This window comes from Tiliqua scincoides, chromosome 5 (genome assembly GCF_035046505.1).
Source record: "Tiliqua scincoides isolate rTilSci1 chromosome 5, rTilSci1.hap2, whole genome shotgun sequence".
Taxonomy (NCBI): Eukaryota; Metazoa; Chordata; class Lepidosauria; order Squamata; family Scincidae; genus Tiliqua; species Tiliqua scincoides.
Window position 1 is genome coordinate 116,592,623 of NC_089825.1, and position 143,807 is coordinate 116,736,429.

The window sequence follows — 143,807 nt, forward strand, 5'->3', positions numbered from 1 at the left end:
GAGGCTTCCGTCAGCCTCCGCAGGCTGGCGCTTCTGCAAGCGCCGGCCTGGCTTCCTCCCAAGGAGGTGGAAACGTGCCTTACGGCACATTTGTGACCCTCCCAGGCCGGCCCAAGGGACTTGGGCTGGCATAGGACGCAGTTAGGATTGCACCCTAAGTCTCATAAAGCAAGGTGGGTCCCAACAGTCATTTTAAAAAAGTGTGTCCCGGAACTAAAAAGTTTGGGAATCACTACAATAATGTAATTAAGATAATCGTGAGACTAGCATGTGATGAGGTTCTGATTACATGGTTTTGACCAATTCCTGAAGATTGTGAGGACATTGCAAGTAAACCATGTATCTCTTAGTAGTCCTCTTCCTTCTTTCTGGCTATTTGGGAGTATAGATAGCTTTGACAGAGGGAGGATTGGTGAGCAATGCTCTGAATGCTATCTGTAATATTTTTTTTCATAAGATATATATTTCTCTTTCCTTGAAACAATTCAGAGTAGTTGTGTTTGGAGAAGACAGACAAAGAGAATGAAGAAGGATAAGCACCTTCCTTTGCTTGGGAAAGCAGGAGGTTGAAATCCATGGGGCCATATAAGTGTTGTATTAGGTTTAGGACAAGAAAAAGATTACTATAGAACAGTAATTGCCAAACCTTTTGGTAGGAGGGCCCACTTTTTAAAATGCCGATTTATCGGGCCCCATCTAGCTTTACTAGACATTTAAAAAACGTTTCAAGCTTATGTTGTTATGCTTTTTACGTTGGTGGGGGGACCACTTTCTAGAGCATTTCTTGAGCTCCCCACTCATTGTATCAGGAGCATTCTGGTTGCCTTATGTACCCCTCTGCCTGTTCTTTTCTTTGTCAGTTATCAGCTTTCAGTTTCGTGACCCACACAAATTCGGTGAGCCTCCCGTGGGTCCCGACCCACAGTTTGGGAACCACTGCTTTAGAACTTTCTTAACTGGTATCCATGAGGAACAAACTTTTTACAATTTTTCAACCATACCTCCTTAGTGAACCAGACGTCCTGCAAGTTTGCCTCAATGGATGTAAATCCAATGGGATCGTAGTTGTGGATGGCCCCTATTTACTGGGTGAGCATATATCCCAGATTGTAGCTGTGACATCTCCTGTTAAAATGATACCAGGTGGATACCATAACCACACAGCAGTTAGCTTTTGAGGCTTTAAAAAATGTGTTTTGTTAAGCTGGAGATTGGTGACAGGGAAAAGATTCCTAAAAATGAAATAATGAAAAACTAGGAAATATGACATGGAAACGTGTGGAAGAAAATTAGGATGGGTCAGTCAATTGCCTAAAGCGAAAGGTTTTGTTTTTTTGTTTTTTTTTAACATTATTTCACAGTCCACCATGTCATCACAACCCCACCAGAGACAAAAGGATGGTCATTGCACTGAACATAACCTTTCTTGTATTATTATGTTCTGAGACACCGTTCTGAACTTCCTTTTTCAACATTACTGTAATCACTATGATGGTGCCTAAAGAACATGGAGTAGAAAATGCAGATAGGATCTACTTACGTAATTTCTCCAACTAAAGTGGAATGTGGTGCTTTAGTGAGGTTCCTTGAATCCTCATACCTTGTTCCGGTATAAATGATACTCTGAGAAAGAACGGAACCAAAGATGAAGTCCCCTGATTGATGATACTTGAATAAAGGAGGGCCCGGATGATGGACTTTGCAGTGAAGAGCATCAACTGTGCATCCCACATGAAAAATCAAAGCCAGTAGCAACACCAGGAAAGCCAACATCCTGAGCACAATGGTAGGATCTTCCCTCTACACAATGTTTGCTGTTTGCATCTACAGCACTCCATCTACATTCTGTATGATTATAATGGCCTGTCTCACATTTCCTCTGCCTCTGCAAATAGGTCTCAGTTCTGGAAAACTGAGCATCGTCTCAGCATTAAAAAATCAGCATTAAAAAAACAAATGACCTTTAATGTTGTTATTCTCTACACCTGGCTTTAAAAAAATGCTGCCGTGTCTTCACAATATGCTTCCCATAAATTGGGGTTAGTTTGGCAAGATGCCACTGGTAATCTGCAGAGAATTTTTAGAGAAGCCAAAGAAAAATTATGGTCTTTTGATAATGACGGGGAAGATAATCACAGAGTCACAACCTCCAAGTTGGGGATTCTCTAATGAATTTGTGGAGACAACATGTCTGTTACACCTGAAAAGAACTTTTATTCTTCCTCTTATTTGAATGACCAGAAACTTTTTGCTTTGGAATTCCTCACAGTTGTAAGCAAGACAACAGAGTTCTGGCTCTTTACACAGGACCTAATGAAGAATCTCTGACTCTTATGGCCCAATTCTTTCCCCACCAAACTGTTAAATTAGTCTCTCACACACAGATGCCTCTCACATGCATACTCTGCTCATATCTAGCTGCGTAGGTTGAATTATGACTCAGCAGGGATTGAGTTAGTGAGATCAAAGAGCTTACAATATTTGCAAGGGAAAGACAGACCGAAATAAACATATGCCGGTGTTTTCTTGCTAGTACAGACTTCTGTCTATGTACCATGGCTGCTGGGCTTCACCCATCAGTCTAATTCCAAGAGTGGGCCCTCCCTGACCATCCAGTGGAAAAGCACACAGAAAGGAGAAAGAGAGTCTCTGCTGGTTTGGTGATCATTTAGCTGGAAGCACGTCGCCATCCCTTTGATTGGCTAACAGTTGCTTAGGGAACTTGATCCCTGATCTGTACCTTTCCTCCAGCTTGGACATCCTTGGGAGCTGATTTATAAGTGTGTCTTTTTGCAGACCAGACCTTCTGAAGTTCCCTCTAGCCAGAGGCAGGTGGGGGTGGAGGAGGGAAAATCCCCCAGAATGAAACACATTCAGGACTATATAAGGAAGTAGGTAAAACTTACAAACAGAGAAAGAACACAAATGAAATACAGCCATTTCAATATACACAATATGTGTCAAATATGTTGGGTTGGGGTGGGTAGCACGCATGGCTCAAAGGCGCACCTTTTAATGCTCACCAAGTTTCCTTTGTCTAATTTTAGCAGAGTTGTGTTATGGGTTGCCGGCCTTATTGCTGCTGAGATACACTCCACCCAAATTCCTGCCCCCTGCCTTCCCACTAATCTGCTCTGCATCTCACCCTGCCCACTCCCTCCCCAGCCATGGAACAACCCTTACCAACCCACATAATCTGCTGCAGTTTGAGGTTCACAGCTTGGATTTTCCTGCCACTTTCTGGCAGCAGCTCAGTCTGGCCTGCTGGTGGTACTCTCCACACTCCAGTGCAGAGACTCTTACAACCATGGAATCTGGGTCCCATTCTTGTAAACCAGGCATAAGATTGGGTTGCCTGGAGACCTTCAGCTTCCATAGTGTGATCACTTTGGCTGTACTGAAGTGGAATTTCCTAGCCACCACACAAGTTCAAGCTATCTCAGTTGAGACATCTCACATATGCCAGTGTTTCACAAACTGTGGATCCTGACCCACTGTTGGGTCAGAACCCAATGTGTGGTGGGTTGCAACCTGATGCTCACTGTCATGCCACAAACCATAAATGGGAGCTACTGGAGGTAGTCTACAGGTTGCGCCTGACCCACAACCCACTCCGTTGCCCTCTGCTGGCCCCAGAATGCCTTGCAGAAATGACCAGAAGCTACTCCCAGTTTGTGTCCATGACTCCCAGTTTGCTTCCATGTCTTCCAGTTTTCTTCTGTGAGGCATTCTGGGGTCAACGAAGCTGATGGAGTGATTTCTGGTTCTGCTGTGACCCAGAAGTGGCCACCAGTGGCTCTCAGCAATCTTTGCCATGTGACAGTGAGCATCAGGTTGTGATTCATCATGGAGGACAAGGTGGTTCGCAGTGGAACAAAATTTGAGAAACGCTGACATAAGTTAATGTCAGGATCGATGGTGGGTCAATGCAGTTCAATGAATTTGTGTGAAATGTGCATAAAAGGAAGGAATGGCTGTATTGTGGGAATAAATAGACAACAAAGGGTTTCACACATGTCCAATGAAGAGCAATGCAGAGAGAAAGCAGAACAGGAGGGAGGTAAGGAGAGTGTAGGTCTAAAGGGCAGGAGGTCTGGTCTAGAGGGTAGAGCCTCCGTCTGCCTGAAGATAACATCCACAAGGTCGCCAGTTCGAGGCCACCAGCACCATGCGACCTTGAAGCAGCTGACAAGCTGAAGCCGAGCAATTCCATCTGCTCTGAGTGTGGGAGGATGGAGGCCAGAATGTGAAGCCAGATTGGAATGAAACACCTGAATGTAGTGGTTCTTGAAAGAAAGAATCTTCTTTCAAATTGTAAAAATCCCTATTTAATAAGGGATTTAAATAAAGCCTGCCTATGTAAACCGCCTTGAATAAAGTCTTGAATAAAGACCAAGAAAGGCGGTATATAAATACCTGTTATTATTATTATTATTAGGTGAGACTCTGATTACACAGACCTACAAAACTGAGGGTCAGAAAAGTTTTTCCCAAACTTTATGGTGGTTTGATATGAATTTGGGGTGCCGATTCCATAAATGGCATCCATTTTGCCCTCTCACGTCTAGTTTTGGAGATATAGTATAGCCTCATTAGTAAATGGTTCAAGCAGCTTCCTCATGAGGAAGCCATGGCGTAGGCTATCCCTATCACCACAGGGATTATGCCACTGAAAAACGGTAGGTTATAAGAGTGGAGGGCCTCTTGCCTTCAATTCCTGCTTGTCAGCATCCCAGAAGCATTTGACCAGCCACCACAGTGTTGGTTTAAAAATGTTGAGATGTGTTGCCTAGTGTGCTCGCACAGTGAGATTCCACAAAGGGTTGGAGCTCTGTTCGGTTAGAGCAGTGGTTCCCAAACTTTTTCTACTGGCTGTTTCCTTGACCTACTGGGCCATTGACCGTGGCTCCCCTTTAGGCTACATTCCTTTACATTGTATAGGGCAGTGAGTTTCTTTTACAAAGATTCCATGGATCCCCTGGCTGGTTTCCATGACTCTCCAGGGAGCCACAACTCACAGTTTGGGAACCACGGAGTTAAAGTGAGCACTTTGTTAGAGCGGTTGACTCTATGGGAGAAGGAGCAATTCTGCTGTGACCTAGCTGAGGAACTTTAGTAATATATGTGAAATACATGAATATAAATTTCATTTTATTATAAAATGAATACCTTATTTTTTTTTCTCCAATATATTGTTCCACTGAATCCACCTGGCTGGTTTTCTGGGCGTCATTGGGTTGCCACCAGGCAGAGCCCTCATTCCTTTCGATATTGACTGTGGGGAGTTCACCTCAGCTCAGGTTGGGAGTGATTTTTCCCTCAACGGGAAGCAGGATGTTGGACCAGATGGATATGATGGATGGACCTCTGGTCTGCTGATGATCCTCTGGTCTGAGATGCATCCTCCTGTGACATCATCCTCTGTGACATCATCATCCATTGGCCCAGATGCCACTTGGTCAGAGGGCTATGTCCTGAGAGCAAGCCTCTCATTTTCCTTCTCTGACATTGGTTTTGTCCATACCATGGGGGGAGGGGGGGAGGAGAGAGAGAGAGAGTGCATTTGTGTTGTAGTTGTTTCTATGCCACCATCAGTATTTGCATTACTGAGAAGGAAAGATTAGAGATAGCCAGGTCTCTTTCTATCACACATCTTTAGAAAAAAGATATTTTAAAATGTAAGTCAGATTTCTTAGTGGATATCACCTCCTGGTTCTACCATTATCCCTGGCAACTCTAAACAAACTTAAGAGAGGAATCTAATGCCACTGGGAAGGTCCTGATCTGATGAATGCAACAACACAAAAAACTTGAGAAGGAAGTCCCTTCCTCTTAGCTAACAAATGTATTGAGCACTAAGGAAAGTGAAACTAAGGGCGCAATCCTGACCCGGGATTGGACCGGAGCAAGTCCCTTGCGCTGGCTCAGGAGGGTCGTAAATGTGCCATAAGGCACGTTTGCGCATCCTCGAGAGAAAGCCAGGATGGCGCTCCAAGAAGCACCGGCCTGCGAAGGCTGACATAAACCTCCGCGCCGGCTTCCTCTTGGATGCATGCATCGGCCTAGCTGGGAAGGCATTCCTGGGCAGGGCCAGGGCAGGTGCTGGGTGGCCCCAGGGGCAAGCGGGCAGGAGCGGGAGGCAGGACTGGGGTCTGGCAGTTATGACAGATCCTAACCCCCGTTCCTGGGAAGAACAAAGCGACTTCAAGCCGCTCTGCTCTCCTCGGACTTGCTCCACCTCAAGAGGTGTTTCCCCTTACCTCTGGCTGAGCTTCTTATGGCCACTATCCTGAGCTGGATGCAGTGCAAGCCTCCTGGCATGCCTGATCCAGCGCACGATGGGATTGTGCCCGATTCATTTGCATTTACTCATAAGTAAGCAACCGTGCCTTGGTTCATATTGAAGGCCAGGCAAAGGTGAATACAAGGCTACCAGAATGGTCCCCATCTAATGAGGATGTAGCTCAACAAATGCTCCAGAAGGCAGCCCGCACCCTTAACACTAAAAAGGATAAAAACAGAGGCTTGAGCCTCAGGGCATTGGGCCCCACAGCCACTGACAGAGGTCTCCTGAACATGACAAGATCAATTGTGTCTCTAGAGATTTATTCTCACATTGATAGTATTAGTGATCCATTTGTTGCTCCAGTTAATTCCCAGCCCAGGTGTAACATCCTCTCAAACTGGAGAGAGAGAGAGAGAGAGAGAGAGAGAGAGAGAGAGAGAAACTGTTCTATTCAGATGTGATAAACATGTTTTCTTTAGCAATTCCATAAGGCATTTCCAACTTAGAACTGGTGACTTCCTGATAATTAACAAAAGAACTGTAATTTGTTTTACTACAATTGAAACCTGCTATATAGTGTCAGTGAACATGGGCAAAAGTAGTAATTGACGGCGAAATATGGCATTAAATGTAAATTTTATAGAATTTGGAGCTAGAACTAGGAACTAGTACAAGCAACCACCAGGATTGCTTACATGGTAGTTTCACTTGATCTTTCCAAACTGGAAATAGATGACATCAAGGGACACTGTGCTTAGGAGAATTTGTACTCAGGATGGTCGTGTCAGTGGTGTTGCTTCTGGGGCTACTTCCCCGCACAGCATGCAAAGCTCGCATCATTAGGTGCATGCTACGTGATCCACACCCTCCGCGCCACGAGTTCCATCAGTCAGGAGACCTCATCCTTGGAGGAGTTGCTTCCCACAGCTTCATTCTCTCCCGTTCAATAGCCTTCATAACGGAACCTCCATCCGCAGCTTTGGAAGATCTTCTGTAAGGAGTGAGATTTAAAAAGCAGACATGCACTTTGGACATTCCCATGTTTTGTCTTACTCTTTTGTGTCACAAGCTGTTTTTTTTTACTGAATAGGGGAGTAGAAAAACATCTTCCTAGCCTGAGTGCAACTCTTTCTTTCTTCCATTACCATCTGTGACACACCAAATTTTTCTATCCTGCCCTATGGTTTCCTCTCTGAAACAGATCCTGAATTTCCTTCTCCTTTTAATTCAGCACGTCTCATAGTGAGGCGTTATTCCGAGTCATATTAGAATTAATCAAGCCATCCCTGTCTATTTTGTGTAACATAAATATATTCTGTTCCCTTCTCACCTGAAAGCTAGATGTTTGAATTGTCTTCTTTTCAATCCTCAGCTGCTCATCTTGTAAAGGCAAACCAGGCAAACCAGGAAACAGGAAGAGGTCTGGTGCACTAACTTCTCACCTTGGTCAGACTGCCTTCTCTTGGAATTTGCTCACTTTTCCCAGACATTCAGTCACTGGCATAGCTAGAGGGGGGGGTGGCATACTAAGTTTTTCAGGGAGCCTCCCTGCAGCCTCACCCTCCCACATGGCTCCAAAGGGGAAGGGGAGAAGCCACTTGCACACTGCAGGGAGGCTCCCTGCAAAACTTAGTGTGCCGCCACCCCTCTAGCTATGCCAGTGCATTCAGTCACTGTTCTTTCTTGTAGTTTTGTGATTAAGGGAACAATCCTAACCAATTTTCCAATTTTCCAACTGACATAGCCATGCCAATGGGGTATATGCTGCATCCTGCAGTTGGGGGGCAGTCACGGATGTCTCCTCAAGGTAAGGCAATGTTTGTTCCCTTACCTGGCACTGGAAAGTTGGTTAGCATTGCATCCTAAGTTTCATATAGAGGAGAAAATGATCTAACATACGTTGCAGAACTCTTTGAGGAGAGTCATTCATATGTTAATCTGATATCACAATTAGTTGATTCTCTCTTGTAATTTCATTAAATGTGTCTTCATACATGTTGTGAAATGCTATAGCATAAAGCAAAACTTCCTTGAAATGAGTTTACAGGAGTTCCTTTAAGGTAATTGTATAGATTGTAATAAATTACAATGAAAGTGAAAATGCACAAGACATATTAACAATGTTCTTAAAAATGCTGGAACATTCTCTTGATCAAGAATGCAACTCACATTCCAGTGTCCTGCCTAAGAATTACCAGCACATCCTGGCCTTGGCATTTGCAGTCAAGGAGATCAATGGGAGTCCGGACCTCTTACCCAATGTCACTTTGGGCTTCCACATCTATGACAGCTACTTCAAGGAAAAGTGGACCTATTATGCCACACTGCTACTCATATCCACACTGCAAAGATTTGTCCCCAATTTCCTATGTGATACCCATTACAACCTGATAGCAGTGATTGGGGGACTGGACCCCCTAATTTCCCTTCATGTGGCAAATGTCTTGGATGTCTACAAAATTCCACAGGTAGGAGTGGTATCTATTTTGTAATCACATTTATATCCCACTTTTCCTCCATGGTGGAACTCCAAGTGACACAGTGGGGCTCTCAATCATTTCTTATCTAGGTATTGACCAGACCCAACCCATATGTGGGTGTTTGTGCTGATTCAAAGACCCCTCTCCATTTTTTCCATGGAAAAATAATGTATACTATATAAGCTTTTATCTACTGTGAAGTCAATAGCCTTGGCAAATGTGTACACTTTTTAGGGGACTATCACTGAGTGCAGTAAAACTCCTCAGGACAAAAGAAAGCATGGAAAAATAAGAGGTGACTGCAGCTACCTTCGTGATGATGGCAAAGTTCTCATGAAACTAGTTCATTTCTAAGGCCATATACTTGCCTTAGGCCTCAATCCTATTGCTGGCCCGACTGACACAAAAAGCCTTAAAGCACATTTGCTCCAGAGATACAGGTGCACCTCTGGCTCAAGGCCCAGTGGCAGCTGGCACAGGACTGCGGTGCCAATGAACACATGGTAAGGGCTCCCAGCTGTGAGTTGTACTGCCAGCCAGCAGCAGGGTATTTTGGGATGGAGAGGGGGCAGAACCAGGTGGGGGTCAGAGGGAAGTGAGGAGCAGGCCCAGGAAGGGTCAGAGACGGCAACAGGCCCTGCCATCTTTTATCCTAACCACCTCCTGGGCAAGGAAATGCAACACAGGTCTCCCTGAATCTGCATCCGCTCAATCGCGGGCACAGATCCAAGGAGATCCATCAGGGCCACCTGGCCACTACATGAGGTAAGGGAACATAAATTCACCCTGAGGCGACCTGGCGGTGCTTCCCTGGCTCCATTGGATGCAGCGGTCTCCATTTTGGCGCAGCTGCATCCCTGGATACTAGGGAAGTTTAGGATTGGGCTACCCACCTGGTGCCTCCTTGGGATTACAATGCTCTGGGAAGCCACCTACTTGCCCTGCCTCTTCTCCTTCTTTCCTCTCTCCATCTCCTCCTTGTTTAGGGCTCCATTATATGTGATGGTTTGTAAGATTGCCAGTATATTGCTTGTGCACTTGAAAGTACTGCAGAAATGCTACCTTTACTATTACATTCCCTTTCCCTTCTTTTTAGCTTATCTATGGCTCTGCTCCAGTGATGGATGATAAAACCCCAGGACTTCCCTTCTACCAAATGGTCCCAAAGGAAGACTTTCAATTTGCAGGGATTCTCTCCTTACTTCTCTATTTCAGATGGACGTGGGTTGGGGTTGGTGTTATGGATAACGAGAATGGAGAGAGATTTGTGCAATCTGTGCTTCCAATGTTTTCTCAGAATGGAATCTGTTTTGAATTCATAGTGAGAGTCCCACAAATACCTTTTGTCACTGAAATTATGGACATGTTTCAGAAGGGAGCAAAAATACATGATAAAGTCATGAACAGCAAAACCAACGTAGTGATAGCCTACGGAGAATCTTATTCCATGACCTTTTTTAGATTTTTTCCATATTTATCAGAACTCGAACATGAGATCAATCCAGCAAAAGGTAAAGTGTGGATTGTAACAGCCCAGGTAGAAATAACTTCAATGGCCTTTCAAAGGACTTGGGATATACAAATATTCCATGGTGGACTTGCCTTTACAGTTCACTCCAATGATCTGCCAGCATTTCAGCAATTTGTTGAGAAGAGACACCCTTACAGAACAAAAGGGGATGGTTTTCTCAGGGATTTTTGGCAACAGGCATTTGACTGCATATTCTTCAATTATGTTAATGGCAAGGTGGAGTCAGAGATTTGTACAGGGGAGGAGAAGCTGGAGAATCTTCCTGGATCTCTTTTTGAAATGCGCATGACTGGCCACAGCTACAGTGTCTACAATGCTGTCTATGCTGTAGCCCATGCCGTACATGCCATGTCTTCATCTCGACTCAGTCACAAAGCAGTGATGGGTGGAGGAGGACTGAAGCTCCAGAAGCAACAACTGTGGCAGGTAATGGAGACAGTGCATCATATCCTTGTAATTAATAGCAAAATGCAGTTTTGCTGAATTCATATTGCTTTTCCTTTTTAATATTATGTTCTCTTAGCAATCAGTGTTCTGTTACCTCCAGTATCTACCATCACTCATCAAGTATTCTACCATCAAACATTCTCATCTTATCAAGTATTCTACCATCACTCATGTCCTCTTCTCCCAACTGCCCACTCTCACTTTTAACAAGTAGTTTACTGATAAACCCCATCAGACCACGCTCATGTACTTTTCTGCAATGGTTGCCATTATTGAGTAATAAGGTAGGAGACACTGTTGGTTTGCAGAGTTTGTCTATAAAGGGTAGTTCAAGAGCTCCTTCCATACACAGCGTTTAAAGCACTGGTTCCCACGGGTGGTTCGCGAAACCCTGAGATCCCGAGAAGTGGTATGCGAAGTCTCAGGAAAAAGAAAAAAGATTGCCTTTGATTATTTCCTGCTCCCCCATGGACCACCAGAGAGGGTGAAGAATGAACTGCTCACACTGCTTGCACAAAAGCAGTAGCCCACAAATCTTCACTATAAATAATAAATCTAATAAATCTTTAATAAATCTTCTCTAATTATTACAAATTTAATTGTATTTTTGTGTGAAGGGGTGGTGGTTGCCGCAGGGCCCATGAGAAGGGGTATAGGAGGTAATTTGTACCTGGGTCCAGGGTCAAAAAGAGCCCCCAGAAGCCAAAGTGCACCCAGAAATTCCCTGGGAACTTACATTTTCCAATCTCACCCAGACTCACTGCACACATGGGATACTTAGTGCACAGCAGCTGCGGCTACCTTAAGCCATACATGCTGGGCCAAGAAATCAATACATGACACTCCTGAACACTGTCAAATCTGGGAAGAAAGTGGCCTGCTATCGCAACTCCTTGGCTTGTGGATCTACTTACCATGAAGGGGTGTATCAAGGTCATAGCTGCAGAACTACAGGTGCTGCAGAAGTATGTTTTGGTTCACAAAGGACACTCTAGTGTGAGCCTAAATATGATGATCTAATTTTCTGCAATGATTTTCTATATTTCAAAAATTCTAGAGACATAGGAGTGTGTTTGGTTTTCTGTATTACTGTATCTAGTTGCCAATACTGTGTGGACAGGTAGACCTGGGCTCCACACTGGGAAACAAGGAAGACCTGGACTCCAAAGAATCTTCCTGCCACTGCTTTGTTTCACCTCCTCCCCACCCCTGTCACCACTCCCACTCTGTTTCACCCTCTCCCCTCCCCTCCCTCTTTAGAAAGGGACCAGTATATCAATTTCAATTTCAACTACCTTTAATGGCATAATAAAAGGTATTACGGCATACATAAATAAATGACAGAGATACAAAACAACAAATAAAATAAAACATAGAAACGAGGCCACAGGAAAATGCTCACCCAAATACACCATTCAGAGCTACCCAACACTGTTAAAGGTAAGGACTTTTGCTAGAAACTCGGCCACTAGAGTTGTAATTTCGTGCGAAAAGTCGTGTAAAAGGAACACAACAAGAAGGTGAGGGGGGCCGGAATAACTTGAAAGAACAGGGCCCAGGATAGAACAGCAAAGTTTACTGAGCGCAGGGCAAACACAAAGAAGATGGGTAACAGAATCAGGCTCAATACCACACCAGTTACAGCGCCTTTGATTGAAGGGAACCCGGGAGTAGCGGCCACTCAACACCACTGAGGGGAAAATATTGAACCAGGCTAACATAAAAGCCCTCCTCTCGAGAGGATTCACAAGGCACTGGAAATAGGAATGCCCATTAGCAAAGGAAGGAAAAATTCCGTAATAAGTGGGGGAACATACCTGGTTAAAGTTGGAAAAGAGCCATAAACGTTCGGACTCCCAGAGTCTATCATGAATAAGGGATAACACCTGATCAAAATTACTGTTAAAGAGAGAGTCTAAAGGGACACCGATGGAAGCTAATTTAGAAATACAGTGCGCAGACCAAGAGGATTGGAAAGGGTCTTTAAGAGAATAAGCAAGCAGAGAGTCAGAATCAATCTTAAAAAAAAGACGTAACCAAAATTTAAAGGTGTATTTCCAGGCCTTAGTAGAAAGAAGATGAGTACCAAGCTCAAAAGAAAAAGTGGACAGTTTAATACAGTTGGGGACCCAAGGATCAGCCTATAAAAAGAGGCAGCCAACTGATCGATTTTGTTAGACAGGGACCAGTATATCATGCCCATGTACTTTTCTTCAATGGCTGCCATTACTGAGTGATAAGGTAGAAGCCACTGTCGGACTATCTAGGGTGGTCCAAGAGCACCTTCCATATACAGCATTCAAAGTTTAAAGGGATGCATTCGCTTTAGTCTTTAAAGCCCCCATGAGGACAGAGTGTGAGGAGGGAAGGAGAAGATTCAATTTCCTCATGAATTAGAGAGTAAGGAGCAGATTAATTGTGGTTGGTGTCCGTGGTGTGTTGGCAGGAATAGGTGGCAGACTCAGGGTGAGAGGAACCTCAAATGTGCTGCCTCTTGCATTAGCTGCTCTGATGCAAGCTGCATCACGTGACTTCATGGTTGGACCGGCCATCCAGATTAGTTGATCAAGGAGCTGAAAGGCCATGTTTTCCAAGGGTTCAGTGTGAAAAATTCAATGCATTTGCATCCAGCTGCTTGCTTTTGTAATTGTGCCTTTATTTTTCTCCCCCCCCCCCCCAACAAATAAGCTTCATCATTTTCTGAGGAGAGTTTCCTTTAACAACAGTGCTGGGGATGAGATTTCCTTTGACCAGAACGGGGAGTTGGAAGTTGGATTTGATATTGTGAATTGGATTGCTTCCTCCAACCAATCTTTTCATAGTCTGAAAATTGGAAGGATTATTCCCCAGAGTCCCCGAACCCCAGCGGTCTCTATCAATGAGGGTGGCATATGGTGGCACAGATGGTTTAATCAGGTAAGATCCTATTGAATTTACTGTTGAGACATCAAATTTTGAGGCAACACTGACAGCCCAAGCCTGCTGAAATTCCCCTGTACTTATGTAGCAGGGTCAGTGTGGCTTGCACTGCATCCCACCAGATAATTGTAACCCTCTTTTTCAGGAAGTTAATAATAAATCTTTATTACAGTCTCAGACTAGCGTACAAACAAAACCAATGCAAGGAATTCACAATGAACGTGGGCAACGTAAGATTTAAATAAGATTTAAATATATTAAATATAACACTTAATAGCCCCAAACTAGAATTAAGAAAATAATCTCTCCCCATCCTGGCCATATTTTGATACACTATAATCCCCTATGATATAATTACTCTAATTAAGTGTTTTAGGGCTGGATCCTATTGGGCCCATGCCATCCCAGCACCAGCGATGAGTGTTGTGAACATGCCACAAGGCATGCCTGTGATATTTACTGCTGGGCTGGTGCTGGTACTGGTTCAGCGCAAGCCCCCTCTAAACCAGCGCCGGGTGAAGGCTGTTTGAACACTGCCTAGTGCTCCAGGCCAGTGCTAGGCAGGGGAACAGTGAGTTAGGGAGGGGGAAAACAATCCAGAACAGGGAGGGTGGGGGAAGGTGGGGCGGGGTGTGGGAGTGGGGAGGGGGTGGAGATTGTGGCAGGCTTTGCCTCCATATCCTGACCCCCCTCCCAGCCTGGGAGACCTGAAATGGAGACTCGTTGTTTCTGTGCCCGCTCAATAGTGGGTGCAGATCCGAGAAGAACCATTGGGATTGCCTGGGTCTTGCTTGTGGAGACCTGGAGCTGCTTCCCAGTCCTATTGGATGCAGTAGTCACCATTTTGGTGCCGCCGCAACTCTGGGCACTGGGGAGCATAGGATTGGCTGCCCGTAACTCTATTGTAAAATCCATCTTGGCAGATCATATAAAACATCATCACACATCATCCAAGAGCAGGCCACAATCCATTATCTTTTTCCAGATGTTAATTGTGGCCACTTAAAACTTGGTAATGCTGTACGGGGTGGCAGGTTGCAGTCTGATAGCAACTGGTAGCTGTAATATTGACTTGTGTGCCCCAGAAACCTATTCAGCAAAGGATAAATAAAGGCAGCTCAGACGTCTCTATAAAATGTACAGTTTAAGAAGCCATGGTCAGTAGTTTCTATTTGACCTAAGCCACAGAGATGTAACCATTTTGCAAATGGCATCTTACTTTCAGTGTCAAATGGGTGAGAAGCATCTATGTGATTATTCCCAATCCCATGGTCCCAGCCTTTCCAATATTAGGATGGCACCACAGGTGATGCCAAGGAACAGCAAGTCCCTTGCCACTTCTATAATGTATGAAAAGGCCCCAGTGTTTTAAGGAATCCACCATTATTTTGAAGGTTATCATTGTCCTTTTCATTTATGGATTAGGCACAACCTCTGTCAGTCTGTAGTGAGAGTTGCAATCCAGGAACTAGTAAGAAGGTGAAGGAGGGGAAGCCATTTTGCTGCTATGATTGTGTCCCATGTCCAGAAGGGAAGATTTCAGACCAGAAGGGTAAGAATATCCGTCCGCACATATGTTGGAGTTGGTGTGATGCTTTTCCATAAAATGAGAGGGGAAGGAATCCTTAGAAACCCATAGTCAACTGCTATTCTCTGGTTATGTTAATATAGTGCTGGGCCTCTTTTGGTGATGTCCCTGAATTCATCCCTGAGACAGGGAGCGGCCTAGGTCAGTGTTTCTCAACCAGTGGTACTTGTACCACCGGTGGTACTTGAGGTGGTGTCCGGTGGTACTCGTAGGAATCCTAGTCCTCTGTCGCCTGACAGCAAGACCAGCAACACAGTGTTACAAGCAGTGGAAGGATGCTTGCCTCGGCAGGTGCACTAGTGTGCACTTTTTGTGTGCTCAAAAAACCCTCCCATCTGCCCTGAGCCCTGAGCCAATAACCAGTGTCTTGTCATATTGCATCGTGTCTCCTAATCTGAAAATAACTGGTGATGATATCATTGTCAGTTCCAGTAGTACTTCCAATCGGTGGATGATGTGAAGTGGTACAGCAGGGGACAAATATTGACAAACACTGGCCTAGGTGGACAGTGTTTTCACTGTAGAGAAAATAGATTTGATGACTGTAGAATAATCCCAAGATTGGAGTAGTTTGTCAAAGGAGAAGCAGTTTGTCATAGATTGAGAGCACAATCCAGAGAGCTGCTTGAACTGGTGCAGGCCTCTTACACTAAGTCCTGAGTGTCACAAATGTGCCATAAGATAGAAGAGCCAGGTCAGGCCCCTTTGTGAGCCTATCAGGGTAACTTTGCACTGAGTGGCTCAGGGAGTGAGAGAGGGGCAACCTATCGGTGGGAGAGTGGCATTCTTCAAGCTACAGGGCCTCTCCTTATTTGACTGGAGCTCTGGAGTAATATGCTTCTGGATAGTGTTGGTGATATATTGTAATTTTGAAAATAAAAACAGTTTCAAATGCGGTATTTCCATTATGAAATTATTTTAAATGTCTTGTGTCTTATTTGGAAATGAAATCTGTAACAGCTTCATATTTATTTCATAAATACAAAAAAAAAAAAAAAAATTACCAGGGTTCCTCTTGCTTCTTGGAAACAAGCAGACTTCCTTCTTTTAGATCTGCCAAACTCTAAAGACTCAAGAACCGAACATTATAAAGGAGATTCAGGAAATGAAGAACAGTGATCTGAACCGTCATCCCCTCACTTGCAATGTGTGATCAAATTCTCACTGAATATTGCTCCTGAATTGAATGATTTTTTTTTCCTAAACTATGGAAAAATAGGGAATTATGGTGAGAATTTTGGCACCTTTTCAATACTGAAATCAGATATTTTCTTTTCTTTCCAGACATGAATGACTGTAATAAGTGCACAGATGAAAACTACCCAAACAAGAACCAGGATTCTTGCATCCCCAAGTATATAAACTTCTTATCTTATGAAGAGCCTTTGGGGATCACTTTAGCCTGGTTTTCTCTTTTGTTCTCTTTAACCACAGCTCTGGTGATAGGAACCTTTAAGAAGCACCATGACACTCCTATTGTTAAGGCCAACAATAGGAACCTCACCTACACTCTTCTCATCTCCCTCCTGCTCTGCTTCCTTTGTGCTTTGCTTTTCATTGGCCGACCTCAGAGGGTGACGTGTCTCCTCCGACAAACTGCTTTTGGCATCATCTTCTCAGTGGCTGTTTCTTGTGTGCTGGCAAAGACCATCATGGTGATTCTGGCTTTCATGGCCACCAGACCAGGGTCCAGGATGAGGAAATGGGTAGGAACAAGACTGGCCACTTTCATTGTTCTTTCCTGCTCCCTTGTTCAAGCTAGCATCTGTACTGTGTGGCTGGCAACCTCTCCTCCATTTCCAAATTTGGACATGTACTCAGTGGTTGAAGAAATAGTACTGGAATGTAAGGAGGGGTCTGTGACTATGTTTTACTGTATATTGGGTTATACAGGTTTCCTCTCGATTATTAGTTTCATTGTGGCTTTCCTTGCCAGGAAGTTACCTGACAGTTTCAATGAAGCCAAATTCATCACCTTCAGCATGTTGGTCTTTTGCAGTGTTTGGCTCTCCTTTGTGCCAACCTACCTGAGCTCTAAGGGCAAGTACATGGTTGCTGTGGAGATCTTCTCCATTTTGGCCTCCAGTGCTGGCTTACTAGGCTGTATCTTTTCTCCAAAGTGTTACATTATTATATTGAGGCCACAGCTGAATAACAGGGAACAGCTAATGAGAAGATAGCATTGGGGAATGTAATGTGTGTCATTTTTCTTTTCTTTGCGGTCCAGATATATATTTTTGTGCGTGTGTTACATACACTCAGTTGTTTTAGTTTTCTCTTATCAACTTAATCACAATGAGTCTGCGTTTATCATCAATCATATCAGTTGTTTCATGGTTTCAATAGATGTAAACCTGCAGCATCAGTTGTCATTGGGATCCGTCTTCCAGTTTCTTCGATAAAACTAGAAGTGTTTTTTTTTGGTCCCTCTGAGACTTTTAGAAGACTTTGGGAGAGTTGGGGAGGCAGCATGCTACTTCCCCTTGCCCTCAGGACACCTCTGGGCAAAAGATCCTGGGTGGATTGAGGGGTCACAGGGCAGATAGCAGCGTAGTGCTGCCCCCCTCACCTGTTGTCCAGAGCATTTGTCCCCCTTGCCCGCCCGATACGTCACTGGCTAATAGGTTTAGGAACCACTGCTTTACTAGAAAGAGTTGTTGTCTTTTCCAGATTCTCTCCCCTCCCCCCGATAGTGGAGTCTCATTTCCTCTCCTCATTACACTGAATTTTTTATGCTGTTTAGAGGGAAGCTTTGAATCTCAATCCAGCCCCCTACCCGCCAAAAAAATGTGGGATTTAAAATTGATTTTGTCCCATATCACACTGAACTGGCTTAAATAAAATAACTGGACCCTGGAGTTGGGAACTGGGCACTGGATAGTGCTTACTGATGGGGGGGCTTTTAGGGGGGTTGTAGTTATTGAAGGCAGACCACAGAGATAATTTACTTCCTGAAACATCTCGCTATCCAGCCTTATTTCTTTCTCTGCCCCTTGCAGCTGAACCAACTGGCTCTTTGGGTCACACAAAATATTATTCACAGCTGTTTGTTTTTAAACACCCTGCACCCATTTGTCCTTTAGCAGGTAGCAGAGTCCAGAGTAGGGTTTCTTCTTGTTTTTACAGAACCTCCCCTGGAAGGTTTTTAAAATTAGAATAGGCAAGAATCACCATGTAAAACAGGAAGGAGAATGTATTGATTGGCCTAGTGTGGACTCCCCTCTCCAAAAAAATATTGGGGTAAGCAATTATGGGAGACGGAGAATTGAATTTGTTGAAAGATTTCGGGGGTTGCCATTAATAGCTGTTAGTGTGGCAATGGTGTTTTCTTTTCACTGATCACACAGCTACAGTAATCAACTAGCAGTTCTTCAAACAGAAGTGGTTAATTAAAAAAAGAGAAAAAATAACAAAAAAACTTTCTGTTTTCATCATGAAAATGGTTTTTATTGCTTTTTACAGTCCTTTGGAGGAATGGGGAAGACTGCAGAGGGAGCTGCAGGCTCCCCAGAACTTCTAGAGCAGGGATGTCAAACATAAGGCCCAGGGGCCAAATGCAACCCTTGGAAGCTTTTTATCCGGCCCTCAGGCTCTCAGCTGCTGAGCAGTGCTGAGGCACTACTGCTGAAAAGGCAGCCCACAGGAAAATTGGGCTCTCTCATATCTTGAAATATGATCAAGATTTGTGTATTTTCTCTTCTGTCATTTGCAGTTAATGAGCTCCTAAATGAGAAAAAGTGCTTATTTTTGGTTATGATCTGTTTCATGACATCACTTCCTGCCCAATGACATCACTTTCGGCCCTCGGCAGGCATCATGAATGATATTTGGCCCTTTGTATGAAGAAGTTTGACACCCCTACTCTAGACAGCCATAGTAACCCCCAGGTAGGTTAAAAAAAAATACCTTTCCTACCCAGCAGTAGCATGATCATGGCAATCATGTTGCTGCTGATTTCTTGGCCACTCCCCTTAAGGAGGAATGGCCTTCTTCCAGTTCCCTGGTGGGTTGCAACTCACCAGTTTGAGAACCACCGATCTAACATGTAAGCAACGGGAGAGAAGTTTCACTAGTAAGGATTGAAGCTTCCAAGAACTGTTCATGACCTATACTGTGGTGGACTCATTTTCACTGCAGTCACCTTCTGTGAGAGTAAAGAGTTTGCCTTGTTTCTACACAGATTCTTGTTATCCATTATATTGGAAAGCTTCCCAGAGCAAAATGAAATAGCATCAGATTCTGTGGTGCTTATAAAGAATGTACAACTACATGCTTAATAAACTTCTCAGTCACACCCTCCTCCTCTGGCCACCCGGTGGGATGTGGGCAGAGTTTTAACTGGGACGTACAACACACAGAGGCCTGGTCCTGTCTGCTTCACATGAATCCAATATCTTCTCTAGTAACTTCCAGTGCTCCATCACCAGCACCACTCTTTCCACTGCTCTCCTATACAAGTTGGAGGCTATGTGCTGTTGAACCTGGAGGTAGTAGCACCCAGCCATCCCAACTAGTAACCACTGATGGACCTCTCTTGCATAGGACAGGGATACTCAGGTCAACAGTATTTAGTGGTCCTTTTGTTGCTCCAGTTCACTGCAAATGCAACATCCTCTCCAACTATGGAGAACAAAACATATTCTGTTCAGATGTGATCAACATGTTTTCTTCAGCAATTCCATGGGGAATTTCCAACTTAGGTGACCTTCCATTAATTATCAAAAAGACTGTAATTAGTGTGACTACAATTGAAGCTTTATGTAGTTTCAGTGACCATGTGCAAAACTAATAACTGTGAAAGATGGCATTAAAATAAACTTTATAGGGCTAGAACTAGGGTCTAGAAACATACAAGGATCCAGCAGTAAGATTGCTGACATGACATGTTAACTGCAGCCTTCAGAGGTGGAAATAGAGGGCATCAAAAGAAACTGTGCCTAGACAGATCTGTAAGTAGGATGATAGTATCAATTGTGTTGCTTCTGGTACTACTTCCTCACCCAGTATGCAAGGCTCATATTGTTAAGCGTATGCTACATGATCCACACCCTCCACCTCACAAGTTTCACCAGGCAGGAGACCTCATTCTTGGAGGCGTTGCTTCTCACAATTACATTCTTTCCCATTCAATAACATTCACTAAGGAACCTCCATCTGCAGCGCTGGAAGACCTTCTGTAAGGAGTAAGGTTAAAAACATGCATGCGCTTTTGGCATTTCTACGTTTTGTCTTTGTCTTGTACGTCACTGAAGTGATCAATAGCAGGAGCCACAGCTCAAGAACTGTTGTTTAGGTTATTGACTAGTAGAAAAAGAAAAGAAAAAACCAACTCCCTAGCATGAGTTGAAGCTGCAATCACCAGTCAATCTACAGATCTGAGTCTGGTGGGAATGCTCCAGTTGAAATGAACAGTTGCATGCACCCTCCTACATTAACAAGGGTGAGGAATGTTGAGAGGACCCACTGCAGAGTTTATACAGTCTTTGATCAGCAGCAATTTTAATACATGTGGCCCATTATGCAGGTGTGTGTCACTTAACAAAGGGGATAAGGGGATAAATTCTCCAATCCCCATTGTTATGAAATTAGGTTGTTAAGCAAACATTCAGTCCAATCTAGTGCCTTTGTTATGCAAACAGACACTCTCTGCCAGACACTAGCTGGTTGCACAGGCTACAGGAGATACATTGCCTCTTCTTTGCATTAAGAGCCTCTTTGTTGTGTAAACAGACACTCTGCTGCAGGCTATGGGAGACCTGACTGCCTAATTAAGAGTCTCTTTGTTGTGCTTTGACCACAGTTGTATTTGCAGTCCTTCCTTAAGTGGAAGTTTGTTAAGCCATGCATGCCTGTATTTCAAAACCTGTCTTTTGATTTTCATGGAGGGTAGAAAAGCAATGAGTTTAGCATATGAGATAAGCAAAGAGTTTAGACAAGCAATGATAGCAGCTTAAAAAATACATTTATGGCAACCTGGATAATGCTCCATTTCATTAGATACATGACGTTCCACCTTGTGGGAAGCAAGTTTAGAATTTCTGAAGATTTCAAGACATAGAAGTTTGTTTGTTTTTTTACTCTGCCAGCTAAATGTATAATACCATGACCAAATAGGGAATGTTTTGTTCTGAAGACAAATTTGGAAGTTTTTTCTATAGAATACCTAAGGCTAGAGCTGCCTTCAGAATTGATTTCTGTATATCATTATTACAATACATTAATAAGATAGATCATAACACAATTTTGAAAATCATTCTAATGAAGATTTGCCTCCCATTCTAGCATTGTGACTAATAACTACCAGCACATCCTGGCTTTGGCATTTGCAGTAAAGGAGATCAATGAAAACCCTCTGCTATTACCCAATGTCACTTTGGGTTTCTCCATCTATGACAGCTATTTCAGTCCCAAAAGGACCTATCATGCCACACTGCTACTTATGTCCAATCTGAAGAGATCTGTAATTCCCAACTACCTGTGTGATATTCAGAATAACCTGTTAGCTGTCATTGGAGCACTGGACCCCCAAACTTCTCTTAATGTGGCAACTGTCTTGGATATCTACAAAATTCCACAGGTAGGATTTCTTTGCGATATGTAGCTATTTTAAGATTTAATTCACACTCTCTTTTTTCTCCCAGTTTTTGTGGCAAGGAGATAGATACGGATTCATATGAATAGATGAATCATTTTTTTGTTTGAATTTCAAGATTAAGTTCACTGTGTCATTCAATAGCAATTGAATACTCTGGAATAGAGATGTTTGTTTCCAGTTAAATAGGATTACAGCCTAAGAGCACAACCCTATGCTTGTCTACTCAGAAGTAAGTCCCACTGTCTTCAGTGGCACTCACTCTCAGGAAAGTATACATAGAGTAGCAGCCCCAGTCTTACTGAACACAATGGGCTTCCTTCTGAGTAAACATCATTTTCAAAAAACCTGTAGTTATGGGATCTTAAGAAGTATTTCAATTTGTACTGTCTGTTTAACAAAAGGGTTATCAATTATCTCTTTGACAAAAGGATGCTGTGTGAGAATGTACTCAGGAAATCTGCTCTTTGGAGCGATTGTAGGTTTGGATTATCTTAACTGGGAACAAGTCGATAAATTGGAATCACTGTTTTACTTTCACATGTACAGTGTGCATGAGTGAAGACAGTAAAAAGTGTCACTTAATTTCTGAGCAGAGAAGCTTCCTAAATACTTAATTGTAAAATGGTTTTCTCTGATACTTTGAATAGTAGCTCCATTAAAAACTCAAAGTTTGCAAGTTAAACCATTTCTGCCCAACATTGCTTATACGCAACAGGGTTCAAATGTGTACACCTGTGGGCTGGGCAGAAATGGATTAAGTAGGACCTGTGAGAGGTCCTTCAGCCTTGTACTTTTCTTACAAACCACTATCCTTGCAGCTCCTGTCTCCACAATGGCAATGCTATATGACCATGCCTGGACTCACCCTAGCTGCCGGACATGGAGTCCAGTGGCCCTCTCCCAATGTGGGCTACTCCCAAAGCCTCAGGCAGAATGGAGGCCCTGGTAAGGCTGTTCCCAGGTGAGGAGGAAGCTTACAAGGTTCTTCTAGTCGACATGGAGAACCCGACACTGTTCTTGCAGACAGAGGGGGTTCTGCCAAAGAATGCCTCCCCCATGCTGGTTGTAGAGGAACCAGTAGGGCCTGTGTTGGCCATAAGGTGGCCTGATGTGGCTGCAGCAGCTTCAGGCAGGGTGCCAATGCAGATGGTGCTGGTGAAGTGTCCTAGCCCAATACCTTGGGCACCTGGATGTTGGGGGAGGAATGATTGAGGTGAGAACCTTCAGGTGAGGGGTGGTAGATTGGAAGGTGGGACTCGGGACCCTCCAGAAAATAAAACTCTCCAGGCAAATTATGGTGAGAGGCTGCAAAGCTCCATGCTAAGAGGCTTGAAGTTACTGAGGGCAGGAAGCTGCCTCCCATAGCCCTGTCATGGCAAAGAGGCCTGCTTAGGGAAGCAGATAGCTCAGCCCAGGTAGAAGAGGGTAAGGATGGAAGCTAACCCCCCCCCCCTTCCATTCTCTGTGGCCAGTAAGTAGGTACTGAGGGAACTGTAACTTGAATAGGAAATCCCTCTTCGCAGAACTGCACCCGCCGGCTATGGACAGGAGGGGGCAACAGAGACCCCCCCCCATGAGAATGTGACACGATAGGTATTTACAGTGTTATCATCATTGCAGATATAATGTACATGAACCGTTTTGAACATTTCAAACTGCTAAGAAAAAAGTAGTCATTCTTAATGCCTTCCCTCCCCACATCTCTTTAGGTCATCTATGGTCTTGCTCCAGTAATGAATGATAAAACCCCAGGACTGCCCTTCTGTCAAACTGCTCCCAAGGAAGCCCATCAATATGTCGGGATTCTCTCCTTACTTCTGCATTTCAACTGGTCATGGATTGGGGTTGCTGTTATAGATAATGACGTTGGAGAAAGATTTGTACAAACTGTAATTCCATTGTTTTCCCAGAGTAGAATCTGTTTTGACTTCATAGAGAGAATCCCTGGAGTATCTTTTGTCACTGAAATTTGGGACTTGCTGCAACAGGGGGCAAAAATACGGGATAATATCATGAAGAGCACAACCAATGTATTGGTTGCCTATGGAGACTCTTCTTCCACAATACTGTTTAGATGGTTGCCGTATTTATCACACCTGGAACATGAGACAACAAAAGGTAAAGTGTGGATCACAACAGCCCAAATAGAGTTCACATCAATGGTCTTCCAAAGGACCTGGGATTCCACCATATTCAATGGTACAATATCTTTTACAACTCACTCCAATGTTTTACCAGGATTTCAACAATTTGTTAAGAGCAGAAAGCCTCATAGCACCACGACAGATGGTTTTATCAAGAATTTCTGGCAACAGGCCTTTGACTGTGTATTCCCAGATGGAGAGGCGGGTGAAGTGAATGGGGATATTTGCACAGGGGAGGAGAAGCTGGAGAATCTCCCTGGGGTTATTTTTGAAATGAGGATGACCGGCCACAGCTACAGTATCTACAATGCTGTCTATGTTCTGGCCCATGCTTTACATGCCATGTCCTCATCTCAGCACAGTCACAGAATGATGGTGGCTGGAGAGAAACTGGCACTTCAGAATCAACAATCGTGGCAGGTAACAGAACATCCCCATGTGAGACAGCAAGACAATAAACCATCATCTGTCTCCATTAATTTCCTTTGTGGTTTCCTCAGACAGAAATGAAATGACTGTTCATGCTGCAATTAGCCTTTTTGCTGTACATGGTCTTTGAACTCACAATATATACAATATACACTGTCATAAAATTTGCATACTGTCCCCTCCTGCTATTTCTTTGAAAAGGGCAACTGCACTAAGTGAAGACTTAGGGTCCAATCCTATCCAATTTTCCAGTGCAGCCGCAATGCAGCCCACACCCGGAGGAGGCGTCTGTGACTGCCTCTCCACCACAGGATGCAGTGCATGCCCCATTGGCATGGCTGCACTGGCCCTTGAAAATGGGATAGGATTGGGCCCTTAAGCTGCAGTGTATATTTGTGATAATGACAAAAAGAACATGAAGGCCAAGTTTCAGAAGTTCCTAAGGGCTGTGTATTGAAAATAATGTTAATACAAAGAGTAGGTACTTCTCCTAACCATTTTAAACTTTTACTAATTGACTGAGAAAATATTGTAACAGCCCAATATTATGTGTGCCGCCTGCTGGTGGCCCACCTCCTAGGCTGGCGCTAACTGCCATAAAGGAGTCAGCACCAGTAGCGCTTGCTCCATCGCATCTCCCACTGCCTTTCAGAGTAGGTAAGTCAGCAGAAGGGGTGGGAGGGGAAAAGGAGGGGCAAAATGAGAGGGGTGTGCGGAGACGAGGTTGGAAGTGGGAAGACTGAGCCCAGGGGGAGGGTAGGATCAGTGGTGCCAAAACCACCAATATCCTATCCCCCCTCCTGGACCTGATCCCTTGGTCTGGGTCTACACAGCCCTGCAGCAGTTATTTAGCTACCGCACATTCGAGTAGACCTTCCCCTGTGCTGTGGAGGCTTACCCTTGGTAAGGAAACAATTGCTCTCTTGACAACTGCCCCCCACCATACGATGCAGCAGTTGGCATTTTGGCACCACTGCATCATGGGGGGGGGGGATAGGATAGGTCTGTAACTCATGTAACAAAGGAAATCTTTGATCATATTTGTTTTCTTAAAAAAGCAAAGACAAAGAAAAACAGCCCAGAGCATGGACTCTGAATTGATTGGTGTTACTGTACCGAAGTAGAAGTAGGGAGTTTAAACCCCGCATTATCATTTTGCAATACTACACTTCTGTTTCCCGTATACCTAATAAGCCCCACAGCAAAACAACAACATGCAAATTGTGGTGTGTGTGTGTGTGCATGAGATTTAGAAAATGGCTCATCCGGAGGGCAACATTTACATCCATGAGCACAACATTTACACAACATTTCTGCAGAGTGCTGTGAGCACCAAGCTCCAATCCTAGCGCCACTGGAACAAGCATTCTGGTGGCATTAAGCACTTTCCGGCTGTCACAAAAGATGACAGGCCTGAGCGTGCAGCTTGGCCATCTCCACAAGAGGCAAGCATCCAGCATTGTATGTCAGCCTACGCAGGATGCCCACTGGCCCCAGTAAGTTCAAACGGGGAGGCAGAGAGGTGGGGTTGGGCAGAAGATAGTAGCTATGCAGTGGGGAGAATGGCAGATTGGGACTGGGAAGGGAGTGGGTTCAGTGGCAGTGGCATCCGTCAAATCTTAACCCCCTTGCCAGCCTCAATCCGTTGACCTGGGTCCACATGGATTAACAAAAGCTATAGAACTGATTTGAGTAGACCTGGCGGCCTAGTACCTACTTATCCTGGGGCGAAGAAACAAATGTCCCTTACCTGAAGGAGGACTCTGGAGGCCAAACCTCCACTGAAGGATACAGCGGGTGTCAAATTGGCACCACTGCATTGCTGCATGGGGAGTTGGACGTGGGCTGTAAGTCTGCTTCAGCAGTGGTGTTTAATATGCTCAGTTTACATAATCACTTTGTTTGCAAAATACATTTTGAAAGAAAATATTTAAAATTCAACAATAAAATTAAAAATTTCACAAAGCAATGTGTTTTATGAAAATGTTTTAAAAATAAACAATAAAATCAAAATCACACAAAACGCCTGTAGAGTTGCTTTTAATGACACTTTGGAAGAACAAAACAAAGATTTGAAATGAACTTAAATCCATGGAATAGAATAGCTAATGTAACTCTAATATTTAAAGCGTAACTAGCTTGAAGAAAATGGCATCCATCAAAAGAACGTTTTGGCAGTTCAAGTTTAAAAGATTCAACAGGTTGCCAACTGCTGCCTTTTCTTATCTCTTTTCTTCTTCTCCATCAAGGTCCGTCGCTTTCTGAGAGGAGTCTCATTTAATAACAGCGCTGGGGACATGGTTTCCTTCAATCAGAATGGGGAGTTAATAGCTGGATTTGATGTTATTAATGGGATTATTTTCTGCAATCAGTCCCTTCATAGACTGAAGGTTGGGAGTGTGGACCCCCAGGCTCCTCCAGACCAAGCACTTTCCATCAATGAAGATGCCATAACATGGCCCAACTGGTTTAATCAGGTAAATCTAATTGCTGTAATCTGGGGAAGTCTTTTACTTTTGAAGGAGTCTCAGTATGAATGAGGCATTCACTGAGCACTGGTTAACCTTTACTTTTGGATGAAGTCAGTGTGTATAGATTAAATAAAACTGATATTCATTGGTGTTGTCCCTTCCTTACATCTCTTGGCCAAGTGTAGATGAGGTTGAGGGAAGATGTGGTATCCAGGGTTACATATCACAAAAATCTTAGTGAAAATTCAATACAATTTTCCCTGGACGAGTGAGGGGAGAAGGTAGGGAAAGGAGGTAGATCCTAGCCATTGAAGAGAAAACTCATGGCTTCAGCAAATGAATTGAATGACAAGCCACAATGGGACTGCTTCTGAGTAGAGCTGCAAAAGATTGGGTCGTCCTGGTAAGCATCCCAGCTGCTGCATGTGACCCTCCTCCCACTTGCCACTTCTGTCCCTGCTCTCTCTCACACTCACAAACTGCCAGGGGATCCGTCTTTTCTGCAGAGCCACACTTGGCACATGACTCAAAAAGACTCCTGACTCAAGTCAAATTAGAGTCCTGAAAGTGCTCTGGGACATGTCCCCGTGGCCGCCCATTAAGACCTGTGCATGAGTTGAATCAAAGGGGTGGGGACTCGGGACTTTACTCGAGTCTAGCCGCAATGGATTTGCACATCCCTGTTAGCATCACTGCAAAAGACAAAACTGTGGAACAGTGGCTCCTAGATAATCAAAACAATGTTTGAAAAGGATTCCAAGTGCATTATTCTCAAGATTGTCATTGGTCTTTTTCTCATTCGTGGAACAGACACAACCTGTTTCTACATGCAGCAAGAGTTGCCCTCCTGGTTCCAGAAAGAAACTGAAGGAAGGGAAGCCATTTTGCTGTTATGATTGCATCTCATGTCCTGAAGGGAAATTTTCAAACCACCTGGGTGAGAAATATGCATATATGGAATTCCAGCCCTCAAATGAAATGATTGGTGCCACACTCTTATCCTTTTGACACTAACAGCCCAATCTTATGCAGGACTGGATTACAAGACTAGGAGCATTAGGACAGAGGAAGGGACTTCCACTGCTGCTTCTGCTGACACTCCACTGGTAGCCATTTTGCACGTGCTACTAAATAAGGCGGCAGCGCCACAGCTCTGCTGCTGGACCCCAATGCTCCTGCCGGACCCAGCACATCAGTGGTGGGGATGGGGGAGGCTGGCAAGGGAATGGAGGACTGGGACATGTGGCTCAGTTTCACTTTCCATAGGGCTCAATACACTTTCCTTGTCAGCTTGGGGAGGCTTCTTTCTCAAGTGTTTTTTGGGCCTCCGCTCATTGGTACAAGATATTTCAGGTAGTGTTGCATTAGCTTCTAGGAAGCTGAATTGCTCCAAACACCCCCCAAGTCAGGAAGTCCTTTCAGGTTGGTTTTACCATGCACAGGTATTTCCTATAGTGCCTGCAGACACTATACCACTGATATCACCTATCTAGTACTCTTTTAAAAGTGGTATAACTGTCATTTGTTTAAAAATGCCGTTGGAATAAAAACATATAATACTGCTTTCTACACTTTTCATTTTTGTACCAAAAAAAAAAAAAAAAAGAAACATGCAAAAAATTAAAACTGAGAAATCACACCTCTATATGTGATATTTCAGAGATATAGAAAACAGTTAGTGGGACTTGGTGATTTCAACAAGGATTCCTATAGCTTCGTGGTAACTAGCAAACTTTCTTTAAACATACAGCTCTCTAAATAATTTGAGATCCAAGGATGAAGTTTCAGTAGATTAAAATAGAGACTTTAATCATCACCCCCTTAATTATCACATATTATAGAATCAACACTGAACGCTTCTCCCAATTTGAATGGAAAATGTCTTATCTGTGGACAGACAGGGAATGTTGGTGAGAGTTCACGTATCTTTCAACACTGAAATAGACATTTTCTTTTTTTTCAGACATGAATGACTGTAATAAATGCACAGAAGAAACCTACCCAAACAGAAACCAGATTTTCTGCATTCCCAAGGAGATAAGCTTCTTATCTTATGGAGAGCCTTTGGGGATCACTTTAGCCTCGTCTGCTCTTTTGTTCTCTTTCATCACAGCTCTGGTGATAGGGACATTTATGAAGCACCACAATACTCCCATCGTCAAGGCCAACAATCGCAACCTCACATACACACTTCTTGTTTCTCTCCTGCTCTGCTTCCTTTGTGCATTGCTCTTCATGGGACAACCGGGGAAGGTGACGTGTCTCCTCCGACAAGCTGCTTTTGGCATCATCTTCTCAGTGGCTGTTTCTTGTGTGCTGGCAAAGACCATCACTGTGGTTCTGGCTTTCATGGCCACCAAGCCAGGATCCAGGATGAGGAAGTGGGTGGGGAAAGGACTGGCCTATTCCATTGTGCTTTCCTGCTCCCTTGTTCAAGTAGGCATCTGTATTATGTGGCTGGCCACATCTCCTCCATTTCCAAATTTGGACATGCACTCAATGGTGAAAACAATTCTACTGGAATGTAATGAGGGGTCTGTGACTCTTTTTTATTGTGTCCTGAGTTATATGGGCTTCCTTGCTAGTATTAGTTTCATTGTGGCATTCCTGGCCAGGAAACTACCTGATAGTTTCAATGAAGCCAAGTTAATCACTTTCAGCATGCTGGTCTTTTGCAGTGTGTGGCTCTCTTTTGTTCCATCTTACTTAAGCACTAAAGGAAAGTACATGATGTCTGTGGAGATCTTTTCTATCTTAGCATCCAGTGGTGGGCTACTGGGTTGTATCTTTTCCCCAAAATGTTATATTATTGTGTTGAGGCCTGAACTGAACAGTAAGGCACAACTAATTAGAAGGAAGTATTAGAGGATGTGAGATTCTTTCTGCTTTATAGTGCATTTCACAGGGTGTGTGTGTGTGTGAATTAGCCTACACTATAATTGTTCAGAGATGTTCCTGCTCACTGGTTCTTCCTCAAGATGTTCTAGTTCAAACATTCATTTAAACAACTGAGCCCAAGTTTGCTTCATCTAAGTACACACTACCTTTGTTCAAGGTTCCCATTCATTAGCTCTTCTTGAAACCCAGAGAGTAGTTGTGGTTGTTATTGTTGTTTTTCCATTTCAGCAGACATGACATTCTTCTCTAGTGGTTGCTGCTGGAAATCACAGCTTTAACTACGACATTATGCCTTAACTAGGCCTCTGATGGAGAACTGCCTCAGTCCTTTGTGGAGGGCAGAGTCCAGGCCTTTGCCACCTCCACTTAATCATGTTCAATCCAAAATACATCCCGTTAACTTCAATAGGACTTATTTCAGGTTATTCAGTTTTGGATTTCAACCTGGCTAATAAATCACCAATGAATTGTTCTGGGTGTCTCCTTGTTATCTGTGTACCTTATTCTAAATACATATCACTGCATGTTAACATCATAGATAAAATTACAGGGACTTCACCTCACTGTAGACTGCATCTGGAGCAACTGCTCCACCCAACTCTAAATCTGAATTTCAAGTAATCATTTGAGCTCATTTGTGGATCAAGCTGTATCTGTTGGGCAGGAAAGAATGGGTGAATCTTAAATGGGTATCTTCGACTTCAATGGCGAGGAATCTACATTGAGGAGAACATTCAGTAGGTGCTGCACAGCTCACCAGGATCATTACACATTGCTCAGCAGTACCTTCTGCTGAGCAGCTTGATGAGTCACTGTGGTCCTGGCCTTAGTTAAAATCCCAGGACATGCTTCAAACCACAGTAAAATCAGGTCTGTGCATTTCTGCCTATGCATGCTTGCTCAGAAGAAGTCCACTGCTGAAAAGTTAGCCTCAGTTAGTCACATCCTTCCCCCTTCTTGCCAGAAAGGAACACCCAGATCCAACTGTTGTTGCTCAGCAATGGTAGGAACAAAACAGAACTGACTTCTGGCCTCTTCTGCTGACCAGAGGACTAGAAAGTGCAGAAGATGAGGAGATGCTAAGAGAATTTTTTTTAACTCAAGAGTCTCCAAAGTGTGTCCCGCCACAAGATTTTATCCAGCCCTCAGTCTTTTTTGTCAGAGCATTTGCTAATGTTTGACATTTTTTACTCATTATATATCGTTTTTCAGTTTAAGCATGGCATTATTTCTTGGTAATTGTCACATTTCTCTATCATTCTGAATCACACTGATTGCAAAAAAAGATCCAAGTAAAACTTATTCATTCATTTAAATTTCATTCATTCATGATTTTTTCTTGGGTTCACGAAAGTGTACAAAATATTTGATGTGGCTATGATGTGGCCCTCGTACTGAAAAGTTTGGAGACCCCTGATTTAACCCATTTCTGCCCAGCCCACAGGTGTACACATTTGATCTCTGTTGCATATATGCAATGTAGGACAGAAATTGCTTAAATATCTTAGTGCTCCCTTCAGGCTAGAACAGAGCAATAGGGAACTCATAAGTTGTGGGCCCTGTCATTTCTTCTTGCTCTGGGTTGCCCTTGTGGGGAGGTGGTCCTCTTTCATGCATCAGGGCAGGAGCGTCCGTAGGGAGCTTTCTGTCTTCTTCCCTGCCAGAAAAGAACTTTGGACTCCAACTGGCAGACGCTCAGCAACCACAGGAACAAAACAGAGCTGATTCTGGCCTCTTCTGTTGACCAGAGAACTAAGAGATGCTGAGGAGTGTTTGCAAGGTGGGTTTGCTTGTTTTAATACTGGTCATCCCTCGTTATCCACTGGGGTTCCGTTTCGGAACCCCTAGTGGATTAAAAAAAAATCTGTGGATAAAAAAAAAGTGGAAAAATTGATTTAAAGACCCACTTCCAGGTTTCTTGCTCCTCCATTGCTCCTAATGTGATAAGGTCGTGCCTTGACATCCGCAGAAGTTTGATTCTGGGACTCCCTGCTGATACCATAAAATATGTTAAATAAAAGCGGTTTAAAAAAAAATAAAAAGTACGTCCCTTTTCAATTGTGGTGTAAAAACAGCTTTTTTTTACTGTTGTAGAGAGGCAATCAGCAATCAGAAATGCAAAGGTCCCCCTATCTTTGCCTGGCTCTGCTGAAGAACGAAATGATAGCTTGTATGACAGTTTTTTAAACTGTGATGTTAAACTTTAAGGGATGAATTTTTCCCTTTCTCCAGGGATCAGCACATTCCTTCTCATTTGCAGTGGCCATTCGTGTTGAGTCAAATCCGTGTATTAAAAAAATCTGTGTATAACAAGGTTGGATCTGTATATAATTCTGACATATTGTGTGTGAACGTAACAGCAGTGACATAATAGGAAGGGAGAGAGAGAGCCATGACGGTGGAATTTTCTAGCTGCAGTTACTTGATACTGAGGGTGCTCCGGGGTGGGGGGAGGGGATACTCAAGAGGACCCCTTTTGTATTTTAGAAAGACCCCATTGTCCTCACTCATATTCTGTCTGTATATTTGTAGATAAAGCAAAATCCTACAGAAATTCCAGGTATTGTCACTCCTCTGATCTGGTATGCACTTTTGTCACTGAGATCCACCTGCTCCAGCCCACTGCCTGCTCCGTGTCCTCTGTGCTTACCTGGAAGTAAGTCACATTCAGCTCAGAACAACCTATTTCAAATTAGACACATATTGTCTATTGACACATTAGATTGTACATATTGGACAACTAAAAATAATCTGACAGTGATCTAAAGAAGTTCTTGAAATAAATTGCTGATAAAGGGAAACACAATACTTGGCCAGTCCACTTGTTATGTGTATAAGAAAGGTGATAAAATCACAATATTTGGGGGGCTCATTTGGGACTAAACTAATGAGAAGGAAAAACTCACAGACATTGTGGTAAAAATAAACACAATTATATCTGGACTGCAGAAAAAAAGCAAATAACGCACTTCTCTCACATTCCCAAATGCTACCTTCTCATTAACTTTCCCCTGTTATTCAGTTCAGGCCTCAATATAATAATGTAACATTTGGGGGTAAAGATGCAACCCAGCAAACCAAGACCAGAGGCCAAGATAGAGAAGATCTCCACAGCAACCATGTACTTTCCTTTGGTGCTCAAGTAGGTGGGAACAAAGGAGAGCCAAACACTGCAAAAGACCAGCATGCTGAAAGTGATGAACTTGGCCTCGTTGAAACTGTCAGGTAGGGTCCTGGCCAGGAATGCCACAATGAAACTAATACTAGCAAGGAAGCCCATATAACTCAGGACACAATAAAAAACTGTTACAGACCCCTCATTACATTCCAGTATAATTTCTCCCACCACCGAGTGCATGTCCAAATTTGGGAATGGAGGAGAGGTTACCAGCCACACAATACAGATGCCTACTTGAACAAGGGAGCAGGAAAGAACGATAGAGTAGGCCTGTCTTGTCCCCACCCACTTCCTCATCCTGGATCCTGGCTTGGTGGCCATGAAAGCCAGAACCACAGTGATGGTCTTTGCCAGCACGCAAGAAACAGCCACTGAGAAGATGATGCCAAAAGCAGTTTGTCGGAGGAGACACGTCACCTTCCCTGGTTGTCCGATGAAGAGCAATGCACAAAGGAAGCAGAGCAGGAGAGAAACAAGAAGTGTGTATGTGAGGTTTCGATTGTTGGCTTTGACGATGGGAGTGTTGTGGTGTTTCATAAATGTCCCTATCACCAGAGCTGTGATGAAAGAGAACAAAAGAGCAAACGAGGCTAAAGTGATCCCCAAAGGCTCTCCGTAAGATAAGAAGCTTATCTCCTTAGGAATGCAGAAATCCTGGTTTCTGTTTGGGTAGGTTTCATCTGTGCATTTATTACAATCATTCATGTCTGAAAAAAATGATTTCAGTGTCAGAAACCAAATGATAATTCATCAGTCTCAAGAAAGCACCAGTCTCACCAGTCCTCCAGGGGTCCCACTTCTTACCTCCCTCCACTTGGAGAACTGCCCATTTATTATTAGTCCCTGCTTTTTGTTCTATAGCCAGTTACCAATCTATAAAAGGACCAGTCCTCTTCTTCTATGACTGCTAAGTTTATGCAACCGCTTTTAATGTGAGACTTGCTCAAATACTTTCTGAAATTCCCAGTAAACTGTGTCAACCGAATTGCATCTATCCACATGTCTGCTGACACTCTCAAAGAGTGCTAGAGAGTTAGGGCGAAATCCTACCCTGCACTGGAACAGGCAAGCCAGTAGGCTTGCGCTATATCCAGCACATGTTAGAGTCCCAAAGCAGCTCAGCCAGAAAGCTTTCCCCTTACTTCTGGGAAAAGTCACTTCCTTGCCCCAGTGGGTCTCTTCGGAATTGTGCCACCTCCTGAGATGGCACAAGTCAGAGGAGAGCGGAGCAACTTCAAGCTGCTCCAAACTTCCCAGGAATGGGTGTTGGGGTCTGGCATAATTGCTGAATCCCGGCCCCGCCTTCTGCTCCCCACCTGCCCACCCTCAGGGCTGCCCACTGCCTGCACTTCCCCCCACAGGAATTCCTCCCTCCCACCTCTTCCCTGCCCACCACAGAGGGGCCAATACAAGGCTCGCTGCACAAGCTGCCATAGAGGCTGGATTCCGTGCGCAGGTGCAGCTTACTCCTGAGGAGGCACAAATGTGCTTTACGGCATGTTTGCGACCCTCTTGGGTCAGCACAAGGGATTTGCACTGACCCAAGTCCTCCTCTGGATTGCTCCCTTAGTGAGACATGACGTACCTTTGAAGAAACCATGCTGATTCTCCTTCGGCAAGGCTTGTTCTTGTACATGTTTCAGAATGTTATATTTAATAATGCTTTCTACCAATTTACCCAGAACGGATGTGAAACTGACTGGTGTGCAATTTTCTAGATCCCCCTGATCCCTTTTTACCTGTAATTGTCAATAATCAGGGAGTGAAATTTTAAACTCTGAAATGTCTAATGCAGTGGTTCCCAAACTTTTTAGCACCAGGGCCCACTATTTAAAACAACACTCTATCAGGACCCACCTAGGTTTATCAGACTTTTTAAAAAATAGATCTAGAAAGAAATATTTTTATATAATAACCAGAAAAAGACTCTCAAACTTTATCTCTGTATTTATACATGCTTGAAAAATCATGTTCAGCACCTTGTTGGGCAGTTAGCAGCTATCTTGCAAATCTCAGAAGCTGAGCTCTTGGCAGGGTAATTAACAGCTACTGTATCTGATTTTTCAATAGCCTCAGTGCTTAGCAATTATTGACCTGATCTTTCCATCACCCTTTGGCCACCCACCAAAAATCAGGTCACAACCCATCAGTGAGTGGATCCTGACCCACAGTTTGGGAACCACCGATCTAAGGCTTTTGCAGAGCACAACACAGTAGTCAAATTTAGACACTACCAGAGGATCATTTCTATCAGCCACTTCTCTGCTTTGCACCTGAGAAGATAACTGGCATGCTGGACAAAAGGAAGAAAATGCATTTCAAGTCAGAGCTACTACCTTAGAAGGCAGGAGCATTCTAGCTGTAGCCCTCCCCAAAAGGAACCAGTTCCTTCACAGAAAGAGCAACCCCATCAGTAAGGAATTCCACACGTATATTTCTTACCCATCTGTGCGGAAATCTTCCCTTCTGGACACGGGATGCAGTCATAGCAACAAAACGGCTTCCCTTCCTTCACTTTCTTGCTAGAACCCGGATTGCAGCTTTCACTACATACAGAAAGAGGCTGTGCCTAATCCGGAAATGAAAAAAAGAACAATAACCATCTTGTGATCATGGATTTCTTAAGAGACATGAGCTTTTTCATATGTTAATGAAGAGTTGCTGTTCTTTGGCTTCATTCTGTGTTACCAGGCAAATAGTTCCCTTCCCCAGAGAAGCTGCTGGTGACTGCTTGGTTGCGCACTAGATACCACAGCAGCCATTTTGGAGCCCCACGAGCTGGGAAGCTCAGAACTGGGCTGCCCAGCATATTGACTATAAGTGGGAGCACTGCATGTGACACAAGGCACATTCTGCAGGAGCCTGCCCATTTAGCCTTAACACACATGCCCCCCCCATCCATGTGCATTGTTACATTGCTGGCATGGCTGTCAGTATGCGTCTCTCCCTGTCACCCTGCAGCAGTGCCAGACACCATGGCAACAGGGGGCTCATGATCATACAAGCACGCACCCCCCCCCCATTGGAGCCTGTCACAGAAGTGGATTTTTCCCTCCTCCTTGGCAGAGTTAAGTGGTGGCTATTAGCTTGGTATAGGGGATGGTGAGGCTTTTGATTTCTTCCTTTGGTCATGGGTTGGGGAGCATGGAGGTTAGGTAATGGGAGAGCGTGAAATCTCCTCCCTGTTTTGGCCTTTCCACATCTGCTTTTTCATTGGCATTGCATTGAACCAGCATGGTGGTACTTTTGCCTAAAGGGGGGCTTGATTATGACAATTCTCAACTCCTCATTGTCCTGCCCATGTTACTCCAACATCCATCCTAAGCTACAATCCATCTTTAGGCCTGTCCACTGGTAGACAAATGGACTATCCAAGTCCAGAATGTCCCTAATCTACATAACCATGGTCATGCTCCTGGATATTACTCTTCAGATGACTGTTCTGTAGGCTTAATATTATGCCTCTGGATAACCTGCATTTTATCCAGAAGACACAAAGATGAGCAGAAATCATATCTTGATGGTCTTAAAACCAGATAAAATCTATTTTGTTCAATGTTTGGAAAAATGGACTATGGTTGAAAGCTCAAAAACATTTTTTATAAGTGAATGTATTCAAAATAATTACATTATTATTTATTTTAATGTTTAATAACATTAATTTTAAACCTCTACTTTCATTCTTTCCAGAATTTTATCACTTGATCCATTCAAAAGAATAGGAGACAAAGCAGAAAGTTGTATCTCTTTCTTTTACATTTACTGATACACTGCTCTTATTTGCCAAAATGTCGTTCAGAGGTTAACAGGCCCAAATCCTAACCCACTTTCCAGCACCAACATAGCTGTGCCAATGGGATGTGTGCTGCATCCTGCAATTGGGGGCACTCACAGAGACTTCCTCAAAGTAAGGGAATGTTTGTTTCCTTACGTAGGAGCTGCATTTGTGTTGAAAAGGGTGTTAGGATTGCACCCACATTTGACCAGTGCAACTTGAAACTTGACACAAAGTTTCATCCACACAGAAACTTGGTGTTTATTCAGAGCTGGAAGAATTCCCAAAAAGTAATGACCATTGGCCTACCTGGTTAAACCACCTGTGCCACTTGATAGCATCCTCATTGATAGAAAATGCCAGGGCCGGAGGGGCCTGGGGAGTCACCCTCCCGACTTTAACTCCGTGAAAGGATTGGTTGGAGGCAGCAATCCAGTTCAGAATATCTAATCCAACTTCCAACTCCCCATTCTGGTCAAAGGAAATCTCATCCCCAGCACTGTTGTTGAAGGAGACTCCCCTCAGAAAGCGATGAAGCTCATTGGAAGGGGGGAAAAGGGAAAGATTACAAAAGGCAGAAGCTGGATGGAAATGCGTTGAATCTTTTACACTGAAAACATGACCACTCAACTACTTTAGTTGATCACAATATGCATTATCAAACAAAACTGCACCCCAAGACAGTGGCTTTTCATTCTTCAGCCATGGAAGCCTTTGCAGAACGGCTGACGAGGAAGATAACTTCATGGAGTTTATAAATAGCCTTCTGCATACTAAGAAGGTGTCAGAACTCGTAGGAGGACAAGAATGATGGTAGAACATTTCCACTTTATATATGAGAGAACAGAAGAGCTTTAACAATGCATACATTTTATAGCACAGTGTATAATAACAGTGTATAACAATGCACTGTGCACATTTAAGTTGAGAGATCAATAAAAGGAAGTCAAGGAATACTGATTGATTTTTGATGGTCGTGCTTGGCTCATGGGTGTGAGTAAAGAAGATGTAATAGTAAAACAAGAAGAATTGAGTGAAGCTTTTCACTCTGCATCTTGTCATGTTGTTAGATACAATGATACTGATGCAATGATCAATGATACTGATGCAATCTCTTATGAACATAATCCAGCTGTTACCTGCCGCAGCAGTTGCAGTAGAAGCTTCAGTCCTCCTCCATCTACCATCATCCTGTGACTAAGTCTAGATGAGGACATGGCATGTAAGGCATGGGCCACAGCATAGACAGCATTGTAGATACTGTAGCTGTGGCCAGTCATGCTCATTTCAAAAAGAAACGCAGAAAGATTCTCCAGATTCTCCTCCCCTGTACAGATCTCTGACTCCACTTTGACTTTGACAGAATCGGGGAATACGCAGTCAAATGCCTGTTGCCAGAAGTCCCTGAGAAAACCATCCCCTTTTGTGCTGAAAGGGTTTCTCTTTTCAACAAATTGCTGAAATGCTGGTAGATCATTGGAGTGAATTGTAAAGGCAAGCGCACCGTGGAACAGTTGCATGTCCCAAGTCCTTTGAAAGGCCGCTGAAGTGAGTTCCACTTGGGCTGTTGCTATCCACACTTTACCTTTTGCTGGATTTGTCTCATGCTCGAGGTGTGATAAATATGGTAAAAATCTAAAAAACATCAGAGAATAAGATTCTGCATAAGCAACCACTACATTGGTGTTGCTGTTCATGACAGTGTCATGTATTTTTGCTCCCTTTTCCAGCCCATCCATAAGATCAGTGACAAAAGTTAGTTGTGGGACTCGTGCTATGAAGTCAAAACAGATCCCATTCTGAGAAAACATTGGAAGCACCGTTTGCACAAATCTTTCTCCATTCTCGTTATCCATAACACCAACCCCAATCCACGTCAAGCTGAAATAGAGAAGCAAGGAGAGAATCCCTGCATACTGAAAGTCTTCCTTTGGGACCATTTGGTAGAAGGGAAGTCCTGGGGTTTTATCTTCCATCACTGGAGCAGAGCCATAGATAAGCTAAAGAGAAGGGAGTAGAGAAGCTTTTAGAGGTTTCATTATATGATCAACATTTGCCATGTATAATGCTTGAGCACAGACCACAGAGTACAGAATCATTATACCTGGATTACTGAGTTTGATTTTGAAATTCAAATAAAAGTAATCCATTTTTTTTCTTCAAATACACTCATCTTCTCTTCAAGGCACAAAATCTCATAAGGAAAAACAATGGAAGAGACAACACAGTGTTAAATATCAATATTCCTCATGGTGTACCTGGTGATGGTATAACAATCTGGGCAAGAATCTTTTAGGAAACCACAGGAAAAATGCCACCATGAGCTTGTCCCTGGTAGAAACCTGGGAAAAACATGATGCTATAAAATAATTGAAACTTCTACCTGTGGAATTTTGTAGACATCCAATATGTTTGCCACGTTTAGGGAAATTAGGGGGTCCAGTCCTCCAATAACTGCAACCAAGTTGTATTGGGCATCACATAGATAGTTGGGAACAAATCTCTCCAGTGTGAATATGAGTAGTATTGTGGCATAAGAGGTCCACTTTTCTTGGAAATAGCTGTCATAGATGTGGAAGCCCAAAGTGACATTTGGTAAGAGCTTTTCATTTGCATTGATCTCCTTTACTGCAAATGCCAAGGCCAGGATGTATTGGTAATTCTTGGGCAGTACCCTGGAATGTGAATTGCATTCTTTGTCAGGCAAAGATTCCCAATTTGTGAGAATATATATCATTTTCATCACCATTTTTCACCATCTGTGCCATTTCAGTTTCTCAAAGCAGCACCTTTAAACCCATTTCAAACAAGTTTTCTTTCTATGCTACAGCATTTACCACACATATGATATTTTTACTGAAACATAAAAAAGTGAATTGATCGTAGTATAAGTAATCATGAATGGTGATCAACACTCCCATAAACAGAAAGAATTCTGCAACGTAGAACAAATAATAAACTCTACTCTATATGAAGTCTCGTTGAAGAAGTACGCAAAAAACACAGTGGCTGAAATGAAGAAGTATGTATGAATAACATAATAGAATAATACAAAGTTATAGTTATCTGGGCTGATAGGCTGCGGTTGAATAGATTTATCATCACCTAATGTTTTGTCTACTGCTGTGGCGAACATTTTTAAAAGCAGGAGACACACATTAGCCTTACCGAAATACAGAGTGTAACTGTCGCTACCAAGAGTAACTGTCATAATAAAATAAATGCTTTTTAAAGAACGGTATAAAGGCATGGCATGTCTCTATATTAATCAACTTTATTTTGACATGACAATATTTTTAAACACTACTGTATCTGTGCAGTGGTCCCTGTATACTGGCCAGAAAACCAAACCAGACAGGAGAGGTAAGTAAAGAAGAACTTATCTTTCCATCCATCGCCTGGTGTCTTAAGAGGCTCCTCAGATTTACACCATTGAAAAAAATTTCAATTCATACTCGGGTTTCTTTATTCAGTTATATTCCCCATTCAACAACAGTGTTTGAGCTGCAGGTTTGACGACTGAGCACATAAAAGACAAAAACAAAACACGCAAAAGCCAAAAGTGCATGCATGTTTTAACCTCACTCCTTACAGAAGGTCTTCTGATGCTGATGATGGAGGTTCTTTAGTGAACATTATTGAACGGGAAAGAAGGAAGCTGTGAGAAGCAAGTCCTCCAAGGATGAGATCTCCTGACTGGTGAAACTCATGACGAGGAGGGTGTGGATCACGTAGCATGCACCTAACCATGTGAACCTTGCATGCTGTGTGGGGAAGTAGTGCCAGAAGCAGCACCACTAAAACTACCATTCTGTGTACAAATGTATCTAGACACAGTTTCCGTGGATGCCGTCTATTTCTAGCTCTGAAGGCTGCAGTGAAAATGTCAGTAATCTGACTGGTGGACCTTTGCATGTTCCTAGTTCGAACTTCAGGTAAAGTATATTTTTATTCCAGCATTCATAGTCAATTATTAGTTCTTTGTCTCTGAAACTACACTGCAGATTTCACCTGCAGTAGAATTAATTACAGGTCATTTGATAATTAAAGGGAAGTTACATGTTCTAACTTGAAAATCCCTTAAGGAATTGCTGAAGAAAACATGTTGATCAATCTGAACAGAAGGTGTATAGCTCTTTCTTTCTTTCTTTCTTTCTTTCTTTCTTTCTTTCTTTCTTTCTTTCTTTCTTTCTTTCTTTCTTTCTTTCTTTCTTCAGAGTTGAAGTACTACTTGGGCTTGGACTGAACCAATGCAAGAATCACACTACCAACTAGTCTGAGTCGCAAGACAAAGTTTCTCCTGCCTTGCGAACAGGACAGGTGTATTAATGTTACTAGTCATGATGGACAAACTCTACCTCCACGTTCAGCAGCAATATGGTCTGAGTAGAGGTTCCGGAAGAGCCATGGTGGAAGAGAGGTATGCCTTTCTCTCTTGCTTCTGAGCTTCCCGGAGACAGCTGGTGGTCCACTGTGAGAAACAGAATGCTGGGTACGATGGATCTTTGCCTGATGCAGCAGGGCAAGACAGAGGTAAGACAAAGCCCTGTTTTGTGGAATCATAACCTTTTGAGGCATGGCAAACTCCACTCACCCCTCTCAGAGCATTTTCAAATTATTATTGCTGGTGGTGCTGTCCAATCTACTAATATACTGCTTTTCAACGTAAAAATTCATAAAGCGGTTTACATAGCACAATATATTAATAAGTGTTTCCCTGTCTAAAAAAAGTTCATACCCTTAAAAAAAAAGATGAAGAGCAAACAGAAGTAAATAACTACAAGAAAGTATGCTATGCTAGGGTGAATATGGGCAATTGGTTTCCCCCTGCTAAATATGAGAGGAGCATCGTCTAAAAAGTTCCACTTTGCTCAGTTGGCAGAGATTAAATCTTGCACGGTATCAATTAGTGATGTCACTCCGATATTGAATTATTAGTCCAGAATAAAACTTTTGTTTCTGTCTTATTATAACTAAAATGGCACTTCACAGAAGCTCAGAGAGACACAGCAGATGCGTCTTTCCTTGTGCTCACTTCAAGGAGGCCTACTTCCTTGTAGGTAGGAGTTTTGGGGGGTGCATATCTGGATTTCAGACTCCAGAAACGATTCAGTGCAGACGTACTTAGGAGTAAGGTCCATTGAAATGTTTGTTTGCTACTCATTTTGAATGTATGAAAAATTTTAAGCAAAAATAAGAGCAGAAACAAACAAAAAATCCTAGCTGCTTGTACCTGGAGAGGCACTGAATAGGCAACCAAGGCCCCGCTTTGAGCAAGACATCAGAGGGATCTGCAGGGATGAAGTGGGCAATAAACACTACCCAAGCCTGCTCCACATCCTCCAACTGGATTTGATACTCCCTCTGCCCTCCCCCCATCTGCTGTATACAAACCAGACAACTAAAACAGAAGTGTGGGACTCAGTGCTGTGCCACTCTGTGCATGCGCCAGCAGGGATCCCTGACCCATCTTTGTAGAGGAGTGCATAGGGCACCAGAAATTGAAAAGTTTGCGAACCACTGGTTTAGGGTCTCCTTGCCCCCCCTTTAAGCAGCGAAAGATACCGATAGTGCATGTAGTGCTGTTGCTATTTAAGGGGAAGAATGCACCTCCCCGACTTCTCACTCCACCTGCAGCCTCCACTGTCGCTTAATCTGGCCAATGCGAAGAATGGGAATGGCTTTGGTTAAGACTTTTCATTTTAGTTCATTTTTAACTGTATTTGTGAGGTTGCATGATTTACTACAGAAAAGGGGGAAAAGGTTTTCAATAGTGTGACTTTGTGGTCAACACTGGATTCAGTTGAGCTAAACCTTCCCAGCAAGAACCACACATTGCTGTAAATTATTAAGGATTTATTAAGAATAAGATAAAGATAACATTTACAGCCCAATCCTAAACTGCCGAGCACCCAGAGAAGCAGTGGCACTGAAATTGCTACCGCTACATCTTATGGGCACTGTGGTAACTGCCAGAGTCTCCTCTGTCCCCTTCCCCTGGATAAGGGCACAGGCCCTGCAAGGCTCTCCTCCAGTCCACACAGGCTATTTTGCTGGTATGGACTGGAGGAGCTCCATGTTGGGCTTTTTAGCCGGACTCAGAGCATACAATTCAGCAGAGCAGTGCTCCGCTGGTCCCACACCCCTCACTCAGATTCCTCCCCCACCCCACCATCTCCTGCCCCATTCCACCCACTCCCTGCCTTCCCTACCCCGAAAGTACTCACTGCCAGCAGGCACTGCAAGAGTGCTGGCCGTCCTCCACACGGCTCTGAGGCTCAGGACCAACTGGTGCTGGCCTAGTGCTGGTGACCCCTCCTCTACGTGTGGCAGGAACATGCATAACGCAATGTTTGCAACACTCAGTGCTCAGTGCCGGCTCTAATGGAGTTCTGGATTGGGCCTTTTACTCCTGTAATGCTGAACTGGAAATTATGCATATGCAGAATAGAAAACAAGAAAGCTAAATTCCTAATCACTTACTGGATAACCTGGCAGCATAACATCTGAGGGCATACAGGACACTACCACATCCATCAACGGGCTAGCTCACTGATCGCAGATGGAATGCTGATAGGTGGCAACTAAGCACATCCCAGGAAGGATCTTTTGTACCTAAGAGGCTTCCTTCTGGAAACCTCCCACAAATCAGGAGGTTCTGGACCTCATGAAAAACTTAGAAGGATGATGCAACCTGGCCTGAGTGTTGCACCAAGTAGTAACTATGGTGGTTCAGCCATTTAGAATTAATGGGTCCCCAACATTCAAGGGAATGATACCAGGCCTGTTCAGGAGCAATTCCCCCCTCCTTTCCTGGACCACACAGCTGAGGCCAATTTGCAAGTAATGGCCTAGCACTGCTTGGCCTTGAGAAGAAGAGGCCAGCACAGATAAGCCAGCACTGATAGAACACGTGTCTCTGTGAGAAGCCTTCCAGTTGGCAGCTTGTTTCCATAGACCTCTGGACATCTGAGAGCTGCCTACATGCCCAATATATATATTTTAATCCCAAGTCTAAGAAAACAATTATTTGGGACAAATTTATATACTGAATCAGTTAACTGAGAATGTGGTGGCAACACTAGATGGAATTGTGAAAGATCTGAAGATATGCTCAAATGAGAACGGGCAGTTTCCGATGTCTCCAATACCCAATATAAAATGAGGCACTTTGCTACCATCCTACATTAAAGTGTTCTTTTATCTTAAGGAGGACTGTGACTGCTCCCCCCACTGCATGATGCGGTGCCCACCCCATTGGCATGACTGCATCAGTGCTGGAAAGTTGGATAGGATTTGGCCCCAAGTCAAACAATGCAGTGCTCTGCTAAGGCACTTGGGCGCCCGCTGTGAGAGACAGGAAGGTGGACACCAACATCAGCCCTTGGCCTGATCCAGCAGGGCTTATGTTCTTTTGTACTATTTGGAGGTATGATAGCAAAAAACAAAGTGGGTCAATTCACACACACCCCAGCAAAAGAAATAAATCTGAGTAGATCATATTCTCCAGCAGGCCAGTCTGGGGCCCTTTTCTTGCTAAAATTTGTGCCAAGCCCAGGAGTAACTTCTGCTGGAGAAAACTTACCTTCTCCAGGTAAGAAAAACATGTTTTCCACAGTAAAATTACACAGGAAAATCCCTATTCCACAGGGAATTTCCACTTTGAATGTCTTGTCCTTAATTATCTAAAATAGTATAATTAATTCCACAGTTTAAGAGACATGCTATTTACGATCAACTACCTGCCTGTATAATAAATATATTTTGTAGGCTTAGGCACTACCAATAGACAAGTTTCCAGAAGTCTGATCACTAATGCAGTCCGTCCGTCCCCCCACTCCAGCCTTCGGAGCTGGGAAGAGATACAAACAGGCATGGGGGAACAGAAGCTCTGTGGTAGAGCCCAGTGGTTTTGAATGGAAGAAGTCCCAGGTTTAATTCCCTACATCTCCAGACAGAGCAGAGAAAGAGCAACTGCCACGGAGCTTCCCCCATCAGGCAGCTTCCTACGTTCCTTTGTGTACTCCCAGGTTGTGAACTGAGGATGCTGGTATTACTGGTCCTGCTGCTGGAACTCCTTCCACACACGGTATGCAGAACTGCCACTGTTAACTGCACAGTTCACAACCCACACCCTCCACTTCACGAGTACCATCAGTCCGGAGATCTCATCCTTGGTGGCATTGCTTCTCTGACCTTCATTATTTCTCCTTCAACAACCTTCACAGAAGAACCTCCACCAACACTGTATGAAGAGCTTCTGTAAGACCATTTTGAAAACAATCACATAGTTTTTGCTTTTTTTTTTGGTGGGACACTGGAATGATTTCCCTTAAGAGATACAGCCCAAGAACATACTTTATTGGAGTAGGGTCTAGGAAAAATTGTCCCGAGCATAGATTTATTTATTTTCTTACCGAAAGCAGTGACACACCAAGTTTCTCTGTCTCCTTTTATTTAGTCTAATCAAAATCTGCCCCTACATTGCCTCTCATTTTAATCCATCAGTTATTTATTGCAAATTCATGGTGTTTATATGGATGGAATCCATTCACATTCATATTTAGAAATAACCAAGACCTCTTCTCTCTTCTGGAGATTGTAGAGTGTGAAAAACATCTGGTGTTCCTCCACCAACAAATGCTAGGGATTTGCAGGATATCTTTTTCAATTCCTGCTCTCACCTACTTGCTACTTGCTTGCTATCACCTTGAGGGAAGTTGGAAGCCACAATCTAGGGGCAATCCAGAGATCTGAGAAGAACTGAGTCTCCCTGGGGCAGCTGAAGTCCAGCTCCTACCCCACCTCCACCTCCCCGTGGCTGCCTGGTGACTGGACTAAAAAGCTTACCCCTCTCTCCACCTCCTGTCTGCCTGGCTGGGGTCACCCAGGTGGCAGCAAGCAGCAAGCAAGTAGCTTGGCAGAGAGCAAGGGAAGTTAGGAAGAGCTTGCTGGCTGGCTCTCTCTCTTTTCAGGGGTTGCAGTTCCCCCAGGCTGCAGCAGCAACTTTCTGACTTGTACGTTTAACTAAACTGTTCCTTTAACTACACCTCCCTAGCCCTTAAGTATACAGGACAGCATGCGCCACAGTCTCTGGTTGGTTTCAATCTTGATTCAGCCAATTCCTTCATCTAAGCACTTCCTGGTAGCCTTTGCAAACAGTGACACAGGAGACAGCCACCCAGAGACTGCAGCCAGTCACAGTAAAGTACTTTGCGTGTTGTGGGGGGGGGGGGGGGAATTTGTGAACCACAGAAAACTGAAACCATGGATAATGCATCTGCAGTTAAGGGGACATACCTGTACTCTGCAGATTAGGATCAGTAGTTTTCCCTGTCCCTTTGATCCTCATAAGAACCCTTTCTTTCCAATCTCAAGGGCCCCCCTGTTCTTTTGTGTGTATTTCAACGTCTCCCACTAATGGTCTCTATCTGTGACTGGCTGGGAAGGAAACTGAACACAGTCATAGCGGAAACCTCTCATTCCCTTCACTTTCCTCAATTTCTCTCTTCATTTAACTCCTACCTGTCCAAATGCAGTGATTCATAAGTATTTATTTTACTTGCAACCATTTAAGATCTGACACTCATCTCCTAAGCAAAGTAACTGAAAATAAACATGCCATTTCCTTACTTACCTCAGGGCACAATCCTTACCACTTATGTCAGCGCTTTCCAGCACTGAGGTAAGGGCAATGCAGCTCTGCGATAAGGGAACAAACATTCCCTTACTTTGAGGAGGATTACTTTGAGGAGGCCTCCATGAGTGACACCCAACTGCAGGATGCAGCACACGTCCCATTGGCACCACTAGGTCAGTGCTGGAAAGCGCTGACATAAGGGGTTAGGATTGCGCCCTAAATTTCTTAATAAATTCTCTCTTCTCTGAAAAGCTGAATCTCATGCTTACTGGTAATTTAGAGGCACACTGAAATTGTTTGCGCTGCTATCCATATTGATGACACCCAAGCTGTCAGACATTGCCAAATTCTCACTCTGGATGTATTCTAATTCCCCAAATATGAGTTTATTGTGTGTGTATTGTTTACTTTATTGTTTGCTACTAAATTGTTTATCATTATGACATGTTTAGGAATGGACACATGTGCGTGTGAATGAGCAATGTTGGCAAAAATAGCTAATGTGATGTTCTGACAAAGTCGGATAATATTGGATTGTGTTAGATGTGGGAAGACCACCTAAGGGTAGGAATTCCTTAAAGAGAAGTTGCATAGATAGTAACTGGTAATGAAAACCTTCCACACCACATATTTTTAATATTCTTACAAATTTTGGAATATTCTCCTGACCAAGAACGCAACCTACATTTCAGTGTTCTTCCTAAAAATTATCAGCACATCCTGGCCTTGGCATTTGCGGTCAAGGAGATCAATGGCGATCCAGACCTCCTACCAAATGTCACTTTGGGCTTCCACATCTATGACAGCTACTTCAAAGAAAAATGGACCTATTATGCCACGCTGCTACTCGTGTCCACACTGGAGAGATTTGTCCCCAACTACCTATGTGATACCCAGTACAATCTGATAGGAGTCATTGGGGGACTGGACCCTCTAATTTCCCTTCATGTGGCAAATGTCTTGGATGTCTACAAAATTCCACAGGTAGGAGTTAAAGATAGGACTCCCTTTATTTCCAATTCCTTCCATGGTGGGACTCATTGTGGCATAATGAGTTTCTCAACAGTTTCCAATCCTGGTTTCCTCATTTGTCTTTCTTTATGATATTTTATTTTTATTAAATATAATAAGGAGAATAGAAATGAGTATATCTGAAGCAAAAGATCGACTACCGATATTTCAGTCCCAAAATTAGATTCAGTGATACAGGAATAATGGTTTTGTGTTCAATGATTCTGTATTCAAGTTCTGTTCAAGCCCCTACACAGCAGGGAGTGCATGCTGTGTTGCCACGGCTGTGTTCTATGATGCAGGAGGAGACAGAACTGGGCTGACACTCATTTCTGAACAGCCCAGTCCTATGGACTTCAGCCACCAGGTAAGAAGACAGTGAAGGTAGGAGGGGATAGTAGAAAGTGGAATAGGGTAGGGAGGGAGCAAAACTGGGCGGGGGGTGGAGTGGGACAGAGAGGCTGTGGGAGGAGGTGTATCTGGTGGAGATGGCACACTCCATGTACAGCCTCCACACCCCATTTCTCTCCCTGCACTTGTGCTAGTGAAATTGCGAGTGCAGGTCCAAGGAGACCCATTGTAGAGCAGGGGTGATTTAAATCCCCTTTCCTTGCTGAACCCTCCCAATCTGCCTTCCCCCTGGAGACAGCACTGTGTTTTTGGCACAGCTGCACCAGAGGGAGGGAGGGAGGGAGGGAGAGGGAGAATAGGATTGGGTCACATGCCACATACCCCCTCTTTGAAACCAGAGGTCTAGCTGCTGCCAAGAAGTGCAGCTGCAGTGTCATCCAGTATATTTAAAGAATAATTCTAAAAGTGAACCGAAGCCATGGAGAAGCAGCAGGCCCTCTTACTGTTGCCCTTTGAAATGCCCCCTTCACCCTTCTGGGCTTGTGAGCCAGCAATGTGACGGGCACAGCCTCCTAGCCATAGTCTCTTGGCTTCAGTGGAAAGAGTGGAAAAACCTTCTACGGAGGTGCCTCACAGAAAAGAGCATGATAGTTCCCTTGTTTCATCCCCGTCCTTCTCTAGCAACTCACCTTCCATCCTGTTAGTCAACAAAGATTCCCTGCAGAAGAAAATTCCAAAACTCTTAAACTTCATGAGGACGAGCATGTTAGGACAGCTACCTTCTCCCATTTTCGGGCAGTTCACATGCACCACTTCTATTTGCAAAAGAAACACCCCCCCCCAATTACATAAAACAATGGCAGCATCTTTAGGTAAAAGGGACATGTTTATTGGATTACAAATGGCAACAATAGCTACCTTTACAGCAAGTTCTAACTACAGAAACACCACAAAATGCTTAAAGGCAGAAACAAACCTAGGAGAGTGCTTTGATCTCTGTTTCTCTGCCCGGGCTCAAACTCTACATCACTTTTCAGCAGCAATAGGTTCTCCATGCTAATCCTGGAAAGCTGATCAAGGCAGGCAAACTGTTCTCCTTTCCTAAGCCAGACAGGCTTTAGACAGAGTTCATGATTCCAGTCCAAGGGGTTGACAGCATCACTGAGCCAGAGAGACTCCAGGTTTGTCACAGTTTCCCACCAGACCCCTGCTTATCTCAGGGTTAGGGACATTAGGTCCTAATCCTGTGTCTTGCCCTGCATCATACCTGGCAGCCATGTCCATTCTGGCTGAAAACACCTGAGATATGCAAGAAAACAAAACAAACCTCCTTGCTAAAAGCCAAACAAGCAAGAGCAGAAAATGCCTACTATGCCTTGAATGGACTATTTTCTAGTCTCAGATTAGCCCACAGGCTGGTTGGGTTGAAGACCACAATGCTGCCTGAAACAGACCAATGAGGACTTTGCATCCTCTGCCCAATATACATGCCCTGAGCTCCAGCACTGATCTGGATTGAGCTCAACCTAGCTCGCTTCATGAAGGGGCGGGCTGGCAATAGGACATTTTCACCCATAGTACGTGGGCAGCATTCTGAAAGGTTCTGTTAAAAAAATATGTGATTTCTGTAAAGATTTCAGACAATGAGCTTGAAAGTACTGCATGAAAGTGATCATACTTATGACCTTCCTTCTCCCTTCTCTTTAGCTTATCTATGGCTCTGTTCCTGTGATGGATGATAAAACCCAAGGACTTCCCTTCTACCAAATGGTCCCAAAGGAAGACTTTCAGTATGCAGGGCTTCTCTCCTTACTTCTGTATTTCGGATGGACTTGGATTGGGGTTGGTGTTATGGATAATGAGAATGGAGAGAGATTTGTGCAGACTGTGCTTCCAGTGTTTTCCCTAAAAGGTATCTGTTTTGACTTCATGGTGAGACTCCCTCAAATACCTATTGTCACTGAAATCATGGACTTGCTGAAAACAGGAGCAAAAATACGTGATAAAGTCATTAAAAGCACAGCAAATGTAGTGGTTGCTTATGGAGAATCTTATTCCATGATGTTTTTTAGATTTATTCCATATTTATCAGAACTTGAACATGAGACAAATCCAGCACAAGGTAAAGTGTGGATCGTAACAGCCCAGGTAGAAATCACTTCAATGGCCTTTCAGAGGACTTGGGATATACAAATATTCCATGGTGCGCTTGCCTTTACAATTCACTCCAATGATCTACCTGCATTTCAGCAATTTGTGGAGAAGAGACACCCTTACAGAACAAAAGGGGATGGTTTTCTCAGGGACTTCTGGCAACATGCATTTGACTGTGTATTCCCCGATTCTGTCAAAGGCAAGGTGGAGTCAGAGATCTGTACAGGGGAGGAGAAGCTGGAGAATCTTCCTGGGTTTCTTTTAGAAATGAGCATGACCGGCCGCAGCTACAGTGTCTACAATGCTGTCTATGCTGTGGCCCATGCCTTACGGGCCATGTCCTCATCTAGACTCAATCACAGAGCAATGATGGATGGAGGGGGACAGAAGCTTCAGAAGCAACAACTGTGGCAGGTAATAGAGGCATATCCTTGTAGTTAACGGCAAAACACAATCGGTATAGTAAACAGTCTTGCCCAATTCTTCCTGTTTTTCCATTTTCTTATTTTTGCTCTCTGTTTTTGTTCTCATCCCAAAAGTGACAATCAGTGTTAAGTGCACATCCCCTGCTTTCTTAGTCGTCTCTGAACTTAGATATGCAGTGTATACTGTTAAAAAATGTGATTTGTTATAAATCCTGTTATCACTGATATCTAAAAAGTGTTCTTTTCCTCATTCTTTCACCCTGACAATTAAAAAGAAACCTCTTTAGTTAAGTCCATGAGACCACCTTGCTTGTGTGCTTTTCTGCAAAGGTTCCTGTAGTTCAAGGATAAGGTTCAAGCCACTGACCAATGTGAAGTTTTGTGTCAGAGTTTATATTTTGACCCAGATTAGGAGTTCAATGCCCATGTTTGTAAGTGTCCAGTGTGAGAGATGACACTTGCATCCAGCTTGTGTTAACTTGTCCTTTCCTCCCTCCTCCCCATTAGCTTCATCATTTTCTGAGAGGAGTCTCATTTAACAACAGTGCTGGAGATGCAATTTCCTTTAACCAAAATGGAGAATTAGAAGTTGGATTTGATGTTCTGAACTGGATAACTTTCTCCAACCAATCCTTTTATAGTGTAAAAGTTGGGAGGATGATTCCCAAGGCTTCCCAAGACCAGGCATTTTCTATCAATGAGGATGCCATAAGGTGGCATAGGTGGTTTAACCAGGTAGGACCAAATCAGTCATTCATTCATTTGAATTCTTTCAGTTTACATTAATCTTTGGATTTGTCCAGTTGCGCTGGACAAAGCTGAAATTGACAGACAATAGCAGCGTATCGCAAAATGGAGAAGGGGAGAGAAGGAGGGAGAGAAAGACAAATAGAATTAATGTTCATGATTAACTAATGCTAATTAATCACAGTTCTGCAGCCCAATCCTACTTCCCTCTCTAGCCTATAGCCTGCTGCTGGCAAGGTGTTGGGGTGACCAGATGACTCGATAGATAAAAGTAAAATTCCCTGTTTACCTCCCTGCCTGGCCTACAATGGATATCCTTGGAACCCACTATTGGACTCAACATGGGTTCCTGACCTGCATCTAGAGGGCAGACCTGTGCCCTACAGATGCGATTTGAGGTGCCCTCTGGTCACATCTGGAGGTGTTGGGAGGTGTGGGGAGACTGCATGTGGCTTCCCCAAGTCCCAGAAGGCCCTTTGGAGGCCTCTGAGATGCAGTTACAGCTTTTTGGAAAACTGGAAGTGCATCTTAGAGGCCTCAGGCAAGCTCTCTGAGAGGCAGGAAGGCCGCACACAGTGTCTTACAGGCCTCTCAAAGCCTTCTGGAATGCGGGGAGGCCGTGTGCAGCCTCCCTGCACCTCAGAACACCTCTGGACACGACTGGAGTCTTCCATGGACCCACTTGCAGAACCCGTTAGCTGTGGATGCCTAGGGCCAACTCTACCGGCAGGATTCAGTTATCCACAAATTACTCCCCTCCCGAGCACCCCCATTAACATTGTTGGAAATCTTATCGGGACAAAGTTTTCAAGGTAGACAAAACTAAATCTAATGCTAAACTTCTGCTTCTTGTTTAGGATCTAATTTCGCCCCGCATTCAGGTTCCTGGCAGCCTGCTCTCATGGCACTACTGCGTAAGCTTAGATTATTATAGCGACCTGTTAAAATAAGAAAGTTTCACCCCACTAAGCTTTTAAACAATGTTAAAAGATGTGGGAGGGGCACATGGGACTAGCATTAATACAGGTGTCCCCTGTATCTGCAGTTTCCGTATCCATGGGGCCCCCCATGCTAATCCTGGAAAGCTGATCAAGGCAGGCAAACTGTTCTCCTTTCCTAGCCAGTTTTCTAGATGCTTAATAGTTCCTTGCACTTTTGTCAGTGCGTCCGCCATGTTCTGGCTTGACTCACAGTATGTCAGGCTGATTAAACCATCAGACACACATTGCTTCACATTTTGGAAGCGTACATCTGTGTGTTTGGATCTCCCTCTCACACCAGGTGTCATAGCCATCTGGATGGCTGCCTGATTATCCTCCATTACTGTAATTGGTTTAGGTACCTGTATGCCAAGATCTAACATTAACTGGTTGTACCAAATAAGCTCCAAACACATCAAACTTAGCGCAGCAAATTCTGATTCACATGTGGATAGCGACACATGTCTTTGCTTTACAGTCTTCCATCCCACTAAGGCTCCTGCCAGAAATAGTGTCATGCCTGAGGTTGACTTCCTTGTCTCGGTGTCGGAGGCAAAATTTGCATCCACATATGCTGTAAGACTCAGACCACCCTTAGGTTCAAGGTACAAGGACAAGTCTATTGTTTGTTTTAAATATCTCAGAACACGTTTGGCGGCTAGCCAGTGTTTCTGTTTGGGTTGGCTTGATGCTCTGGCCAATAAATTACAATCCATTGCTATGTCCGGTCTACTCCATTGGCTAATGTACATTAAACTCCCCAGTAAGGACTTATACATATTGGTGTCAAACATGGGACTGGGTGATTCATCATTCTCGAAGTCAGTCTCCATAGGTGTCTTCACCCCATTGCACTGCTCCATGTTAAACTTTCTGAGCAAGGCGGCTATTTTGCCTCTTTGTGAGATTTTATAGCCATTTAATACTTTGGTAATATCCAGTCCAACATAATTGTGTATTTCCCCCAAGTCACACAATGTAAACCTTTTTCGCAATGCTTCTATAAGAACATTTGCTTGTTCTGCAATTTTACATAGTATTGCAAGGTCATCAACAAAACATAGTACAATGCATTTTAGCTGGCCTTTACCCCTGGTAAAAATACATGGGTCAGCTGTGCCTTGTTGGAATCCCTCCTCCAGTGCAGTAGAAAGGCATTGTTTCCACTCGTAACCAGATTGCTTTAGTCCATATAGGCTCTTTTTAAGTAGCCAGTACCCTTTATCAGTTTCAGCAGTCCCCAAAGGTTTTCTCATGTAAACAGTGTGTCTAAGTGGCGCGTGTAAATATGCGGTCTTAATATCTAAATGCCTAATTCTATACCCTTCCTTCGCTGCTAACACCAGCGCACTATACAAGGAACAATTTCTGAGAGTGGGTGTGAACAGTTCATCATAATCTGACGCATCCTGTCCAAATCCTTGTGCAACAAGTCTGGCCTTACATTTTGTCTGATTATTTGCATCCCTCTTCACCTTGAATACCCATTTGCACCCAATTGCCTTTTCCCCTTGTGGGAGATAGGTTTCCTCATACACATTTAAATCATGCATAGATTTTAACTCAGCATTGATAGCTTCCTTCCATGCTGTTTGTTCACTTAAAGGCATGTCCTTTATAGCGTCATATGAGGAAGGTTCAATGAATACTTGACAGATAGTCCCTGGTTTGAACCGATCAGGTTCCCTACATTCTCTGGTGGATCTACGGGGTATACTGACATCCTCATCAGTCTCATCAGTAGGTTGTGGGTCTGGTATCTCAGTTTCAAGTTCTGGCTGCAATCCTTTTTCATCCATATCAGAGAATGTCTCCTCATCCCTAGGCTCCTCCTTCAGTATAGGAGGTAGTCTTTTAGGCGATTTCAGTTTTACTGGGACAGATTTCTTTGATTGTAATCCATTGTAATCTGCCATCGGGTAGGATGTGGCAACACATGGCCCCAAACGTTCCCACCCTGTAGTGTCCTCTAAGAATTTTGCACTTGCACTAATAACAATGTCCTTTGAGTGCAAGTACCCAAATCTGTACGCCTTGTGGTTCGCTTCATACCCAAGGAAGTACATCTTCCTGCTTTTCTGTTGTCCTTTACGCCTTTGTGTCTTAGGAATGTGTACATATGCAGGGACACCAAACACATGTACATAGTCCAGAGAGGGTGTTTTCCCATGCCATATCTTATATGGTATCTGTCCAATGCCAGAATGCCAGATCACATTTAAAGTATGCAAAGCACACATCATTGCCTCGCCCCAATATTTAAACGGTAGTCCACTGTCTTTAAGCATGCAGAATGCCATATTCTGCAAAGTTTGGCCCCTTCTTTCACAGTGGGCATTGTGTTGAGGTTGATAAGGTGCTAACATGAGATGCTCTATGCCATTTTCTTTTAACAATCTTTCAAACCTTTGATTCACAAATTCACCTCCCTGGTCAGTTATGATGCATTTGGGTAGCCTGCCTGTCTTCCTCTTTACAAACTTCAGCCAGTATTCCACTGTCTGGCTGGTCTGTGCTTTTGTGCCCATCAGATAACAAAATCCAAATCTAGAATGGTGATCCTCAATGGACAACACAAACCTAGCTCCTCCCATACTGGGAGAGAATGGCCCAATTAAGTCCATGAATATTAGGTCTAGCACCTCTTTGGTTACGTAATTTCCAGGCTTCCTGGTGGGTGTAGCTTTGGACTTGATAGCCTTACATACTTCACAATCCAAGTACAATCCGCATGATCTCAACGTAACCCCTTCTGATTGTTCTACTGTCCTTTTAAGGGCTGGGAAACAAGCATGTCCCAATTGGCAGTGCAACTTATGGATACAATGTGAGTGTGCTGCTTGGTTAGTCAACACTGACCCCACAGTTTCTTTTGAAGTCGAGTATAACAAATACAATTCACCACGTAATTTAGCAGTTGCTACGTGCTCAGCATTCTTCATTATTTCATACTCCTCCGTATGGAATTGCAGGGTGTAGCCCTGTCTTTTCAACACGGCAACAGATAGGAGGTTGTAGGTCAGGTTTGGTACAAATACCATTTCAAGGGTTTTGTGCAGTACTGGCAAAAAGAGTTTCCCTTTCCACACACACGGGCAGTGACTCCATCTGCTAGTGTGACACATTGGTTTGCTGCAGGCTCAAATGATTGAAACAGTCTCTTATCATTGCAAATGTTTGCCGTAGCCCCACTGTCAATAACAAAGTAGTTTTCACATTCCTTTGTTTTTTCGGTGACAGTCAAATTCACCCCTCCTCCTTTGCCATAACGGAGGGGTTTCTTTCCTCCCCTTTTTGACCGACAGTCTTTGATTAAGTGGGAAGGGCTCTGGCAGTGATAACATTTTTTCACGGCAGAGTAAGCTTTTGCAGAGTCAAGGTCACTTACTCTTTCCACAGGTGCTTTCCCTCTTTGCAGGGCTGAGGAATTCTGCTTATGATCTCTAAGCACTTTGTTGTCTTTTCTCCTTCTTTCCCCATCAAGGAGTCGACTTGTCAGGCTAGCAATTGTTAGTTCTGCTTGGGGTACTACTTCCAAATTTGCCACAAACTGATCATAGCTTTCATCGAGGGAGCAGAGAATTATGTACACCTGCTGCTGTTCAGTAAAATTTAGCTCCTTTTCCTGGAGTTCCCCCAGAGTCCGTTTCATAAACTCTAGGTGAGTCAGCATGTTCCCTCCTGGCTGGAGGCATGTCCGTAGCAATTTTTGCATGAGATGTATCTGCGTGCCGACACTATCTCACACATAGATGGCTCTGAGTGCCTCCCAACATTCTTTCGCCGAGATAAGTCCGTCAATGTGGACTAGCTGCTGGTCCTCCAAGGTCAAGCCAATTATACATAATGCTCTTTCATTTTCCCTTTGGAAAGTTTCTATTAGTTCTGCGTCCTCCTCCTCATTGAGGACTGCCAAGTCTGGTGGATTAACCACCACATTCCACAGAGCCTCTCGCTTTAGCAATAACGAGACTTTACGAGACCAAGTGGCATAATTATGTCCGTTCAACCGGGTTATCAGGAACCCTGAGGCTGCAACTGTGCTCATCTCCATGCTCTTAATCTTTTCAGTCACCTGTAGCTTTAACAGTAACAACAGCAGTTCTTGTCACTCACCAGTTCACAGGATCAACTCAACAGTTGCAGGGACCAGGTCAGCAGTTCCTGGGCCCATAACCCATGTTAAGGTTATGTTTGTATGGGATGGTTGGTGTTGGTCCCTGCTTTGTCCCAATGTGAGCAGGTTGCATGAAAAACAGCAAATACTGCAGAGTTCTTTCAGCAGATGTATTTGAGTAAGGGATATCACAAGTAGAATAGTCAGTAAACAGTCCAAGAGTCAACACGAAGAGCAGTCAGTCCAAGTATAACAAATCCAAATCAGCTTCCAACAATACACAGTCAAAGGTTCAGTCCATAAGTCAGTAATAACATAGACATACAATATCCAGCCTCCTCAGTCACTGGCAGCAGTTCCTCAGTTATCTCCATCAACTCCCCTACTGCTGCACTGGAAGCTCCAGCAGACTAACCTTATGTAGTCAGCTTAGCCAATCAGTGCTGGCTTGGTCACACCCAGGGTGTGTCAGTCCCAGGTGCCTGCTGATTCTGCTGACTCAGCAATCTACACCTGCTCCCTGAACCAACTTGTAAGCTGTGGTTCTGCTTCCCTCAGAACACAAAGCTAACAATGCATACACACCAGCGGGATGTGTGCTGAATCCTGCAAGGGGGGCGGTAGTCACAGAGGCCTTGTCAAGGTAAGGGTATGTTTGTTCCCTTACCTCGGGGCTGCATTGCAACTGCATCGGCACTGGAAAGTTGGATAGGATTGGGCCCTTTGAAGTCATTTGGGCCCTTTGAAGTCAGCCTCCAGCATCTTCCCACCCTGGCTGATGTAACAAAGTCTCATGGCTGTAAAGCCACTGGCAGGGTGGCAACATTCTTGAAGAAGCAGTAGTTTCCTTGCATCTCTGGAGTTATGAAATAATATGATTTTGGATACTAACAGGTTTGACTGTATTGCTGATTTGCCAAAATTTTTAACAATGAAAATTGTCTGAGTATTGATCTTTTCATTATCTTACACTATTATTTTTAAAAACAACAACAACAACAATGTTGAGAGTTATGGTGGGCACTTAATAAAAATGCCAATTTTTTTCCCCTAGACATGAATGACTGTGACAAATGGGTTTTAGGAATGGGTTAAGTTTTAGGAATGGGTTAAGTCAGAATGCCAGATGTAGGGGAGAGCACCAGGATGAGGTCTCTTGTTATCTGGTGTGCTCCCTGGGGCATTTGGTGGGCCGCTGTGAGATACAGGAAGCTGGACTAGATGGGCCTATGGCCTGATCCAGTGGGGCTGTTCTTATGTTCTTATGTTCTTATGTAAATGCACAGATGAAACCTACCCAAACAGAAACCAGGATTTCTGCATTCCCAAGGAGATAAGCTTCTTGTCTTACGGAGAGCCTTTAGGGATCACTTTAGCCTTGTCTGCTCTTTTGTTCTCTTTCACCACAGCTCTGGTGATAGGGACATTTATGAAGCACCACAACACTCCCATCATCAAGGCCAACAACCGCAACCTCACATATGCTCTTCTAATTTATCTCTTGCTCTGTTTCCTTTGTGCATTGCTCTTCATTGGAAAACCGGGGAAGGTGACGTGTCTCCTCCGACAAACTGCTTTTGGCCTCATCTTCTCAGTGGCTGTTTCTTGTGTGCTGGCAAAGACCATCACTGTGGTTCTGGCTTTCATGGCCACCAAGCCAGTATCCAGGATGAGGAAGTGGGTGGGGAAGGGACTGGCCAACTTCATTGTTCTTTCCTGTTCCCTTGTTCAAGCAGGCATCTGTATTTTGTGGCTGGCAACCTCTCCTCCATTCCCCAGTCTGGACATGCATTCAGTGGTGGGAGAAATTCTACTGAAATGTCATGAGGGGTCTGTGACTCTTTTTTATTGTGTCCTGAGTTATATGGGTTTCCTTGCTAGTATTAGTTTCATTGTGGCATTCCTGGCGAGGACGCTACCTGACAGTTTCAACGAGGCCAAGTTCATCACCTTCAGCATGTTGGTCTTTTGCAGTGTTTGGCTCTCCTTTGTTCCCACCTACCTGAGCACCAAAGGAAAGTACATGGTGGCTGTGGAGATCTTCTCTATCTTGGCCTCTGGTCTTGGGCTATTGGGTTGCATCTTTTCTCCTAAATGTTACATTATTGTATGGAGACCCAAGCTGAATTGCAGGGAACAACTAATGAGAAGATAGCATTTGGCAGTGTGAGATTATATTGCTTTTGTCTGCTGTTCAAAGAAATTTTTTTGTACCTGCATCAGAATATTTGTGCAAGTCTTCTTCCCAGCAGCTTAGTTCCAAATGGAAACTTCTTTATGTTAAGCAGTAGAGTATACAAATATTTTAAAGAGTAGTAACAATTTTGAATGTTTAAAGATATATAGTTAAACCACCTCTGCCCAAGATTGCCTAAACACACAGGGATCAAATGTATGCACCTCTGGGCTGGGCAGAAATGGGTTAATATCCTTGAGTGGACTCATCTGAAGAGTCAGTTAGATGTAATCCGAAATGCATTGCTGCTTTGCAGGCATGTGTGGCTTAACAACCATCCACTTAATGATGGACCGCATATACAATGGTGGTCAAAGCACAACAAAAAGGCTCTTAAATAGGCAATCAGTTTCACATAGCCTGCAGCAGAGTGTCTCTTTACACAACAGAGAGAGTTTTAAGGATAGATGAGGCAATCTGTTTCCGGTAGACTATGCAGCCAGTGAGTGTGTGGCAGGGAGTGTCTGTTTATACAACAAAAGCTCTAGATTGGGCTGAATGTTTGATTAACAACCTATTTGCTTAACATCAGGGATAGGAGAACATATCCCCCACGTTATGTGACACCTGCCAGTATTTGTGTTGCTTCCCAACATTGTCTGATAACATCTAGATAAGATGAACATATAATGTAATGTCAAATATTACACAAGAACATCTCAAAAGTATCATAACATGGTATAAAGTATCACATTTTGTTTTTCTTGAGAATGTTATACTGCTAAATAGAAGCATAGAAGATATTAGGGGCTCTGATTTCTGAAATTCTTAAAAATATTTGAATAAAATGCAATTCTTTAATGAGTACTTAAATGACAATTCAGCCCTTTTTATCTGCCTTATCTAGCCCCTTCACCAATGAAGCTGTGCCACCACAGCATGTGCATTATCTTGCGGGGGGGGGGGTGCAGTCCCAAAGGTCTCCTCTGTGTTTGGGAACATTGGTTCCTTTGCCTGAGGGTGAGCCTTCTCTTTCCTTGATGGGTCTATTCAGACCTGTGCCAGACCTGTACCATTTTGCTGGTGCAACCCCAAGTGGACTCAGGAAGGTGGATCAAGTTCAGGAACAGGGATAGGATATCGGTGGCACCACTGCCACTTGACACCACCACATCTTCCCTGCTGCAACACACACCCTGCCCACATCTCCCTCCCTCTCCACAGTTCCTTGCCAGTCTAGAGAGCCTCCCCACACCATCCCTTTCCTCCCCATACTCTTTGACGTGATCCTGAGGCATGTGTACTTCATTTCCTGACACAATTAACTTCTGGAACCAGCTACCTCTGGAACTGCCTGCTGGCTGGGCTTCTCCCTCCTTGGCAGGGATGATCTCAGTGTTTTTCCCGGGGGGGGGGGGACGACACATCATCTTACGGCTCTCTTCAGAACTAGAGCGGAACAATCAGCTAATTATTTCGTCCTGCTCTTGTGGCAAGAGGAAGACCAAGGAAGGACCTTGTCAATCCATCAGGCCAGAGCAGCTGCAGGGAGATTCCTTCCTGCTCCCTGCCAGAGAAGAACATGGAGCTCCAACTGGCAGTTGCTCAGCAACCACAGAAACAAAACAGAGTTGCATTTCGGTCTCTTCGGGGTGAAGTTTCTAGCTCCAGTTACTTGTTACTGAGGGGTGCTCCTTGGGGGGGGTACAAAAGTGGGGGGAGCTGCTGCATTCTAGGAAGCCCCCTTTGCCTTCACTCAAGCTCTCCCTGTATATTTGTAAATAAAGCAACTGCTATAGAAATGCCAGGCACTCTCTGTCACCTCGATAGCAGTGATCCTCAAGCTCTCCAGGAGTACTGATAAGTGCTGGTGGGGGCGAGACAGTGGCAGTGGCGTTGCTAGGGGGTGTGGGTGGTGCGGGCCGCATTGGGTGACGGCCCAGGGGGGTGACATGCTAAAATCATGGTGGTTAGGAGTAATGTGGTCATGTTATATACCGTTGGATGTGGAATTTCCAGAGGAATGCAATGCAAAAACCCTGAGTGAAATATCTCCTTTCTATCATAAGTTATGGCCAAAAAACCGGGCAACCAAAAATGCATGCAGCCCTATGGAAAGTGAAACTGAGCTGTATAACGCATTTACTAGTGAGTAGACAAACATGCCTTAGTTGGTCAGAAAGGGCAGGCTGAGAGGAATCCAACGACACCAGAATGGTCCTGATCCAATGAATGGAGCCCAAAAAAACACCTGAGACGGAGGTCCCTCCCTCCAAGCAGAGAAATGTATTGAGCCCAATGGAAAGCGAAACTAAGTCTCAAGGTCACTTTTACTTGCGAGGAAGCAAACATGCCTTGGCTGGTGGTCAGGCCAGGCAAAGGGGAATGCGAAGCTACCAGAATGGTCCTGATCTGATGGAACTGGAGCTCAACAAATGCTCTAGAATGCAGCCTCCCCCCCCCCCCCCACTAAAAAGGATCAAAACAGAGGCTTCAGCTGATAAGGTGAACTTTTTTGAGACTTGCAAAGCCAGGTTGATCCTGACAGTGATCTGGTTTAAGTAGAAGTTCTTAAATTAAACTGGGCACTGGGTAGGGCTGAAAACCTTACTGATTTTGGAGGAAGGGTGTTATTGCAGGCAGGCTACAGAGGAAATTCATTGGTGGTTGGCAACCTTCAGTCCCGAAAGACTAAGGTATAAGCCTACAGCACCTGGTATTCCCAGGTGGTCTCCCATCCAAGTACTAACCAGGCCTGACCCTGCTTAGCTTCCGAGATTGGGCATGTGCAAGGTAACAGTTGCTGTTGAATTCATTGTGAGAATACAATTAAAATAAAATTGTTCTGATTCTAGCAAGGAGCCAGCAACAGAGGCAGAGGAGGTGAGATACATGAATTTATTAAGCACCTATCCTTGCATTCTAAAGACCTACCACTGTTACTGACATCACTTCATTTGCTCTGGTAAACATTTTAAATATACTGGGTACCAAGAGTGTAAAAACATCTAGTAAGGCAGTGTATTGACTGCAGTGAAAATGTCCTCCACACTGTAGGGCCACGGATAGAAGTTGACTCCTTATTCTCAGGGACATTTTTGTTAAGGCTTATAGATTGTAGAATTAGATATCACAAAGCCAGCTGCCCTGTGCGCACTTGAACAAATGTTATTTGTTAAACATTTGTGACCAAAGAAATGCTTCTTGATTACTGTAACTATTTGTTCTATGAAAGGAAAGGATCACCCCTACTGGGACTGCTACAAATGGCATCCCCCCCCCTATTAATCACCCAGCAAATTACACTCTGTCTTTAAAAACTGCTTATCCCATTATTTCTATTCTGCAAATGCAGGCACGAATTTCAGAGCGAAGGAATTCTGCACAAAAAATTCTGGTTTACATACACACAAATATCTGTGAACTGCAGACAAACAGCCCAATCCTGAGCTGCCCAGCGCACAGGGCTGCAGTGGCACCGAAAATGGCTGCCTCTGCATCCTGGGCACTACCCGGGCAAAGCTGGCAGCTTCTTGGGAGAAAGAAACTTTTGTCCCCTTCTCCCAGGTAAGGCAAGTAGCCCCACAATAGGGCTACTCGATTCTTCAGCGACCCAAAGGTTGGCACAGAATCAACAGCCTCCATGTCGGATCGGTGGCCCGACACAGAGGCTCAGGATCCGGAGAAACAAAGCTCCACCAGTCCTGCCTCCCTCCCATTCCCATCCCACTGCCTCCCCCTGGCATGCCTCTTCCCCGCCTTCTCCCTGCCCTCACTCTGCTTCCGCCTGCCCCAGAACACCTCTTCTCCACCTCCTCCCATGCCCCTACCTACCTCTCTGCCACCCAGTGATCGCGGAGCAGTGGAGCAGCAGCGGTCCACTAGCGCTAGCACAGCGCTGAGCTAGCACCAGTGCTGGACCAGCACTGAGGGATGCAGACTTGCCTTACGGTTTAGGATTGGGCCCAGCAACAAATGACACACTGCTTTTGCATCCCCAAATTCTACCTTCTCATTAACTTTCCTCTGTTATTCAGTTCAGGCCTCCATAAAATAATGTAATATTTAGGGGAAAAGATGCAACCCAGTAGCCCAAGACCAGAAGCCAAGATAGAGAAGATCTCCACAGCCACCATGTACTTCCCTTTGGTGCTCAGGTAGGTGGGAACAAAGGACAACCAAACACGACAAAAGACCAGCTTGCTGAAAGTGATGAACTTGGCTTCATTGAAGGTGTCTGGTAACTTCCTGGCAAGGAATGCCACAATGAAACTGGTAATAGCAAGGAAGCCCATATAACTCAGGACGCAATAAAAAAGAGTCACAGACCCATCATTACATTCCAGTAGAATTGTTTTCACCATTGAGTGCATGTCAGTATCTGGGAATGGAGGAGAGGTTGTCATCCACACAATATTGATGCCTGCTTGAACAAGGGAGCAGGAAAGCACAATGGAGTTGGCCAGTCTTGTCCCCACCCACTTCCTCATTCTGCTTCCTGGTTTGGTGGCCATGAAAGCCAGAACCACAGTGATGGTCTTTGCCAGCACACAAGAAACAGCCACTGAGAAGATGAGGCCAAAGGCAATTTGTCGTAGGAGACACGTCATCATCCCAGGTTGTCCAATGAACAGCAATGCAGAAAGGAAGCAGAGCAGGAGAGAAACAAGAAGTGTGTATGTGAGGTTGCGGTTGTTGGCCTTGACGATGGGAGTGTTGTGGTGCTTCATAAATGTCCCTATCACCAGAGCTGTGATGAAAGAGAACGAAGGAGCCGACAGGGCTAAAGTGATGCCCAAAGGCTCTCCATAAGATAAGAAGCTTATCTCCTTGGGAATGCAGAAATCCTTTGAAAGGCACACTCTAATTTAGACATTATCAAGGCATGATTGATGCTTGCTTACTGGTGCAGCAAGCAGATGACCATAGGCCCATCTAGTCCAGCTTCCTGTATCTCACAGTGGCTCCACCAAATTTCCCAGGGAGCCCACCTGGTGCATCCTGGTGCCCTCCCTTGCATCTGGCATTTTGCCATAGCCCATTTCTAAAATCAGGAGCTTGCACATACACATCATGGCTTGTAACCCATAATGGATGTTTCCTCCAGAAACTTGTCCAATCCCCTTTTAAAGGCATCCAGGCCAGATGCCATCACCACATCCTGTGGCAAGGAGTTCCACAGACCAACCACACGCTGAGTAAAGAAAAGTTTTCTTTTGTCTGACCTAACTCTCCCAACACTCAATTTTAGTGGCTGTCCCCTGGTTCTGGTGTTATGTGAGAGTGTAAAGAGCATCTCTCTATCCACTTTATCCTTCCCATGCATAATTTTGTATGTCTCAATCATGTCCCCCCTCAGGCGTCTCTTTTCTAGGCTGAAGAGGGCCAAATGCTGTAGCCTTTCCTCATAAGACTCCTCCCTACACTTTCCTACTCCCTTCACCACCGTCTCATCCACACATTGAGACCCCTGATCTCCGCCTGCCTAGCTGGCCCTGTGCGTGGAACAGGTAGCACTTCAGAGAATGCTACTTTTGAGGTTCTGGCTTTCAGCTTCCTACCTAATAGCTTAAATTTGGCCTCCAGGACCTCCCGGCTACACTTGCCTGCATTGTTGGTGCCGACATGCACCACATGCACCACAACCGCTACCTCCTCCCCAGCACTATCTACCAGCCTGTCTAGACGAGAAGTGATTCTCTTTGCCCCAGGTAGGCAAGCCACCATGCAGTCCTCACATTGTTTCCCTCCTCTCCAGGATGACGTCCTCTAGCCCCGAGACTTCCCACCCGGGCAGCTGAGGAGCTGCACGCCTGAGGTTGGGATGAAACCTGATCATCCCCGGAAGTCTCCCCACAGTCCTTCTCTGCCTTCCTCTGCTTCTCCAGGTTGGCCACCAAGGCTTCAAGGGAGCAGACACATTCCCTGAGTCCCTGGAGCTCCTTGCACTGAGGACACACCCATGACTTATGCCCCAGAGGCATATATGTTGCACTCGATGCAAAGCACTGGATAGCCCCCACCCTGCTGCTGGCTGTCTGACTCCATAGCTTTTTTTGTTGTTTTTATTTAGGGGTACTTGAAAAACCCTACACTGGTTAGCAGCCCTCTTCTCAAGGGAAGAGAAGGGCGGTATCTGGGGCCCTGGCTTCCTCACCCTGCTGATGAACTCACACAGATGCTAAACTCGCAGTGCCTTACCTGGCACTTTGTACCCGAGGCACTGGGTGTCCCAGAGGCCACGCGGTGGCAGGCGCTAGCTTTATACTTCTAGCTGGCTCATCCTCCCTCCCTCCTTGCTGATTGAAAAGGGGCTGGTCTTCCCAGGTGAGATTTCCCTGAATGGGGTGCTTGGATTTGCTCTTATCAACTCCCAAAGGTCAGTTGCTATGACCTAAAGGACAATGACTATGCTAAATTGCCCTGGCTGGGTGGGAACTGGCCCTTCCTAGGTTCTTTCCCTCCTACTTCAGTTCTCTGAGGCTGGACTGTTTTTTAACCTCATGCAGGTTTTTTATTTTAGTTTAAACTGCACTGGTTTAAGAGTTTTTTGGCTTGGCAGAACTTACACACTAAGGTTTAAATCCTGTTTAGCCCTGCTAAAATACTGCTTTTATTAAGTGTGCACCTTTATTTTATTTCTTTATTTATTTTTTGTCTCACCTAGATCCTGTGTCCTAATTTACTGAACCTTTAGATTATGTTCTAACTTAGATTAAGTTTAACTTGGGTTAAGTGTAGGGTTAATTTAAACCAAGCAGAAAAATTTGCTTTCCACTTTATCCTCCTCTGTTTTATTTATTTTTCCAAGTGCCTGTACTTTGGGCTCTTACTCATAAGTAGGACTCTGCTCCTGCTCAGAGTAGACCTCTGTACGCACTTACGTATTTATTTTTATTGCCCTCACGGAGCTCCTGTGCCCCAACCTGCTGGACCTTAGAATCCCTCTCTCAGGTTAGATTAGGTGCTAACTTAGGTAAAGCTAAACTAAAGGTAAAGCTAAATTTCAGTGTTGATCTAAGGTTGATTTAAGGTTAGAAGACAAAGAGTTAGAAAGAGTACGCTTAGCTTCTCCTTCTCTTCCTCCTCTCCTCTTCACAACTCAGGGAGCCTTCCCTCTCCTTCTCCAAAACTCAGAGGTCCACTTGCCTTCCCCTTCTCCTCGCACAGATGCTAAACTCACAGTGCCTTACCTGGCACTTTGTTCCTGAAGCACTTGGTGTCCCAGAGGACACGCATGCTTCTGCATTTATTAACACTAAGAAGTGACAAAGTGTGAGGAACGGAGGCAAGAAAGGAGGAGGAAGGGGCAGCAGGCAGATCACCCCACCATGCCTTTTTCCTCGCCTCTCCTTCCTCAAACCACCTCCACCTGTTAGTGTTTTGGTGGCTTCCCTATCCAGAAGCCACTTGATCTGTTCGCTACACCCGTCCTCATCCTTCCTTGCCTCCCTCTTCCTCATGCTGCCACCTCCTCATGACTTCAATGACAATGTCCCATCAATGACAATGAAAATGTTTCTCCCTCAGTGACAATGTTTTCTCTCTCTAGATCAGCCGTTTTCAACCAGTGTGCCTTGGCACACTGGTATGTTGCGAAAGGTCTGCAGGTGTGCCATGGGAGTTTGGGGAGGGTCATTTATTCGTAGGGTCATTGGGGGTGTAAGCCCCCCCCCACCAACAGCATGGTGTGCCTTGTAAATTGTCAAAAAACTGATGGTGTGCCTTGACAATCTTAGAACCTGGTCAGTGTGCCATGAGACGAAAAAGACTGAAAATCACTCGTGGGCTGAATCTGGCACCTGAGTGGAAGCGGCTGCCAGGCACAACTTTGTGAGAATATCAGAGTGAAAGATAAAATAGTTCAGTGTAGAACAGTAAGCTCTGCGTATGAAATGGAAGGTGTTTTTCTTATGCAGTGGTCTGCAGTTTGGAGACCACGGATTTAAAGCATACCCTGTCTCAGACAGGAAGTGAAGGACATCACCACTGATGAAAAAAGGGATGGGTGAGATCAGTATGCTGATGACAACAGACTTTATCAAAGTAGATCGCCTCCCACAGTGGATTAGCATGTGATACTAAACTGAACCCTAAGGACCTTTAGAAGCCAAGTCCCAAAATAACTTCCTATCATCACCTTTCAAGCTTGCCCTCTGAAAAGAACCATTGCAGAGAAAGGACTCAAACAATCATCTTGAAATTGCATACCAGAAGGAGAACCAGGTTAATAGAATTAAAGTTCGCTGAATTAAAATCAGCACTTACAAACTTCAAAAATCAATCAAAAGCCTGGGAGAATAAAGGTTGCCTGGTGTTGAAAAAATACAATTGGATATCAAGTAAGCCGTCATTGGGAGAGAATTCCACAAACAGATCATTTTTACCCTTTTGACTTGAAATCTTCCCTTCTGGACATGAGACACAATCATAGCAGCAAAATGGCCTCCCCTCTTTCATCTTCTTGCTAGTACCCGGATTGCAGCTCTCACTGCATAGAGAAAGGGGCTGTGACTAATTCATAAATAAAAAAAAAAAGACAAATCTTAATTTTCAGAGTAATGAACATCATTCAAGATACTGGAACTTTTTCATACATAAAACTCGCCCAAACAAACAAACAAAATGACTCAACAAAAAACAAAGCCATATTAATCCAGTGTTTCTCAAACTGTTTCCCACTAATTTCAGATGACTTCCCATTCATTCCAATGTGTATTTTACTTTTAATATATTAGACTTGATGCTAACATAGTTTGTGACTGCATTTGGGGAAGTGTTACATATCTGTGCTCTAACAGATTACTATATATGTGCTTTTAACAATAATAGTTAAGCCATTTCTGCCCAACATTGCATATACATAACATTAGGGCTTTTTTGTAATAGAACGCACCAGAACAGCATTCCAGCACCTTTTTTTCCCCCTTTCACTGAGGGAGGGATTCGAAACTCTGACTTTGTGCTGCACCTTTTTTTAAGCTGCAGGCTAGGGAGGGATTCGAACCTCTGAACCTCGTGCTCCACAGCTAAGCACTCTCTCCATTGGGCTATAGGAAAGCCTGTAGTCAAAGTGCTCAGAACTAATATATAAGGTCTTGAGCACAGCTGGTGGCCATCAGCACCTCAAGTATTAGTTCCAAACACTTTGAGTCTAAGCATTCCTATGGCTCAATTGTTAAACTGTTGGTCTGTAGAGCCAGAGGCTAGTGGTTCAAATCCCTATGAGGAAGAAATTTTTTTTTATTATTATTACTTTTTAGGAGGAGAGGTGCTCCATGGCTGCAAAATATAAAGGTTAGTTGCCAGTTGCCAAAAGGGGGGCCGGTCGAGGCTGCAAAACTCCTCAAAGTTCAGCTTTTAAATAAATAAATAAATAAAAGATTAACAAGCCATGAGTTCCTGCCCTTTTTTTTTTTTTTTTTTTTTTTCAAAAAAACACTGTATAAAATAGATCAAATGTGTACACCTGTGGGCTGGGAAGAAATGGGTTAATGGAGCTTACTCCTGGGTAAGTATGGATACCATTGCAGCCTTTGGGATGTTTGGATAATTTTTTATAAACAGATCAGCAACTGCTCCGGAGGGTTAGGAGGTTTATTGAATGAATGAATGAATGAATGAAAGAATGAATGAATGAATGAACGAACCTTTATTAGGCATAGATAGAGAAATCATAAAAGCAAACATAATTAGTCCTAATCCCGTTTATCAAAAACGGAGTTAAGATACTAAATTACTAATAAAACATTTACAGTTCAACATAAAATATCAACATTTTTGACAAATTACATTAAGAAGGCTTGGAAATCACCAAAAGTAAAAATTTAGAAATTCCCTCTAGCACATCTGGTGAGCAGTCATTTAGGACACACTTCAGTTTTGCCTCATCCAAAAGCCCATTCATTTTGCCGAGAAGTGGAGTCATGTAAGTGTGGCGGGATCTAGTGTGCCGGGGACAATAAAAAAGAATGTGTATGATTGATTCAACATTTCCCAAATTACAAGGGCAGAGGCGTTCTTTATATGGTATTTGCCTATATCTGCCTTCTGTGACCTTGGATGGAAACACATTGAATCTTGCCAAAGAGATTGCACGACGTTCAGAGGGGTTGATCGGAATACTCAGATAAGGAGCCATTTGCCCATACTTTAGCGGGATAGAGAAATTAAGAGGGGAGCAAATTCTAGAAGCAAGTTCAAAGAGGTTTTGTGCCTCAATGTCTAGCATTCTTTGCTTTACCCTTTGATAAACTTCAGGGAATGGATAGAAACTTAAAAAATCCAATGAAAAACCAATTGATTCGATTTTTGATTTAATTTGGCTATGCCATTTAGAAGAACCAGACTCAGATAGCATTCTGGATAGAAGACTGCCTGGTTTCACGTTATAATGTAATTGGAGCCAATAGCGTATGGTTAAAAGCCATGCTCTTGATACTAAGAGCGATTGTCCGGTCTCCAAACATAATGCAGAGTATGGTACAGATTTAGGTAAACCCAGGATAGCCCTCAAAAATTTAGCTTGGATACTCTCAAGGGTGTGATTTATAGAGCTAATCCAGATAGGGCATCCGTACAGGAGCTGTGCCGATACCTTGGCATTAAATACCTTGAGAGCAGCTGGTATATAACGATTGCCCTGACTAAAAAAGAATCAATTGGTGCTCTGCAGAGTGACACGGGCCAAGTTGGTAACCAATTTTTGATGAGTACCCCAGCAAAGTTTGTAGTGGAAGTGAATTCCAAGGTATTTAGACCTGTTCCAGTTTCTCCCCTCCAATAGACCAAGTACCTGTGCTCCATGATTTTGAAAAGACCATAACTTTGGTTTTCTGAGAGTTCAGTTCAAGTTTGTTACATTTCAGATAGTCAGAAGTTCTATTTAAAAGTCGCTTAAGTCCAATAGGTGTACAGGATACCAGCACTGCATCATCTGCATAAAGCAATGCTGGAATATGCATTGAACCCAGTTTGGGAAAATGTCCATCTATCTGAAGCAAAAAGGGGGTAAAATCGTGTAGAAAAAGATTAAAAAGAGTGGGTGCTAAAATGCACCCCTGTTTCACTCCCCTTTCGACCTGAATTTTGGGGGTCAATTTCCCCGAAGATGTATTTAATTTGGCAGGTGGTGCCTGTATAAAGGCTGGGGGGATTCAAGATGGCTTCTGACTAACAGCTCTTTTGTTGGAGTGCTCCTAAAACAACATCTGTGCGCCAGTTTTTGGTGCACTTTCTCAGCATACCTAATTTTCTTTTATTGACAAGGATCCCTCTTGTGGCTCTGCTATTTTTTACTTGATTTTATAATCGACAAGCTGTGGATTGCTTTGGATTGGATTCTGACTGCTGGGGAATTCAACAGATAAAGAATCATGGGGAGGAAAAAGAAATGCCAAAGAGTTTCCCCGGGTCAGGGCTCTCCAACGAAAGCTGCCAAGCAACTCTGCTTAGAGGATTTATCAGGCTGGACTGAGACAGCAATTGAGACTTGCATCCCTGCTTCTACAAACAAATTCTCTGTATTGGAATCATCACCTTCTGCTGTTGGAAAGGAAAATGGGGAGTGCTGTGAGAATGCCTCTGAACCTGTTTATGAAAGATCTCTGCAAGCTGGGAGACACAACACAGCTGCTACACCCTCCTCTCCAACAAAGGAAAATACTATTCTTACCGACTGCCTCCTGGAAGATAACACTGACGCGGACAAACTTCAGAACTCAAAGGAGGGTAAGGAGGGTATGTTTCCACCTAACAGTCCCTTGTTGCCTCTTATGGTGGAGCAGTGTGTGATATCAGGGAGGACCTCCTTGATTTTCTTTCAAGAAATAAAATGTATAGCCTCCCGGGTTAGCACCCTCCAGGAGTCAGTTAACTCCCTCCGAGAATTGCTTTGTAAACATTTCGTTGACCCCCAGCCACCACAACAGCAGACACATGGGAGGCATAAAAGCTTTACTCCTAAACCTGAGAGGCATAAAAGGCAAAAAAGCTTAACTCCCAAGCCTAAGAGTGGGGGAAGAGAAAGGGAGAACATGGAGAAGACAGAGAATCCAACTGTATCTCGGCATCTTCTAGTGAAACAGGTGACCCTTGAACTCAAAAAGAATGTGCATAATGTTGGTAAATGGCTAAATAAATTTAAAATTGTGGATTCGCTGGCTAGATTACTTAGATCGGAACCCAGATGTATTGATTTAAAATATTACCAGAGATTGGCTGCCCCTCCAGATAGAACAAAATTGAGGCTGGAATTTGCAAGCCCGACCATCCCCCTGATGCTTTTCAGAATGCGGGGTTTTCTGAACTCCTATGAAATAAGAGCAATGAGAGTTTTTACAGATATAAGCCGGCCACCAATGCTGCCTTCTAAACGCTTATCTGCAGCTCCTCCAGCTGTTATCATCCCAAGGTCAAGGTTTGAGAGGCTTGGCATGGAGCCTACGACTGCTGCTGCTAATGACCCGCTGGAGAGCTATGTAGTTAACTCTCAAAATACTTTGAAAAATCTGCCCTGGACTTGTGCTGCTAATGATTCACAGAGGAGCAGTGCTAAAAATCCACAAGATATTTTGGAAAACCCTCTGAATACAGCCATAAATGAATTGGAAGAGATGACAGCCTCCCTCCAGGAATCCTTGGCAAGGCTAACGCCCAGAATGCCTAGGGTACTTCCCACAGTGGCAGTAGAGGCTATGGTCCATTCAAGTCAGGTTTGCCATGTGGAGGACATGGATACAGCTCCCCCTTCTGAGCGAGAATTGGCAGAGCTGGATGACTCTCAGGACTTGGTACTTCTACTGGCCTCTACACAAGAAGGTGGAGGAGAAACAGCTGAACAAACATCCCCTCCTGCTGAACTCTTTGGGGAGCCAATAAATACTGCTGGTAAGGCACCCAACATAGAACAACCAACAGCTTATTTACAATCATCTGGCGTTAGCGCTGCTCTCCAGAAATCCAGCATGGTCAATGGAAGTAATATGAGACTGGAAACTATATGCACCCAAGGCAATACTGGGGAAGAAGACCTAGATTTTAGAGAACTTTTGTTCCAACTGGAGGCTGAGGAGGGATCTCTTTCCTCAGAGGTTTTGGAGGCCTTTAAAAATTTGTCTGCTGGAGAGCAAGCCAAAGTTATTGATAATTTGGATAAGATTAGAGTCCAACTTAAAGACTCTATGGCTGGACAGATGACCATGACCTCAACCTCTATTGAAACAAGGACTGCTCAGTCGAACTCTAACGTTCCCCACTGACCATCTGCTGTTCAACCGTCTAAAACACAAAAGCTTATTTCTTTGGGACGTGGAGAGGAAGACATTCAAGCTCTCCCATCAGATTGACTTACATCTGCAACACCTGATCTCACATCAAGGACATATTTAAAACTTCTTTCTTGGAATATTGCGGGATGGCGTAGCAAGGTTAATGATGAGACTTTCCAGAGATATTTATGTGATTTTCACATAATCCTTTTGCAGGAAACCTGGTCTCAAATTCCTTTACACCTTCAAGGTTTTAATTCCTACAACATTCCAGTTTATAGAATAAGCTCCAAGGGGCATTTGCAAGCGGGGATGACAATTTTTGTCTCTTCCCAGCTAAATTCAGAACTGGTGGTCACCAAGACACCTAGCAAATTATGTCATGCAGTCAAGCTTATTCTTAACAATCTCCAGTTAATAATTGTAAATGTTTATCTTCCTCCTGGCTTGAACAACCAATTATTATCCCAGAATTGGAGCACCTTCTCTAAAATTGTCACGGAGTTAGACATGGAATTTCCTTCATGCCATTGTTTTATCAGTGCGGATTTCAACGCCAGGGTTGGAAATTCAGAGACGTTGCTCAGTACTGCCGCAAACTTAGATCCTGATTCATCTCTCCTTGATTTATTTTCTTTAGAAAGATTTTCCAAAGATAATAAAACAAATGCAGCTGGCCTCTATTTGGCCAGATTCTGTGTCAAGTCTAATACAATATGGTTAAATGGCCTTGTAGATTTCCCCAATTCAGGTGAATTCACTTATGCTTCAGCCATTGGTTCCAGTGTTATAGATTATTTCTTGGTTCCACTTCACCTCAAGGTCAATGTTATTGATTTTTTGGTTGATGATCTAGGAATGAGTGACCATTTTCCTTTAATACTCAAGCTAGATTTAGGTTCTTTCCAGTACTCCACCCCTGATGTAGAACTTGAAAATGAATATGAAATTAGGCCTAAAATCATGTGGAATACTACAGTTAATCAGAAAATGAGCGAACTGCTCTACACAGAGCCGTACAAGAGCTATAGAATCCAACTTTTAAATGAGTCAGATCCGATAGAACTAATTAAGATATATGAGTTATTAATCTCTAGGGTTTCATCCACTTTAGTCTCCTACACTAGTATACCCTCTGCTAAAGGTGGTACAGGGGAGGGATCCCAAACAATATCCCCTTGGTTTGATAGGGATTGTATGGATCTCAAAAATCAGATTAGATCCGTTTACCAGCAATACCGCTATTCAGGGGCTATTCAAATTCCCGATACATATTTTATTCTAAAGAAGCAGCTGAAACAACTGATCCAAGAAAAGCGACATAATTATGCTTCCCGCTTGTGGTATAAACTACTAGCCGCCATAGAACATAAAAATTCTAAGCAATTTTGGGGTATAATCACCAATTCTGCTCAGAAAACTGCACCTCGCTCTCAGATGGTCATCTCCCCACACGAGTGGTGCCGCTTTTTCTCCACCTTATATTGCCAAGAGGGTGAAAGTGGCTTAGCATCTTTTACTTTAAATCCTTCAGCAACCACCCCATGGCCTCCTGTATCCACTGAAGAAATTATAGAGCTAGTCTCTCAAAGTAAACAAGGGAAAGCTCCTGGGCCAGATTTGGTATTGTCAGAGATCCTGAAAGTGGACCCTGAATGGTGGGCCCCTATTCTATCCTCATTATTCACAGTGGTGGACCAAACAGGTATAATACCAGCTGAATGGACAAATGCTACTATAGTGCCTATTTACAAAAAAGGCGACCATCGTGATCCCTCCAATTTTAGACCTATAAGCCTTTTATCAGTGGGGGGAAAACTTTATGCAAAACATCTTTTAAACAAGCTGCTATCCTGGATGGAAGATCTGGGCCTTCCAGGGTGGGATCAGATAGGATTTCGAAAAGGATCTTCACCAATTGATCACTGTGCTGTTTTAGCTCATCTGATTGACAAGTACACAAGGCTAAAAAATCAAAAATTATATGTTGCTTTTCTGGATCTTAAAGGAGCCTTTGACTCCATTAATAGATCGCTGCTATGGGACAAACTAGTTAAACTCAGTATAGACCCTAGACTTCTAACTCTTATTCAGGAGGTTTATTTATTTTAAATAAATTTTTAAACTACTACTTATTGTAAGCTTTTAAATTACTCAGGGTGCAATCCTAAATTGTACTGGAACTGGAAGGCTGGGTTGCCTGCACTGCATCCAGCACAACCAAGGACCAGGTTTGGGCACAACTCGGAGTAGGAGGATTATCTATTATCTGTCAAGAAAACAATATCAGTTTTAACCATTTTCCAATGCAACATGGTAAATGCATGCTGAGACTCAGTTTTTATTCAAAACTGCAATAATTCTCAGACAATACATGATAATGGACCTACCTTGTTGAACCACCTGTGCCAGCTGATGGCATCCTCATTGATAGCAAATGCCAGGGGTGGAGAATCCTGGGGAATCACACTTCCAACTTTCACTCTATGAAAGGATAAGTTGGAGGTAGCAATCCAGTTCATAATATCAAATCCAGCTTCTAGTTCCCCATTTTCGTTAAACGAAACCACATCCCCAGCACTGTTGTTAAATGAGATTCTACCCAGGAAGTGATGAAGCTGCTTGGGGGAAAGAAGAAGGAGGAGGAGGAGGAAGCCACTGGATTAAAGTGTGTTGAATCCGCCATATGGAACACTTTGACAATGTGGCCATTTAACTCTGTATGCCACACATCATATCACACTCTCCAGCTATGGACATCTTTGAAGGGAAGCACATGAGAAGGGGAGCAACATGGACTTTGTCCATCAGTTTATTGCTAATAGGAAAGGGGAAGGATTACGAGATGAGCACAAGCATGATGGTACCTCAGTTTACATATCAGTATTGACAACAACAAGCAAAATGCACATTGTATATCCATGTACAATGTGGACATGGAAGTTCAGAGACCGCTAAGAGAGCAGGAAATGCTGACTGAATACTGATAGACATGTTTGGCTTGTGACAAGAGAAAATAATTTTGAAATGGAAAAACAGGACAAATCGGGCAAGTCTGTTTTTGATTTTATGCTCTGTGCCTGGATACAATAATAAAATGTAATCTCACATAAAGATATTAAATCTACTACCTGCCACAAATGTTGCTGCTGAAGCAATAATTCTCCTCCATGTGAACTTGCTTTATGATTGATTCTGGAGGAGGACATGGCATGTAAGGCATGGGCCACAACATAGACAGCATTGTAGACACTGTAGATGTGACCAGTCATGCTCATTTCAAATAGAGACCCAGAAAGATTCTCCAGCTTCTCCTCCCCTGTACAAATCTCTGACTCCACTTTGCCTTTAACTGAATTGAAGAATATGCAGTCAAATGCCTGTTGCCAGAAGTCCCTGAGAAATCCATCCCATTTTGTGCTGGAGGGGTTTCTCTTTTCAACAAACTGCTGAAACGCTGGTAGATCATTGGAGTGAATTGTAAAGGCAAGTACACCGTGGAACAGTTCTATATCCCAAGTCCTTTGAAAAGCCATTGAAGTGATTTCTACCTGAGCTGTTGCTATCCACACTTTACCTTTTGCTGGATTGGCCTCATGTTCGAGTTCTGATAAATATGGAAAAAATCTAAAAAAGGTCATGGAATAAGATTCTCCATAAGCAAACACGACATTTGTGTTGCTGTTCATGACAGTGTCATGTATTTTTGCTCCCTTTTGCAGCCCATCCATAACTTCAGTGACAAAAGGTATTTGTGGGACTCGTGCTATGAAGTCAAAACAGATCCCATTCTGAGAAAACATAGGAAGCACCATTTGCACAAATCTTTCTCCGTTCTCATTATCCATAACACCAACCCCAATCCATATCCATCTGAAATACAGAAGTAAGGAGATAATTCCTGCATACTGAAAGTCCTCCTTTGGGACCATTTGGTAGAAGGGAAGTCCTGGGGTTTTATCTTAAGAACATAAGAACATAAGAACAGCCCCACTGGATCAGGCCATAGGCCCATCTAGTCCAGCTTCCTGCATCTCACAGCGGCCCACCAAATGCCCCAGGGAGCACACCAGATAACAAGAGACCTCATCCTGGTGCCCTCCCCTACATCTGGCATTCTGACTTAACCCATTCCTAAAATCAGGAGGTTGCGCATACACATCATGGCTTGTACCCCATAATGGATTTTTCCTCCAGAAACTCGTCCAATCCCCTTTTAAAGGCGTCTAGGCTAGATGCCAGCACCACATCCTGTGGCAAGGAGTTCCACAGACCGACCACGCGCTGAGTAAAGAAATATTTTCTTTTGTCTGTCCTAACCCGCCCAACACTCAATTTTAGTGGATGTCCCCTGGTTCTGGTATTATGTGAGAGTGTAAAGAGCATCTCCCTATCCACTCTGTCCATCCCCTGCATAATTTTGTATGTCTCAATCATGTCCCCCCTCAAGCGTCTCTTTTCTAGGCTGAAGAGGCCCAAACGCCGTAGCCTTTCCTCATAAGGAAGGTGCCCCAGCCCCGTAATCATCTTAGTTGCTCTCTTTTGCACCTTTTCCATTTCCACTATGTCTTTTTTGAGATGCGGCGACCAGAACTGGACACAATACTCCAGGTGTGGCCTTACCATCGATTTGTACAACGGCATTATAATACTAACCGTTTTGTTCTCAATACCCTTCCTAATGATCCCAAGCATAGAATTGGCCTTCTTCACTGCCACCGCACATTGGGTCGACACTTTCATCGACCTGTCCACCACCATCCCAAGATCTCTCTCCTGATCTGTCACAGACAGCTCAGAACCCATCAGCCTATATGTGAAGTTTTGATTTTTTGCCCCAATGTGCATGACTTTACACTTACTGACATTGAAGCGCATCTGCCATTTTGCTGCCCATTCTGCCAGTCTGGAGAGATCTTCCATCACTGGAGCAGAGTCATAGATAAGCTAAAGAGAAGGAAGTAGTGAAGCTTTTTGTGGTTTCATTATATTGCCAACATCTGCCATGTATAATGCTTGAACATATATCACTGAATGTATAGTCATTATATCTGGATTACTGACTCTGATTTTGAAATTCAAATAAAAGTAACCAATATTTTTTCTTTAAATGCATTCATCCTCTTTCCAAGGCACAAAATCTCATAAAGAAAAATAATGGAAGAGTCAACAGTGTTAAATATCAATATTCCTCATGGTGTCCCTGGTGATGGTGTAACAATCTGGTCAAGAATCTTTCTAGGAGACCACTAGAAAAATGCCACCATGAGTTTGACCATGGTAGAAACCTGGGAAAAACATGATGCTATAAAATAATTGAAACTTCTACCTGTGGAATTTTGTAGACATCCAAGATGTTTGCTACGTTTAGGAAAATTAGGGGGTCCAGTCCCCCAATAACTGCAACCAAATTGTACTGGGCATCACATAGGTAGTTGGGAACAAATCTTTCCATTGTGGATATGAGTAGCAGCGTGGCATACAAAGTCCACTTTTCTTGGAAATAGCTGTCATAGATGTGGAAGCCCAAAGTCCCGTTTGGTAAGAGCTTTTCATTTGCATTGATCTCCTTTACTGCAAATGCCAAGGCCAGGATGTATTGGTAATTCTTGGGCAGTACCCTGGAATGTGAATTGCATTCTTTGTCAGGCAAAGATTCCCAATTTGTGAGAATATATATCATTTTCATCACCATTTTTCACCATCTGTGCCATTTCAGTTTCTCAAAGCAGCACCTTTAAACCCATTTCAAACAAATTTTCTTTCTATGCTACAGCATTTGCCACACGTATGATATTTTTACTGAAGCATAAAAGTGAATTGATTGTCGTATCAGTAGTCATGAATGGTGTTGAACACTCCCATAAACAGAAAGAATTCTGCAATGTACAACAAATAATAAACTCTACTCTATATGAAGTCTGATTGAAGAAGTACATGAAAAACACAGTGGCTGAAATGAAGAAGTATGTATGAATAGCATAATAGAATAATGCAAAGTTAGAGTTATCCGGGCTGATAGGCTGTGGTTGAATAGATTTATCAGCACCTAATGTTTGTCTACTGCTGTGGCGAACATTTTTAAAGGCAGGAGACACACACAGTAGCCTTACCAAAATACAGAGTGTAACTGTCGCTACCAAGAGAAACTATCTTAATAAAATAAATGCTTTTTAAAGAACGGTATAAAGGCATGACATGTCTCTATATTAATCAACTTTATTTTGACATGACAATATTTTTAAACACTACTGTATCTGTGCAGTGGTCCCTGTATACTGGCCAGAAGACCAGACCAGACAGGAGAGGTAAATAAAGAAAAATTTTTCCAGCCATCGCCTGGTCTCTTATGGGGCTCCTCAGATTTATACCATTGAAAAAAATGTGAATTCATACTCGGGTTTCTTTATTCAGTTATATTCCCTATTCAACAACAGTGTTTGAGCTGCAGCTATGACGACTGAGAACATAAAAGACAAAAACAAAACACGCAAAAGCCAAAAGTGCATGCCTGTTTTAACCTCACTCCTTACAGAAGGTCTTCTGATGCTGACGATGGAGGTTCTTTAGCGAATGTTATTGAACGGGAAAGAAGGAAGCTGTGAGAAGCAAGTCCTCCAAGGATGAGGTCTCCCGACTGGTGAAACTCATGACGAGAAGGGTGTGGATCACGTAGCATGCACTTAACCATGTGAACCTTGCATGCTGTGTGGGGAAGTAGTGCCAGAAGCAGCACCACTAAATCTACCATTCTGAGTACAAATCTGTCCAGACGCAGTTTCCCTGGATGCCGTCTATTTCTAGCTCTGTAGGCTGTAGTGAAAATGTCAGCAATCTGACTGGTGGACCCTTGTATGTTCCTAGACCCTAGTTTGAACTTTGGATAAAGCATGTTTTTATTCCAGCATTCAGTCAATTATTAGTTCTGTTCTTTGTCTCTGAAACTACATTGCAGATTTCATCTGCAGTAGAATTAATTACATGTCATTTGATAATGAAAGGGAAGTTACAAGTTCTGACTTGAAAATCCCCTAAGGAATTGCTAAAGAAAACATGTTGATCAATCTGAACAGAAGGTGTATAGCTCTTTCTTTCTTTCTTTCTTTCTTTCTTTCTTTCTTTCTTTCTTTCTTTCTTTCTTTCTTTCTTTCTTTCTTCAGAGTTGAAGGGCTTGGAATGAACCAATGCAAGAATCACACTACCAACTAGACTGAGTCGCAAGACAAAGTTTCTCCTGCCTTGTGAACAGGACAGGTGTATTAATGGTTACTAGTCATGATGGATAAACTCTGCCTCCAGGTTCAGCAGCAATACGGTCTGAGTAGAGGTTCTGGAAGAGCCAAGGTGGGAGAGAGATATGCCTTTCTCTCTTGCTTTTGAGCTTCCCAGAGACAGCTGGTGGTCCACTGTGAGAAACAGAATGCTGGGCACGATGGATCTTTGCCTGATGCAGCAGGGCTCCTCCTATGTTTTTATGACATCATACTGGCCTGCTTAACATCAAGATCTAGAACAGTGGTCTCCAAACCGCACCCAAGTTCCGCCGGAATAACCATTCCCAGCATAGCGCAGTGGTGGTGAAGACTTACTGTTCCACCCCACAGCTAGCTTTCTTCACTCTGGATCACTGCACAGCCTTGCTCTTCATATCACCTTAGGAGGCTCTGTACCCCAATTTCCTGAGGATGCAGCTACCTACTGGGAGACTTTTCAATGATCTGGCATGAAGAAAGGCATCCATGGGGCAGAATGGCAAGGCTTTGCTACTGCTGCACCAGGAACCTTTACTCCCATGTACTGGCTCTGGCCCGTGGGCCAGAGTTTAGATCAGTCTGATCTAGAGAGTCGAAATGTGTGGGAAAAATAAGAAAAAGTTACCCTGTTGGTGTTTCTTGAAAGAGTATCTCAGAGGCTTGTTTCCCTCAAAGACAGAGGTAAGACACAGCCCTGTTGTGTGTAATCATAACCTTTTGAGGCATGGCAAACTCCACTCACCCCTCTCAGAGCATTTTCAAATTATTATTGCTGTTGGTGCTGTCCAATCTACTAATATACTGCTTTTCAACGTAAAAATTCATAAAGCGGTTTACATAGCACAATATATTAATAAGTGTTTCCCTGTCTAAAAAAAGTTCATACCCTTAAAAAAAAAGATGAAGAGCAAACAGAAGTAAATAACTACAAGAAAGTATGCTATGCTAGGGTGAATATGGGCAGTTGGTTTCCCCCTGCTAAATATGAGAGGAGCATCGTCTAAAAAGTTCCACTTTGCTCAGTTGGCAGAGATTAAATCTTGCACGGTATCAATTAGTGATGTCACTCCGATTTTGAATTATCTAGTCCAGAATAAAACTTTTGTTTCTGTCTTATTATAACTAAAATGGCACTTCACAGAAGCTCAGAGAGACACAGCAGATGCGTCTTTCCTTGTGCTCACTTCAAGGAGGCCTACTTCCTTGTAGGTAGGAGTTTTGGGGGGTGCATATCTGAATTTCAGACTCCAGAAAAGATTCAGTGCAGACGTACTTGGGAGTAAGGTCCATTGAAATGTTTGTTTGCTACTAATTTTGAGATGTATGAAAAGTTTTAAGCAAAAATAAGAGCAGAAACAAACAAAAAATCCTAGCTGCTTGTACCTGGAGAGGCACTGAATAGGCAACCAAGGCCCCACTTTGAGCAAGACATCAGAGGGATCTGCAGGGATGAAGTGGGCAATAAACACTACCCAAGCCTGCTCCACATCCTCCAACTGGATTTGATACTCCCTCTGCCCTCCCCCCATCTGCTGTATACAAACCAGACAACTAAAACAGAAGTGTGGGACTCAGTGCTGTGCCACTCTGTGCATGCGCCAGCAGGGATCCCTGACACATCTTTGTAGAGGAGTGCATAGGGCACCAGAAATTGAAATGGAGTGCTGTTGCTATTTAAGGGGAAGAATGCACCTCCCCGACTTCTCGCTCCACCTGTAGCCTCCACTGTCGCTTAATCTGGCCAATGGGAAGAATGGGAATGGCTTTGGTTAAGACTTTTCATTTTAGTTTGTTTTTTAACTGTATTTGTGAGGTTGCATGATTTTCTACAGAAAGAGGGGAAAAGGTTTTCAATAGTGTGACTTTGTGGTCAACATGGGATTTAGCTGAGCTAAACCTTCCCCGCAAGAACCACACAATGCTGTAAATTATTAAGGATTTTTTAAGAATAAGACAAAGATAACATTTACAGCCCAATCCTAAGCTGCTGAGTGCCTGGAGAAGCAGTGGCACTGAAATTGCTACTGCTACATCTTATGGGCACTGTGGTAGCCACCAGAGTCTCCTTGGGGGAAGTCTCCTAGGGGGAAGTCTCCTCGGGGGAAGAGGACATTTGTCCCCTTCCCCTGGATAAGGGCATAGGTCCTGCAAGGCTCTCCTCCAGTCCACACAGGCTATTTTGCTGGTATGGACTGGAGGAGCTCCATGTTGGGCTTTTCAGCCGGACTCAGAGCATACAATTTAGCAGAGCAGTGCTCTGCTGGTCCCACAGCCCTCTCACTCAGATTCCTCCCCCACCCCACCATCTCCTGCCCTGTTCCACCCACTCCCTACCTTCCCTACCCCAAAAGCACTCACTGCCAGCAGGCACTGCAAGAGTGCTGGCCATCCTCCACATGGCTCTGAGGCTCAGGACCAACTGGTTCTGGCCTAGTGCTGGTGACCCCTCCTCTGCGTGTGGCACGAACATGCATTACACAACGTTTGTGCTCAGTGCCAGCTCTAATGGAGTTCTGGATTGGGCCTTTTACTCTTGTAATGCTGAACTGGAAATTATGCATATGCAGAATAGAAAACAAGAAAGCTAAATTCCTATTCACTTACTGGATAACCTGGCAGCATAACACCTGAGGGCATACAGGTCACTCCCACATCCATCAGCGGGCTAGCTCACTGATCACAGATGGAACACTGATAGGTGGCAACTAAGCACATCCCAGGAAGGATCTTTTGTACCTAAGAGGCTTCCTTCTGGAAACCTCCAACAAATCAGGAGGTTCTGGACCTCATGAAAAACTTATAAGGATGATGCAACCTGGCCTGGGTGTTGCACCAAGTAGCAACTATGGTGGTTCAGCCAATTAGAATTAACAGGTCCCAAACGTTCAAGGGAATGATACCAGGCCTGTTCAGGAGCAATTCCCCCCTCCTTTCCTGGACCACACAGCTGAGGCCAATTTGCAAGTAATGGCCTAGCACTGCTTGGCCTTGAGAAGAAGAGGCCAGCACAGATAAGCCAGCACTGATAAAACATGTGTCTCTGTGAGAAGCCTTCCAGTTGGCAGCTTGTTTCCATAGACCTCTGGACATCTGAGAGCTGCCTACATGCTCAATATATATATTTTAATCCCAAGTCTAAGAAAACAATTATTTGGGACAAATTTATATACTGAATCAATTAATTGAGAATGTGGTGGCAACACTAGATGGAATTGGGAAAGATCTGAAGATGTGCTCAAATGAGAACGGGCAGTTTGCGATGTCTCCGATACCCAATTTTAAATGAATATAAAATGAGGTGCTTTGCTACCATCCTACATAAAAGTGTTCTTTTATCTTAAGGAGGACTGTGACTGCCCCCCCCCCCCACTGCAGGATGCAGTGCCCACCCCATTGGCATGACTGCATCAGTGCTGGAAAGTTGGATAGGATTTGGCCCCAAGTCAAACAAAGCAGTGCTCTGCTGAGGCACTTGGGCGCCCGCTGTGAGAGACAGGAAGCTGGACACCAACATCAGTCCTTGGCCTGATCCAGCAGGGCTCTTCTTACGTTCTTTTGCACTATTTGGAGGTATGACAGCAAAAAACAAAATGGGTCAATTCACACACACCCCAGCAAAAGAAATAAATCTGAGTAGATCATATTCTCCAGCAGGCCAGTCTGGGGCCCTTTTCTTGCTAGAACTTATTCCAAGCCCAGGAGTGACTTCTGCTGGAGAAAACTTACCTTCTCCAGGTAAGAAAAAACATGTTTTCCAGAGTAAAATTCCACAGGAAATTCTCTATTCCACAGGGAATTTCCACTTTAAATGTCTTGTCCTTAATTATCTAAAATAGTATAATAAATTCCACAGTTTAAGAGACATGCTATTTACGATCAATTACCTGCCTGTATAATAAATATATTTTGTGGGCTTAGGCACTACCAATAGACAAGTTTCCAGAAGTCTGATCACTAATGCAGTCCGTCCGTCCCCCCACTCCAGCCTTCAGAGCTGGGAAGAGATACAAACAGGCATGGGGGAACAGAAGCTCAGTGGTAGAGCCCAGTGGTTTGAATGGAAGAAGTTCCAGGTTTAATTCCCTACATCTCCAGACAGAGCAGAGAAAGCGCAACTGCCACGGAGCTTCCGCCATAAGGCAGCTTCCTACGTTCCTTTGTGTACTCCCAGGTTGTGAACTGAGGATGCTGGTATTACTGGTCCTGCTGCTGGAACTCCTTCCACACACAGTATGCAGAACTGCCACTGTTAACTGCACAGTTCATAACCCACACCCTCCACTTCACGAGTACCATCAGTCCGGAGATCTCATCCTTGGTGGCATTGCTTCTCTGACCTTCATTGTTTCTCCTTCAACAACCTTCACAGAAGAACCTCCACCAACATTGTATGAAGAGCTTCTGTAAGACCATTTTGAAAACAATTGCATAGTTTTGCTTTTTTTTTTTTTTTTTGGTGGGTCTCATGTACTTGCTACTTGCTTGCTATCACCTCGAGGGAAGTCGGAAGCTGCAATCTAGGGGCAATCCGGAGATCTGAGAAGAATTGAGTCTCCCTAGGGCAGCTGAAGTTCAGCTCCTACCCCACCTCCACCTCCCCTTTGGCTGCCTGATGACTGGACTAAAAAGTTTACCCTCTCTCCACCTCCCGTCTGCCTGGCTGGGGTCACCCAGGCGGCAGCAAGCAGCAAGCAAGTAGCTTGGCAGAGAGCAAGGCAAGTTAGGAAGAGCTGGCTGGCTGGCTGGCTCTCTCTCTTTTCAGGGGTTGCAGTTCCCCCAGGCTGCAGCAGCAACTTTCTGACTTGTATGATTAACTATACTGTTCCTTTAACTATACCTCCCTAGCCCATGAAAGCATGCACCACAGTCTCTGGTTTCAATCTTGATTCAGCCAATTCCTTCATCTAAGCACTTCCTGGTATCTTTGGCAAACAGTGACACAGGAGACAGCCACCCAGAGACAGCAGCCAGTTACAGTAAAGTACTTTGTGCGATTGCAGTTAAGGGGACAAACCTTTACTCTGCAGATTAGGATCAGTAGTTTTCCCTGTCCCTTTTATCCTCATAAGAACCCTTTCTTTCCCATCTCAAGCGCCCGTTCTTTTGTGTCTTCTTTTGTGTTTTCAATGTCTCCCACTAATGGTCTCTATCTGTGACTGGCTGGGAAGGAAACTGAGCACAGTCATAGCAGAAACCTCTCATTCCCTTCACTTTCCTTAATTTCTCTCTTCATTTAACTTCTACCTGTCCAAATGCAGTGATTCATAAGTATTTATTTTACTTGCAACCATTTAAGATCTGTAACTCATCTCCTAAGCAAAGTAACTGAAAATAAACATGCCACTTCCTTGCTTGCCTCAGGGCACAATCCTCACCCCTTATTTCAGTGCTTTCCAGCATTGATATAAGGGCAATGCAGCTCTGAGGTAGGGGAACAAGCATTCCCTGACTTTGAGGAGGCCTCCGTGAGTGACACCCAACTGCAGGATGCAGCACACGTCCCATTGGCACCGCTATGTCAGTGCTGGAAAGTGCTGACATAAGGGGTTAGGATTGTGCCCTAAATTTCTTAATAAATTCTCTCTTCTCTGAAAAGCTGAATCTCATGCTTACTGGTAATTTAGAGGCACACTGAAATTGTTTACGCTGCTATCCATGTTGATGACCCCCAAGCTGCCAGACATTGCCAAATTCTCACTCTGGATGTATTCTAATTCCCCGAATTTGAGTTTATTGTGTGTGTATTGTTTATTGTCTATTTACTTTTATTGTTTGCTACTAAATTTTTTATCATTATGACACATTTAGGAATGGACACTTGTGCATGTGAATGAGCAGTGTTGGCAAAAATAGCTAATGTGATGTTCTGACAAAGATGGATAACATTGGATTGTGTTAGTATTGGGAAGACCGCCTAAGGGTGGTCCTTAACTTCCTTAAAAAGAAGTTGCATAGATAGTGATTGGTAATGAAAACCTTGCACACCACATATTTTTAATATTCTCAAAAATTTTGGAATATTCTCCTGACCAAGAATGCAACCTACATTTCAGTGTTCTTCCTAAGAATTATCAGCACATCCTGGCCTTGGCATTTGCGGTCAAGGAGATCAATGGCGATCCAGACCTCCTACCAAATGTCACTTTGGGCTTCCACATCTATGACAGCTACTTCAAAGACAACTCGACCTATTATGCCACGCTGCTACTCGTGTCCACGCTGGAGATATTTGTCCCCAACTACCTATGTGATACCCAGTACAATCTGATAGGAGTCATTGGGGGACTGGACCCTCTAATTTCCCTTCATGTGGCAAATGTCTTGGATGTCTACAAAATTCCACAGGTAGGAGTTAAAGATAGGACTCCCTTTATCTCCAATTCCTTCCATGGTGGGACTCATTGTGGCATAATGAGTTTCTCAACAGTTTCCAATCCTGGTTTCCTCATTTGTCTTTCTTATTATATTTTATTTTTATTAAATATAATAAGGAGAAGAGAAATGAGTATATCTGAAGCAAAAGAAGATCAACTACCGATATTTCAGTCCCAAAATTAGATTCAGTGATACAGGAATAATGGTTTTGTGTTCAATGATTCTGTATTCAAGTTCTGTTCAAGCCCCTACACAGCAGGGAGTGCATGCTGTGTTGCCACGGCTGCGTTCTATGATGCAGGAGGAGACAGAACTGGGCTGACACTCATTTCTGAACAGCCCAGTCCTATGGACTTCAGCCACCAGGTAAGAAGGCAGTGAAGGTAGGAGGGGATAGTAGGAAGTGGAATGGGGCAGGGAGGGAGCCAAATTGGGCGGGAGGGTGGAGTGGGACAGAGAGGCTGTGGGAGGAGGTGTATCCAGTGGAGATGGCACACTCCGGGTCCAATCCACGCCATGTACAGCCTCCACACCCCATTTCTCTCCCTGCACTTGTGCTAGTGAAATTGTGAGTGCAGGTCCAAGGAGACCCATTGTAGAGCAGGGCAGTTCACATGCACCACTTCTATTTGCCCAAGAATCCCCCCTCCCAATTACATGAAACAATGGCAGCCTCTTTAGGTAAATGGGACATGTTTATTGAATTACAAATGGCAACAATAGCTCCCTTTACAGCAGGTTCTAACTACAGAAACACCACAAAATGCTTTAAGGCAGAAACAAACCTAGGAGAGTGCTTTGATCTCTATTTCTCTGCCCGGGCTCAAGCTCTACATCACTTTTTAGCCGCATTAGGTTCTCCATGCTAATCCTGGAAAGCTGATCAAGGCAGGCAAACCGTTCTCCTTTCCTAAGCCAGACAGGCTTTAGACAGAGTTCAAGATTCCAGTCCAAGCGGTTGACAGCATCACTGAGCCAGAGAGACTCTAGGTTTGTCACAGGTTCCCATCAGACCCCTGCTTATCTCATGGTTAGGGTTAGGGACATTAGGTCCTAATCCTGTGACTTGCCCTGCATTATACCTGGCAGCCATGTCCATTCTGGCCGAAAACACCTGAGATATGCAAGAAAACAAAACAAACCTCCTTGCTAAAAGCCAAACAAGCAAGAGCAGAAAATGCCTACTATGCCTCGAATGGACTATTATCTAGTCTCAGATTAGCCCACAGGGTGGTTGGGTTGGGGACCACAATGCTGCCTGAAAGACCAATGAGGACTTTGCACCCTCTGCCCAGTATACATGCCCTGCCTCCAGCAGTCCAGCACCGATCTGGTTTGAGCTCAACCTAGCTTGCTTCATGAAGGGGCGGGCTGGCAATAGGACATTGTCACCCACAGTACGTGGGCAGCATTCTGAAAGGTTCTGTTAAAAAAATATGTCAATTCTGTAAAGATTTCAGACAATGGGCTTCTACACTTGAAAGTACTGCATGAAAGTGATCATTCTTATGACCTTCCTTCTCCCTTCTCTTTAGCTTATCTATGGCTCTGCTCCAGTGATGGGTGATAAAACCCCAGGACTTCCCTTCTACCAAATGGTCCCAAAGAAAGACTTTCAGTATGCAGGGCTTCTCTCCTTACTTCTGCATTTCGGATGGACTTCGATTGGGGTTGGTGTTATGGATAATGAGAATGGAGAGAGATTTGTGCAATCTATGCTTCCAATGTTTTCTCAGAATGTGGACCACTAGCTATCTCCAGGAAGCTCAGAAGCAAGAGAGAAAGGCATACCTCTCTCCCACCATGGCCCTTCTGGAACCTCTACTCAGACCATTAACCTGACTAGTAACTCAGACTAGTAACCATTAATAGACCTGTCCTGTTCACGAGGCAGGAGAAACTTTGTTCATTCCAAGCCCAAGTAGTACTTCAACTCTGAAGAAAGAAAGAAAGAAAGAAAGAAAGAAAGAAAGAAAGAAAGAAAGAAAGAAAGAAAGAAAGAAAGAAAGAAAGAAAGAAAGAAAGACCTATACACCTTCTGTTCAGATGTGATCAACATGTTTTCTTTAGCAATTCCTTAGGGGATTTTCAAGATAGAACTTGTAACTTCCCTTTAATTATCAAATGACCTGTAATTAATTCTACTGCAGGTGAAATCTGCAATGTAGTTTCAGAGACAAAGAACAGAACTAATAATCGACTATGAATGGACTAGGAACATGCAAGGGTCCACCAGTCAGATTGCTGACATTTTCACCTCAGCCTTCAGAGCTAGAAATAGACGGCATCCACGGAAACTGTGTCTAGAGACATTTGTACTCAGAATGGTAGATTTAGTGGTGCTGCTTCTGGCACTACTTCCCCACACAGCATGCAAGGTTCACATGGTTAGGTGCATGCTACGTGATCCACACCCTCCTCGTCATGAGTTTCACCAGTCAGGAGACCTCATCCTTGGAGGACTTGCTTCTCACAGCTTCCTTCTTTCCCGTTCAATAACGTTCACTAAAGAACCTCCATCATCAGCATCAGAAGACCTTCTGTAAGGAGTGAGGTTAAAACATGCATGCACTTTTGGCTTTTGCGTGTTTTGTTTTTGTCTTTTATGTGCTCAGTTGTCAGAGCTGCAGCTCAAATACTGTTGCTCAAATAGGGAATATAACTGAATAAAGAAACCTGGGTATGAATTGACATTTTTTTCAATGGTGTAAATCTGAGGAGCCCCATAAGAGACCAGGCGATGGCTGGAAAAATAAGTAAAGTTTTTCTTTACTTACCTCTCCTGTCTGGTCTGGTCTTTAAATACAGTAGTGTTTAAAAATATTGTCATGTCAAAATAAAGTTGATTAATATAGAAACATGCCATGCCTTTATACCATTCTTTAAAAAAAATTATTTTATTAACAGTATTTATTAACAGTATTTATATACCGCTTTTCAACTAAAAATTCACAAAGCTGTTTACAGAGAAAAATCAAATAACTAAATGGCTCCCTGTCCCAAAAGGGCTCACAATCTAAAAAGATGCAAATGAATACCAGCAGACAGCCACTAGAACAGACAGTGCTGGGGTGAGGTGGGCCAGTTACTCTCCCCCTGCTAAAAAAAGGAGCACCCACTTGAAAAAGTGCCTCTTACCCAATTAGCAGGACAATTTTATTTGCAGGGTAATTAACTGTCATTTTATTATGACAGTTACTCTTGGTAGCGACAGTTACACTCTGTATTTTGGTAATGCTACTGTGTGTGTCTCCTGCCTTTAAAAATGTTCGCCACAGCAGTAGACAAAACATTAGGTGATGATAAATATATTCAACCGCAGCCTATCAGCCCGGATAACTCTGACTTTGCATTATTCTATTATGCTATTCATACATACTTCTTCATCTCAGCCACTGTGTTTTTCACGTACTTCTTCAATCAGACTTCATATAGAGTAGAGTTTATTATTTGCTGTACGTTGCAGAATTCTTTCTGTTTATGGGAGTGTTCAACACCATTCATGACTACTGATACGACAATCAATTCACTTTTTTATTCTTCAGTAAAAATATCATATGTGTGGCAAATGCTGTAGCATAGAAAGAAAACTTGTTTGGTTTAGGGGTGCTGCTTTGAGAAACTGAAATGGCACAGATGGTGAAAAATGGTGATGAAAATGATATATATTCTCATAAATTGGGAATCTTTGCCTGACAAAGAATGCAATTCACATTCCAGGGTACTGCCCAAGAATTACCAATACATCCTGGCCTTGGCATTTGCAGTAAAGGAGATCAATGGAAATGAAAAGCTCTTACCAAACGTCACTTTGGGCTTCCACATCTATGACAGCTATTTCCAAGAAAAGTGGACCTGTTATGCCACATTACTACTCATATTCACACTGGAGAGATTTGTTCCCGACTACCTATGTGATGCCCAGTACAACTTGGTTGCAGTTATTGGGGGACTGGACCCCCTAATTTCCCTAAACGTGGCAAACATCTTGGATGTCTACAAAATTCCACAGGTAGAAGTTTCAATTATTTTATAGCATCATGTTTTTCCCAGGTTTCTACCATGGTCAAGCTCATGGTTGCATTTTTCTAGTGGTTTCCTAAAAGATTCTTGCCCAGATTGTTTAACAATGACCAGGGACACCATGAGGAATATTGATATTTAACACTGTGTTGACTCTTCCATTGATTTTCTTTAAGAGATTTTCTGCCTTGGAGAGAGGATGAGTGTATTTGAAGAAAAAAAATGGATTACTTTTATTTGAATTTCAAAATCAAACTCAGTAATCCAGGTATAATGATTCTGTACTCTGTGGTCTGTGCTCTAGCATTATACATGGCAAATGTTGATCATATAATGAAACCTCAAAAAACGTCTCTACTCCCTTCTCTTTAGCTTATCTATGGCTCTGCTCCAGTGATGGAAGATAAAACCCCAGGACTTCCCTTCTACCAAATGGTCCCAAAGGAAGACTTTCAGTATGCAGGGATTCTCTCCTTGCTTCTCTATTTCAGCTGGACGTGGATTGGGGTTGGTGTTATGGATAACGAGAATGGAGAGAGATTTGTGCAATCTGTGCTTCCAATGTTTTCTCAGAATGGGATCTGTTTTGACTTCATAGCACGAGTCCCACAAATACGTTTTTTCACTGAACTTCTGGATGGGCTGCAAAAGGGAGCAAAAATACATGACACTGTCATGAACAGCAACACAAATGTCGTGGTTGCTTATGGAGAATCTTATTCCCTGATGTTTTTTAGATTTTTACCATATTTATCAGGACTCGAGCATGAGACAAATCCAGCACAAGGTAAAGTGTGGATAGCAACAGCCCAAGTGGAACTCACTTCAACGGCCTTTCAAAGGACTTGGGATATAGAACTGTTCCACGGTGCACTTGCCTTTACAATTCACTCCAATGATCTACCAGCATTTCAGCAGTTCGTTGAGAAGAGAAACCCTTTCAGCACAAAAGGAGATGGTTTTCTCAGGGACTTTTGGCAACAGGCATTTGACTGCGTATTCTTCAATTCAGTTAATGGCAAGGTGGAGTCGGAGATTTGTACAGGGGAGGAGAAGCTGGAGAATCTTTCTGCGTTTCTTTTTGAAATGGGCATGACTGGCCACAGCTACAGTGTCTACAATGCTGTCTATGCTGTGGCCCATGCCTTACATGCCATGTCTTCATCTAGACTCAATCACAGGATGATGGTAGATGGAGGAGGACTGAAGCTTCTACTGCATCTGCTGTGGCAGGTAACAGCTGGATTATGTGCATAAGAAATTGCATCAGTATCATTGTATCTAACAACAGGACAAGATGCAGAGCGAAAAGCTTCACTCAATTCTTCTTGTTTTTCTATTTCATCTTTACTCACACCTATGAGCCAAGCACGATCATCAATAGTCAGTATTCCTTGGCTTCCTTTTATTGATCTCTGAACTTAAATGTGCACAGGGCATTTTTACACAGTTATTATACACTGTGCTATACACTTGCATTGTTAAAGCTCTTCTGTTCTCTCATATCTAAAAGTGGAAGTGTTCTACCATCATTCTTGTCCTCCTACAAGTTCTGACACCTTCTTAGTATGCAGAAGGCTATTTATAAACTCCATGAAGTTATCTTCCTCGGCAGCCATTCTGCAAAGGCTTCCATGGCTGAAGAATGAAAAGCCACTGTGTTGGGGTGCAGTTTTGTTTGATAATGCATATTGTGATCAACTAAAGTAGTTGAGTGGTCATGTTTTCAGTGTAAAAGATTCACCGCATTTCCACTCAGCTTCTGCCTTTTGTAATCTTGCCCTTTTTCCCCCTTCCAATGAGCTTCATCACTTTCTGAGGAGAGTCTCCTTCAACAACAGTGCTGGGGATGAGATTTCCTTTGACCAGAATGGGGAGTTGGAAGTTGGATTTGATATTCTGAACTGGATTGCTGCCTCCAACCAATCCTTTCACGGAGTTAAAGTCGGGAGGGTGACTCCCCAGGACCCTCCGGCCCTGGCATTTTCTATCAATGAGGATGCTATCAAGTGGCACAGGTGGTTTAACCAGGTAGGCCAATGGTCATTACTTTTTGGGAATTCTTCCAGCTTTGAATAAACACCAAGTTTCTGTGTGGATGAAACTTTGTGTCAAGTTTCAAGTTGCACTGGTCAATTGTGGGCACAATCCTAACGTCCTTTTCAACACCCACATAAGAGCAATGCAGCTCCTACGTAAGGAAACAGACATTCCCTTACTTTGAGGAGAGCTCTGTGAGTGCCCCCCAACTGTAGGATGCAGCACACGTCCCATTGGCACAGCTATGTCAGTGCTGGAATGTGAGTTAGGATTTGGGCCTGTTAACCTCTGAACGACTTTTTGGCAAATAAGAGTAGTGTATCAGTAAATGTAAAAGAAAGAGATACTTCAACTTTCTGCTTTGTCTCTTATTCTTGCGAATGGATCAAGTGATAAAATACTGGAAAGAATGACAATAGAGGTTTAAAATTAATGTTATTAAAAATTAAAATAAATAATAATGTAATTATTTTGAATACATTCACTTATAAAAAATGTTTTTGAGCTTTCAACCATAGTCCATTTTTCCAAACATAGAACAAAAGTAGATTTTATGTGGTTTTAAGACCATCAAGATATGATTTCTGCTCATCTTTGTGTCTTCTGTATAAAATGCAGGTTATCCAGATGCATAATATTAAGCCTACAGAGGAATAACCTCAAAAATAATATCCAGGAGCATTTGCCCCCTTTAGGCAAAAGTACCACCATGCTGGTTCAAGGCAATGCCAATGAAAAAGCAGGTGTGGAAAGGCCAAAACATGGAAGAGATTTCATACTCTCCCATTACCTAACCTCCATGCTCCCTGTAGCACTGTAAATGTGCACAAGCACTGAGTTTCAGAGCTTTCGATGAAACATGACCACCCTTTTTGGGCAAGAACACTCGCCCCTCCTCCTTTTTCTCCCTTCTCTTCTTTCTCATCCAAGGAAAACCTTGGAAGCTTCCTGTGTCATGAGAAGTTGAAAAACTTGAGGCCCCCTGCAGGGAAAGACACAGGGATGAGTCATGAGTTGTAGATAAGAGACCAGCAAGGAATGCACTCTTCTGCCTGGGAAAGAGGAGTGGCCTAAAGGTAACTTAGACATTGCTTTTGTATTGTTAATAAGAGACAATAAAAGGCTAAGTGGCGGGCTTAGTAAAGGCTGTCACCGCATTTCGCCCCTGGCACTCAACTGAGCATACTAGCCTCCTTGTCTTCTGTGTGTCAACTGGTGATTGCTACACTCCCCAACCCACTCCCAAAGGAAAAAATCAACATATCAAAAACCTCACCATTCTAGGAGGAAAATGTCCCCTTCCCCCATACCCAGCTAACAACCACCACTTATCTCTGGCAAGGAGTATCACCAGGGTGGAAAGATCCACCTCTGCGACAGGTTCAAATGGGGGGGGATGCACGCGCATCTATGATCTTGAGCCCCCTGTTGCCATGGTGTCTGGCAGACTGCTGCAAGGTGACAGGGAGAGAAGCATACTGACAGCCATGCCAGCAATGAAACAATGCACATGGAGTGTGTGTGTGTGTGTTGGGGGGGGGGTCATGTGTGTTAAGGCTAACTGGGCAGGCTGCTGCAGAATGTGCCTTGTGTCACATGCAGTGCTCCCACATACAGTCAATATGCTGGGCAGCCCAATTGTGAACTGCCTGCCAGGTAGGGCTGCAGCTGCGCCAAAATGGCTGCTGCGGTATCCAACCACAACCAGGCAGTCACCGGCTCAGAGGAAAGAGCCTATTTGACTGGCAACACAGAATGAAGCCAAAGAATAGCAACTCTTCATTAACACATGAAAAAGCTCATGTATCTTAAGAAATCCACGTTCATTATTCTCAAGATGGTTATTGTTCTTTCTTTTTCATCTCCGGCTTAGGCGCAGCCTCTTTCTGTATGTAGTGAAAGCTGCAATCCGGGTTCTAGCAAGAAAGTGAAGGAAGGGAAGCCGTTTTGTTGCTATGACTGCATCCCATGTCCAGAAGGGAAGATTTCCACACAGATGGGTAAGAAATATACGTGTGGAATTCCTTCCCGACGGGGTTGCTCTTTCTATGAAGGAACTGGTTCCTTTTGGGGAGGGCTACAGCTAGACCCAGAGTGCTCCTGCCTTCCAAGGTAGTAGCTCCGACTTGAAATGCATTTTCTTCCTTTTGTCCAGCATGCCAGTCACCTTCTCAGGTGCAAAGCAGAGAAGTGGCTGATAGAAATGATCCTCCGCTAGTGTCTAAGACCAGTGGTTCCCAAACCGGTGGGTAATGGAAATATCAGGTAAATAATTGCCAAGTCCTGAGGCTATTGAAAAATCAGATATTGTTGCTTCCAGTTACCCTGCAAAGAGCTCAGCTCCTGCAGTTTGTCAGATAGCCGCTAATTGCCCTGCAAGGAACTGAGCTCCTGGAGTGTTCAAGCATGTGTAAATATAGAGATATTAAGTATGAGGGTCTTTTTCTGGCAATTATAAATACAATATTTCTTTCTAGATCTCCTTTTTAAAAAGTGTGGTAAACCTAGCTGGGTCCTAATAGTCAGTTGCTTTAAAAAGTGGATCCTGGTGATAAGAAGTTTGGGAACCACTGCCTTAGACGTTTCAGAATTTCAGATAGTTTAAAATTTCACTCTGTGATCATTGACAAGTACAAGCAAAAAGGGAACAGGGGGTCTAGAAAATTGCACACCAGTCAGTTTCACATCTGAGTAAATTGGTGGAAAACATTATCAAATATAAAATTCTGAAACATCTACAAGCCTGGCTGAAGGAGAATCACCGTGGTTTCTTCAAAGGTATGTCCTGCCTCACTAACTCTCTAGCAGTCTTTGAGACTGTCAGCAGACGTGTGGATAGAGGCAATTCAGTTGACATTGTATACTGGGAATTTCAGAAAGTGTTTGAGAAAGTTTCACCTTAAAACGGTTGTACAAACTTAGCAGTCATGAAATAAGACTGGTCCTTTCATAGATTGGTAACTGGCGATAGAACAGGAAGCAGAGACTGGGAATAAATGGACAGTTCTCAGTATGGAGGGAGGTAGAAGTGGGACCCCTGGAGCACTGGTGAGACTGGTGCTTTCCTGAGACTGATGAATTGCACCTTGGTTTCTGACACTGAAATACTTTTTTTTTTTTTTTTTCCAGACATGAATGACTGTAATAAATGCACAGATGAAACCTACCCAAACAGAAACCAGGATTTCTGCATTCCCAAGGAGATAAGCTTCTTATCCTATGGAGAGCCTTTGGGCATCACTTTAGCCTTGTCTGCTCTTTTGTTCTCTTTCATCACAGCTCTGGTGATAGGGACATTTATGAAGCACCACAACACTCCCATCGTCAAGGCCAACAACCGCACCCTCACATACACACTTCTTGTTTCTCTCCTGCTCTGCTTCCTTTGTGCATTGTTCTTCATTGGACAACCAGGGAAGATGATGTGTCTCCTCCGACAAACTGCTTTTGGCATCATCTTCTCAGCGGCTGTATCTTGTGTGCTGGCAAAGACCACCACTGTGGTTCTGGCTTTCATGGCCACCAAGCCAGGATCCAGGATGAGGAAGTGGGTGGGGACAAGACAGGCCTACTCTATAGTTCTTTCCTGCTCCCTTGTTCAAGTAGGCATCTGTATTGTGTGGCTGGCAACCTCTCCTCCATTCCCAAATTTGGACATGCACTCAGTGGTGGGAGAAATTATACTGGAATGTAATGAGGGGTCTGTAACATTTTTTTATTGTGTCCTGAGTTATATGGGCTTCCTTGCTAGTATTAGTTTCATTGTGGCATTCCTGGCCAGGAAACTACCCGACAGTTTCAATGAAGCCAAGTTCATCACCTTCAGCATGTTGGTCTTTTGCAGTGTTTGGCTCTCCTTTGTTCCCACCTACTTGAGCACCAAAGGAAAGTACATGGTTGCTGTGGAGATCTTCTCTATCTTGGCCTCTGGTCTTGGTTTGCTGGGTTGCATCTTTACCCCCAAATGTTACATTATTTTATTGAGGCCTGAACTAAATAACAGGGGAAAGCTAATGAGAAGGTAGAATTTGTGAGTTTAGAATTTGTGAATGTAGGAGTCAATACACTGCCTTACTAGATCTTTTTACACAGATTCTTTAAAATATTTGCCAGAGGAAATGAAGTGATGTCAGTAACTGTGGTAGATCTTTAGAATGTGTGAATTTGTGCTTAATAAATTCATTTATCTCACCTCTTCTGCCTCTGTTGCTGGCTCCTTGCTAGAATCAGAACAATTTATTTTAATTGTATTCTGTCCTCTTCATCCTGATGAATCCAATTGTCATTGCTAGTTTCGGCCAGTGCACCCACCTGACTGACTCCAGCTCTTTCTGAAACATCTTCTTTCTCTCTTCTTTTAAGCCACCATTTGCAATCGGAAAGTGCCACAAGACACAGTGGGTCTTACCTCTCAGGAGACATGCCTAGGATCTGGCTGTGAGATCCTTGAATTAAGTAGGGAGGGTGAACTAACTGGGCAAAGAGATTAGTGTGGAAGTCCTCTTATACTTAGCAGGTAAAGGGAAATATATTGTCCTTTCCAGTGGCTGTTTGCTGATGTCCCCCCATCTTTGTTCTTAGATTGTGAGCCCAGTTCTATCCTCCCACCCCCTACTGTGCAGCCCTGCCAAAAAGGTGAGCACTGTATCCAGCAGAGGCTATCAGGCTGCCATTACCCCTCTGTAAACCTCCTGCTCTGCCATGGATCTCCTCAGACCTGAGCCAGATCTTTAGCTGCTGCAAGTCCAACAAAATGTACAGACTGGATAATAATAATAATAATAATAATAATAATAATAATAATAATAATAATAATAATAATAATAATAATACAACTTTATTTTTACCCCTCCTTTCTCCCCGAAGGGACTCAAGGCAGCTTACAACAGATTAAAAAACATAATTTAAAACGAATAAAAACATATTAACACATGTCATAAAAACAGCAGTCAGATAAAAAATAGGTAAAAAGAGCATAGAGCAGCAGCAAATCATAAAAGAATCAGGCCTGTAAAATATATTAAAAGATGTTAAAAAAGATGTTAAAAAGGCCTAGAACTCAGAAGGCTTGTTTAAACAGAAGGGTCTTCAGGCCTCGCCGAAAGGTCTTAAGAGAGGGAGCCATTCTTAAGTCAAGGGGAAGGGAGTTCCAAAGCCTTGGTGCCACTACTGAGAAGGCCCTATTTCTTGCCGCCACCCCACGTACCTCCCTAGACGGCGGCACTTGTAAGAAGGCCTTCTCTGATGACCTAAGAGGACGAGCCGGATTGTATGGGAGTAGGTGATCTCTAAGATACCCTGGCCCAGAACAGTATAGGGATTTAAAGGTCAAAACCAGCACCTTGAATTGGGCCCGGAAATGAATGGGCAGCCAATGCAGCCACTGGAGAAGCAGACTGACAAGGTATAACCACCTACCTCCAGTAACCACATGGGCCGCCACATTCTGCACTAGTTGCAGTTTCCGAACTGTCTTCAAAGGCAGCCCCACATAGAGCACGTTACAGTAATCTAACCTCGATGTCACCAAGGCATGGATCACCATGGCCAGGTCTGCACGATCCAAATATGGCCGCAGCTGGCGCACCAGCTGAATCTGAGCAAAGGCCCCCCTAGGCACAGCTGCCACCTGGGAATCCAGGAGCAGCTGCGAGTCCAGGTGGACCCCCAAGCTGCGGATCTGCTTATTCAGGGGGAGTACAAACCCATTCAGCGCAAGCTGATAGTCCAGCACCTGCATTGAGGATTTCCGAACCAGGAGAGCCTCTGTCTTATCCGGATTTAATTTCAGGTTGTTAGCCCCCATCCAGATCCTCACTGCCTCCAGACAGTGCTCCAGGCCCTCAACCGCCACCCTGGAGTCTGGAGAAAAGGAGAGATAGAGCTGGGTGTCATCGGCATATTGATGGCACCCCACTCCAAACCCCCGGATGACCTCTCCCAGCAGTTTCATGTAGATGTTAAATAGCATGGGGGACAGAATTGAGCCCTGTGGCACCCCGCACCTCAAGGGCCAGGGTGTCAAACAGGCATCCCCCAGCACCACCATCTGGGACAGTCCCTCCAAGTAGGAGTGGAACCACCGCAAAACAGTGCCTCTAACTCCCAACTCGGCCGATCGGCCTAGAAGTATACCATGGTCGATGGTATCGAAAGCTGCTGAGAGGTCCAGCAGGACCAACAGGGACGCACTCCCCCTGTCCAGTCCCCGGTGTAGGTCATCCACCAAGGCAACCAATGCGGTTTCCGTCCCAAAGCCCGGCTTGAAGCCAGATTGAAAAGGATCCAGATAATCCACTTCATCCAAGACCCTCTGAAGTTGGGACGCCACCACCCGCTCAATTAACTTGCCCAGAAACGGGATGTTGGAGACTGGCCGATAGTTATCTAACACAGTGGAATCCAGGGAGGGCTTCTTCAGGAGGGGGTGAACCACTGCCCGTTTCAAAGCAATGTTGTGTATTTCTGATGGAGTTACTTGGAAGGTTTTCATATTCCTTGTGATTTGCTGGGAGTCTACATGAAAGCACAGAGTCTCAGGTGGGTTAGAGGTTTGAAAAAGGTTGTATGGAGAAAGATTGCCAATGGGGCCATGGCTAGCAGGATTCCTGGTCCTTGGACCAGCTTTCTTTGCCCAACCTGTGGATGCTACCACTGGGCATGGTCCCGAAGAAAGCTAAAAAAAGGTGCTTGGTAAGTGTAGACTCGTCAACCATCTTTCTTTTCCTAAATGCATTTAGATCAACTGTGGCTTTCTGTCAGAACCATGGTCAGTTAAATATACAACCTTAGATGAAGGGGTCTGAATATTCTATTCCAATAGCAGGGGAATACTTATAGAGTACAAAGTTTTCCAGTGAAAAGCGGAAGTCAGCTCCAACCTGCAGACTGGAGCAAGACGAAACTTGGGGGAGACTCACAGAGGGAGCTGTGGGCCTCCCAGACCCTCTCTGAGGCATGATGATCCCCCCCTGGTAGGGAGACAAACCCTGAGTGCCCGCAGCACCACAATAGCTGCGACACCGCCAGGGCACACCCCCCTCCCATTCCTCACGCCTGAGCTTACCCCGCCTCCTAGATCCCTCCCAGTACCTGTTGCCAGCACTTACCACCACTCCCAGAGAGCTTGAGGATCTTTGCTTTCAAGGTGACAGAAAGTGCCTGGCATTTCTGCAGCAGTTGCTTTATTTACAAATATACAGGGAGAGCTTGAGTGAAGACAAAGGAGGCTTCCTAGAATGCAGGAGCTCCCCCCACTTTTGTAGCCCCCCCAAGGAGCACCCCTCGGTATCAAGTATCTGGAGCTAGAAACTTCGCCCCATTGCTATCTTCCTTCGTCTCCCCTTCCCTATTACATCAGTGCTCTTTTGTTCACACACAATATGTTAATATTACATATTAATACAAACAAACCCACCTGGAAAACACTCCTCAGCATCTCTTAGTCTCTGGTCAGCAGAAGAGGCCAGGATGCAGCTCTGTTTTGTTTCTGTGGTTGCTGAGCAACTGGCTGTTGGAGCTCCATGTTCTTCTCTGGCAGGGAGCAGAAAGGAAGCTCCCTGTAGCTGCTCCTGCCCTGATGGATTGACAACTCCATCAGGTCTTCCTCTCGCCACAAGAGCAGGAAGAAATGATGCCCATAGCTGATGGTTCAGTTCTAGACTGAAGAGAGCAGTAGGATGGTCCCTGCCCTCTTCTAGGAATGCCGGTGAGTGACAGACACACCCCTCCACCTCTGAACTGCCTGTTAAATCAGTCAAGCCCTTGTCTTTTCCACTCCTTCCTTCTTATTAGTTGATCCTTGCTGTTCAGCTTGGCCTCAACACAATAATGTAACATTTGGGGAAAAAGATGAAAGTCAGCAGCCCAACACTGGAGGCCAAGATAGAGAAGATCTCCACAGCTACCATGTATTTTCCCTTAGTGCTTAAGTAAGATGGAACAAAAGAGATCCAAACACTGCAGAAGACCAACATGCTGAAAGTGATACATTTGACTTCATTGAAACTGTCTGGTAACTTCCGAGCAAGGAAAGCCACAGTGAAACTGACAATGGCCAAGAAGCCCATACAGCCCAAGACACAGTAGAACATAATCACAGACCCTTCATTGCATTCCAGTACAATTTCTTCAATCACTGAGTGAAAGTCAACATCTGGAAATGGGGGAGAGGTGACCAGCCACACAGTACAGATGCCTGCTTGGATGAGGGAGACGGAAAGGACAATGGAGTACGCCAGTCTGTTCTCCACCCACTTCCTCATTTGGCTTCCTGGTCTGGTGGCCGTGAAAGCCAGAACCACAGTGATGGTCTTTGCCAGCACACAGGAAATAGCCACTGAGAAGATGAGGCCAACAGCAGTTTGTCGGAGGAGACACGTCACCTTCCCTGGTTGTCCGATGAACAGCAATGCAGAAAGGAAGCAGAGAAGGAGAGACGTGAGAAGAGCATAGGTGAGGCTTCGGTGGTTGGCTTTGACAATGGGAGTGCTGTGGTGCTTCATAAACATTGCTAGGACCAGAGCTGTGGTGAAAGAAAAAGAAAAAGCCCCCAAACCGAAACAGATCCCCAGGGATTCCTCATAAGATAAGAAGCTTCTCTCTTTGGAAATACATAAATCTTGATTTTTGCTTGGATAGTTCTCATCTGTACATTTATAGCAGTCGTTCATGTCTAGAAAAAAGGAAGATACAGTCTCAAGTTTGCATATACGGCATACATATCTTGAGTGTACTGCACCTGTTCCCATTAACACAGACATAAATTTTATAGGTCTGTGATCCCAAGTAAAAATCTGCCTGCCTCAAAAGAGTCAATGATGTCCCTCCATGGTGTAGCCTCTTTTATCAACCTTAAGCAAAACTCGCCTTGTGTTGCATGCTACTTATGATACAATATAATAATGATTCCCTTGCATCTTGAGTCTACTATGAATGAATGAATGAATGTTCAGCTTCTCCAGGCTTAAGGTCTGAGGCCTCCAGTTTAAGAGAAAAGTTGAGATACTCATGCATTCACAGATGAACCAAAACAAGAACAAAAACAGGGGGGTTAACATCTGTACCAAGTACATAAGAACATAAGAACAGCCCAGCTTGATCAGGCCAAAGGCCCATCTAGTCCAGCTTCCTGTATCTCACAGTGGCCCACCAAATGCCTCAGGGAGCACACAAGACAACAAGAGACCTGCATCCTGCTGTCCTCCCTTCCATCTGGCATTCTGAAATAACCAACCAAGTAAGCAGGGGACTTATTCTGCAGCCTCACATGTTCAGCTTTCATACCCCTGCGCCTCTATTCTCCCACACTTGTTGCATCAATTTGCTTGTGGCATGATTCATTTGTGTTTGGTGGTGAATGTCAGCATACGCTACATCACATATTTCATTTGCTAGACACATATTTCATTTGCCACACTTGTTGCTATTTCATTTGTTTGTGTGGATTTATAGCCATCTGTTTGATGCATTTTAACAGCCCTTTTCCTACCCATCTTGTCTGAAATCTCTCCTTCTGGACATGGAATGCAATCATAGCAGCAAAATGGTTCTCCCTCCTTTACTTTCTTGCTGTAGCCAGCATGGCAGTTCTCACTGCATACAGAGAGAGGACGTGTCTGATTCATGAGAGAGAGAGAGAGAGAGAGAGAGAGAGAGAGAGAGAGAGAGAGAGAGAGCAGTTATAAACATGATCACATTCATCTGGAATCCTTGAGATTCTGGGGCCTTTTCATGTTCCTCACTCAATATAAGATTGTGAGTTGATCCTATACAATTGTGCATGCATAGGGGGAGGGGACAACCAGACAGCCATGGAGAGGTAAGTGAAAATTCTTTTGGATTACCTCTCTATAGGCTGCTGGCCATCAATGGATCTCCTCAGACCTATGCACTTATTAAGGCAGCACTTATTTGCCTTGGGGGCCATCAGGCAGGACGTGGCACTCATGAGACAGCAAAGACCACTTATTCATGTGGTGTTGAAAAGTGCTTTGCAGTGCTTTTACAACACCTAGCGCTGGTGCTGCCTGGCAGAAGGATTGATCCATAAGTGAATGAAGAAAAAAAAGGTATGCATACTTTGCTGATTAGTCCATAGACTATTTTTTTTATAGTTAAGGTCTGATTGAAAGGAAAAATAATTGAAATATGAATTTTTTTTTTGCCTATCCATTTAATGAGAAAAATGATAGCGCAAGATGAGTTTGTAGAGGGAGTTTAATACATAGCTATACATTAAAAATAAAGTACTTTATGGCAGCATACAACATAGTACCTACCATGGCGGTTGATTGTGGTTCAGTCTTCTTTGGCTTATCTTTATTTTGTGGTTCAGGCTAGACAAGGACATAGCATGTACAGCATGGGCCAAAGCATAGACTGCATTGTAGATGCTGCAGCTGTGGCCAGTCATGCTCATTTCAAAGAAAGGTCCAGGAAGATCCTCCAGCTTCTCCTCTCCCGTGCAAACATCCCCCTCCGTCTTACCCAGGAATGTACGTGGAAATACACATCCAAAAGCCTGCTGCCAGAAATCATGGATAAAACCATCCCCTTTTGCAGTGGAAGGGTTTCTGCTTTTTACAAATTGGTGAAATGATTTGTGATCACTGGAATGAATTGTAAAGGCAATTGCACCGTGGCGTATTTCTGTATCCCAAGTCCTTTGATAGACCAATGAAGTGACCTCTACTTGGGCTGTCATTATCCACACTTTACCTTGGGGTCTGTTTGTCACATGTCCTAGTTCAGATAAGTGTGGAAGCCATCTTAAAAACACCATGAAATGAGAATCTCCGTAGGCTAAGATCACATTGGCTTTGTTGCCCATCACGTTCTCTTGTATCTCTGCACCCTGGTTCATCATATCTAGAAGTTCAGTGACAAAAGTAATTTTGGGGATTCTTTCTATGAAGGCAAAACAGACACCACTGTGGGAAAACATGGGGACCACCACTTGCAGGAATCTTTCCCCACTGTCTTTGTCAGTAACAACGACTCCAATCCATGTCCAGCCAAAATGCAGAAGTAAGAAGAGAATCCCTGCATATTGGAAGGCTTCTTTTGGTGCCAACTGATAGAAGGGAAGTCCAGGGGTTTTATCATTCATCACTGGAGCAGAGCCATAGATGAGCTTAAACAGCAGAAAAAGAGAAGGAAGATAAGAAACAATAACAGCATTTGTGTATCACTTTCAAGTGTTCAAAGATGCAGCATTTCTTAATATGATAAGGTGAGGGCATTGTGGCTCACCCACAGCCAACTCACACATTGGGGAGAACAGAACAGATGAGTACCTAATTCCAACTCCTGTCCCTGAAGTGGTATAGTACATCAGAAATCAGACACAAGATCTTTTGAAATGTGTGTCTCTGCGTGCTCAAGCAAATATTTGTCGAGGTGCACAGACTGAAGTGTAATGATGAGCTGAGCTATTAGCTGGCATTCCACTCAGAGCTCATTTTCTGTCTGCCACGTATAGGTATTGGACACCTTTTTGAGTCAAAGTATTTATGAGTTTGGTCAAATTGTAGGGATTCCTGGATCACCAAGTTATCAAGATGCATTTCCGTCTGTTTCTATGCTTGGTCTTGGAACTGTAATCTATTGGAATCCTGACATTCACTAGAAAGAGAACACTGCTTGTTGTCCTTTCTACCACATTCAGTAAACAGACCATGATATCCTTTGGGATTGTCTTTTGTGGTAGGAGAGGGGGACCCTACCAGCTAGTGGTTCTACTGCTTTTGATTAGTCATTTTCAGTAGATAACCATGATAGTTATGCTGTGGGTACTTCTGAGTTAAGCTTTGATATTCACGTGAATAATGTTCCATCTGACAATCCTAATTGTCTTGAAATCCCAGAATCATATCTGGAAGCATAATTTATCACCGTCTCTCTCTCTCTCTCTCTCTCTCTCTCTCTCTCTCTCTCTCTCAATGTCATACCTACCTGTGGAATCTTGTAGAGATCCAAGACAGTTGCTACATGAAGGGAGATTTGGGGGTCCAGTCCGCCAATAACTGCTATTACATTACTTTGTATATCATATTTGTAGTTGGGGACAAATCTCTCCAGAGTGTATATGAGCTGCATTGTGGCATAATAGGTCCACTTTGCATTGAAATAGCTGTCACAGATGGAGAAGCCCAAAGTGACATTAGGTAAGCGCAGAGGGTTTTCATTGATCTCCTTCACAGTAAATGCCAAGGCCAGGATGTGTTGGTAATTCTTAGGCACTGCACTGGAACAAAAGTCACATTTTTTATCAGTAGTACACTTAAGTTTTGAACAATTCTCTCCTTATCATCTTATTATCATATCAGTAATTATTATTACTATTGCCCTTATTGTAGTACTTAAGTAAAAAAATTTCTTGAAGCCCACCAAATTAGACCAAAAAAAGAGGAGTCACTATATACAGCTTGGCCAACCTGAAACTGCTGGAAGCTCAGAAGACAAACCCAGATGCCAGATGTGAAGACCACACCACGAAGGATTTCACCTGGAAGAGAAGGGTTCTACGAGCTTGCAGTGGTGTCAATAGGGCTTGCATCACCTGGTGCGGGAAGCCGACGCATTACCCCATGATGGACCTCCCTCCATGCAGTGGGCAGAGCAACGCCCTCAGCAGTGGACGTGGTGATGGCCCCTGCTGGATTTTTGGCTGTAACTTTTGATAGAACAGAGATGTTTCAACATGGTTATTGCATTCTGCATAAAATCACACATTGGTTGATATATAGCATGATGGTATTATTCGAAGATACCAAGATTTTAAAAATTTTGACCAAGAGCAGTGTCACCTCCCTTTGCTCATCACCTGGTGCAGCCTGTCCCTGGCAACACCAGTGACAAATTGCCCGAGAACAATTATTGCAGAAACTCATTTGTATGCTACTATAGAGTTTTTGTAAGCCACCTTGGGCCCAAGCCAAGGAAAGACAGGATATAAATTTCAGTAGTAGTAGTAGTAGTAGTAGTAGTAGTAGTAGTAGTAGTAGTAGTAGTAGTAATATGTCATCTTGTGATAAAATAAGTTTGAAACAACATGAGGGTGGAGACAGATCAAGGCAACATTTCTGAAAGGAAAAATCCCTCCCTTGTGATTAGACCAGAATCCAAATCAGGAGGCCAGGCAGCTGCTATTAATAAACGTTTAAAACTGCAAGCAATCCTAGCCATGACATTTCCATGCCAAATCTGCTTTGGCTCTTAAAATGGTAACAATCAAACAATCCACTGTTCTGATGCTGCACCCTTAGGAAAGACAAAGTGAAAATGATTAACTCCTTACACCATTTCTTCATGCAGTGCTGGTGGAGGCAATACAGTACTGTAGTTTGGGGTCATCTGCAAATGTGGCCAACTCACAGTAGATTCTTAACTCCAAATCATTGGTTTTGACTTCAGTGGCACTTAGTCACAACTAACTTTCTTTGGACAGAACCCATTTACTTGGAAATCAGTCTCATTGCCAATCAAGTGACAGCCTGCTTCCAGGGTGCAATCCTAACCAACTTTCCAGCACTGACGTAAGGGCAATGCATCTTTGAGGAAAGGGAACAAACATTCCCTTACCTTGAGGAGATGCATCCATGACTGCCACTCAACTGCAGAATGCATCACGTGCCCCACTGGCACAGTTATATCAGCTGGAAAGTTGGTTAGGATTTGGGCCCGTCTCCATCCCACTGACTTTACCAGACTGAAACATTCAGGGCCCAATCCTATGCATATCTACTCAGATATAAGTCCCATTGTGCTTGTTGGGGCTTACTCCCTGGAAAGTGTGTATAGGATTGCAGCCTCAGAGCCCAATCCTATGCATGTCTATGCAGAAGTAAGTCCTATTACAGTCAACGGGGCTTACTCCCAGGAAAGTGTGGCTAGGATTGGAGCCTCAGAGTCCCATCCTATGCATGTCTACTCAGGAGTAAGGCTCATTAGAGTCAACGGGGCCTACTCCCAGGGAAGTGTGGATAGAATGGGGCTGTCAGTCCTGCTGACTGCACAGACAGTGCATGCTCAGGAGGCCACACTGCTTGCAGTGGTGAGGAAACGACGCTCTGCACATGCTCAGGGGCACTTTCGTTCGGCCACTGCGACGTACATTCCAAGCCTGGGGAGCCGCAGCTCCAAGGAAGGGGGAACGGGGCGCCCTGCCATTACCATGGAGATGGAGGAGGCGTCTGCGTCGGGCGGCGTGGCGCAGGGCGCGCCCCGGGAGCGCCAGCATGGCCGAGGCTTCCGAGGCGGCGGGGCTCGCTCGGCCCGCCCTCCACGCCGCTCCTGGCCGCTGCGTAGCCTTGCGGGGCCGCCGAGCAGGACGAGCCCCGCTCCGGCTCCAGCCCGGGCCGGGCGCGCACTCGCGCCTGGACGCACGCGACGCCGCCCCGGGGAGGCGCCCCTCCTCGCCCCGCTCGCCCGGCGCTTCTGCGGGTGCCCCGCGGCACCCTGCAGGACCTGACTCGTCGTCATCAGCACCGCCGGCCGGGAGCAAGAGCGGCACGTGCGCGGCAAGATGGCGGCCCCGAGAGGCAGAGGCTTTCGACCTGGTCAGCAGGGATGGCCTCTTCAAGATTCTCCCCAAGATTGGATGTCCACCCAGGCTCCTCAGCATCATCCGATCCTTCCACAAGGACATGAAGGGCACTGTTGTCTTTGATGGCTCCACATCACACCCCTTTGACATCCGAAGCGGCGTGAAACAGGGCTGTGTTCTTGCACCAACCTTGTTTGGGATCTTCTTCGCTGTCCTGCTGAAGCAGGCCTTTGGAACTACAACAGAAGGCATCTATCTCCGGACCAGATCAGATGGAAAGCTCTTCAACCTCTCCAGACTGAGAGCAAAGTCCAAAGTCCAGCTGAAATGTCTGCGTGACTTCCTCTTTGCCGACGATGCAGCTATCACTACCCACTCTGCCAAAGATCTCCAGCAGCTCATGGATCGTTTTAGCAAGGCCTGCCAAGATTTTGGACTGACAATCAGCCTGATGAAAACACAGGTCATGGTTCAGGATGTGGACTTACCTCCCTGCATCACAATCTCTGCACATGAACTGGAGGTTGTCCATGACTTTGTGTACCTTGGCTCAACGATCTCCGACACTCTTTCGATACCGAGCTAAACAAACGCATCGGTAAAGCAGCTACCACGTTTTCCAGACTCACAAAGAGAGTCTGGTCCAACAAGAAGCTGACGGAACATACCATGATCCAGGTCTACAGAGCTTGCGTCCTGAGTACACTTCTGTACTACAGCGAGTCATGGACTCTTCACTCACAACAGGAGAGGAAACTGAATGCTTTCCACATGCGCTGCCTCCGACGTATTCTCGGCATCACCTGGCAGGACAAAGTTTCAAACAACACAGTCCTGGAACGTGCTGGAATCCCTAGCATGTATGCACTACTGAAACAGAGACGCCTGCATTGGCTCGGTCATGTTGTGAGAATGGATGATGGCCGGATCCCAAAGGATCTCCTCTATGGAGAACTCGTGCAAGGAAAGCGCCCTACAGGTAGACCACAGCTGCGATACAAGGACATCTGCAAGAGGGATCTGAAGGCCTTAGGAGTGGACCTCAACAAGTGGGAAACCCTGGCCTCTGAGCGGCCCGCTTGGAGGCAGGCTGTGCAACATGGCCTTTCCCAGTTTGAAGAGACACTTGGCCAACAGTCTGAGGCTAAGAGGCAAAGAAGGAAGGCCCATAGCCAGGGAGACAGGCCAGGGACAGACTGCACTTGCTCCCAGTGTGGAAGGGATTGTCACTCCCGAATCGGCCTTTTCAGCCACACTAGACGCTGTTCCAGAACCACCTTTCCGAGCGCGATACCATAGTCTTTCGAGACTGAAGGTTGCAACTAGACTAGACTAGACTAGCTGGTGGAGGCTCTTCTGTGAAGCCAATGGAACTGGACATGATGAAACTCTGAGAAGCAATGCTACCAGTGATGAGGTCTCCTGGCTCATGATACTTGTGAAGTGGAGGATGTGGGTCACGGACCCTGCATTTAGCAATACAAGCCTTGCATACCATGTGAGGAAAGAGCAGCAGCATTGACGTCACCAATATCGCCATTCTAAGCATAAGTAGTAGCTCTAGAGATGTTCTATTATTGTTGGGAATTTATATATCACCGTTCAACAAAAAAGGTTTCCATGAATTTGTTTACATAACAAAGTGTTAGTGGCCACCTCAGGTATCCCTGCATTTTTTTGGCCATATGTATTTATACCTTCTTTGTCAGTGATGGAAGAGATGACTTCCATACCACTAGGAGTTTGACAAGCATCAACCATTTTGGTAATTAAAGGGGAAGCAGTTCTTAACAGAGAATTATCAGAGGATCTGCAGGGGAAAACATGTTTGTCATATCTGAACTGAACTTCTCCACTGAGTTCAGTAGCAAATGACACATAAGCTTAGAATGATGTACAGCAGGAAAAGAAAAAAAATGTACAAGAATTTGGACCTTGTCCATGAGGAGACTGGACAAATTTCTGGAGGAAAAGTTCATCATGGGTTACAACAGGGCCTAGGAGAGGGGGGTAAAGGGGGTAATTTGTACCTGGGGCCAGGGTCAAAAGGGGGGGCCAGGAGCCAAAGGAGGGGGCCCAGAAATTTCCTGAGATCTGACATTTTCTTATCTGCTGGGGACACTACAATGACTGGTGATGCTGGGGACACTACTGATGCCACATGGGTGGGTAGACCTGGGCTCCAAAGACTTTTCCAGCTATCTCTACCCTCCCATCATTCTGCTTCACCCCTCCCTGCCCCATTCTGCTTGCCCATCACTACCCTCCCCCTTTGCAAAGGGGCCCAAAATAAACTTTGTACCCCCCTGATAAAATTCTTCTCAGAGGCCCTGTGTTACAAGTCATGGTAGGTATGCCCTGGTTTTAGAGGTAGGCTGCCTCTGATTGCCAAATGCAGGGGAGGGCACCAGGACACAGATTGTTTCTGTTGTCTTGTGTGTTCCCTGAAGCATTTGGTGGTCCACTGTGAGATACAGGAAGCTGGACTAGAAGGGCTTTTGGCCTGATCAAGTGAGGCTCTTCTTCTGGTCTTATGACCAGAGCCAGACAGGAAATAGACATTGTTAAGCATAACAAGACACACAGTTGGTATTAAAATGGCCCACAATCTGTTAATTTGCACCATCTTGCAGTGAGTCCTGTCTTTTCCTGGTACTTCATCCTTCTTGCTTTACACAGGCCTACAAAACTGAGGGTCAGAGAAGTTTTTCCCAAACTTTATGGCGGTTTGATATGAATTTGGGGTGCCGATTCAATTATTGGAATCCGTTTTGCCCTATCATGTCTAGTTTTGGAGATATAGTATAGCCTCATTAGTGAATGGTTCAAGTAGCTTCCTCATGAAGAAGCCATGGTGCAGGCTTCCTCATGAGGAAGCTTCTTGAACCATTCACTAAAAAGGCTATGCCATGTCTCCAAAACTAGATGTGATAGGGCAAAACGGATGCCATTGTTGGAATCAGCACCCCAAATATACCCAGGAATTGGTGTAACATTTAAGGAAGCAAAACATGTGTTGGCCTGTGTTACCGGTTCTCTGCCTTGGGGGAAACTGCTTTCACTCATTGAAAAAGCTCAAGAGTGAAATACCTAAAATGTACTCTTGCTCTGTTCACAGACTAGCAGGAGCAAAACAGCTGATTTTCTTGGGATAGAATGAAACATCTTTCCCATTTTCCTCCACCAGCCAAGCATATTTTGAGATTTTCTTACAGTAGTGATTATTGATATTATGCCAATTGCACAATGCAAGCAGCTAGATTGGGGTTTGTTTGACCTGGCCTGGAACATGAGAGTCTCCCCTCCCGAGGTGGGGGATTGGAGGAGGGAAGGTAGCTGGGCAGGCTTAAAGGGGTTCTTTTTTATTTATTTTATTTATTTTATTTTTTATTTAAAAAAAAAAAAAACAACTATAAACAAATACACATAACACATAACACAAAAACATAACATACTTCACTACACAAAAAACACAAAGGGTGTAGGAAATCATATATCATTATCATATTATATCACTAAAACTAATAAATCAATACATATGTTAATCAATTCCTCTTCTAAATTTACCTCTTAATATCATTTTTCCTTCATCATACATGTATCATATCATATCAAAGATAATATATATGTAATACAATCATCTAAATGCCCTATCATATATTTCTAAAACTTCATTTTCAAGCAAGCATAAAAGGGTTTTTTCCCTTGCTCAATTTGTGTCACTTTTCGTTGTTAATCCAAAACTTCTAAAAGTCTATCCATTTCCATCACATTCATTATTTTCTCAATTCATTTTTCATTAGTATTTTAGAATTCTTCCAATATCTAACATATAAGATCCTCACTACAATTAAAATCATAACAACTAGGTATGCATCATTTTCTTTTTCTATAATATCTAAAATAATATAACATTTGTTGCTCTAGTTAGTTTTTTTTAAAATTATACTTCCAGATCTGTTCCCACTGATCTATTTTGATATTATAGCCTATATTTTATGCCCATTTTATCATGTATTGTTTTACTGTTTCTTCTTATATCTCAAAGTCCAATAGTCCATCTTATAATGCATATATTAATGTTGATCTCAATCTTTCTTTAACATAAATGGCAACACTTTTTTTTTTCATCTGAAGCCACAAAAACTTCTCCTAATTTTTTATTCCCCAACAATGCCCTATTCATTAGTCATCACGTTTCTTTTTACTGGTCTTTCTCTCTTTTTGTCTTTTTCTTGTTGCTATTGGTGAGTGCCTCTTACTTGGTCCTCTAGGCTCTTCCCTCTCTGATTCATCTGCTGTTTCTAAATCATTTGATTTCTTTTCATCCAACTCCATTTCTGGTCTATATTCTTCTAATTCTTTTCTTCTCAATTTCTCTTCCTCCTTTACTTCCTTTCTTATCTCTTTCATCACTGTACTCAAGAAGTTTTCTGCTTTCATTGTTGAATTTATATTATATTTCTGTGTCTGATATTGAAAAAAACATACCTTCTGGAGAAAGCCATCTGTATGGTATTTGCTTTTCTCTTAAAAATTTTGTCAGGTTTTCATATTCTTTTCTCATCTTCCTCACTCTCCATGGAACATGTCTCAAAATGTTGACTTTGTTGTCATCCACCATCCGTTCCTTTTCCTATGAGGCCTTTAGTAATTTATCTCTGTAAAAGGTTCTGATGAATTTCACATGGATTTATCTTAGTAATTCGTGATTTCTAAGATAAGAAGTGCTCACTCTTCTTACTGAGTCCAATTCTTTAGATATCTCCTCCATTGGTGTATCAGCCCATTCTGATATTGATCTGACAATCCATCGTGATGTATCTTCTCCTTTCTCCTCTGGTATATTTTGTATCCTCACCACTTGAGCTGCACTATCCATCTGAATTTCCATTAACGTTGTCTCTGCATCATGCTGAGTTTCTTCTATCTCTGATATTTTAGCTTGATCTTTTCTTATCTTTTGTCCCAATCTCTCAATCTTTTGTTTATTTTCTTCTGATGTAATTTTCACCTCCATCAGTTGTCCAGTAAGATCATCTAATCATTTAGTTAAAGCATCCACACTAGCTTGAATTTGTACAGATTGGTTTGTTAGTTGCTGTACCATTGCTAACAGTTTTTCTATGTTGTCTTCCACAGTCTGTTTCCAGTCTTTCTTTTTCGGTTCCTCTTGTACTCATTTTCCAAGTCCCGTCTCTGATGCTGGCGAGCCTCGGACTTTCACTGTTTTGCCCGTCATCTTCATTCTTTCTTCCTTCTGCTCGCAATGTTCTTTAAGGCCAGTACATGTCCTCAGCGTATTATCTTCCTTCCTTCAATTATAAACACAAATCCAGTTCTTGCAATGTCTTTTAAAATTCACTAGATGTCACTAGATGTCACTGGTGCACTGTTGTTTTATTTATATATCTCTTATCTTATGTATATTTTTAGCCTTGGCAACGCCATTCCTCCATCCGAAAGAATGTCAAAACATCCAGCCACTCCTTCAGGCACTCCCAAATGATAATAACAAACCAAGGTAATAAACGCTCCAATACACAAACTTTCCAAGGACATTTGGATTTGAATTTGTAATCCACCGAAATTCAAAGTTGCAAAGTTGTAATTATATTTTCATATATCCATAGCATGCTTGGTAAATCTCCTCTATGATTTCACCTCACACCAATAAACAGCTGGGGAACCTTCCCCCCTCCTCCTCTTCTCATGGCAAGAAAACAAATCAGGCAATCAATTACTCAGTCCACGCCAGACATACACTAAGGGAATGACACTTAAGTCTTTCAACGTCTTTCCCTGCTGGGGCCTTCAGCTTGATTCAGCATGAATTCTTCACCATTGCTGCCAAGACGGCAGAATTGAAAGTCCCCTGGCCGGGCCTTATCTCCTCAGGAATCGTGCCATCACATGGAGGAGTTTGTCTCTCCTGGAAAATAATCCTCGTATCTCCTCAGATCCGCAGTTTTTGTTGTTGTTGTTGTTGTTGTTGTTGTTGTTGTTGTTGTTGTTTTTTGGGGGGGAACAGAGTGCCTTTCAAGAGCTCGAGAAAGGCACATCTGTTCGGCTGCTGGCTGCCCCCCCTTAATGGGGTTCTTAAGGTACTAGCACCAGGCACACATCCTCCTTTGCACATGTAAACAGTACTGACACAGCTACCAACCTGACACTCAATTTCACTTCCTTCTCGATCCTTGCTTGTGTGGGCCTGATCTGGCTGCCTCGCCTGCCGTCATTGCTTGGTAAGGTGTTGGGTGGGTGCCTGGGTTGGAGCATCAGGTAGACAGTGCAGGCTCAGTCCCATGGGCTGCCCCATAAGTATAGATTGGGGGAACCCCTACCTGGGGCAGGCTACCTTCCCTTCAGTCAGGGCTGGTGCCTGTAGGTCTGCTTTGCGGAATGGGCATTCCTCCTGGGTCAGTATCTGCATGGCCATGGCTCCCTCAGTTGCCCTCCACTGATCTCTCCCACCAGCGTGTTCTCACAGGGGTGTTGACCCCAGTGCCCCCGTGCACCCTCAGCCCCTTCCTCATTTCGGGTAAGGGGGCTCTGAGAGAGCCTGCTGACTGTGCGAACCACAGTGTACCCATGGCTACCCCACTTGCGGCAGAAAGCGCTGGGCCTTGGCTCACTTGGGCAGGCTCCTTGGCCACCCAGACCCCACTGGAACTGCTGTGTCATTCCCCATCTAGCATTGTGCCTTTGCGACCTGTTGCCGACCTTTCTGGTGGGTGGGGAGTACCAGGGCTCGTCTAGGCAGGCTCCTTGGCTGCCTGGGCCCTCCCCCCAATGCCTCTGCTTCTTCCTCCAGTACCTGGCATAATACCTTGTGCTGGAGAAACGTGTGACTAATGTCATCTTGGTGGGGCTGGTGATCATGTGGGGGCAGGCACCATCTTGGTGGCATCAGACATCACACAGGTGGCTGGCACCATCTTGGTAGGGTTGGTTGCTGTGTGTGTGGCCAGTGCCATCTTGGTGGCATTGGCCATCATGTGGGCAGCTGGTGCCACCTTAGTGGGGTCAGTTGCCACTTGTGCAGTTGGTGACACCTTGGTAGCACTGGCCATTGCATGGGCAACCGGCACCATCTTGGGGAGGTCTCCCACCTCACATGATCACTCCCTGCCATCTTGAAGAGGTTGTGGGTTGGATCAAGAATGGTGCTGGTAGGGGCCTCCATCCCAGCGGGTGGGCGCCCCGCTGTGTCTCTGGGCTCCCAGAGTTCTGGTGGCACAGCATGCGTTATGGTGGTTGTGACAGGCAGCACTCCATTTTGTGTATTTGAATTGCTGTTGCAAGTGGTGAATGGCCATGGTTGAGCACCAGCAGTAAGCGCCTTGGAAGATGCCCTGGTGGAGGCATGTTTGTGTGGGGATGAGCAGAATGGGGCAGATAGAGAGAGGAAGAGGCAGAAACTGGGGCAGGGTGTGTGTGTTGAAGAAGTGGCAGTGTCAAGTGGCAGCAGTGCCACTGATATCCTATCCCCATTCCTGGACTTGCTCCACCTTCCTGTGTCCACCTGGGATTGCACCAGCAAACTTGCTGGTACACGTCTGAGTAGACCCATCAAGGGAAGAGAAGACTCACCCTAGGCCAAAGGAACCAATGTTCCCAAACCCAGAGGAGACCTTTGGGACTGCATCCCCCCTCCCCCGCATCATACAGTGCTTGGTCTGATGGAACAGTTTCATTAATGGAGGGGTTAGATAGTTAATATAATTAGGGTTTAACTGTCACGTAAGTATTTGTTTAAGAATTTCATTTTATTCAAATATTCTTAAGAATTTCAGAAATCAGAGCCCCTAATATCCTCTATGCTTTTATCTAGCAGTATAACATTCACAAAAAAACAGGAAATTTGATACTTTATACCATGTTATGGTACATTTGAAATGTTCTTGCGTAATATTTGACATTACATTTTATGTCCATTTCACCTAGATGTTATCAGGCAATGTAGGGAAGCAACACAAATACAGGTGTGTGTTACATGACAACAGGGATATGTTCTTCTATCTCTGTTGTTATGCAAATAGGTTGTTAAGCAAACATTCAGCCCAATCTAGTGCTTTTGTTGTATAAACAGACACTCCCTGCCAGGCACTCATTGGCCGCACGGGCTATGGAGACAGATTGCCTCTTCTTTGTATTAAGAGCCTCTTTGCTGTGTTAAGAGACACTCTGCTTCAAGGTATGGGAGACCAATTACCTCATTAAGACCCTCTTTATTGTGCTTTGACCACTGTCGTATATGCGGTCTGTCATTAAGAGGAAGGTTGTTAAGAGATGCATGCCTGTAAATAGCAGTAGTGCATTTCAGGTAACATCTAACTTTGATTCTTCAGATGAGTTCAGTCAACAGCCCAAGAATATTAACTGTATATCTTTAAGCATTAAAAATTGTTACTACTCTTCAAAATATTTGTATACAGCTTTTCCCAAAGAAGTTCCTAAGCTGGGAAAAAAAGAAGACGTGCACAAAGTTTTGGAATATGTACACAAAAATATCCCTGGGCTGCAGACAAAAGCAAAACAATCTCATATTCCCAAATGCTATCTTCTCATTAGTTGTTCCCTACAATTCAGTTCAGGCCTCAACATAATAATGTAACATTTAGGGGAAAAGATGCAACCCAGTAGCCCAAGACCAGAGGCTAAGATAGAGAAGATCTCCACAGCCACCATGTACTTTCCTTTGGTGCTCAGGTAGGTGGGAACAAAGGAGAGCCAAACACTGCAAAAAACCAGCATGCTGAAAGTGATGAACTTGGCCTCGTTGAAACTGTCAGGTAGTTTCCTGGCCAGGAATGCCACAATGAAACTAATAAGAGCAAGGAAACCCATATAACTCAGGACACAATAAAAGAGTCACAGACCCCTCATTACATTCCAGTAGAATTTCTCCCATCACCGAGTGCATGTCCAGACTGGGGAATGGAGGACAGGTTGCCAGCCACAAAACACAGATGCCTGCTTGAACAAGTGAGCAGGAAAGAACAATGGAGTTGGCCAGTCCTTTCCCCACCCACTTCCTCATTCTGCTTCCTGGCTTGGTGGCCACGAAAGCCAGAACCACAGTGATGGTCTTTGCCAGCACACAAGAAACAGCCACTGAGAAGATGATGCCAAAAGCATTTTGTCGGAGGAGACAGTTCACCTTCCCCGGTTGTCCAATGAAGAGCAATGCACAAAGGAAACAGAGCAAGAGAGAAATTAGAAGAGCATATGTGAGGCTGCAGTTGTTGGCCTTGACGATGGGAGTGTTGTGGTACTTCATAAATGTCCCTATCACCAGAGCTGTGGTGAAAGAGAACAGAAGAGCAGACAAGGCTAACGTGATCCCCAAAGGCTCTCCATAAGATAAGAAGGTTATCTCCTTGGGAATGCAGAAAACCTGGTTTTGGTTTGGGTAGGTTTCATCTGTGCATTTATTACAGTCATTCATATCTGAAACAAAGCAATAAATAAATAAACTGGTTTTAGATTTCAAGACATGCCATAATTCTCATCAACATTCTGTGTATGTCCACCTATAAAACATTTTCATCCAAATTTGGAGCAACATTCAGTGCTAATTCTACAATTCATGGAACGCAATGGGATGATTATTAAGATCACCACTGTCATCTCTTTGTATTTCTTATCTAGGTCTCCAATTGTTTAGAGATTTGTAGGTTTAAAAAAGAAGTCTGCCTGTTCCCAAGAAGCTGTAGGAAACAAGGTGAAATCGTGGTCAGTCCAAACCTACAGAGTCTTATGGCTGTCAACCTCGCTATCCATTGCCATAAGTCCCTGTGCAAAGTTGCAAAAGTCACACCCTCATTCAGACATTACCAAGGCATGATTGATACTCTCTGGCTTAGAAAGCAGGTGACAGGGGCAAGGAGCAATACACCCTGGGTACCAAACTGGAGCGTCAGGTAAGGGGATGCAATGCTAGGCCGAGCCAAGATGGCAACTGCAGCCAATTAGTCTTTTGATCCGAATCAGGGATCACTTATAAACACTAAGAGATGCCAAGGTTGAGAAAGGGGGGCAAGGAATGAGGAGGAAGGGGCAGCAGGGGTATCATCCCACCATGCCTTCTTCCTCCTTCCTCACCTGCCCTTCCTCACACCACCTCCACCTGTTAGTGTTTTGGTGGCTTCCCAATCCAGAAGCTGCTCAAACTGTAAGAGACGGGGGCTGCGTGATCTGCCCACCACACCCTTCCTCCCCCATTCTTCACGCCGCCACCAGGTCTTAGTGTTTCAGCAGCTTTGGATCAGGAAGCTGCTGAAACATTAAGAGGCGGAAGTGGCACAATCTGCCCAGCACACCCTCCCAAAGGCTCTCTTTGTCTCCTAAGGAGGTGGAAGTGGTGTGGTGGACAGATCCTGTCACAACCACATTCTCCTCTTCCGGGAGAACCCAGAAATGATGTCATGACACCAAGATCCGCGGCCCCCAGCTGTGCCGCTGTACTTGCTATTTTTTCTAACTCTGAAGTACAGGTGGCATGCTGTACAAAAGCAAGAAAATGTGTTTCAAGCCATAACTACCATCTTGGACATTCTGAGTTCAGAAGTGTGCTCTCCCACCCACCACCCCCCCCCCCCGAAGAACCTGTTTCTTTGCAGAAATTACAGCCCCATTGTCAGGACAATTTGGCCCAGCCTGTGGAAATTTGCTATCTGAGCATGGCAAGGCCTGAAAGCCTGGGCCCTGTGTCTGTGTGTAAGCCCATGGCCAAAGTCAGGTGAAATGTATGTGTATCATATGACCCTGAACTGACCAATCAAGATAATGTAAATGAGCTGAGCCACTGTGATTATGCAGCCCCAATGCAAGTCTATGGAAGAGGGATAAGTGGAGGAAGAGGAGCAGGATGATGATTTTGAAAAGAAAGAAACTATTAAAACTAAACAACAAAGATGCCAACCAAGAAGAGAAGTGAAAATAAAAAAGAAAAATATAGAATGATGATGTCAGATACCCAACTTGATATTCTATCCATAAATCTTAATGGGTTAAACTCACCACAAAAGAGAAAGAGGATTTTCCATCAGTTAGAAAAAGAGAATAAAGACTTGATAGCAATTCAAGAAACACATATATTGAAAAAAGATTGGAAATTTCTACAAAACAAAAAATTAGGCCAACTGTTTTATATGGCAGAAACAAAAAAGAAGAAAAAAGGCTTAGCCTTATATGTTAAACCTTGGAAGAGGGATAAGTGCATCTTGGGAGCCTCTGGCCCTCCAGAGACTTGCTGGAGCCTGTGCTGGCCCTGAGATGCAACTGCTCTCAGCATGAGAACAACTGTTCGACCTGTAGCCTGAGCTGTGGGGTGAGGGTTCCCGCCACTGCTTGCTGTTTCATGTCTGTGGTGCAGTAGCAGCAGCAAAGCAATGGCCGGCCTTGCTTTGTGCAAGGCACTTTATAGGCCTTGAGCTATGGCAAGACCTTCATTCATTCTTATAAGTTCCATCTCTAATATATTCATTTATGTAAACTTATTCAATTTTAAATGTAAGTTAATTCCTTTTTTTCTGGCCCCCAACACAGTGTCCAAGAGATGATGTGGCCCTCCTGCCAAAAAGTTTGGACACCCCTGCACTAGAGTCACGAGAGAATGAGGTAATGGGGATGAGGTCATCCTCCACCTGATTGGTCAAGGGAAATATAAAAGGGAGGCTGCCATAGCCTACCCTCCTGGGTTGTTGTGAGGAGTTTGGAAGAGCGTGTGTCTATGCTGGAGTGTTTGAAGATTGTGGTTGCTGTTTTGCTTGGTGGGGGAAATCTGCCTTGCTTGTGTTTTGATTACTTCTTCGAGCTATCTTGGATCACTGTCGGTGCCAGCAGTCCACTGCACTACATCTTGGTCTAAGGGTTGTGCATGCCGCATTGCCCCGACAACATCAATGACAACGTCTTCCCTCTTCAGACAGTCTAGTGAGTCTACCATCTTTATCAAATGTATGTTGTCTACATTTAATTTTGAATCCTCCACTTCGAGCAGCAGGGACCAAACCCCTGCCTGTGGGCTGGATCCGGTGTCTGGCGCAACTTTGTGAGAATATCAGATTGAAAGATAAAATGGTGCCGTGTAGAACAGTAAGCTCTGCGCAAAAAGGGGAGGGCTTTTTTTCTTATTCAGTTGTCCACAGTTTGGAGACCACAGATTTAAAGCATACCCTGTCTCAGATGTGCACTGTTTCACTGTTTTAAAATCAGCACTTACAAGACTTCCAAAATCAATCAAAAGCCTGGAAGAATAAAATTACCTTTGCCTGGTGTTGAAAGAATACAGCTGGATATTAAGTAAGCCTTCATTGAGAGGGAATTCCATAAACAAACCTTTCTTACCCTTCTGACTTGAAATCTTCCCTTCTGGACAAGAGACACAATCATAGCAGCAAAATGGCTTCCCCTCTTTCACCTTCTTGCTAGAACCCGGGTTGCAACTTTCACTACATAAAGAAAGGGGCTGTGACTCATTCATAAATGAAAAAAAAGACAAGCCTTAATTTTCAGAGTAATGATCTTTCAAGTTACTGGAACTTTTTCATACATAAAGCTCACCAAAACAATGAAGACGACGACAAAAATAAAATCCCATTATTCCAATATTTCTCAAACTGTTTCCCACCAATTTTGGATAGGTCCCCATTCATTTCAATGGGTATTTTACTTTTATGTATTACACTTGAAGCTACCATGGTATGTGACTGCATTTGGGGAAGTGTTATAGACCTGCACTTTAACAGGCTACTATGTATATGTTTTTAACAATTATAGTTAATGGAGCTTACTCCTGAGTAAGAGTGGCTAGGATTGCAGCCTTTGGGATGTTTGGATAATTTTTTATAAACAGATCAGATTGCTGAATATCGAGTCCCAAAACCTCTGGAAACTGGCTTTGGGAAGTTGTTCCCCCCCTTAACTTTTCCATCCCATTGTATCACGATCGGCAGCATATCTCTCCTGTTTGACCAACCCAGTGTGCTTTCTCTAGCAAGGTTTGGGGCCCAATCCTATCCTATTTTCCAGCACCGGTGCAGCCGCAATACAGCCACAAGGTAAGGGAACAAAAGGTCCCATACCTTAAGGAGGCCTTTGTGACTGCTGCCCCACCACTAGATGCAGTGCATGCCCCATTGGCACAGCAGCACTGGCACTGGAAAATTGGATAGGATTGGGCCCTTAATCTGCTCTCATCCATGGTCGCAGAGGGGAGATACAGCAAGATCCCTTATCCAGAACGTATCTTGATCATGTATAGGGTCAAACTGAAACTGTCCAACATATTTTGTTTTACTATCCCCATCATGTTAGTGCCCGTTCTATCTCTTTAGCATGGCTGATACTTAATAGAGATGGGTCTTCTGATTTACAGAACTTGAAATTTAACCTCAATGATTGTCCAATTCACATAACGGAGATCGTTTCTAAATTCTTGGTTTCAGTATCCTCCAACTACACCTAGTCTACTTGTTAAGTCTACTACAGAAAGTGTTCCATATTTTATTTTATTTTATTGATTCTTTTTTACCCTACCCTGTGTGCCCTCAATGCTTTCTCTTGCAGCTGGCTGTTGCCACATGTATTATGTATGTATGCCAATAAAGGTTATTGAATTGGATTGGAAATATAAAAAGATCAGCAACTGCTTGGGAGAGTCAGGAGCATTCTTTAGTTTAAATAATATTTTAAACTACTGATTGTAAGCATTTAATTTACTTGGGTCGCAATCCTAAATTGTGCTGGAACTGGCAGGCTGGGTTGCCTGCGCTGTGTCCAGCAAAAGGTACGACTGAACTTGGGCACAACTCAGAGTAAGGGCACAACTCAACTATTATCTGTTGAGAAAACAATATGAGAGTTAGCCATTTTCCAATGCAACATGGTAAATCCATGCGGAGTCTCAGTTTTTATTCAAAACCGGAAGAATTCTCAGACAGTACATGATATCGGGCCTACCTGGTTGAACCACCTGTGCCAAGTGATGGCATCCTCATAGATAGAAAATGCCAGGGGTGGAGAATCCTGGGGAATCACACTGCCAACTTTCACTCTACGAAAGGATAGGTTGGAGCTAGCAATCCAGTTCATAATATCAAATCCAGCTTCTAACGCCTCATTTTCGTCCAAGGAAACCACATCCCCAGCACTGTTGTTAAATGAGATTCTACCCAGGAAATGATAAAGCTGAATGGAACAAAACCAAGAACAAAACAGAAGAAGAAGAAGAAGAAGAAGAAGAAGAAGAAGAAGAAGAAGCAGCAGCAGCAGCAGCAGCAGCAGCAGCAGCAGCAGCAAGATTACGAAAGGTAGCCACTGGATTAAAGTGTGTTGGATCTGCCATACTGAACACTTTAACAACATGGCCATTGAACTCTTTTTCCTTGTGGAAATATAAACTGCAGAGAAAATCTGCATACCATAGTAGCCTCTTATCTTTATCTATTGGCATCATTGAAAGAAAACACATGAGAAAGGGAGCCTCATAGACTTTGTCAATTAGTTTTTTGCTAATAGGAAAGGGGCAGAATTAGGAAATGAGCACAGGCATGATGGTATCTCACAGTTTACATATCAGGGTTGACAACAACAAGAACAACGCACATTGTATACACTACGTATATGGAAGATCAGGGACCACTAAGCACAGAATCCTGACTAAACACTAATATTCATGTGACAAAAGAAAATAATTTTGAAATGGAAAAACAGGATGAATTGGGCAAGTCTGCTTTATATCTAGTGTACTGTTGTTAGATACAGTACTATGAAGCAATCTCACATTAGGATAGTTAAACTATTACCTGCCACAGATGTTGCTGCTGAAGTTTCAGTCTTCCTCCATCCTTCATTGCTCTGTGACCAGATCTAGAGGAGGACATGGCATGTAATGCATGGGCCACAGCATAGACAGCATTGTAGACACAGTAGCTGTGACCAGTCACGCTCATTTCAAATAGAGACCCAGGAAGATTCTCCAGCTTCTCCTCCCCTGTACAAATCTCTGACTCCACTCTGCCTTTGACAGAATCAGGGAATACACAGTCAAATGCATGTTGCCAGAAGTCCCTGAGAAAACCATCCCCTTTCGTTCTGTAAGGGTGTCTCTTTTCAACAAACTGCTGAAAGGCTGGAAGATCATTGGAGTGAATTGTAAAGGCAAGTGCACCATGGAACAGTTCTAAATTCCAAGTCCTTTGATAGGCCATTGAGGTGACCTGCACCTGGGCTGTTAGTATCAACACTTTACCTCGTGCTGCATTTGTCTCATGTTCAAGTTCTGATAAATATGGAAACCATGCAAAAAAGTGGAAGGAATAGGATTCTCCATAGGCCACCACTACATTGGTTTTGCTGCTCATGACTGTATCGTGTATTTTTGCTCCCTTTTGAAACATGTCCATAAATTCAGTGACAGTAGGTATTTGGGGGACTCTTGCTATGAACTCAAAGCAGATTCCATTCTGGGAAAACATTGGAAGCATGGATTGCACAAATCTGTTTCCATTCTCATTATCCATAACACCAACCCCAATCCAAGTCCATCCAAAATGCAGAAGTAAGGAGAGAATCCCTGCATACTGGAAGTCTTCTTTTGGGACCATTTGGTAGAAAGGAAGTCCTGGAGTTTTATCATCCATCACTGGAGCAGAACCATAGATAAGCTGCATGGACGGAGAAGGGAATAGAGAAGGTTCTTGAGGTTTCATAACATGGCCAACATTTTTCATGTACAGTGCTTGAATATAGAACCATTGAATGCAGAATCATTATTCCTGGATTACTGCTCTTTATTGTTAAATTCAGTTTAAAAGAATCTGTTTTGCTCCAAATGCATTCATTTTCTCTCCGAGGCACAAATCTTACAGTCAAGTACATGGAAGAGTCAATGCAGCATTAAATAAATAGAAGGGAGAAGTGGCAGTTCTATGCAGTACTTTCAAATGTATATGCACTATGACAACATTTTCAGAAACACTTTTTTGCAGAAACCTCAGAAAGAGATGTGGTGTGTGTAAGCTGCCTGAAGTAGACAGGAGAGAGTTCTCCTAGATCAGCCATTTTCAACCACTCTGCCATGAGTGGTCCACAGGTGTGCCCCAAGAATTTGTGGGAAGATCATTTATTAGTAGGTCCAGTGAGGATGTGAGCCCCCCACTGGCACATGGTGTGCCTTGTCAGTTGTCAAAAACCTGATGTTGTGCCTTGACAATTTTATTGCCTTGTCAGTGTGTCACAAGATGAAAAAGGTTGAAAATCACAGTCCTAGATGATCTTCCCATTAATATTTTGAGTTCCAGAGCTGTCCTGTTCCATGAATATCTGGCCTCTCCCCACTCCATAACAGGGGAGAGGGTGAGCTGCTTGAACAAAGACAAGGGAGCTTTTGCTCTGTTTTGTCCATAGTACAAAAGGTAGTACAAAAGTACTGGAGGATTGTAAACTGCAGCAGTCTCTTCTGCTAGTAACAGAAACAGTAGTAATAGAAACTAAATTGGAGAGTACTTCCAATTATATCTGACTTTCCTAAATGTCAGATTTACAACACACATACACACATCCCTCAGGAATTCAAGGAAATTTAGAACCTACATGTGTGGTAGATGCGTGTTTTCTACAGGTGGAGTGGCGACAAAAGAAATGAAATAGCATCATGGGGCCATAGTCATGAAGACAGCCATTTCTCACAATTTGTTTTGCTATATGACCTCTTAGAAAATGTACCACAGAAGACTTTAGCCCTCTAGAAATACATTTGAACAGGTTTTTGACTATTGCAAAGGAAACTTAGAAAACATGTTTTATTTTCCCTGGGGAGAGCTTTGGATGAGCTAACATTAACATGTAGCTTTCAGTAAGAGGTCAGTGACAATTGAGATGCTGCATGAATTCCCATTACAATACCTATATTTGTCATGTAGAATACTGAACCGTAAAACTGTTTTTCCTGTATTATCAAGTCATATTTTGAAATGGATATAAATGGGGCCACTTTTAGTCATTTTAGTCATTTTAGTCATTCCTCCCTCCAAGGTACAAAATCTCATAAAGGGCAAATGAAGAGTCAATGCAATGTTAACTACCAATATCCCTCACATTTTCTCATGTTGTGGTATAAGAGGCTGGTCAAGAGCCCAAACTAGAGACCATTGCGAAATCCGTTACGCCATCCTGAGTTCCACCATGGAAAAATGTTGGGACATAAATGAAGCTCTAAAATAAATGAAACTTCTACCTGTGGAATTTTATAGACATCCAAAGTATTTGCTGCATGAAGGGAAATTAGGGGGTCTAGTCCCCCAATCACTGCTAAAAGGTTGTATTTGGCATCACACAGGTAGTTGGGGACAAATCTCTCCAGTGTGGATACAAGTAGCAGCGTGGCATAATAGGTCCAGTTTTCTGTGAAGTAGCTGTCATAGATGTGGAAGCCCAAAGTGACATTGGGTAAGAGGTCAAGATTGCCATTGATCTCCTTGACTGCAAAAGCCAAGGACAGGATGTGCTGGTAATTCTTAGGCAGTACGCTGGAATATGAGTTGCATTCTTGGTCAGGAAAATATTCCAAAATTTGTGAGAATATTAAAAACATGTGGTGTGCAAGGTTTTCATTATCAATGACTATCTATGCAGCTGGGCACATACTTAAAGTGAATATACCAATTCCAAAAAGTTTAACCAAACTATGTCAATCAACCGTTTCCTATATAGGCACAAGCTACTGGCCTAGATGAAGCAATGTTCCATCAGTACCAAGCAACTTCATAACCTGTCTAAGGCACCTTCTCATGACAAACACTTAAAACATTTGCCAAAAGAAGTTTGTTAGTAGGAGAATTGAAAAGGATATCCTGCAAATCACTAGCATTTGTTGGTGGAGGAACACCAGACGTTTTTCACTCTCTACGATCTCCAGAAGAGAGAAGAAGGTCTTGATTATTTCTAAATATGACTGTGAATATATGCCATCTATATAAACACCATGAATTTGCAATAAATGCTGGATTAAAACGAGTGACAGTGTAGGGCACATTCTGAATAAGAGAAACAAAAGAAGACTAAGAAAGTTGGTGTGTCACTGATTTTGGTAAAGAAAAATAAATAAAGCTATGCCAGGGACAATTTTATCTACCCCCTACTCCAATAATGTTCTTGGGCTTCACAGATCATTTTAGTGACCCACCAAAAATAAAAATAAAAATCCATGGATATGTAACTGGATATGCAATTGTTTTCTAAAAGGTCTTACAAAAGTTCTGGTGCTGGTGGAGGTTCTTCAATGAAGGTTGTTGAAGGAGAAACAATGAAGGTCAGAGAAGCAATGCCACCAAGGATGAGATCTCCGGACTGATGATACTCGTGAAGTGGAGGGTGTGGTTTATGAACTCTGCATCTAACAATGGATGCCTTGCCTATCATGTATGAGAGGAGTTCCAACAGCAAGATCAGTAACAGAAGCATCTTGGGTACAAATCTGTTCTCTACAGTCAGATTCGTAGGAACAGAGGAAGAGGTCCAGCTAGTTCAATATTGTCAAAGCTGCCTGGCAGCAGCTCTCTAATCTTTGAGGTAGGAATCTTTCTCTGTTCTATCTGAAGGTGCTGAGAATGAAACTCAAGACCTTCTCCATGCAAAACATGGATTCTACCTCTGAGTTCAAGTAAATGCCTGTTTGTGTCTCTTTCCAGCTCTGAAGGCTGGGCGGTAAAAAGTGACACATGAGTGATCGTAAAGCCTGTCTATGGTCCCTAAGCATCCCTCTGAACATTACAGAGAATATTTATGCCTTTTGTGCCTTTTTCACAGGAAGTTACTTGTTTGAAAATGACAAGTGAAATGTGTTTCATCATCTGTGGAATAGATAATTGAGGAACTTTGAAGTTGGAGATTCCCTGTAGAATTACTGAAGAAAATAAGTTTGTCACTGGAACAGAAGTCTTCTTGGATGATATGCTAACACACGTGTATCTAAGCAACACAGAGAGTTTCCTTCTCAGCATTAACCACTACACAAGGACATAAAACATTTACAGACATTTACAGTCCAACCCTATACCTTGGTTGCAGCAGTCGTGCTTGCACTGCCCAGGCAACGGCCATTGAGAAAGTGCCAGAAGGAGATGCCAGCACCAGTCGGTGCTGGGTCTCCTTGCTGGTGGGATAACTGGTGGCACAACCAGTGCTATGTTCCCCTCCAAGCAGTGACGAGACTTTGTGTACAGGGGAGGACAAGTGGTGGGAGGAAATTGGGGTAGAAGGAAGGTGGCCTGGGGGGTGATTCGTGTCCGGGAGGGGGTTGGGGATGGTGAGAGAGACTGCCACCAAATCATAGCCCCCCTTCCATGCCTAGAAGATCTATATGGATTACTTGAATCTGTGCCAGCTATATAGCTGCATAGTCCTAACATGAGGCAAGGGAACTAATATTCCCTTACACCGAGAAGAGCTTGGGCTGCCTCCTGGGCCCTGCAGGACACACTGGCAGGCCGTTTAGGCACTGCTGTACCACAATGCCGGTGTTCCTGATATGATTTGGCTGCCCTGTTGTCTTATTGGTTTGAAAAAGCCCTGCTCAGAGGGAAAGTAGGAGGAAAATATTACCTTTACATACACAACAATTTCCCTTGCCGGAAATCTCAATCTATGTTCTAAATTACTGTTCAACTAGAACAGCTGTTAGCGCCAATCAGGCGCTAGCAGCTGATTGCCCCCTCCCCACCTCGTGCTCCAGGGCTGAGGCTTGAGCTGCGATTGGGCAACGCGGCTGGGGAGGCGGGACTTGAGCTCCGGCAAGGAGCGCGCGCTCTGGATGGAGCTCAGTTTGCTCCCGGCTGGCAACGAGGACGGACACGTTCTCAGTCAGAGCAGCTGGGCGAGCGCATGGCCTCTCCCAGTTTCCCTGCGGGAGTGCGGGTGGCTGCAAAGGCGGGGAGGAGCAGCACAGAGGCGGCAAGGGAGTCTTCTGCCCTCCTCCGGGCAAGGAGGAGAGCGGGCTGCGGAGCGCCTGGGCAGCAAGGCGGCAGCGTGTGGACGGCGTGGACCCCGCGGGCGGCTGAAGTGGCATGCTGGGCACTTGTGCAGCAGCGGAGGCTCTCGGTCTGGGCGATAGTGCCCTGCCCCGCTGGCTTGGTGGTTCCTGCGACTGGCTTCTGAGTGATTGGGAGTGAAGGAAGCACACCTCCTCCCCCATTTTCATGTTCATGTAGCACTCGTATCCTCTGTGAATCTAGTACACAAGGGGTGGTGGTTTCACACGGTTTGGTAATGGGGAAAAGAATCAAAAGGGGGAAGCCCCCAGGCATCCTGCACCCCCTCCCCCTTCTTCTCCAGTCTCTTCCTCAGAGGAGGAGGAAGACTTTAGCGAGTTCAGGGCTCTGTTGGCTCGCTTTGATGCCAGGGAGAAGGAGAAAGCCTTGAGAAGAGTGGGGAGGGGTGATGGTGGGGGGGTATTGGGTGCGGCCACCCCACTGCACAGGTCGACCAGGAAAGGGTGTGGGACCAGGCTTAGTGAGACCTTGTCTTCCAGGAAGCGTGTGAGGGGCTCGGGAGACGAGAATGACCTGGAGCCTTCCACCCAAGTGGCCCACGCACCGGAGGTGGAGACTATGGGTGCCACGCAGGTTGCTCAGAGAGGAGGGCAGCCAGCTGTGGGTGCTTTAGGTGAGCAAGCACAGGATTTGGGCAGTAGTGTAGGTGCAGTGTGGGACGAGAGGGAGGGCCTTGCTGTACCTTCAGCGGTCCTCAATTCCCTGTGGTTTCCTTGGTCTCAGTGGGGAACGGTTAACCCTTTTTATCCTTGGGGCCCTTAACAGCAAGGCATCCCAGGTGGTGGGGCGCAAGCTATGGTGGCTTCAGCCAGACCTGGCGCTCCCCCTCCACCTGTCTGGGGACCTGGCATGATGGGCGGGTCTGCCTTTCCCCCACTGGGGCAGCTAATGGGCCCCTTGGCTGCTCCCGGAATGCAGATTGGTGGCAGTTTGGAGGCAGGGGAGCACCCCAGGGTATCATATGGTGACATTGCACTCCCTCTGGGCGAGCATCTGGCTTTATCTGTAAAAGAAAAGATTTGGAAAGGTGAGTATGTGGATATGTTTAGTCTTTTGCAGATTGAGCCCGAGCCTGTGCCAAAGGTGGGGGAGCCTGTCAGGGACCAGGAATCCATTCAGAGATGGAAAATCGATAGGAATTGGGCAAACTGGCTGAATGGCTTTGTCATTTATGCCTCGGTTGTGTTGCAACTGTATCCCAACCACGCCCAAGCCTTGTTCAAGTACCTGGACATAGTGCACAGGGTGTTTAGGGATTACACGGGCACGGCTTGGGTGGCATATGACCACCATTTCAGACTACTTGCATCACATGACCCTGCGCTGGTTTGGCGCGTCCCACAATGGGAGTTGTGGACGTAGCTAGTTCTGCCGTCGAGGCCGGCGTGGGGTGACCGCTCAGATAGCGGTCACCTTATTGCCAGGAACAAACCCGAAGCTATCAAGGCACCTAGCGGTAACCAGTGGGTTCAGAACCGCCGGACTTGCTTCGAGTACAACGCGTCAGGGAAGTGCAGAAGAAACAACTGCACTTTCTTGCACGCCTGCTGCTTGTGCGGGGCAAAGCACCCTGTGTCCTCATGCCCCAAATTGGGCGGGCCAAGACAGGCCTCTGGGCAACAGGCTGGCCGAGGCCACAGGGGCAGCGCGCCCTCCTTCCCTCCTCCTGATGGAAAGGGGGCCAACGCCGATTAGGGTGGCACAGTTGCGTTTATGGTTGAAAGTTTATCCCGACAGAGTTGCTGCCAGTCGTTTGGTGGAGGGGTTTTCAAAGGGTTTTCGGATTCCGGCAGCCAGAACATGATCTGGGCCTCTTTAGCAGCTGCCACCAGGGTCAGTTATACAAGGAAGATTCAGGAGTTTTTGGTTTTCCGTAGGAGGCAGTGTCTTGAGGATGCCTGGCCTTTGCCTGTTCAGCACCTGATGAGGTTTATCATTGCCCTCCGGGACAGAGATCTGTCAGTGCGTTCAATCGCTGTCTACTTAGCTGCCCTCTCGTTCCAGTCACGGGCACAGTGTTGGGTTGATAGTACTTCTGATTTTCGGGTCAGAAGAATGCTGGAGGGGTTGAGAAGGAGCTGCCCCAGACCCCCAGATGCCCGTATGCTGGTCACTCCGGGTATATTGCAGGACCTTTGCGCTGACTTCTGAATACTCTGTGCGTCTCGTTGTGAGGCACAGTTGTTTAAGGCTTGTTGCCTTGTTTTATTTTTTGGGGCCTTTCGCCCTAGTGAGGTCCTGCCTGTTTCCAAGTTTAACCTGGGGGACAGAGCCTTGCAGTGGGGAGATTGTCAGTTAGAAGTTAATCGTGTTTCTTTATTTTTAAGGCATTCTAAGACCGATCAGCGAGGTAAGGGCCAGTGGGTCCATCTGAAGAGGGCAGCCAATGTCGAGATCTGCCCAGTACAGGCATTGGTGGCCTACCACCGGGCGGCGCCGCAGGGAACGGGACCCCTGTTTCGTCACCAGGATGCCTCTCCTTTGACACTTTACCAGTTCAGAGCTGTTTTCCATGCTGCCTTGCAGAGGCGTGGTGTGTCACCCGGCCAGATCGGCCTGCACTCCTTCCGGATCGGTGCCGCATCTACGGCGGCTAGGCTTGGCTTCCAGGCAGGAGCCATTTGAAAGATTGGTCGTTGGCGCTCTGGTGCCTTCAAGTATTACGTGTGTTAGGCCCATCATTAGGTGGGGCTGGATTAGCGGTTTGCGGGCTCCCTCAGTGGTTGGGGGGGCATGTTGACTGGCGTTGCCAGCCTTGGTGTTCAGTGCGGGCTCCCTCAGTGTTGGGGGGGCGTGTTGACTGGCGTAGCCAGCCTCGGTGTTTAGGGCAGGACCGTCCAGAGGAGTCCCAGTTCTGTTGCCTGTGGGCATCTTGTTGGTGGTTGTTACAATGGCTTATGTTGCCCCCCTTTTTTGTTACAGGTCAGCGTTGGTCAGCTCCAGTGAGGGTCCTCATCTGTGGACATTCGATTGTCTTTTGGGCCTGGAAGAGAGCGGTGGCAAGCAGCTTCGGCTCCCAATTGGGACTGGGGGGTCTGGCCAGTGTCACCTGGGTTGCCAGAAGGAGCATGCGCTGGGGTCAGTTCATGCCCATGCTGCTGAATTACTTAGAATGGCATCCCCCTCCCCAGGTAATTGTGGTGCATCTAGGAGAGAACGATCTGGGCCAGAGGACCTCGATGTCCTTGAGGCTCCAGGCACATAGGGAGTTCTCAATTCTCCGTAGCTGGTTCCCGGGGATGGCTATCCTCTGGTCGAATCTCCTCCCGCGGCGAGTGTGGCGTGGAGCACATAGTGTCCGCAGGATTGATGTGGCCAGGACACGAGTTAATGATTACCTGGGGAGGGTAGTAGTGGAGCAGGGTGGGGCAGTCATTCGGCACCTGGCTATTGGGTTCAAGGAGCCCACCCTTTTCCACAGCGATGGGGTGCATCTGTCACCAGTTGGGAATGATTTATTTTTGCATGATCTGCAGCAGGGCTTGAGGGGGTTTATCCTTGTGGGGAGCAGTGAGGACAAGCGCTAGGCTGTCTCTCCCCTGTGGCAGGGTACGTGCAGGGCTGGGTAGGCAGGTACTTGGCTCGGTGTTTATCCAAGGCAGCAGGGTGAGGGGTAAGTCTGAACCGCTCCTATGATGCCTGACCGGCTCCAGGAGGCAGGCAGGCGAACCCCTGGCCTGGACTGACAGGATGGTGCAGCTCGGCCGACTAGCCTGAAGTCCAGCTGCCTTGCCCCCCTTTGGGGGGTGGCGGTGACAGACCTAAGCTGGCATCTGACGGCTGGGGCCTCGAGCCAGGTAGTACGCCCAATGAGTACATAGGGGGAGGCAGATGGCTAGGACCGTTTCCCCCATATGGCCCCGCACGATTGATGTTCAGTGTTATTGCCCTGCTGCAGTTAAAGTTCAATAAAGTGGCCCATTTTCATCCAAGCCGAAGTCTGGTGTCTTTATTGCGGGTGTGGGGGTAAGGAACTTGGAGAGCCTTTCAGGAGATGTATACAGGGCTGATCCTGACAAGAAACTTCTCTGAAAGATAATGGCAATGCATAAGTCCCACATACCCCTGTGGACTGAAATCTGAAAGGAAAGGCAGAGGCACAGTCTTCAATTCTTCCTTAATATTAGCTGTTCCCTGCTATTCAGCTCAGGCCTCAAAAAAATAATATAACATTTGGGGGGAAAAATGCAGCTCAGCAACCCAGCACTGGAGGCAGAAATAGAGAAGATCTCCACAGCTACCATGTATTTTCCTTTGGTGCTCAGGTAGGTGGGAACAAAAGAGAGCCAAACACTGCAAAAGACCAACATGCTGAAAGTGATGAACTTGGCTTCGTTGAAACTGTCAGGCAGCTTCCGAGCAAGAAAAGCCAAAGTAAAGCTGATGACAGCAAGGAAGCCCATATAGCCCAAGGTACAGTAGAACATAGTGCCAGATCCTTCATTACATTCCAGCACAATTATTTCAGGCACTGAGTGCATGTCAACATCTGGGAATGGAGGAGAAGTTGCCAGCCACACCGTACAGATGCCCGCTTGAATGAGTGAGCAGGAAAGAACAATAGAACTGGCCAGTCTTTTCCCCACCCATTTCCTCAACTTGGATCCTGGCTTGGTGGCCATGAAAGCCAGAACCACCGTAATGGTCTTTGCCAGCACACAAGAAACAGCCACTGAGAAGATGATGCCAAAAGCAGTTTGTCGGAGGAGGCAAATGACCTTCTCGGGATGCCCAATGAACAGCAATGTGCAAAGGAAACAGAGCAGGAGGGAGATAAGGAGGGTGTAGGTGAGGTTTCGGTTATTGGCTTTGACGATGGGAGTATTGTGGTGCTTCACAAATGTTCCGAACACCATAATAGTGATGACAGAAAAAGAGAGAGCAAAACTAACGAAACTGAGCCCCAAAGGTTCTCTGTATGACAAAAAGCTTTTTTCCTTTGGAATACAGGCAGCCTGGTTTTTGTTTGGATGCTTGTCATCTGTGCACACAAAGCAATCATTCATGTCTGGAAAAAAATAAAAGAAATGTGTCTCAACATAAATTACAGGCTGCACGTGGTTGAGGCTTGATACATCGTTATATCTAAGAGACAGGCAGCCCAGTCCTAACTTGTGCTGGAACAGGCAGGTCAGATGTAATTAATTATTTCCCTCTAGTCCCTGTTGCGTGGCAGTCACTCCATAAGGCTACTCAGATCTGCGCCATTGAAATAGGTTCAGGCTCCTCAGGAGGGGTTTAGGATATGGCCTAATTTCTGGATTCTGGTCTCACCCCCCCCCCCGGGGTCTGGTCCACCCACCAGCTTGCTCACTGCCCACCCCAAAACACCGTCCCTAAACTTCCTTGCTCACAGCCTGCCACCAGCGCAAATGTACCTTTGCCCAGCCTGGATCTGGTGTGGGGAGACTGGCGCACATCCTTGCACCTGCCTCCCCAACTCCTGCAGTGGCGTGAATGTGCTTTACGGCATATTCACTATACCGGGAGGTTGTATTGATTGTGCCATGTGAGCTGCACATTAAAATTGACATGGTTTGCATCTCCTCTGCCATAAGTTCAACAGTTTTTGGGGGTTTTTTGGGCAGTGTCAGCATTAGTTGCAAAACAGGGATAACAACATGCAAGGATGTTATAAGGACAACATCTAGATTCAGTGAGTGAACAGGTTTGCACATTCAGAACATTCTATACAAATGTCTGCTGCTATTAATTTTGACACTTCAAAAAATTGTCTTTATAAGATGAGGAAATCCAGAAAACGCTAGCAACCCCCTGGTGCTTGTCTGGATGATTGAGTGGGGGATTCCAGGGCCTCTTCTCTGTCCATAGCTCTTTCTGAACATTCCACGTCTACTCGGTTGCTGAACACTCCCCCCCCCCCCAGTATACAAAGAAGTCCAAGATGAACTGTCTACTGTTTCCAGTCAAGTATGACTTGTTTGTTCAATGCATTCTTGGATTGTTTGCTTACCCCAGACGGCTTGAAAGGCATTGCTTTAGCTAGGCTGGCCATGCTTTGCTGGGAAGTGCAGGAAAGGGCTTCAGGGTAAGGTTTTGTGTGCACCCTGAGGAATATTCAGCTGGGATTGCCAGAAGATGATCTACAGCTTTGTGTCAGGGTGCTAATGCTCAAAGGGGGAAGACACAACAGCCAATTATATCCCCCAAGGTAGGAACCCTCACTGAAATTGGAGATGGAATGTCTGGAGTCAGGAGCCACTGCAGGAAATGTCTGCATGTCCATATCTATGAATCGGGATAAAGGTGACCAAGGAGTTTTGTCTCATGTTTTACTGATCAGAGTGAGGGCACAGGGAACTTTCCTACCATTTTGGTCAGAGATTTTCCCTGCCGGACACGGGATGCAGTCGTAGCAGCAAAAAGGCTCCCCCTCCTTCACTTTCTTGCTCAAACCAGGAGGGCAACTCTTGGTACATACAGAAAGAGGCCGTGTCTAATTCATGCAGAAAAAAAGGCAGTGATCAATGTGAGCATCATGAATTCTAGATGCACAAACAAGTGTAATATGAAACCACATGTGAGCAAACACTCTGTGAAAGGGGAGGGGCACAATCAACGTCTCTGCCTTTTTCAAATTATATATTCATTTGTATCTATAAGGGTGGAATACCTTGAAAGTCATTCCTTTAATCCATATTCTGTCCAATTATAGCTCATTGTGATTTTCAACATACTTTGCAGTACACCTTTGATTCAAGTCAGGAGGAAGGGTTTCAAATTAACTTGGGCCAAATGTAGCAAATGGTCCATCTTATAATACATCCTACTCAACCCTTTTCCCCAATTCCTAGGAGACACTCAGCCCAATCCTATGCATGTCTACTCAGAGGTAAGTCCCACTAGAGTCAATGGGGCTTACTTCCAGGAAAGTGTGGATAGGATTGGACCGCGTGTCTCCTGGCATCTCCTTTCTTAGTGATCACTCCCTGCCTAAAGCCCTCCACGCAGTTTACTGAAGTGCCCCTTGCTTTTTAGTGCACAAACATTTCAGCTTGCCAAGTGGTAGCATCTCCCACCCCTCAAGCTTGCAGGCTTTTTGTGCTGCTCCCAAAGACACTCTTTTATCTCCAATCCCATCTGGATCCTAATAGATTGCAGCAAGCGTGGAGAGTTTGGGAACCACTGGCCTGGTCAGATGAACAGCTCAGAAACAGTGACTTGCCTTTTATTTTGGATTTGCTCTTGCAGCACTTGTTTCTTTATCCCTATAATAAAAAGTTGTTGCATCTTCTTCCTTGCCTCCCTCCTATGCATTTGCTGGTCCACTGAGCAGTGTGATTGGCTACTGAACTTGGTCTTCCATATACAATGAATATTCTCCTTGTGCAGCTATTACACGTGCTCTAAAATGCACATCCTGTTACACTGTGTAGGGATTGAGTGGAATGCTCAATCGCATATTTCTGGGTCGTGCCACCTGTGCATTCATATCAATTATTTTGATTCCTTCCTAAACTATTCTGATTTCTTCTATTATTTTGTCAATTAGCATATTAAAAAGAAATAAATCTGTGCAGGAGCTTCTAGGGCAACACTTCATGTATCAACTCATACATTCTACTATGAATTGCAAGGAGCAGATAATTGAAATATATGCATCCTAAGTTCCCTTCCAAATCTGATATCTATTATTTGATTCCCCCTTCCGATATTCAGTATTATAGGGAGACTATACCTTTTCAAAAGAAATTAAATTGTATCTTCCGCACAAAGCCTCAGGTCTCACTCAACCCTGTAAGACTTCTCAAGCTGTAGACTATTGGACCCTACCTGGTTAAACCATTGGTGCCATATCATTGCAGATTCATTGATGGACAACACTTGGCCTGGAGGACCCCAAGGATCCACCTGCCCAACTTTGACTCTATTGAAGGAGCTGTATGAATAAATAATCCAGTTGATAACATCAAATCCAGCCAGCAATTCACCATCCTCATTGAAGGAGACTTTGTCCCCAGCACTGTTGTTAAATGAGACACCTCTCAGAAAGTGATGGAGCTAGGTGGAGATAGAGGAAATAATTAAAAAGTCTCCAGTGAGACCACCATCTGGTGGTTCTTTTGCACTGAGATATACAAACATCTCCTCTGGATGCCTGCATTATTTTGCTTGACCCAAGTATGCCTTCAATTTCTAATATTAAGTCTAGACGGTTAGATTCATTTTCATTTTTTTTTCCATCAAAAGTCTCAGTTTCAATCATCCTATCAAACCTTTTGGGTATCAGAGATAAAATGCGTATACAGTAAGTGAAGGTTAGTGACATCTTTGCCTAAACATCTGGATGACCTTGTGGTTTCATTTAGATGTGGAAAAGCATGGTTGACAAGACGTAACCATGCTGGACACCATGGGCCAAATGTCAAAATGCAAAGCAGCATCACCTTCGGGTATCTAAGCACCAAGAAGGAAGGACCAAGAAGTGCATCTGCTTCCTGCCTGAGACGTCTTGGCCACGTAAGAAGTAAATATCGGCCAGGTTATCAAGAAGCCAGGTGACAGACTATATAATAGCTGAGAGATTCAGCATAATCAACCAGGATGAATTGATCAGTAATGGATCAGGCCCCATAGCACGCCGGAGCACAGGCCACATCATGCCGCCCTCCTGGGATACTTACCAAAGGCCCCCCCCCGTATACTTATGGAGCCTTGTGCAATGCTTAGCGGCAGTTAAAAAGCCTTCTGAGGCTTCTGGTGTGATTTTAAGCAATACTTCCAGTTTCCTGGTGAGAAGACTCGGAAGAGTTTTCACACAATGCTGAACGCCATGTGGGGCCTCGCCTGCCCATGGAACACTGCCCATGGGAAAGTGGAGGCAGCACAGCAGGTGGCTGCGGCAGTGGTGGGGGTGTGGCAAGAGCGTCACCTGGGCTCTTGCCCCCTGTCCCCGCCCCAGATCCAACACTGGTGAAGATCCCAGCATAGATTATTCACAAGAGCGGACTAGGTTCTTTCAGTTCTGACCTCTGACTGCAAGGTAGACTGAAAAATTTCAATATAAACAAATTCCAGAGTTGCAGGAGCTGACTTTCCACTACACACTTGCCTTCAAAAATGGGAAATTGAATACTGCTATACCTCTGATGTAATGAGATGAAGGAAAGACCACAACTGTTGTTTTTTTCAGAAAGGATAAACACCCTCTGAAACAAGACATTTTATCTGTGATATGCCTTGCAAATTGATCTCTGTATCTTCCATTCCACCTTGTGGATCAGGATATGTCAGGCCCTGATTCAAGAACAGCTCCTACACTTGATAGCCTTCTTGAAACACAATGGAGGCAAGTGTCACCTACAGGATTATTACCTGCCACAGCTTCTCACTCCAGAGCTCCAGTTGCTCTCCATGCAACTTTCCTCTGCCTCTAGATGTGGACATGGCATGTAAAGCATGGGCCACAACATAGGCAGCATTGTAGATACCATAGCTGTGACCAGTCATGCTCATTTCAAAAATGGGCCCAGGAAGGCTCTCCAGCTTCTCCTCCCCTGTGCAAAAATGCCCATCTACATGGTCAACACCCATATTTGGGAATTTACAATCAAAAGCCACCTTCCAGAAATTCTGGATAAAAGTATCTCTTGTTACACTGAAAGGTTTCCTGCTCTGGACAAACTGTTGATATCCTGGTATATCACTGAAGTGAATCTTGAAGGATATGGCACCTTGAAATAATTGTATATCCCAATTCTTCTGAAAGGCAAATGAAGTGAGCTCCATCTGGGCTGTCGCTATCCATACTTTGCCCTTTGGTGCATTTCTGTCATACTCCATTTCCGATAAATGTGGCAAAAATCGAAAATATGCCATGGAATAAGATTCTCCATAGGCAACCACCACATTGGCCGTGCTCTTCATGATTTTATAATGGAACTTCAGCCCATCTTGTAATGCATCCATAAGTTCAGAAAACACCGGGATTCTTTCAATGAAGGCAAAACAGATGCCACTCTGGGAAAACTCTGGATACACCGTTTGCACAAATCTTTCTCCATTGTCATTCTCCATAACAACGACTCCTATCCATGTCCAGCCAAAATGCAGAAGCAAAGAGACAATGGCTGCATATTGCAGGGCTTCCTTGGGGGAGATCTGATAGAAAGGAAGTCCAGCTGTTTTCTCATCCATAACTGGTGCAGGGCCATAGATAAGCTAAATGAAGTGGGTCTGAGGAGTCAGTATGAATGATAATCTTTTCAAATATTCAGATCACTTCACATGTCAGCAAATCTTGTCATAACACTACAGGATAAGTGACTTCTATTGTTTCCATACCTCGGATTTGGGAGTGAGAGAATAATGCAGTGATTCTCAAATTGTGTGCCACAGTGCACCCATGGCATCCTCACAGGGGCACCATACGGCCTCTTCTTCCCATCTCACCTAGTCAAGATTGGGCAAAATCTTAAGATTTTGTGCAATCATGCTGCCACAACAGGATGTCATCAATAAAGGGCATTGCTGTAGCAATAGGTTTGGGAACCACTGGAATAGTGGCTTTCCTGAGGCCTTGGAGAATGTTCATGGCTGAGAGGAGAACTGCACTAAGACTCTTTGGCTTACAATTGCCTATGCTTTAACAACTATACCATATACGTTGTCACAGAATGCGCTGTGATGTACAACTTGGTTTGATGCAAGTTGAGAGTGACATTCCAAAGTACATTCCAGAGTTTCAGACAAGAATTCTTCTTGCCATACATGGAGTCATCAGAGAACTTGAAACTGTCTGCATGCAATGAATGGACTCCACCAGTGACATAAATTGTATCTACCTGTGAGATTTTGTAGATATCCACAACAGTTGCCACATGATGGGAGATTGGGGGGTCCAGTCCCCCAATGACCGCTATCAATTTATTCCGGATGTCACATGTGTAGTTTGGAACAAATCTCTGCAGTGTAGACATGAGTAGCAGTGTGGCATAATACGTTGACTTGGCATTGAAATAGCTATCATAGACTCGGACACCCAAGGTGACGTTTGGTAAGAGCTGAGGGTTTTCATTGATCTCTTTGACTGCAAACGCCAAGGCCAGGATATGCTGGAAATTATTTGTCACTATGCTGTGATGAGAGTTTTATTCTCCATTAGAAGGTTTTCCCAACCTTGTAATATAACATTGTTACTGTGATACCCATCTTTTTCTTAGATAACTTCTTATTCATTGCAAATATATTTAGTCTTAGGGTGCAATCCTAACCCCTTATGTCAATGCTTTCCAGCACTGGCATAGCAGTGCCAATGGGATGTGTGCTGCATCCTGCAATTGGCTGTCACTCACGGAGTCCTCCTCAATTAAGGGAATGTTGGTTCCCTGACCTCAGAGCTGCATTACCCTTAAGTCAGTGCTGGAAAGAACTTACTCATTTTGATTGCCCATGAGCACTTACTCATTTGTACCCTTAGGGCACAATCCTAACCCCTTATGCAAGTACCGTCCAGCACTGACATAAGTGCAATGCAGCTCTAAGGTAAGGGAACAAACATTCCCTTACTTTGAGGAAGCCTCCGTGAGTGACACTCAACTGCAGGACGCAGCACATGTCAGCCGGCACAAACTTACGTGTCAGCTGGCACAGTGGGGTCAGATTCAGCACATATCCTTAAGGCACTTTTGGAACATCTAGGGCACTGTTTGGATTGCGCCCTTAGTTTGTTTATCACTCCTGATTTGAGAGTACTAACTACTGAAAGAGCTCAACAAATCAGGTCAATCTCTAGAAGTTCAGGTAAACACAGTTAAGACAGTTAATGACACTCATGATTGACAGGTGGCAACTACTGCATCATGGAATACTCGTGCCCAGGGAATGTTGTGTCATTGTCTGAAGCTCCTGCAGCTGACGTTGCCCTTATTTCTAACAGCATGTATGTATAGGAAAGCATCCTATGATAATTCAACAAGTCAACATTTGTCTTTGGACTGTGCCAGTCCTTGTAGGTGGTGGTGACTCATGAACTGAACAATTGTACAGTGTTCTTCAGATGAAAGAACAAAATTCTACTGTACATGTGTCCAAATCATAGGACTCATAGGATTATAAGTAACACCACATGGGTTAAGAAATATATTTTCTTCTCCTTAACCCCAGTCAGTTAACCCCAGGAGTTCAGTAGGCACTGAGATGTAATCAGAGATTAATCAGATGGAATACTATAAAAGAGCCCACAGCTATTAGAATACCTACAGGATAAGAATACCTCCTGAGACCTCAATATTAGGGGCAGTGGTAATGTTTAATGCACTTTTAGAAGATGGGTGGTGGTACCAGTTCAGGGCTTTGTCCCAGTGCATCCCACAACTTGGTATTAGATACTGTTGAACTTGATAGACTAATGATCTAATGCAGTAGAAGGCAAATTCATGCAGTCATGAAAACTTAGACAGCTTTAGAAAAAGTGGTAGATACTGAAGGAATTTTAAAAAGCTAAAGAAGACCAGAAATGTAATCTCTATATAACTTCAGGTTATAGGGGATGGAAAAAGTGATTACATACTTAGGAGTGCTAACATCTGTCTCACCAAGGAGGTGGTGGTGACTCAACTTGATTATTTTAGAGAAAGATTGTTCCATGTACTGATATTATGTATTCACTATGAAAACCAGCTGAATTGAAATAAGAGCAGGTGGTTGGGGTTGGCTGAGAGTCAGGAGACACTGCAGTGGCAATTTCAGACAGGGAGGTATAAGAAGCAGAGAGAAGCCATTTGTCAGTCAAGCTGGCAAAGGAAAGAGAAATTTAAATCCATCATGGGGAGATGTTTTTCCTATGTGGAATTCCAAGAAGCACCGGCTTTTAGGCTTCAGCTTCTAAAATGTATGATGCAGTTAACCAGTTTGCTTCATAGCTCCTTGCAGAAAGTCTTCAAACAAAAATGTGCAAGAGAATGCAAATAAAAGTTCAGTACTTTTGAAAGCCATTCCTTACCAAAGATCTTCAAATGAGGTTGGAGGTGGTTGTTCAGTGAAGTCCCCTGAATTAGACATAATGAAGCTCAGAGAAACAATTCCACCAAGGATGATGTCTCCTGGCTGATGATACTCATGAAGCGGAGGGTGTGGATCAGGGAGCCTGCATTTAACTAAGTGAGGCTTGCATGCTGCTTGTGGAAGCAATACCATCAGCAGTAAAGCTAAGAACACCATTCTATGAACACATATATACAGAAAGTCTTCTATTGTCAAGTATTTAATAGTCAGGAGCATTGATCATGAAGTGTAAAGTGTCAGTGGTCACACTGATAGAGCCTTTGCTAAAATTAATCCCAAGATCTGCCTCTGACTCTTATAGAACACGTTTATTACATATTTAGTACCTAGTGGCCCTTTAAATGCCATAATGGGTTTTATGAACAGTAGGATTTAATTGCAGGCATTTGCATAAAGACAGTCAACAATTCAAAGATCACGACTCCATATGGATTAGATGAACAAAACATGTTTGTCACATCACAGCATAATTTTTTTGATTCTCCTCCAATTGTACAGGGAGTAGCACTTACAGACAAGTACCCACAGGGTGCAATCCTAACCCCTGATGTCAGTGCTTTCCAGCACTGGCATGGCGGTGCCAATGGGACATGTGCTGCATCCTGCAGTTGGGTGTCACTCACGGAGGCCTCCTCAAAGTAAGGGAATGTTTGTTCCCTTACCTCGGAGCTGCATTGCCCTTATGTCAGTGCTGAAAAGCACTGACATAAGGGATTAGGATTGCGCCCACAGACAATGAGGAAACCAGGGAGACCAATTTGGGAGTATGGCCTAGATACATGCAATTTTTGTAATCAGTGTGAAAAATTAATCCACCTGATGTTTCTGCAGCTCCATCAAGCACAGGAGAGCATTGCTGAGTGTCTTTCGGTTCTGACTCTCAAAGGGATGGAGTAAATCATGTCCTTGTATGAGATATCAGATCTTCAGATAACGTTCAGGACCAATTACTGACATCACCCAAATTCATAATTTCCTGATTTGGTACTCACATATCTCCAGTTTGTTAAAACTGAAAGAAAGGCATTTCCCCAAAAATGTTTGACTGCAAAGAATCTTGAACATAATCCAGAAAGTCAACACACAGCATTCTTGAACAGCTTTGCTTTTCCTATGTTTCAGTAGAGCCCTCTACTGGTGTAAGACATTGATGTCACCAAGAATATTGTGATAAGGAGTGTATCAGAAAAATCCTGAGTTGACATCAGTCTACAGCTATGATCTCTACTATAGAAATAACTACAGGCACAATTCTCCAGTTCAGTTCTTTCTTCTCATCAGCTGTTCCCTGGTGTTCAGAGCAGGTCTCAGTATGATAATGTAACATTTTGGGAAAAAGATGCAACTCAGCAATCTGGCACTGGATACCAAGATACAGAAGATCTCTACAGCTACCATGTATTTCCCATTAGTGCTAATGTACGTTGGCACAAATGATAACCAAACACTGCAAAAGACCAACATGCTGAAAGTGATGAACTTGGCTTCATTGAAACTGTCAGGCAACTTCCTAGCAAGAAAAGCCACTATAAAACTGATACTAGCAAGGAAGCCCATATAGCCCAAGACACAGTAGAACATAGCTACAGATCCTTCATTACATTCCAGTACAATTATTTGATGTACTGAGTGCATGTCAATGTCTGGGAATGGGGGAGAGGTTGCCAGCCACAGGATACAGATACCTGCTTGGAGAAGAGTGCCGAAGAGAACAATGGAGTGGGTCAATCTCTTCCCCACCCATATTCTCAAGCTGGATCCTGGCCTAGTGGCCATGAAAGCCAGAACCACAGTGAGGGTTTTTGCCAGAACACAAGAAATAGCCACCGAGAAGATGATGCCAAAAGCAGGTTGCCGGAGGAGACACGTCACCTTCATGGGACGGCCAATGAACAGGAATGCAGAGAGGAAGCAGAGCAGGAGGGAGGAAAGGAGAGTGTAGGTGAGGTTCTGGTTGTTGGCTTTGATGACGGGAGTGTTGTGGTACTTCATGAATGTTCCTAGAACCAGAGCTGCGATTGAAGAAAAGGAAAGAGCTACACTTGCTAAACTGAGCCCCAAAGGATCTTCATAGGACAAAAAGCTGATTTCCTTTGGAATACAAGAGTCCCGGTTTTTGTTTGGATAGTTTTCATCTGTGCATTTAAAGCAGTCGTTCATGTCTGAAATAAAGTATATATCACAACTTCAATAGCAGGCTGAGGTTGTGAGGTTGCAGATTTGTGAGTTCTTCCCACCCTCATGGCTAAGAGACCAAGCTGCTCTTATCGCACTGCTGTCCAACGGCACGTATCATAGTCTGTGACATTCAGAACAGCCATTTGAAATGAAGGATTGGACTGATTTTCTCATATATTATGTGGACTGCCACCATCTTTGCCTCAAGCTGCTATTTTGAGTCATATATGAACATTGTGATCATCACATGGTTGGATTTTTTTTTTGCCTACCCAAGATTTCTTCATAGGTTTTGGAGTTGTTTTAGGGCGCAATCCAGGGGCGCCCATGGGCTGGCACAAGGAACGTAAAGCATGTTTGTGCCTCCTCGGGAGTAAGTTGCACCAGCACACGGAGGCTGAATCCAGCCTCCGTGGCGGCTTACTCCATGAGTGTTGCATCGGCCCGGCTGGCTAATGGAAGGGTCTGAGGTGGGCAGGAGGGAGGCAAGAAGAAGGCGTTCCTGGGTGGGGGAGGGCCGGAGGAGGGCGGGCAGCGGGAGGCCCCGGAGGTGGGTGGAGAAGCGGGGCTGGGATTTGGCAGTTTTGCCGGATCCCAACCCTCTTTCCCGGGGAGATTGGAGTGGCTTGGAGCTGTTCCGCTTTCCTCTGATTGGGCCACCTCAGGAGGTGGCACAAATCTGGGGAGAACCATAGGGGCCAGCGTGCTTTACCCGGAAGAAAGAGAAAAGTTTCCCTTTGCCTATGGCTGAGCTGCTTTGGGTCCCTATCCTGTGCTGGATACAGCACAAGCCTCTTGGCTTGCCTGTTCCAGAGCAGGGTAAGATTGCGCCCTTAGTTAAGTTGGTCATGACTGGCTGGGATAATGCTGGAGAAGGATTAGGGTAAGGATTAGAATGCACCCTGAGGAAAACAGTTGGTTTGAGGGATATCCAGAACCTATTTCCAGATACTGAATGGCTTCACGATGCCGGCTGAGGACGCACCTCTTGGTTTTGCAAAGCCTACTTTGTAAGAGCAGCACAGGAAAGGCATAACAGTCCAGCTTCCTTCACACCTTACAGCATCGGTTCCCAATCTTATCAGTGCCAGGTCCCACCCTGTTCTCTGTAGTGGGTTGTGACACTGCTGGTGCTGCTAGGGAGATCTCTTCTGGGTCACACCAGCCCAGCAACCCATTCTACTGGCTTCTCTGGCCTCAGAATGGCCCACAGAGCCCAGTAGAGTGGGTTGCTCACCCAGTGCAACCTGGAAGAAGCCTCTGGGGCCTCCCAATGCCTTTGAAATGGCTCCAATTGGGAGCAATTTAGAGGTAAGGGTTGGAGGGCCCACAGTTAGGGAAAGGCTGTCTTATTGGACAGAGCAGTGAGAAGCTGAGGTTGCCATGGGGTATCATAGTGCCCTGCTTTGTTTCATGTTTTATTGGGTATGAGGGCAAAGGGACATTTCCTACCCTTCTGAGTTGAAATCTTCCCTTCTGGACATGGAATGCAATTGTAGCAGCAAAAGGGCTCCCCCTCCTTCACTTGCTTGCTCCAGCCAGGAGGGCAACTCTCACTACAGACAGAAACAGGCCGTGTCTAATAAATACAGAGCAAAAGGATAGTGATCATTGTGAGAACCATGACACTGGGATACACTTAGCACCAACATGAAATATGTATGCTTCAGTATGCCATGAAATGCTCTGTGAGAGGGGAGGGGCACAGGCAGCTTCCCCAACTTGGGCCTTTTAAAAATTATATGCTCCATTTTTTACTTACCAAGGGTGGAACACCATGAATTTCATCCATTTAATTCATATTCTGCTCCAATTTAGCTTACTGTGATTTTTATTGTATCTGGCACCACACCTTTGATTGAAGTCAGGTTGCATGCGCATTGAGTTTAACTGGGTCAAACACAGCAAATGAGTGATCTTGTAAGGAACTGAGCATGGTGTTGTGAACTCCAAAACACTTTCCCAAGCCTCAAACCACAGAAAGAACAGATGAAAAGATTGAAATACTGGGCAGCTATCATTTTGTAGGTCACCTCATAATACAGGTCCTTCTCGCAAGAAAGTACGTAGATCTGGTTCCTTGCCTTGAATCCCTCCATACAGTTTTAGCCTTGTCTCTGCATTTCCTTTTCAGGTGCATTCCACCAGAACACCGTCCGTTTAAACTAGGACAGTCTCAAACTGTGGGTTGGGACCCACTAGGTGGGTCGCAAGCCAATTTCAGGTGGGTCCCCATTCACTTCAATACTTTATTTTTAATATATTAGTCTTGATGCTATCATGGTACGTGACTGCATTTGGGGAAATATGACAGTTCTGTACTTTTAACAGGCTACTATGAATATGCTTTTAGCAATGATAGTCAATGGGGCTTACTCCTGGGTGGGTTTGGATAGGATTGCAGCCTGAGATTGTAAAAACAATTTCCTGCTTAATGACATCACTTCCAGCCAAGACACCACTTCTGGTGGGTCCCGACAATTGTCATTCTAAAAAGTGGTCTCTTGCTTAAGATGAGGTCTCTTGTTATCTGGTGTGCTCCCTGGGGCATTTGGTGGGCCACTGTGAGATACAGGAAGCTGGACTAGATGGGCCTATGGCCTGATCCAGTGGGGCTGTTCTTATGTTCTTATCCTATGCATGTCTACTCTTGTTATTGACTTACTCCCAGATGAGTATGGATAGGATTGCAGCCTG

General features: G+C 44.3%; 6 protein-coding genes and 1 pseudogene across 6 annotated transcripts; 3 read left to right on the plus strand and 4 right to left on the minus strand.

Moving 5' to 3' along the window:
• Positions 1-7,133: 7,133 nt before the first annotated feature.
• LOC136653373 (vomeronasal type-2 receptor 26-like) lies at positions 7,134-17,431 on the plus strand. Its single transcript, XM_066630278.1, has 6 exons — positions 7,134-7,279; positions 8,463-8,754; positions 10,475-10,723; positions 13,433-13,660; positions 15,089-15,215; positions 16,536-17,431. Exons 1-6 carry the CDS (start codon positions 7,134-7,136, stop codon positions 17,429-17,431), a joined length of 1,938 nt encoding a protein of 645 aa, XP_066486375.1.
• A 5,411-nt stretch (positions 17,432-22,842) lies between these two features.
• Positions 22,843-29,755, plus strand: LOC136653374 (vomeronasal type-2 receptor 26-like). Its single transcript, XM_066630280.1, has 5 exons — positions 22,843-22,923; positions 24,162-24,410; positions 26,669-26,896; positions 27,701-27,827; positions 28,854-29,755. The coding sequence occupies exons 1-5, from the start codon at positions 22,843-22,845 to the stop codon at positions 29,753-29,755; spliced, it is 1,587 nt and encodes a 528-aa protein (XP_066486377.1).
• Positions 29,756-30,210: 455 nt separating this feature from the next.
• On the minus strand, positions 30,211-35,412 carry LOC136653375 (vomeronasal type-2 receptor 26-like). The gene is made up of 3 exons (XM_066630281.1): positions 35,409-35,412; positions 32,893-33,523; positions 30,211-30,274 (listed from the first exon to the last, which is right to left on the minus strand). The coding sequence occupies exons 1-3, from the start codon at positions 35,410-35,412 to the stop codon at positions 30,211-30,213; spliced, it is 699 nt and encodes a 232-aa protein (XP_066486378.1).
• Positions 35,413-44,513: 9,101 nt separating this feature from the next.
• LOC136653376 (vomeronasal type-2 receptor 26-like) lies at positions 44,514-65,581 on the minus strand. Its single transcript, XM_066630282.1, has 3 exons — positions 65,536-65,581; positions 62,442-63,092; positions 44,514-44,593 (listed from the first exon to the last, which is right to left on the minus strand). Exons 1-3 carry the CDS (start codon positions 65,579-65,581, stop codon positions 44,514-44,516), a joined length of 777 nt encoding a protein of 258 aa, XP_066486379.1.
• A 5,492-nt stretch (positions 65,582-71,073) lies between these two features.
• On the plus strand, positions 71,074-95,326 carry LOC136653377 (vomeronasal type-2 receptor 26-like). Its single transcript, XM_066630283.1, has 8 exons — positions 71,074-71,133; positions 84,930-85,208; positions 86,774-86,856; positions 88,959-89,250; positions 89,753-89,768; positions 90,274-90,494; positions 93,175-93,316; positions 94,431-95,326. The coding sequence occupies exons 1-8, from the start codon at positions 71,074-71,076 to the stop codon at positions 95,324-95,326; spliced, it is 1,989 nt and encodes a 662-aa protein (XP_066486380.1).
• Positions 95,327-105,383: 10,057 nt separating this feature from the next.
• Positions 105,384-118,339, minus strand: LOC136653378 (vomeronasal type-2 receptor 26-like; annotated as a pseudogene).
• Positions 118,340-130,012: 11,673 nt separating this feature from the next.
• On the minus strand, positions 130,013-135,944 carry LOC136653379 (vomeronasal type-2 receptor 26-like). The gene is made up of 3 exons (XM_066630284.1): positions 135,678-135,944; positions 132,222-132,363; positions 130,013-130,914 (listed from the first exon to the last, which is right to left on the minus strand). The coding sequence occupies exons 1-3, from the start codon at positions 135,942-135,944 to the stop codon at positions 130,013-130,015; spliced, it is 1,311 nt and encodes a 436-aa protein (XP_066486381.1).
• Positions 135,945-143,807: the final 7,863 nt, after the last annotated feature.

Coding starts and splice junctions, on each gene's coding strand:
- LOC136653374 (XM_066630280.1), top strand. CDS start 22,843: ATGGAGAACCCGACACTGTTCTTGCAGACAGAGGGGGTTCTGCCAAAG. Junction 22,924..24,161: donor TGCTGGTTGTAGAGGAACCA/GTAGGGCCTGTG, acceptor TTCTGGCAACAG/GCCTTTGACTGTGTATTCCC. Junction 27,828..28,853: donor GAAATTTTCAAACCACCTGG/GTGAGAAATATG, acceptor CTTTTTTTTCAG/ACATGAATGACTGTAATAAA.
- LOC136653379 (XM_066630284.1), bottom strand. CDS start 135,944: ATGGAGAATGACAATGGAGAAAGATTTGTGCAAACGGTGTATCCAGAG. Junction 132,364..135,677: donor GAAATGCACCAAAGGGCAAA/GTATGGATAGCG, acceptor TGCATGAATTAG/ACACGGCCTCTTTCTGTATG. Junction 130,915..132,221: donor AAATGGTAGGAAAGTTCCCT/GTGCCCTCACTC, acceptor ATTTTTTTCCAG/ACATGAATGATTGCTTTGTG.
- LOC136653377 (XM_066630283.1), top strand. CDS start 71,074: ATGGATACAGCTCCCCCTTCTGAGCGAGAATTGGCAGAGCTGGATGAC. Junction 71,134..84,929: donor TGGATGACTCTCAGGACTTG/GTACTTCTACTG, acceptor GTTCTTCCTAAG/AATTATCAGCACATCCTGGC. Junction 86,857..88,958: donor GTCCCAAAGAAAGACTTTCA/GTATGCAGGGCT, acceptor TTCACATTCCAG/GGTACTGCCCAAGAATTACC.
- LOC136653373 (XM_066630278.1), top strand. CDS start 7,134: ATGCTACGTGATCCACACCCTCCGCGCCACGAGTTCCATCAGTCAGGA. Junction 8,755..10,474: donor ATGTCTACAAAATTCCACAG/GTAGGAGTGGTA, acceptor TTTTGGCAACAG/GCATTTGACTGCATATTCTT. Junction 10,724..13,432: donor AGAAGCAACAACTGTGGCAG/GTAATGGAGACA, acceptor CCAACAAATAAG/CTTCATCATTTTCTGAGGAG.
- LOC136653375 (XM_066630281.1), bottom strand. Junction 30,275..32,892: donor TACATGGTTGCTGTGGAGAT/CTTCTCTATCTT, acceptor TACACAGATAAC/AAGGAGACACCCAGAACAAT.
- LOC136653376 (XM_066630282.1), bottom strand. CDS start 65,581: ATGCGTGTCCTCTGGGACACCAAGTGCTTCAGGAACAAAGTGCCAG. Junction 63,093..65,535: donor CTTCAGGAACAAAGTGCCAG/GTAAGGCACTGT, acceptor CTTTCATCACAG/CTCTGGTGATAGGGACATTT. Junction 44,594..62,441: donor CTTCTCTATCTTGGCTTCTG/GTCTTGGGCTAC, acceptor ATCTCTTCCCAG/CTCCGAAGGCTGGAGTGGGG.